This window comes from Crotalus tigris, unplaced genomic scaffold (genome assembly GCF_016545835.1).
Source record: "Crotalus tigris isolate CLP2741 ecotype Arizona unplaced genomic scaffold, ASM1654583v1 scf7180000018308.1980950, whole genome shotgun sequence".
NCBI lineage: Eukaryota > Metazoa > Chordata > Lepidosauria > Squamata > Viperidae > Crotalus > Crotalus tigris.
The window spans coordinates 1,856,121-1,980,950 of NW_024096936.1; the positions used below are offsets into that span (position 1 = coordinate 1,856,121).

Here is a 124,830-nt window from a genome sequence, read left to right on the forward strand (position 1 = left end):
AGTGGAATTTTCCCAAATAGAATTTTCCCATATATATTACCAGTAAACATAGAAAGGGTAGGGTAGAAAAGCCAGAGCCTTCCTTTCCACTCCCAAGCACTCCGAGTTTATTGGAAATGTCCATTTTGCTCTATGAGTTCATGGTGACCTAATCCTAAACCTAAGTGGAATTTTCCCAAATAGGATTTTCTACCCTACCCTATCTATGTTTCCTGGTAAAATACATGGGAAAATTCTATTTGGGAAAATTCCACTTAGGGTTAGGATTAGGTTACTATGAACCCGTAGAGCGAAATGGATATTGGCAAAATACTGGGGATACTTGGGAATGGTTAGCAGAGCACTGACTTCTCTCGGCTGTTCTGTCTATGTTTCCTAATAAAATACATGGAAAAACTCCTATTTGGGAAAATTTCAATTAGGATTAGGGAAAGGTCTACATGAACTCATAGAGCAAAAGGGCCATTGCGAAAAAACTCAGAGTGCTTGGGAATGGTTAGGAGAGCACTGATTTTTCTCGGCTTTCCTTTCTATGTTTCCTAGTAAACTCCTATTTGGGAAAATTCCAATTAGGATTAGGGTTAGGTCTACATTAACTCGTAGAGCAAAAGGGACATCGCGACAAAACTCAGAGTGCTTGGGAATGATTTGGAGGGCACTGAATTTTCTATGCTTTCCTATCTATGTTTCCTTTTTAAAAAAAATGGAAAATACTAATTAGGAAAATTCCACTTAGGGTTAGGGTAGGGTAGGGTAGGGTAGGGTAGAAAAGCCCCTTCCTTCCTTACGCACTTCCTAAAGCACTCCTAGTTTGTTGGCAAATATTCCATTTTGCTCTGAAGAGTTCATCCCGTGACCTAACCCTAACCCTAAGTGGATTTTCCTTAATTGGTATTTTATCCATTTTTTTAAAGGAAACATAAGTATAAGTAAAACCTAGAAAAGTCAGTTCCCTCCTAATCATTGTCCCAATCACTCTGATTTTTTTTTTTCCGCGATGTTCCTTTGGCTCTACGAGTTAACGTAGACACTAGACCCTAATCCTAACTGGAATTTCCTAAATAGGAAGTTTTTCATGTATTTTACTAGAAACAAGACAGGCAGCCTAGAAAAGTCAGTTGCTATCCTACCTATTTTCACCAAGTATCTCCCAGATTTTGGCAATATCCATTTGGCTCTCTGGGTTCATAGTAACCTAACCCTAACCCTAAGTGGAATTTTCCCAAATAGAATTTTCCCATATATATTACCAGTAAACATAGAAAGGGTAGGGTAGAAAAGCCAGAGCCTTCCTTTCCACTCCCAAGCACTCCGAGTTTATTGGAAATGTCCATTTTGCTCTATGAGTTCATGGTGACCTAATCCTAAACCTAAGTGGAATTTTCCCAAATAGGATTTTCTACCCTACCCTATCTATGTTTCCTGGTAAAATACATGGGAAAATTCTATTTGGGAAAATTCCACTTAGGGTTAGGATTAGGTTACTATGAACCCGTAGAGCGAAATGGATATTGGCAAAATACTGGGGATACTTGGGAATGGTTAGCAGAGCACTGACTTCTCTCGGCTGTTCTGTCTATGTTTCCTAATAAAATACATGGAAAAACTCCTATTTGGGAAAATTTCAATTAGGATTAGGGAAAGGTCTACATGAACTCATAGAGCAAAAGGGCCATTGCGAAAAAACTCAGAGTGCTTGGGAATGGATAGGAGAGCACTGATTTTTCTCGGCTTTCCTTTCTATGTTTCCTAGTAAACTCCTATTTGGGAAAATTCCAATTAGGATTAGGGTTAGGTCTACATTAACTCGTAGAGCAAAAGGGACATCGCGACAAAACTCAGAGTGCTTGGGAATGATTTGGAGGGCACTGAATTTTCTATGCTTTCCTATCTATGTTTCCTTTTAAAAAAAATGGAATATACTAATTAGGAAAATTCTACTTAGGGTTAGGGTAGGGTAGGGTAGGGTAGGGTAGAAAAGCCACGTCCTTCCTTACCACTTCTAAGCACTCCGAGTTTGTTGGCAATTTCCATTTTGCTCTAAGAGTTCATCGTGACCTAACCCTAACCCTAAGTGGAATTTTCCTAATTAGTATTTTCCATTTTTTTTAAAGGAAACATAGATAGTAAAACTTAGAAAAGTCAGTTCCCTCCTAATCATTCCCAAGCACTCTGATTTTTTCGCGATATTTGCCCTTTGGCTCTACGATGTTAACGACTAGACCTAACCACTAATCCTAACTGGAATTTTCCTAAATATGAGTTTTTCCATGTATTTTACTAGGAAAACAAAGGACAGGCAGCTAGAAAAGTCAGTTGCTATCCTAACTATTCCAGTATCCCAGTAGTATTTTGGCAATATCCATTTGGCTCTCTGGGTTCATAGTAACCTAACCCTAACCCTAAGTGGAATTTTCCCAAATAGAATTTTCCCATATATATTACCAGTAAACATAGAAAGGGTAGGGTAGAAAAGCCAGAGCCTTCCTTTCCACTCCCAAGCACTCCGAGTTTATTGGAAATGTCCATTTTGCTCTATGAGTTCATGGTGACCTAATCCTAAACCTAAGTGGAATTTTCCCAAATAGGATTTTCTACCCTACCCTATCTATGTTTCCTGGTAAAATACATGGGAAAATTCTATTTGGGAAAATTCCACTTAGGGTTAGGATTAGGTTACTATGAACCCGTAGAGCGAAATGGATATTGGCAAAATACTGGGGATACTTGGGAATGGTTAGCAGAGCACTGACTTCTCTCGGCTGTTCTGTCTATGTTTCCTAATAAAATACATGGAAAAACTCCTATTTGGGAAAATTTCAATTAGGATTAGGGAAAGGTCTACATGAACTCATAGAGCAAAAGGGCCATTGCGAAAAAACTCAGGGTGCTTGGGAATGGTTAGGAGAGCACTGATTTTTCTCGGCTTTCCTTTCTATGTTTCCTAGTAAACTCCTATTTGGGAAAATTCCAATTAGGATTAGGGTTAGGTCTACATTAACTCGTAGAGCAAAAGGGACATCGCGACAAAACTCAGAGTGCTTGGGAATGATTTGGAGGGCACTGAATTTTCTATGCTTTCCTATCTATGTTTCCTTTTTAAAAAAATGGAAAATACTAATTAGGAAAATTCCACTTAGGTTAGGGTTAGGTAGGGTATAGGGTAGGGTAGGGTAGAAAAGCCACTTCCTTCCTTACCACTTCTAAGCACTCCGAGTTTGTTGGCAATTTCCATTTTGCTCTAAGAGTTCATCGTGACCTAACCCTAACCCTAAGTGGAATTTTCCTAATTAGTATTTTCCATTTTTTTTAAAGGAAACATAGATAGTAAAACTTAGAAAAGTCAGTTCCCTCCTAATCATTCCCAAGCACTCTGATTTTTTTCGCGATGTCCCTTTGGCTCTACGAGTTAACGTAGACCTAACCCTAATCCTAACTGGAATTTTCCTAAATATGAGTTTTTCCATGTATTTTACTAGGAAACAAAGACAGGACAGCCTAGAAAAGTCAGTGCTATCCTAACTATTCCCAAGTATCCCCAGTATTTTGGCAATATCCATTTGGCTCTCTGGGTTCATAGTAACCTAACCCTAACCCTAAGTGGAATTTTCCCAAATAGAATTTTCCCATATATATTACCAGTAAACATAGAAAGGGTCGGGTAGAAAAGCCAGAGCCTTCCTTTCCACTCCCAAGCACTGCGAGTTTATTGGCAATGTCCATTTTGCTCTATGAGTTCATGGTGACCTAATCCTAAACCTAAGTGGAATGTTCCCAAATAGGATTTTTCCCATGTATTTTACTAGGAAACATAGACAGGACAGCCTAGAAAAACATCAGTACTCTCCTAACCATTCCCAAGTATCCCCAATTTTTTGACAATGTCCATTTGGCTCTCGGGGTTCATAGTAACCTAACCCTAATCCTAAGTGGAATTTTCCCAAATAGAATTTTCGCATGTATTTTGCCAGGAAACATGGATAAGGTAGGGTAGAAAAGCTACTTCCCTCCTTATCACTCCCAAGCACTCCGAGTTTGTTGGCAATTTCCATTTTGCTCTATGAGTTCATGGTGACCTAACCCTAACCCTAAGTGGAATTTTCCTAATTAGTATTTTCCATTTTTTTTTAAAAAGGAAACATAGATAGTAAAGCCTAGAAAAGTCAGTGCCCTCCTAATCATTCCCAAGCACTCTGATTTTTTTCGCGGTGTCCCTTTGGCTCTACGAGTTAATGTAGACCTAACCCTAATCCTAACTGGAATTTTCCAAAATAGGAGTTTTTCCATGTATTTTACTAGGAAACAAAAACAGGAAAGCCTAGAAAAGTCAGTGCTCTCCTAACCATTACCAAGTATCCCCACTATTTGGGCAATATCGATTTGGCTCTCCGGGTTCTTAGTAACCTAACCCTAACCCTAAGTGGAATTTTCCCAAATAGAATTTTCCCATGTATTTTCTCAGGAAATATAGATAGGGTAGGGTAGAAAAGCCAGTGACTTCCTTACCATTCCCAAGCAGTCCGAGTTTATTGGCAATTTCCATTTTGCTCTATGAGTTCATGGTGACCTAACCCTAACCCTAAGTGGAATTTTCCTAATTAGTATTTTTCATTTTTTTTAAAGGAAACATAGCAGGACAGCCTAGAAAAGTCAGTGCTCTCCTAACCATTCCCAAGTATCCCCAGTATATTGGCAATATATATTTGGCTCTCCGGGTTCATATTAACCTAACCCTAACCCTAAGTGGAATTTTTCCAAATAGAATTTTCCAATGTATTTTATCAGGAAACACAGATAGGGTAGGGTAGAAAAGCCAGTGCCTTCCTTACCATTCCCAAGCACTCCGGGTTTATTGGCAATGTCCATTTTCCTCTATGAGTTCATGGTGACCTAATCCTAAACCTAAGTGGAATTTTCCCAAATAGGATTTTTCCCATGTATTTTACTAGGAAACATAGACAGGACAGCCTAGAAAGATCAGGGCTCTCCTAACCATTCCCAAGTATCCCGAGTTTTTTTGGCAATGTCCATTTGGCTCCCCGGGTTCATACTAACCTAACCCTAACCCTAAGCACTCCGAGTTTGTTGGCGAGTTTGTTGGCAATTTCCATTTTGCTCTATGAATTCATGGTTACCTAACCCTAATCCTAAGTGGAATTTTCCTAATTAGTATTTTCCACTTTTTTTAAAAAAGGAAACATGGATAGGAAAGCATAGAACAGTCAGTGCCCTCCTAATCATTCCAAAGCACTCTGAGTTTTTTCGCGATGTCAGTTTTGCTCTACGAGTTAATGTAGACCTAACCCTAATCCTAACTGGAATTTTCCAAAATAGGAAACCTAGACAGGACAGCCGAGAAAAGTCAGTGCTCTCCTAACGATTACCAAGTATCCCTACTATTTGGGCAATATCGATTTGGCTCTCCGGGTTCTTAGTAACCTAACCCTAACCCTAAGTGGAATTTTCCCAAATAGAATTTTCCCATGTATTTTCTCAGGAAATATAGATAGGGTAGGGTAGAAAAGCCAGTGACTTCCGTACCATTCCCAAGCACTCCGAGTTTATTGGAAATGTCCATTTTGCTCTATGAGTTCATGGTGACCTAATCCTAAACCTAAGTGGAATTTTCCCAAATAGGATTTTCTACCCTACCCTATCTATGTTTCCTGGTAAAATACATGGGAAAATTCTATTTGGGAAAATTCCACTTAGGGTTAGGATTAGGTTACTATGAACCCGTAGAGCGAAATGGATATTGGCAAAATACTGGGGATACTTGGGAATGGTTAGGAGAGCACTGACTTCTCTCGGCTGTTCTGTCTATGTTTCCTAATAAAATACATGGAAAAACTCCTATTTGGGAAAATTTCAATTAGGATTAGGGAAAGGTCTACATGAACTCATAGAGCAAAAGGGCCATTGCGAAAAAACTCAGAGTGCTTGGGAATGGTTAGGAGAGCACTGATTTTTCTCGGCTTTCCTTTCTATGTTTCCTAGTAAACTCCTATTTGGGAAAATTCCAATTAGGATTAGGGTTAGGTCTACATTAACTCGTAGAGCAAAAGGGACATCGCGACAAAACTCAGAGTGCTTGGGAATGATTTGGAGGGCACTGAATTTTCTATGCTTTCCTATCTATGTTTCCTTTTAAAAAAAATGGAATATACTAATTAGGAAAATTCTACTTAGGGTTAGGGTAGGGTAGGGTAGGGTAGGGTAGAAAAGCCACTTCCTTCCTTACCACTTCTAAGCACTCCGAGTTTGTTGGCAATTTCCATTTTGCTCTAAGAGTTCATCGTGACCTAACCCTAACCCTAAGTGGAATTTTCCTAATTAGTATTTTCCATTTTTTTTAAAGGAAACATAGATAGTAAAACCTAGAAAAGTCAGTTCCCTCCTAATCATTCCCAAGCACTCTGATTTTTTTCGCGATGTCCCTTTGGCTCTACGAGTTAACGTAGACCTAACCCTAATCCTAACTGGAATTTTCCTAAATATGAGTTTTTCCATGTATTTTACTAGGAAACAAAGACAGGACAGCCTAGAAAAGTCAGTGCTATCCTAACTATTCCCAAGTATCCCCAGTATTTTGGCAATATCCATTTGGCTCTCTGGGTTCATAGTAACCTAACCCTAACCCTAAGTGGAATTTTCCCAAATAGAATTTTCCCATATATATTACCAGTAAACATAGAAAGGGTAGGGTAGAAAAGCCAGAGCCTTCCTTTCCACTCCCAAGCACTCCGAGTTTATTGGAAATGTCCATTTTGCTCTATGAGTTCATGGTGACCTAATCCTAAACCTAAGTGGAATTTTCCCAAATAGGATTTTCTACCCTACCCTATCTATGTTTCCTGGTAAAATACATGGGAAAATTCTATTTGGGAAAATTCCACTTAGGGTTAGGATTAGGTTACTATGAACCCGTAGAGCGAAATGGATATTGGCAAAATACTGGGGATACTTGGGAATGGTTAGGAGAGCACTGACTTCTCTCGGCTGTTCTGTCTATGTTTCCTAATAAAATACATGGAAAAACTCCTATTTGGGAAAATTTCAATTAGGATTAGGGAAAGGTCTACATGAACTCATAGAGCAAAAGGGCCATTGCGAAAAAACTCAGAGTGCTTGGGAATGGTTAGGAGAGCACTGATTTTTCTCGGCTTTCCTTTCTATGTTTCCTTTTAAAAAAAATGGAATATACTAATTAGGAAAATTCTACTTAGGGTTAGGGTAGGGTAGGGTAGGGTAGGGTAGAAAAGCCACTTCCTTCCTTACCACTTCTAAGCACTCCGAGTTTGTTGGCAATTTCCATTTTGCTCTAAGAGTTCATCGTGACCTAACCCTAACCCTAAGTGGAATTTTCCTAATTAGTATTTTCCATTTTTTTTAAAGGAAACATAGATAGTAAAACTTAGAAAAGTCAGTTCCCTCCTAATCATTCCCAAGCACTCTGATTTTTTTCGCGATGTCCCTTTGGCTCTACGAGTTAACGTAGACCTAACCCTAATCCTAACTGGAATTTTCCTAAATATGAGTTTTTCCATGTATTTTACTAGGAAACAAAGACAGGACAGCCTAGAAAAGTCAGTGCTATCCTAACTATTCCCAAGTATCCCCAGTATTTTGACAATATCCATTTGGCTCTCTGCGTTCATAGTAACCTAACCCTAACCCTAAGTGGAATTTTCCCAAATAGAATTTTCCCATATATATTACCAGTAAACATAGAAAGGATCGGGTAGAAAAGCCAGAGCCTTCCTTTCCACTCCCAAGCACTGCGAGTTTATTGGCAATGTCCATTTTGCTCTATGAGTTCATGGTGACCTAATCCTAAACCTAAGTGGAATGTTCCCAAATAGGATTTTTCCCATGTATTTTACTAGGAAACATAGACAGGACAGCCTAGAAACATCAGTACTCTCCTAACCATTCCCAAGTATCCCCAATTTTTTGACAATGTCCATTTGGCTCTCGGGGTTCATAGTAACCTAACCCTAACCCTAAGTGGAATTTTCCCAAATAGAATTTTCGCATGTATTTTGCCAGGAAACATGGATAAGGTAGGGTAGAAAAGCAACTTCCTTCGTTACCACTCCTAAGCACTCCGAGTTTGTTGGCAATTTCCATTTTGCTCTATGAGTTCATGGTGACCTAACCCTAACCCTAAGTGGAATTTTCCTAATTAGTATTTTCCATTTTTTTTAAAAGGAAACATAGATAGTAAAGCCTAGAAAAGTCAGTGCCCTCCTAATCATTCCCAAGCACTCTGATTTTTTTCGCGGTGTCCTTTTGGCTCTACGAGTTCATGTAGACCTAACCCTAATCTAAACTGGAATTTTGCAAAAAAGTTTTTCCATGTATTTTACTAGGAAACAAAGACAGGACAGCCGAGAAATGTCAGTGCTCTCCTAACCATCCCCAAATATCCCCAGTATATTGGCAATATCCATTTGGCTCTTCGGGTTCATAGTAACCTAACCCTAACCCTAAGTGGAATATTCCCAAATAGAATTTTCCCATGTATTTTATCAGGAAACATAGATAGGGTAGGGTAGAAAAGCCAGTGCCTTCCTCACCATTCCCAAGTAGTCCGAGTTTATAGTTAAGGTCCATTCTGCTCTACGAGTTAATGTAGACCTAACCCTAATACTAACTGGAATTTTCCCAAATAGGATTTTTTCCATATATATTACTAGGAAACATAGACAGGTAGCCTAGAATGATCAGTGCTCCCCTAACCATTCCCAAGTATCCCCAGGATTTTGGCAATATCCATTTGGCTCTCCGGGTTCATACTAACCTAACCCTAACCCTAAGTGGAATTTTCTCAAATAGAATTTTCCCATGTATTTTGCCAGGAAATAGGGTAGGGTAGGGTAGGGTAGAAAAGCCACTTCCTTCCTTACCACTTCTAAGCACTCTGAGTTTGTTGGCAATTTCCATTTTGCTCTAAGAGTTCATCGTGACCTAACCCTAACCCTAAGTGGAATTTTCCTAAATATGAGTTTTTCCATGTATTTTACTAGGAAACAAAGACAGGACAGCCTAGAAAAGTCAGTGCTATCCTAACTATTCCCAAGTATACCCAGTATATTGGCAATATCTATTTGGCTCTCTGGGTTCATAATAACCTAACCCTAACCCTAAGTGGAATTTTCCGAAATAGAATTTTGCAATGTATTTTATCAGGAAACATAGATAGGGTAGGGTAGAAAAGCCAGTGCGTTCCTTACCATTCCCAAGCACTCCGGGTTTATTGGCAATGTCCATTTTGCTCTGTGAGTTCATGGCGACCTAATCCTAAACTTAAGTGGAATTTTCCCAAATAGGATTTTTCCCATGTATTTTACTTGGAAACATAGACAGGACAGGCTATAAAGATCAGTGCTCTCGTAACCATTGCAAGTATCCTCAATTTTTTGGCAATGTCCATTTGGCTCTCCGGGTTCATACTAACGTAACCCTAACCCTAAGTGGAATTTTCCCAAACAGAATTTTCCCATGTACTTTACCAGGAAACATATATAGGGTAGGGTAGAAAAGCCAGTGCCTTCCTTACCATTCGCAAGCAATCCGAGTTTATCGGAAATTTCCATTTTGTTCTATGAGCTCATCGTGACCTAAACCTAACCCTAAGTGGAATTTTCCTAATTATTATTTTCCATTTTTTTTTAAAGGAAACATAGATAGGAAAGCCTAGAAAAGTCAGTTCCCTCCTAATCATTCCCAAGCACTCTGATTTTTTTCGCGATGTCCCTTTGGCTCTAGGAGTTAACGTAGACCTAACCCTAATCCTAACTGGAATTTTCCTAAATACGAGTTTTTCCATGTATTTTACTAGGAAAGAAAGACAGGACAGCCTAGAAAAGTCCGTGCTCTCCTAACCATTCCCAAGTATCCCCAGTATTTTGGCAATATCCATTTGGCTCTCTGAGTTCATAGTAACCTAACCCTAACCCTAAGTGGAATTTTCCCAAATAGAATTTTCCCATATATTTTAGCAGGAAACATAGAAAGGGTAGGGTAGAAAAGCCAGAGCCTTCCTTTCCACTCCCAACACTCCAAGTGTATTGGCAATGTCCATTTTCCTCTATGAGTTCATGGTGACCTAATCCTAAACCTAAGTGGAATTTTCACAAATAGGATTTTTCCCATGTATTTTACTAGGAAACATAGACAGGACAGCCTAGAAAGATCAGTACTCTCCTAACGATTCCCAAGTATCCCCAGTATTTTGACAATATCCATTTGGCTCTCTGGGTTCATAGTAACCTAACCCTAACTCTAAGTGGAATTTTCCCAAATAGAATTTCCCCATATATTTTACCAGGAAACATTGAAAGGGTAGGGTAGAAAAGCCAGTGCCTTCCTTTCCACTCCCAAGCACTCCGAGTTTATTAGCGATTTCCATTTTGCTCTATGAGTTCATGGTGACCTAACCCTAACCCTAAGTGAAATTTTCCTAATTAGGAAAAATTTTCCTAATTTTTTTTAAAAGGAAACATAGATAGTAAAGCCTAGAAAAGTTAGTGCCCTCCTAATCATTCCGAAGCACTCTGATTTTTTTCGCGGTGTTCCTTTGGCTCTACGAGTTCATGTAGACCTAACCCTAATCCTAACTGGAATATTGCAAAAAAGGAGTTTTTCCATGTATTTTACTAGGAAACAAAGACAGGACAGCCGAGAAATGTCAGTGCTCTCCTAACCATCCCCAAATATGCCCAGTATATTGGCAATATCCATTTGGCTCTACGGGTTCATAGTAACCTAACCCTAACCTTAAGTGGAATATTCCCAAATAGAATTTTCCCATGTATTTTATCAGGAAATATAGATAGGGTAGGGTAGAAAAGCCAGTGCCTTCCTCACCATTCCCAAGCACTCCGAGTTTATAGTTAAGGTCCATTCTGCTCTACGAGTTAATCTACACCTAACCCTAATCCTAACTGGAATTTTCCCAAATAGGATTTTTCCCATATATTTTACTAGGAAACATAGACAGGTAGCCTAGAAAGATCAGTGCTCTCCTAACCATTCCCAAGTATCGCCAGTATTTTGGCAATGTCCATTTGGCTTTCTGGGTTCATAGTAACCTAACCCTAAGTGGAATTTTCCCAAATAGAATTTCCCCATATATTTTACCAGGAAACATTGAAAGGGTAGGGTAGAAAATCCAGTGCCTTCCTTTCCACTCCCAAGCACTCCGAGTTTATTGGCAATGTCCATTTTCCTCTATGAGTTCATGGTGACCTAATCCTAAACCTAAGTGGAATTTTCCCAAATAGGATTTTTCCCATGTATTTTACTAGGAAACGTAGACAGGACAGCCTAGAAAGATCAGTACTCTCCTAACAATTCCCAAGTATCCCCAGTATTTTGACAATATCCATTTGGCTCTCTGGGTTCATAGTAACCTAACCCTAACCCTAAATGAAATTTTCCCAAATAGAATTTTCCCATGTCTTTTACCAGGGAACATAGATAGGATAGGGTAGAAAAGCCAGTGCCTTCCTTACCATTCCAAAGCACTCCGAGTTTATTGGCAATGGCCATTTTGCTCTATGAGTTCATGGTGACCTAACCCGAACCCTAAGTGGAATTTTCCTAATTAGTATTTTCCATTTTTTTAAAAAGGAAACACAGATAGGAAAACCTAGAAAAGTCAGTGCCCTCCTAATCATTCCCAAGCACTCTGAGTTTTTTCGCGATGTCCCTTTTGCTCTACGAGTTCATGTAGACCTAACCCTAACACTAAGTCGAATTTTCCCAAATAGGAGTTTTCCTATGTATTTTACTAGGAGACATAGACAGGACAGCCTAGAAAGATCAGTGCTTTCCTAACCATTCTCAAGTATCCGCAATATTTTGGCAATATCCATTTGGCTCTCTGGGTTCATAGTAACCTAACCCTAACCCTAAATGAAATTTTCCCAAATAGAATTTTCCCATGTCTTTTACCAGGGAACATAGATAGGATAGGGTAGAAAAGCCAGTGCCTTCCTTACCATTCCAAAGCACTCCGAGTTTATTGGCAATGGCCATTTTGCTCTATGAGTTCATGTAGACCTAACCCTAACCCTAAATGGAATTTTCCCAAATAGAATTTTCCCATGTATTTTATCAGGAAACATAGATGGGGTAGGGTAGAAAAACCAGTGCCTTCCTTACCATTCCCAAGCACTCCGAGTTTATTGGAAATTTCTATTTTGCTCTATGAGTTCATGGTGACCTAACCCGAACCCTAAGTGGAATTTTCCTAATTAGTATTTTCCATTTTTTTAAAAAGATAACATAGATCGGAAAGCCTAGAAAAGTCAGTGCCCTCCTAATCATTCCCAAGCACTCTGAGTTTTTTCGCGATGTCCCTTTTGCTCTACGAGTTCATGTAGACCTAACCCTAACCCTAAGTGGAATTTTCCCAAATAAGAGTTTTCCCATGTATTTTACTAGGAAACATAGACAGGAAAGCCTAGAAAGATCAGTGCTCTCCTAACGATTCCCAAGTATCCCCAGTTTTTTGGCAATATCCATTTGTGTCTCCGGGTTCATAGTAACCTAACCCTAACCCTAAGTGGAATTTTCCCAAATAGAATGTTGCCATGTATTTTAGCAGGAAACATAGTGTAGGATAGAAAAGCCAGTGCCTTCCTTACCATTCCCTAGCACTCCGAGTTTATTGGCAATGTCTCTTTTGCTCTACGAGTTCATGTAGACCTAACCCTAACCCTAAGTGGAATTTTCCCAAATAAGAGTTTTCCCATGTATTTTACTAGGAAACATAGACAGGAAAGCCTAGAATGATCAGTGCTCTCCTAACGATTCCCAAGTATCCCCAGTTTTTTGGCAATATCCATTTGTGTCTCCGGGTTCATAGTAACCTAACCCTAACCCTAAATGGAATTTTCCCAAATAGAATGTTGCCATGTATTTTAGCAGGAAACATAGTGTGGGATAGAAAAGCCAGTGCCTTCCTTACCATTCCCTAGCACTCCGAGTTTATTGGCAATGTCTCTTTTGCTCTATAAGTTCATGGTGATCTAATCCTAACGCTAAGTGGAATTTTCCCAAATAAGAGTTTTCCCATGTATTTTACTAGGAAACATAGACAGGACAGCCTAGAAAGATCAGTGCTCTCCTAACCATTCCCAAGTAGCCCCAATATCCATTTGGCTTTCCGTGCTCATAGCAACCTAACCCTAATCCTAAATTGAATTTTCCCAAATAGAAGTTTCCCATGTATTTTACCAGGAAACATAGATTGGGTAGGGTAGAAAAGCCAGTGTCTTACTTACCATTCCCAAGCACTCGGAGTTTTTTGGCAATGTCCATTTGGCTCTCCGGGTTCATACTATCCTAACCCTAAGTGGAATTTTCCCAAATAGAATTTTCCAATGTATTTTACGAGGAAACATAGATAGGGTAGGGTAGAAAAGCCAGTGCCTTCCTTACCATTCCCAAGCACTCCGAGTATATTGGCAATGTCCATTTTGTTCTATGAATTCATGGTGACCTAATCCTAATCCTAAGTGGAATTTTCCTAATTAGTATTTTCAATTTTTTTAAAAAAGGAAACACAGATAGGAAAGCCTAGAAAGGTCAGTGCCTTCCTAATCATTCCCAAGCACTCTGAGTTTTTTCGCGATCTCCCTTTTGCTCTACGAGTTCATGTAGACCTAACCCTAACCCTAAGTGAAATTTTCCGAAATAGGATTTTTCCAATGTATTTTACTAGGAAACATAGACAGGACAGCCTAGAAAGGTCAGTGCTCTCCTAACCATTCCCAAGTATCCCCAGTATTTTGGCAATATCCATTTGGCTCTCCGGGTTCATAGTAATCTAACCCTAACCCTAAATGAAAATTTCCCAAATAGAATTTTCCCATGTATTTTACCAGGAAACATAGATAGGGTAGGGTAGAAAAGCCAGTGCCTTCCTTACCATTCCAAAGCACTCCGAGTTTATTGGCAATGGCCATTTTGCTCTACGAGTTCATGTAGACCTAACCCTAACCCTAAGTGGAATTTTCCCAAATAAGAGTTTTCCCATGTATTTTACTAGGAAACATAGACAGGACAGCCTAGAAAGGTCAGTGCTCTCCTAACTATTCCCAAGTATCCCCAATATTTTGGCAATATCCGTTTGGCTCTCCGGGTTCATAGTAACCTAACCCTAACCCTAAATGGAATTTTCCCAAATAGAATTTTCCAACGTATTTTATCAGGAAACATAGATACGGTAGGGTAGAAAAGCCAGTGCCTTCCTTATCATTCCCAAGCACTCCGAGTTTATTGGCAATTTCTATTTTGCTCTATGAGTTCATGGTGACCTAACCCGAACCCTAAGTGGAATATTCCTAATTAGTATTTTCCATTTTTTTAAAAAGATAACATAGATAGGAAAGCCTAGAAAAGTCAGTGCCCTCCTAATCATTCCCAAGCACTCTGAGTTTTTTCGCGATGTCCCTTTTGCTCTTCCAAGTCATGTAGACCTAACCCTAACCTTAAGTGAAATTTTCCCAAATAGGATTTTTCCCATGTATTTTACTAGAAAACGTAGACAGGACAGCCTAGAAAGGTCAGTGCTCTCCTAACCATTCCCAAGTATCCCCAGTATTTTGGCAATATCCATTTGGCTGTCTGGGTTCATAATAACCTAACCCTAACCGTAAATGAAAATTTCCCAAATAGAATTTTCCCATGTATTTTACCAGGAAACATAGATAGGGTAGTGTAGAACAGCCAGTGCCTTCCTTACCATTCCAAAGCACTCCGAGTTTATTGGCAATGGCCATTTTGCTCCATGAGTTCATGTAAACCTAACCCTAAGTGGAATTTTCCCAAATAAGAGTTTTCCCATGTATTTTACTAGGAAACATAGACAGGACAGCCTAGAAAGGTCAGTGCTCTCCTAACTATTCCCAAGTATCCCCAATATTTTGGCAATATCCGTTTGGCTCTCCGGGTTCATAGTAACCTAATCCTAACCCTAAATGGAATTTTCCCAAATAGAATTTTCCCATGTATTTTATCAGGAAACATAGATGGGGTAGGGTAGAAAAGCCAGTGCCTTCCTTACCATTCCCAAGCACTCCGAGTTTATTGGCAATTTCTATTTTGCTCTATGAGTTCATGGTGACCTAACCCGAACCCTAAGTGGAATATTCCTAATTAGTATTTTCCATTTTTTTAAAAAGATAACATAGATAGGAAAGCCTAGATAAGTCAGTGCCCTCCTAATCATTCCCAAGCACTCTGAGTTTTTTCACGATGTCCCTTTTGCTCTTCCAAGTCATGTAGACCTAACCCTAACCTTAAGTGAAATTTTCCCAAATAGGATTTTTCCCATGTATTTTACTAGAAAACGTAGACAGGACAGCCTAGAAAGGTCAGTGCTCTCCTAACCATTCCCAAGTATCCCCAGTATTTTGGCAATATCCATTTGGCTCTCCGGGTTCATAGTAACCTAACCCTAACCCTAAATAGAATTTTCCGAAACAAAATTTTCCCATGTATTTTACCAGGAAAGGTAGACAGGACAGCCTAGAAAAGTCAGTGCTCTCCTAACCATTCCCAAGTATCCCTAATATTTTGGCAATATCCATTTGGCTCTCCGGGTTAATAGTAACGGAACCCTAACCCTAAGTGGAATTTTCCCAAATAGAATTTTCCAATGTATTTTACCAGGAAACATAGATAGGGTAGGGTAGATAAGCCAGTGCCTTTCTTACCATTCCCAAGCACTCCAAATTTATTGGCAATGTCCCTTTTGCTCTATGAGTTCATGGTGACCTAATCCTAAGCCTAAGTGGAATTTTCCTAATTAGTATTTTACATTTTTTTAAAAAAGGAAACATAGATAGGAAAGCCTAGAAAAGTCAGTGCCTTCCTTATCATTCCCAAGCACTCTGAGTTTTTTCGCGATGTCCCTTTTGCTCTACGAGTTCATGTACACCTCACCCTAACCCTAAGTGGAATTTTCCCAAATAGGAGTTTTGCCATGTATTTTACTAGGAAACATAGACAGGAAAGCCTAGAAAGATCAGTGCTCTCCTAACCATTCCCAAGTATCCCCAGTTTTTTGACAATGTCCATTAGGCTCTCCGGGTTCATACTAACCTAACCCTAACCGTAAGTGGAATTTTCCCAAATAGAATTTTCCCATGTATTTTACCAGGAAACATAGATAGGGTAGTGTAGAAAAGCCAGTGCCGCCCTTACCATTCCCAAGCAATCCGTGTTTATTGGCAATGTCCCTTTTGCTCTATAAGTTCATTGTGATCTAATCCTAACCCTAAGTGGAATTTTCCCAAATAGGATTTTTCCCATGTATTTTACTAGGAAACATAGACAGGACAGCCTAGACAGATCAGTGCTCTCCTAACCATTCCCAAGTAGCCCCAATGTTTTGGCAATATCCATTTGGCTCTCCGGGTTCATAGTAACCTAACCCTAACCCTAAATTGAATTTTCCCAAATAGAATTTTCCCATGTATTTTACCTTGAAACATAGATAGGGTAGGGTAGAAAAGCCAGTGCCTTCCTTATCATTCCCAAGCACTCCAAGTTTTTTGGAAATTTCATCAATTCATGGTGACCTAACCCTAATCCTAAGTGATATTTTCCTAATTAGTATTTTCCATTTTTTTAAAAAAGGAAACATAGATAGGAAAGCCTAGAAAAATCAGTGCCCTCCTAATCATTCCCAAGCACTCTGAGTTTTTTCGCAATGTCCCTTTTGCTCTACGAGTTCATGTAGACCTAGCCCTAACCCTAAGTGGAATTTTCCCAAAAAGGTGTTTTCCCATGTATTTTACTAGGAAACTTAGACAGGACAGCCTAAAAAGGTCATTGGTCTCCTAACAATTCCCAAGCATCCCCAGTTTTTTGGTAATGTCCATTTCATCGCCGGGTTCATACTAACCTAACCCTAACCCTAAGTGGAATTTTCCCAAATAGAATTGTCCCATGTATTTTACCAGGAAACATAGATTGGGTAGGGTAGAAAAGCCAGTGCCTTACTTGCCATTCCCAAGCACTCGGAGTTTATTGGCAATGTCCATGTTTCTCTATGAGTTCATGGTGACCTAATCCTAACCCTAAGTGGAATTTTCCCAAATAGGATTTTTCCCATGTATTTTACTAGGAAACATAGACAGGACAGCCTAGAAAGGTCAGTGCTCTCCTAACCATTCCCAAGTATCCCCAGTATTTTGGCAATATCCATTTGGCTCTCCGGATTCATAGTAACCTAACCCTAACCCTAAATAGAATTTTCCAAAATAAAATTTTCCCATGTATTTTACCAGGAAACATAGATAGGGTAGGGTAGAAAAGCCAGTGCGCTCCTTACCATTCCCAAGTACTCTGAGTTCGTTGGTGATGTCCATTTTGCTCTATGGATTCATGGTCACCTAACCCTAAGTCTAAGTGGAATTTTCCCAAATAGGATTTTTCCCATGTATTTTAGAAGGAAACATAGACATGACGGCCTGGACATGTTAGTGCTCTCCTAACTCTTCCCCAGTATCCCCAGGTTTTTTGGCAATATCTATGTGGCTCTCCGGTTTCATACTAACCTAACCCTAAGTGGACATCGGCAAAAAACCCGGAGTGCTTTGGAATGGTTAGGAGGGCACTGACTCTATGAACTCATAGAGAAAAACAGCCATTGCCAGCAAACACGGAGTGCTTCAGAAAGGTATGGAGGGCACTGGCTTTTCTACCCCAACCTATTTATGTTTCCTGGTAAAATACATGGGAAAATTCTATTTGAGAAAATTCCACTTCGGGTTAGGGTTAGCTCTCCATGAACCCGTAGAGCAAAATGGACATCGCGAACAAACTCGGAGTGCTTGGGAATTGTTAGGAGGGCACTGACCTTTCTAGGCTTTCCTATCTATGATTCCTGTTGAAATAAATGGAAAAATCATATTAAGAAAAATTTCACATGTTAGGTTTAGGTCACCATGAAATAGGATTGCAGAATGCACATCGGCAACATATTCGGGGTGCTTTGGAATGGTAAGGAAGTCAAAGACGTTTCTTGTCTTTCCTATCTATGTTTCCTGTTAAAATATATGGAAAAATATCATTTGGGAAAACTCCACTTAGGGTTAGTCTTAGCTCACCATGAACTCGGAGACGAAAACAGTCATTGTCAACAAACTAGAATGCTTCGTTATGGTTAGGAAGGCACTGACCTTTCTATCCTACCCTATCTATGTTTCTGGTGAAATATATGGGAAAATCCTGTTTGGGAATATTCCACTTAGGCTTAGAGTTAGGTCACCACGAACTCAATGAGCAAAATGGACATTGCCAAAAAAATCAGAGTGCTTGGAAATGATAAGGAGAGCCCTAACTTTTCTAAGCATTCCTATCTATGTTTCTTGGTAAAATAGGGTTAAGGTTAGGGTTAGGAAAATTCCACTTAGGGTTAGGTCACCATGAACTCATAGAACAAAATGGAAATTGCCAACAAACTCGGAGTGCTTGGGAGTGGTAAGGAGGCAACTGGCTTTTCTGCCCTACCCTATCTATATTTCCTGGTAAAATACAAGGGAAAATTCTATTTGGAAAAATTCCACTTAGGGTTAGGGTTAGGTTAGTATGAACACGGAGAGCCAAATTGACATTTCCAAAAAACTGGGGATACTTGGTAATGATTAGGAGGGCACTGACCTTTCTAGGCTGTCCTTTCTATGTTTCCTAGTAAAATACATGGGAAAAATCCTATTTGGGAAAATTTCACTTAGGGTTAGGGTTAGGTCTCCATGAACCCGGACAGCCAAATGGACATTTCTAAAAAACTGGGGATACTTGTGTATGGTTAGAATGGCACTGATCTTTCTAGGCTGTCCTATCTATGTTTCCTAGTAAAATATATGGGAAAACTCCTATTTGGGAAAATTGCACTTAGGGTAAGGGTTAGGTCTACATGAACTCGTAGAGCAAAATGGACATTGCGAGCAAACTCGGAGTGCTTGGGAATGATTAGGAGGGCACTGACCTTTCAAGGCTATCCTGTCTATGTTTCGTAGTAAAATACATGAGAAAAATCCTATTTGGGAAAATTCCACATAGGGTTAGGTCACCATAAACTCAAAGAGCAAAATGGACATTGCCAATAAACTCGGAGTGCTTGGGAATGGTAAGGAAGGCACTGGCTTTTCTACCCTACCCTATCTATGTTTCCTGGTAAAATACATGGGAAAATTCTATTTGGGAAAATTCCATTTAGGCTTAGGGTTAGTTTAGTATGAACCCGGAGAGCCAAATGGACATTGCCAAAAACGTGGGGATAGTTGGGAATGGTTTGGAGAGCACTGATCTTTCTAGGCTGTCCTTTCTATGTTTCCTAGTAAAATACATGGGAAAATTCCTATTTGGGAAAATTCCACTTAGGGTTAGGGTTAGGTCTACATGAACCCGGAGAGCCAAATGGACATTTCTAAAAAACTGGGGATACTTGTGTATGGTTAGAATGGCACTGATCTTTCTAGGCTGTCCTATCTATATTTCCTAGTAAAATATATGGGAAAACTCCTGTTTGGGAAAATTGCACTTAGGGTAAGGGTTAGGTGACAATGAACTCATTGAGCAAAATGGACATTGCCAACAAACTCGGAGTTCTTTGGAATGGTAACGAGGGCACTGGCTTTTCTACACTGACCTATGTATGTTTCCTGGTAAAATAGAAGGGAAAGTGCTATTTGGGAAAATTCCACTTAGGGTTAGGGTTAGGTTAGTATGAAACCGGAGAGCCAAATGGACATTGCCAAAAACCTGGGGATACTTGGGAATGGTTAGGAGGGCACTGACTTTTCTAGGCTGTCCTGTATATGTTTCCCAGTAAAATACATGGGAAAAATCCTATTTGAGAAAATTCCACTTAGGGTTACGGTTAGGTGTCCATGAACTCATAGAGCAAAATGGACATCGCGAACAAACTCTAAGTGCTTGAGAATGGTTAGCAGGTCACTTACTTTTCTAGGCTTTCCTATCTATGTTTTCTGTTAAAAAAGATGAAAATATTCTATTTAGGAAAATTCCACTTAGGGTTAGGATAAGTTCACTATGAACTCATTGAGCAAAATGGACATTAGCAACAAACTCGGAGTGCTTCGGAATGGTTAGGACAGCACTGGCTTTTCTACCCTACCCTATCTATGTTTCCTGTTAAAATACATGGGAAAATTCTATTTGGGAAAGTTCCACATAGAGTTAGGGTTAGGTCTCCATGAACTCGTAGAGCAAAATGGACATCGCGAACAAACTCTAAGTGCTTGGGAATTGTAAGGACGGTACTGGCTTTTCTACCCTACCCTATCTATGTTTCCTGGTAAAATACATGGGAAAATTCTATTTGGGAAAATTCTACTTAGGGTTAGGTTTAGGTCTCCATGAACTCGTAGAGAAAAATGGACATCATGAACAAACTCGGAGTGCTTGTAAACTGTTAGGAGGGCACTGACTTTTCTAGTCTTTCCCATCTATGTTTCTGGTTTAAATATATGGGAAAAATCTTATTTAAGAAAATTCCACTTAGGGTTAGGGTTAGGCTAGTATGAACCCGGAGAGCCAAATGGACATTTGCAAAAAACTGGGTATACTTGGGAATGGTTAGGAGAGCACTGATCTCTCTAGGCGGTCCTGTCTATGTTTCCTAGTAAAATGCATGGGAAAAAATCCTATTTGGGAAAATTCCAGTTAGGGTTAGGGTTAGGTTACCCTGAACTCATAGAGCAAAATGGACATTGCCAACAAACTCGGAGTGGTTGGGAATGGTAAGGAGGGCATTGGCTTTTCTACCCTACCCTATCTATGTTTCCTGGCAAAATACATGGGAAAATGGTATTTTGGAAAATTCCACATAGGGTTAGGGTTAGGTCTCCATGAACTCGGAGAGCAAAATGGAAATTGCTAACAAACCCAGAATGCTTGGGTATGGTTAGGAAGGCACAGACTTTTGTAGTCTGTCCTATCTATGTTTCCTGGTACAATATATGGGAAAATCCTATTTGGGATAATTCCACTTAGGGTTAGGGTTAGGTGAGAATGAATCCGGAGAGGAAAATGGACATCGGCAACAAGCTTGGAGTTCTTGGGCATGGTTAGAAATGGATTTAAATATGAGAAGAAACATAGAAACAGAGCCATGAATCTGAAAGGGAAGTTAATGGTGGGATGTTGAAGTTTAAGAATGGTTCTAAGGGTTGTGGCTTTATAATCACATAATTTTTATCAGTTGAATTTGGAATAATACTTAGCTATTGTCTTTAGAATAATTAATTGAATTTCCTTTCCCAAATGTTAATTCTAACCTAGATTCTGTGACTTCATAGTCTGCTTTCAACAGCCTGTGAATTGTTAGCTGTCTTCTAGTCCCTGATCTTTGTAGCCTATGTGTTTGACTTGGTGACTACACTGACTTTAGAGTTTAGCAGTGTGATACAGAATATAGTATGGAGTCCACAGGATATGTTTCATTTATGCAATGTCATGGCATTCTTCTACTACTTCATCAGGTTAGGATACCTGATGAAAAGCTGACTGTAGTTGTTTAGCGAATTATAGGCAAAAATAATGACTTCAATTGTTATTGTCATTTTTAGCTAGCAGTCAATATGCAGCCCTCCAATCTGAGAGTATCTTTCACTTATGCAGCAATTGCTTATCTTTATGGCCACATGTCTGAATGTTGTGTGGAAATTTTAGTGAAGCTTCAAGCACTTCGAGTAAGGTTTATCTTTCCTGTTCTTCCTGATATACTTTTAGCAATCCAGTTCGTACATGAATCATCTAATGTATCTGCAGCTTAACTTTATGACCTTGGTAAGAAAAGAAGAGAATGTCATCACGAGGGCCATGCCCCGGTTCTTTTTGCAATAACTCTCTTGGCCATTGGATGCACTCTCAAAGCAAACAGAAAAGCCATTTTTGTAACTGAATCAAACTCAAATTTGGTCTGACAGCCAACTTTTCAGGGTTACTATTATTTGAAAAGGGCTGGAAATGTGGCAGAGCACCAGGACAGAGCATTCCAAGGGTTAGAAAGCATCTCTCTGAGGACATACTGTAACTCTGTTTCTTGGCAGCAGGGACAAATAGAAATTAAGGAAATGTTGTTATATATTTTTGGAGATGAAGATCAACATCTGGAATAATATTGTCTGGAAAATAATACCAATCCCAGGATAGTTACTAGGGCATAATGTGATCATGATGCATCATTTCCTCTTTTTACATCAGCTACTCTCCATTTGCAATATTCAGATGTAACTTTGCTACAGCATGAATCCTTAGCATTATGAAAATATATTCTTAAGGTGGTGTTTCTTGATTGTGGTCTTACATGGAACCCTAGTGGAGTATCCATTCCATTCCACCCTACCCTATCCTATGAAAGAATAATGCATTCCTGTACTTATTTTCCTCTGACAGGCATTCCTTGACTTTTAATAATTTGTTTCGAGTTACAAGGGCACTGAAAAAAGTGACTTATGACCCACACTTAAGACTGTCATAGCACCCCCCCATGGTCACCTGATCAGAATTTGGGCACATGGGAACAAGGATGTATTTATCATGGTTGCAGAATCCTGTGGCATCATGTGATCACCATTTGTGACCTTCCCAGCCACCTTCCCAGAGGTAAAATCAATGGGGGAAGCTGGATTCACTTAATAACCATGTGATTCACTTAAACGCAGTGATTCACTTAACAACTATGGCAAAAATGGCTATAAAATTGGGCTTGACTCAATTAACAACCATGTTGCTTAGCAACAGAAATCCTGATCCCAACTGTGGTCAAGGACTAGTAGTAATGCTGTTTGGCCAATGATAGTTCTCCAAGGACTACAGTAAGGCTTGGTTTTTTGCCAGCTCTGATAGTGCTCAGGGGAGAAACAATGGCTCAAGGGATGATGGTCAAAGAAGGTAACACCTCTCAATTCCTTCACCTGTGATAGACTGGAGAAGCGCAGGAAGTTTGTGTAAGAAAAGAACAACAAATTTTCTTTTTTAGAAAATTAAGCTCAGATAGGTAAGTTTAGGTAATGTCTAAGCTACTGGTGCCCAGTCTGGCTTTACCTGGGCCATATATAAACATACTGTACATATATGAAGTTAGATGAGGGATGAGGAATGTGTAGAATGGGGATGTGAAGAGCAAAAAGAAATAAACTTTTAAAACCCCTTTCTATTTACTTTAATGGTAATATCCCCCATTTTTCCTCTCCTATGTTGTCCAGTCTTAATTTTAATTTTTTGAACATCCTCAGTAGCCAAGGAATGGATTTTGGAGTGCCTAAAATGCCTTGCAAATAATGTATAGTTATTAATAATAATAACTGTCTGCAAAATGCAAATAACTTGCAACAAAAATTTGCACTGTAAACGAACAACCAGTTTCCTCATGGAGGGACTCATTATTGAGGCCTAGAACCTGCTAAATGCTGCCTGGAGCTTTTATTTATTGTCTATTGCAATCAAGTTAATTGCTTTCCTCTTGTTTCCCAGATTGATTATCTTTCCTGCTGAAAGCTTCTATTAATGTTGGCTGACCTGAGTGCTTCATTTGAACTGGAAAGTCATTTTATAAATATCTTAGCAGTAGATTAAGCAGTAATAGGAAAATGCTAAGTATGCTAGGGTTGATCACTGGGCAATGTATATTGATTGTTGGAAATCAAGATTCTCTTTAAGATGGCCATTTTTACAGTCCCATTTCTCTGCCTCTGTTTCAATATCATTTCCCCGTCCCCCTTTTGTTTACATTTAGCATAGCTGAAGTTGTGGGGTAAAAAGTTTGTTTTGGATTAATAACACAAATATATCTTCATTTTGAAAATGCTCAGCCATCAAGGGAGCATAAAGGAAGAAACCGATGAAGGTAAATTAAAGATGGACAGTAAAAGCCAATACTATTTGGTTTCGTGCACAGAATTATACAAGAATCATACCATTAAAAGTACACAGACATCAAGAACGGCCTTCCTGGATTTCTTTGTTTTCTACTGTATGCACAAAATGGCCATGTTAAGTCATTTTTAATTTGAACACTAGGTGGCTCTATATTCATGTTATTTATTGCACTTAAGTCTTTTTTTGTTTCCGTGTAAGTGAAACGTAGCCACAAATGTGTAAACATCGATTGCATGCAGGTATCAATCTGTGTAACAAATTGCTATGTTTCTGCATAATCTAAATCCTCTTGTTTCAAAATCTGCCCCAAGGTTATCCAGTTGGCTTTCATGCCTAAGGCAGGACTAGAACTCACAGTCTCCCAGGTGAACAACATACAGTATAGTAGTGTTTTCTTTCTTGGATCTTACTAGAGCACATTAACAGCTCCCTGCAGGAAGTTGGAAATAGCTTTTTTTCTGTCATTTTCATGGGAAATTTTCAACTTATTTCTCTGTCCCTTGACTTTTACTTACGTTCCTTAATTAGCATATTGCTTGCAACTTCTGATACCATCATAGAAACTTCAAATATGCTGGTCCTTTATTATCTTTCTGCGTATGGTGCTTATATTTAAAAAAAAGAAAAAAACCTACAACTAAGCCCAGAACTACACATATGAAATTAAATAAACAAACAAACAAAACCATGTGATTCATTACCCAGATTGTGTAGCCCTATTCTAAGGGTATTAATTACTCTTAAGAATTAGACTATTACCAAAGGATGTAGTTTATGTTTAAAAATATCTTTATGTAACAGAGGTCTTTCAACTCATGCAATCATGGCCATCTAGATTTTTGTGGCCCAAATTTGGGAGCCCAAGTTACAACATGGTTTATATGCCTCCTGCATATATCACATATTTTCATGTTTTATTCCTGTCTCTGGTACCTACTATTTAAACAAACAATAGCTAGAATCCACATTTTGGTAAATATTCATTACCGGCTTTTTTGAAACTTGGCATTTTCATTAATAGTTCTTCATCACAGCTAATTTCTCCTAAAATCAAATGAGTTCTCCTGGTGTTTTGATTCTGTTCATAGCATCAAATAATACTTACAGCAGTTTATTAATTGTATTTTTCTCCTTAGTGACATTAGATATTTGAACAATGCTGATTTATTTTTCCCAGCATATAAGCATCATTGAAGGATCTTTGGTGGGGAAAGGTCTAGAGCAGGGGTAAGCAACCTTGGCTCTTTTATGACTTGTGGACTCCAATACCCAGAATTCCTGAACCAGCCATGCTGAACCAGCCATGAAGTCCACAAGTCATAAAAGAGCCAAGGTTGCCTATCCCTGGTCTACAGTATCTACTCAAACAACCTGGAATAAGGAGAAATTTCCTGACAGTGAGAACAATCAATCAATGGAACAGACTGCCTTCAGATGTTGTTGGTGCTTCATTACTGGAGGCTTTAAAGAAAAGACTTACTGTCATCTGTCAGAAATGGTGTAGGGATTCCCATTTGGCAGAGGGTTGGACTAGATGACCTACAAGATCCCTTCCAACTATTCTATTCTGTGCTGTGCTGTTCCATTCCATTCCATTAAAAGCCAATTTGATATAGTGGTTACGGTGCTGGCCTAGAAGCCAGGAGACAGTGACTTCTAGTCCTGACTTAGGCATGAATGCTGGCTGGGTGACTATGTTTCAGCCCCTGGATCTCACATAGTCGTGGGGAAATAGGAGATGGAGGGACTATTAGGTATGTTCACTGCCTTGGTTCATTATAAATATAATAAATGTGAGATAAACATAAATTAATATAACGAATATTTGGATCACCTTTTAACTCTGAGTTAAGCCAACCTTAAAGATAGCAATTTTGTGTTGCGTTGTGGCCTTTTAATGTAAATAGCAGATCTGTTTAGATTATACTATCTGCCTCTGTGTTAGATAATGCCACTATCAGATACAGAATAAATGCTACATTGTGCATGAGCAGTTTCAAAGTCTGGTGAATCATTAAATCAACTTCAAAATAGCACTTAATGCAATATTTTTCCATTTTTATTACAGCTTCTAGTCAAAAGACCCAGCCTACTAATTTAGGATATATAAATGGTTCCTCTTTCAATATTCCTAAGAGAGAGATAGCTCAGAAATAACTGTATCTGATGATATGAGCTATACCTCACTAAAGCTTATATCTTTTAATAAAATTTGTTTGCCTGAAAAAAAGGCTACCGCATTTCTTCCGATTTATCTTCCCTCTTTTAACAATTCTTTTTTGAGAATGGACTGACAATAGCGGATTTTGATTACTTGCTCTTATTAAAGAAGCCATAACATTCTTATATCATTCAATATAAATATTCAGAACTGGTTTGTTCTGTTCTTAAAAAAGAATTCCCCGGGACAGCAGAGCCAGGAAGGCTTCCAGGATACAACTGTTGACAGATAATGATTTATTCTCCTAGGCCAGGGGTAGGCAGCCTTGGCTCTTTTATGACTTTCTATGCCTCTAATACTAGCTTGCTACTCCCAGGAAGAGCAGGAAAATCCGCTTGCACTTCCTGCATTCCAGGTGCTTTTGCACACGGTACTGAGAAAGGAACTCTCTTGACCTTCACTACAAGCAGCCAAATGTTTTAGCTAGACCTCTCAGCTAACAGCCTGGTGACAGCCCCTTTGACTGCTGTTGACTAGAACCTCTTGTGCAGAAGGAGTTACTGTGAGCAATGCTCTTTTAAGGAAAGGACAGGAAAGGAGAACTAGGAATATGTATGTTTATTTCTTGAGGCTATTTCTGAGTTTTCAGCCAAGAATGATCCTCCAAAGTAATTTACAAAGAAAAATATTATGCCATATGAAATGTAAAATCACAAAATTAAGAGTAAGAAGAAACCCAACTGCAGGTGAAAAATAAGTGAAAGAGTATGACACGCTGGAAAGTTAATGGAGAAGTTAAGAAAGTTTTAAACAAGTCTCTTTTAGTAATCCACAATACAAAATAATATCTCTAACACTTAAAGCACAGAGAGCTTCTTTGACGCTATATGCTGATACTTTGCTCTTCTGAATCTTTCTTGCCATTTATATAAACAGAGTAACTAATAGCCTGCCCTCTGCCCCCAACTCTCAGCAATAAGACTGAACATAAAAAAAGATCAAAGCAAGGACAGGACAAAACGTGGCAGAAGAGGAAGGCTTAGAAATACAGTATCATCCCCCACAAAACACACACACACACACACACACACAAACACAGTGTTCTCCCCATCTCCCTTGAAGTCCCCTAACAAAAGGGATTGCTGAAATTTTATTAAATGCACATGCAAGATACAATTTTGCTTGAGCATGGGGCTGGACTAGAAGACCTCCAAGGTCCCTTCCAGCTCTATTCTATTCTATTCTATTCTATTCCTTACCAAGGCAAATAGGTGGGTGTAGAATGTTGCAAGTACATCAGACGGTTGAAGAAGAAAAAATGGCTTTGGAAGAATATCTGAAGGATAATGAAGAAGATGCACTGAAGTAGTATATCAGGAAGCTTACTGACTATTGGAAGGACCAACAGAATGGAGGCTTGGGAAGACAAAACACTACATGGCCCATACATTAAAAAAATAGGGAAAGCAGATAATGACAGGACTGGCAATGGCTAAGAACAGGAAAGTTGAAAAAACAGACTGAGGAACTAACTCTGGCTGCACAAGACCAAGCCTTAAGGACAAATGCATACAAAGCCAGAATTGAGAAGACAGCAACAGACATTAAGTGCTGCCTATACATCTCTTGATGTTAACCTCTCCCAGTCTCTCACCATTGACTTGCAGCTGTGTCTTCCATTGTGTCATCGATCTTTGCACAAACTTTCTGATGTTTCTATTGACTCCTGTTATTTCTAGGCATTTGATTATCCAATCCTGTGGCAGAGTCTAATGACTTTGTAGTCATTATATTGTTATTGTTGTTATTATTGTTGTTATTGATTGCATAGTCAGCCAAATGTTCAGACTGGATTTGGTATTTTTATCTACAATCTTAGATATCTTACAAAGGACATAGGATGATGATGAAGATGATGATGATGATGATGATATACCACAGCATGAAATCACAGCTGTCAGGTACTATTCCCCCCCCCATAGTTGTTCCACTTTTGTTTTTAGGTCTTCGTATTTTGTTATTTTTTCCAGTTCTTTCTCTTATATTCTGCTTTTTTGTCTTTCTATTGACAATTGTTAAGTCTGGGTCTGTTATGTGGCAGGTGCTTGTCTGTATGAATTCTAAGAGCACTTTGGCTTCTTTGTTTCCTAGGGCTTACTATTTTGTCGTTCCACCAGTTTTTGCTTGTAGGTAAATATATTTCTTGTGAATATTCCAAGGCACCATTGTTACCGCTTTGTCATGTTTGCTCTTTATAGTCAGTCTGTGCAATCTCCTTGCAGCCGCTAACTATTATTTATTCATTTATTACCACCTTTTAAATATGTAACTCAAAGCAATGAACCCAGTTAATGTTCCTGTTGCTTTATCCCATAACAACAACTGAAAAAGAGTGATTGGTCCAAAATTACCCAGCTGATTTTCATGCCTAAGGCAGCCCTAGAGTTTGCTGATTTCTAGGCCAGCACTTTAACCACAGTTCCTCAAACATTATCATATTTTAATTCTGTTTCCTCTTTGAATATTTATTTTAATCAGATTTCTAGTACATAATACATCTCTGCTATTCCTGATTGTCGGGTGTTTCCAAGTCCTGTGAGTCTCTCCTATCCTTCCTCCAAATCAAGGAAGATAAAATGTCTTCAGGTTTCATCATGGAATTTGTGTATTAGGAAAGTACTGGATTCCAGTTTAAACTTCTCTTTGACTAATAATATTTATCCATAGGAGTTCTAGTTTGCCATTAGTTTTGCATGCTTATTTCTTCCTTTGATATGCCTAGAGCTTCCTCATTATGCTGATTTCTCTAGCAACCTATATTCTTCTCCACTTTTACCACTGTCCTACTATCATCCACACGAATTGGGGAAGCTTATAAAAATATTCACTAAGAATCCACATTAACCTGATGGCAATAATCAATCAAGATAATCATATAAACAGATTATTCTATACATTGATGTTTATACATTCTTGCTAAAGTATTCTGCTGCATGTTAACTTAGGTTTTCAATCTTGTGCTGTTCTGCCTTTATTACAATGATTTATACTATTAAAACATAATGGTATTTTAGAAACCTCTGCAGAACTCCCCCCCCCCAAGCAGTAGACCCTGGCTAGTGACTATATAATATCTTTCCACAAAAAGAAGCTACAATGAATAGAAGGTAATGGCCCTTTAATCAAACTCTATTTTAGTCCTATCTTTGTTATTCACCAGGCTCTTGGGAAATAAATCCAGCAAGAACTGGAGTGATATGTGAGCAAGGGGTTGGGCACTGGCAAATGACAAATTGTGTAACTATTCTGCCTTATCACTGTCATAGCATTAAGCAGAAAGCCAATGTAAGTTATAGTTTGATCCATAGGGCTGAACTGATTAACTGTAGAGTTTAATCTAAAAGCTGACTTTATAAAGTAAGTGGGAAAGCAGGAATTTGGTTAGATATTTGTAGAAGTGGCTCACCATGCAAGAGGGGTATTTATAGCAACCTGGACCTTCAAAGGATATACTTAAAAGGCAGATGTCAAGATAGGAAAAAAAAAAATAAAAGTTGCCAATAAATAAGGGGTTGTACATAGTACTATCCCAGACAACATATTAGCATTCGAAAATACATGGACAAATCCTGATTGTTAATGTACAATAATCTAAAAGCCATTACATACAGTTTGGAAGTTGAGGGAACTGGGTGATCTATTTTCTACTTTTTGTTTAGCAAACTACAGAGGGCGCTTCCTTTAAGAGTAGTAACGGTGGCTTGTGGCACAAATCTAAGGAACTGCTGGAGATGAACGTGCCAATCCCACTGGAACCCTAGAATATTTGTGTAATTACTGGCGCCTCAATTCCCCAATCCATCAAAAGCATTGAACGGAAATTATCTTCAAATCTGCTTATCTGCAAACTGAGGGAAAGAAGCAAAAACCATGCCTCTGCCCCAGTCACCCTTACTCCCTGTAAAAAGTAAATATAAAAACTGGTCCCACAGACATTCCAGCCCACATAGGTAGCTTAATGTTCTGTGCGCTGGTCTGGCTGAAGGCAAAACAAACCAATAAAACCCCAGTAGTTCTTACGAGGGGGAACTGAAGCAGCTTCAAGCCTTCTTGCCTCTTGAAAGATCTGAAGACCAGGAAATGATAACAGCAACATAGCAGCGGTTCCTGCAATTAGAATGGATCATGCCACATCCACACTGCAGCATGCTTTGTTTTTTATAAGTTTACTGCAGCTTCCAAGACATTGCAGCTGAAGGAGAAGATCTCAAACACAAGACTGTCCTATGGGATTAGAGAGGTCTCAGGTGGATGTTGAATTGGTACAGCAAGTGTTCTCATAGGCAATGACAGAAGCCTCTCTCCAGAGCAGGGAGCTGACTTCACTGTTTTTACTTTCTCCAACATCAGGGGATGAGAAAGCAGTTTGCAGGTAGAAGTGAGTAGGTAGGTCAGGGAAATCATGATTATACTTCCTCGGTTGGAAATTACTGTAGCAGACAAGGAGAGTTCTAAAGCATTGTGTTTAAGAACTGACCTTATTTGATGTGCTGTTTTTGGTGGTTTGTCCACTTTTTCATGTATAACTTTTGCAATTGTAAAAGAAAAAAAAAGCTTACAATAACTTTGGCAAAATGAATAAAACTCTGCATGTATAATTTTCTTTACTGCACAAACAGGGGCAGTGAAGAACAGCTTTTCATACAAGGGCTATTTGGTGGGAAAAGGGAGCTTGTATTTTTTGCTTTCTTCCTTTCATCAAATTCTGGAGTATAGGAAGTACAAGGAAATCTCTTGAGATTTAAATCTAATAATCTAAAATCTTTGTAGCTAAGCAGATTTCATCCCTTGCAGGCCTACTGTTTACATATTATTAGCAAGGTCATGACGAACACAATGCCAGCAACATAAATGTTTTGGTTAAAATGCACGTAGGGCCATACATGTTTTGAAGAAGTGTGACATTAGAAAAGTAGCCTGTGCTGACTAGTTTACACCGCTTGTGACTTATGTTTACAATTATTATGATTCTGTGAATTATGACCTGTTTATACAAAGTTTATGACCTATCAGAAGAAGGGAGTATGGTGTCTATTGAGTAATATTGGTTAGTTGCATGAATTTTCCAGGTATACTGTGAGTAAGAATATAGTGCAGTTAGAGAAGGTTTAGAGCAGGGGTAGGCAACCTTGGCTCTTTTATGACTGACTCAGGAATTCTGGGAGTTGAAGTCCACGAGTCAAAAAAGAGCCACGGTTGCCTACCCCTGGTTTAGAGGAAGCCAGCTACGGTAAAATGATAAAGGGGGATAGGGATGGAGCAGCTTCCTGTGAGGAAAGATAGAGATATTTGAGGTTTTTTAGTCTAGAGAGGAGGTATAATAGGATGTGAAAAGAGCCTTGGGAAACAAGATTTCCGTATGCAGTTGATTGGCCTCTGTGGGAACAGATTCCTTGACTAGATGGGGCAGGGGACTGATCGAATTGGTTACTGCCTATGTGCTTATTCTATGTTATGATGGAAATCATTGAGAATCTTTTTCTTGTTGTTGTTATTGAAACCCTACCCATTTTCAATTTTTTTTTTAAAAAAGCCAGAATCCAAGTCATTTTCACCAGTCAAGAGAGATCTTGATGCAAGCTTCTTGGCTTTTCTACCTGATTCCTGGCAAGCTTCTTTTAATACTGTCCGATGTTCCAAAATAGTTTGCAATATGACACCGAGGCCAGATTTTCAAATGGAGAAAAAGCTCCTGAATGATGTTTGGGCCCTGGTCATATTCTACAGTGGGAAGCTTTAAGATTAGTTGCTGGTGAAAAGGAACTATGTTTAGCATGTTATAGCAAGTAAATCTTTCATATATTTCCCATTTATATATAAGATTTATTTACTGATTTAAAATAATTTTAGTTTTCATCAGGAGGAAGTAGATCTAAGCAGTACAATATTGAACCTTGTCCCAGATTGACATAGAAATATTTGCAGGTTATGTAGTTTGGTTAATATCAACCTGGAAATAAAGGATGCATTTTGAAAATCCAATTTTTTATTCACAGAAAGGAGAATCACTCTTTTTAGGAAACATAGTTTTGTGGGAGTTAGCAGGAGGGAGTTGACTGGGCAGAAGCTTGTTAACAAGTTTTTTATATAAAATTACTTCATGTTATTAGTTTATCTTTGTATTTTATATATTAATCAAGGTTATTAGTTAACTATTTTTTTAAAAAAACTATGGTCTGTGCAAGAATACAACCTACTTTTTGAATTGCACTAAGCGATGATTTATTTCATACTAACTACTGAATAAATAACAATGCTTGTATTCATATATCACATTAAATCAAATCAAAACAAATTACATTATGTGTTAAAGTGATCTGTGACTCCAGTAAGTCTCACATTTGCTGTTTCTGTTCTAATGTGTGGCAATGCTGTCACTTTGTTCCTATGAGATTTATTTTACATATTCAGTGACCATTTATGTTTCCTCATTAATTCATTTTTTCAACTTGACAATACTGATGCCAGGAAGTCGCTTTGGCATAAAGAAATGGTGACATAAAACCATAAAATATATTTCTTTGGGATTGATGAGCAGAAGGATAAATTAGCTTGGATGAAATACAGCCTGAGCAAAAACAATAATTTACAATGAATATATTAATCTTAATGAAGCAGATATGTGCCCAGATATCTATTTATTAACAAGATACAGACTGATGCCCATTACCTACTTAGTCTTCACATTAAGTTTTCTCTTAACATGGTTATTCAGGTTCTCATGTCTTTTTAAAGATCTTTTAGTTCACTGGGATGCAATTCATATCAGAATATAACGAATATGTTCTTTCTTTCTCTCGTCTTACATCACAATATCTTGACTGTGACTTCCTTCCATAGAGCTGGAAGTTGTATTTTATTTCTAAATTGGAGATGCTTGGATTAAGCCTACTTACAATGAAGTAGCCTGAATTTTTACCAATGAAAAGGCACTATGCAGTTAATCCACTTTCTTCTTCTTAAATGTTTTCAATAAAATAAAAAAGACAAAAGCCCCAGCAGAAAAATATGGGACAATTGTGAATAGAAAACAATTCTTGAATGCGGCAAGGCAATTGTATAAAAAGTCCAAATAACTGTCTTGCCATTTATAGAATATGGCCCTCTGACTAAGTTCTTAGGCTTCAACATGTTTGTTTGTTTGTTTTTGTTTATTAAATTTATAGGTCTCCCATCTCACTATCCAAAGTTGACTCTGGGCAACTTACCATTCATGTTATTAAACTTTGAGCACTACTATTTTGGATTTATCTGGATACCCAGATAAAACAATACTTTCTCCCTTTGCAATACAGAATTAGCATTCTACGTCTTCAGATCCTGGTTACTGTCATCACATTACCTTCATATATTCATACCACGAATTAATCTTCTTGACCTTGACCTCTCCTTCCTCACAGCAACAATCCTGGGGCACACCTATATCAACCACCCCAAAGAGGCACGTTTAAATCCCACTGTTTTCGAGGGAAGGAAGAGCTATGCAGCCGTTTGCATCTCTCCAGACGCAAATTAGCGGTACTTAAAATTGTGACACTACGCCGGGATGGTCCACTATACTTCATCACTGTTTCTTTTTTCCCTAATGTTGTGAATGAGCTTGAACTACTGCAGTTACCGCTTTACTGCAGAAAGAAGCCGCCTCAGATTCCGGACTTCCCTCCGAGAGCCGCTTTTAGGCCAGGAACCAGCCTTCTTCCTTCCCGACATCTCCTGCGGCTGGTCAGCATTTTTGCTGAAGGGCCGCCGCGAGGCGCGCACCGGAGCCTTCCCGCGATAACCTGCAGCCGGGCTGCGCTTTAACTCGAGAAAAGAGGCGCCTTTGCCAAGACTCCTGCAAGGCGTGTCGCCGCCGCCGCGCCCCAGCGCTCTTCTCTTGCCTTTCCACCAGGGGGAGACTGAGCCGGCTCGCAGACGCGCCCCTTCTTTTTCTTCTTGGAAGTTTCCTCTTTAACACGCCGGATTCAAGGAGAACAGCTCCGGCCGGCGTCCCAGGGAAAGGCGAACCCAGCCCTCTCCTCCTCGATTCGAGGTAGACGGGCTCGCCTTGAGAGAGAACGGCCGAGGGCACCGCCGACTGAGGTAGAGGCTGCGTACGCTCGTCCTGCCGCCCGGTACCGCGCATTGTGACCCTGGAGAGAGAGAGCGAGAGAGCAGGGCTTGGTGGACTTTCAATGCCGGCAGAGGCGGTCCAGCCCCGGCAGAGCAACGAAGGGAAACAGAGGGGGACGAGGTAGAGTGGACGGAGGAGGAAGAGGAGGAGGAAAGCCGCGGCTCGGGCTTAACCCTCGCAGCGTTTGAGGGAGGGGGGGGCATAGTTTAGGGGTCGCACGCACGTCCTCCAGAGGAGCGCGCGCGCGTGCATCTTTAGTGTCCGCCGGCATTACAGCGGTGCTTGGGACGAGCCTCTCCGCATCCGGAAAGGGGAATATTTGCACAGGGAATCTCTCTGGGCTGCGCTGTTGTCAAGCCCCTGGAAGAAGGGGGTGGGTGGGGGCGTCTGCCGGTGCAAGATGCATCCTGTTCTGGCCGACTGCTACGCTTGGCCGCGGCAGCTGCGGCACCCGGGGGAGATGTATGCGGCAGCTTCTGACCGCGGCGGCTCCTCCCCCTTTTGCCTCTTTCCTACAGCAGGCCGGCCGGCTGGTGTGAAAGCTCCTTGCCCAGCAGCCGAAAGCAGCCCGGTTCCGCCAGCTCCACCATGACTGCTCCTGGGACGCTAGGTAAGTCTCCGCTGCTTGCTGAAGTAGGCAGACGGGCTTAAGCGCAGAGCTCATTTGGGACGGCGGGAGCGGATTGCAGCCACACCGCTGTCCCCGGGAGGGATGGAAACCACGCTCGAGCACCTGCAGAACTGCTCAGCCCGGGCAGGAGGGAGGGAATCCCCTTCCCGGGCTGAGGCTCCCATCGCTTGACTGCGCTCTGCCAGTTGGCCCCGTTCTCTCTCTCTCTCTCGCTAATCATCTTTGCCACTTTTTTTTCTTTAATGGCTTGTAATATAAAATATTCAAGCTCTACTATCTCGCTCGATAAATGGTCTCGGATTCGACGTCTGGAAAGGGGAAAGGACCGAACCGAGTCCGAAGAGATTAAATGGAGGACAAGTTCATCGGTTTAACTTTTTTTTTTTTAAAGGAAAACATACAATATATACAGTATGCAGGCATTGTTTCTTTAAAGGACGAGACAAAAAGTATCTTTCAAAAACGGCATGCAGTTTATGTAATAATTTCAAGGCTCTCCCGGCATCTTGTTTTTTTATTCATTGTTTCCTGCTATTATTAAGCAACTCATTTCGCTCTGTGTTTTGAAGATTATACTTTGCAAATTATTAATTTGGCCAACATATAGGAGGAAGCAGATGCAGTGACATCATCAGATTTAGCCAGCTTCAGTGGTTCATGAGTACTGCACATCACAGCATCCCCTGAATATCTCAGTGCTCACCAAATTTAATCTGGGAAAGTTTATTTCCATGTGTTTGTGTGTAACAAAGTGTGCTCTGGAAATACCAGCTGCTTTCTTATTTCATTAGCTAGCAAATAAGCCCGGTTATAGTGTTGGGAGTATATATGTATGTTTGTACATACACAAATGTATCTGTGGTATAATTGCAGCAATAAAATCATATGTTATGAAGTTTCTCTTTATCTAGTAAATAGAATATGTATGTGTAATTCTACATAGAACAAAGAATTGTACTTCAAAGTTTGTGTTGTTTGTTCCTTACCAGAGGATATTACTTTGAATTAGAAAATTTTTACAGAGATAGGAATAGGAAAAAAATACATTAGGCTCATTATAAAGAAATATGAAAGTTAAAATGCTTTACTCCCTTATTAAGTATCAGAATAAATCAGTATTTATTAGGATGATCAAAACTATATCTGATTAAAATTAATTTTGGTTTTGTTTCCTCCTGAACAGATGACTTGAAGAATAATCCAATCAATTTTAAAAATCTATTTTAAAACTTTTATTAGGGAAATTAAAGATCTCATTTAACTCTTTCATTAAAATTCATTAAAATGAATGAGACTTTCAGCTCCAATTTTATAGTCATTTAAGCTGAAGTAATCACATTAGCTGTATGTAATTTGAATATAATTCATTTATTATAATTAAATTGGATTTAAATAAAATTTAGTTTTTGTGGGTTTTACCTGTTTCTTGCAACTCTTGAAATATGGTGCTTGGCATATCAGTTCAAGTCCAGATGTTGTATTTGAGTCAAATAAGTTTCCATAGTCCTGCTTTAGGAGCAAGGTGCTTTCATTCAAAACAAATGGAAGCCAGTCCCTGTGATAGTTGTTTGATATAATGAATAAAGTGAAAATATAAAAATGTAAAAAATGGAAAAAAAGATGGGCCTGGTTTATTAAATTTATGCTGTATCTTTTCTCCAGGAGTTTGAGATGTTATTCTTACAACAGAACAGCTCTCTTAGTTATGCAGGGTTAAGAACAGTGGCTAAGCAAAAAAATCAGTATATGTTAGTTCTATTGTGTGTTCATTATATTGGTAAAGAAATCTCTTGGGGAGCAAGAGGGAATTAGGATTAATGATTAAATGCATGTCACGATGCAAACTTCATTCCTTAGGATATTGTGTGTGATATTGTGATGTTGGAGCTAGGTTTCATCATTTCATCATCATGGTAAAGAATAGATGCCCATTCATATCGGCCTCTTTAACCCAAATCTTAAAAAGAGTGCTATTTGATGAAGTGTTTGAAGCACTGAGCTAGAAACTGGGATTCCTAAATTTGCCTTAGGTGCAAGGCCAACTTTGGACCAATCACTACTTCTCAAACTTGGAAGACAGTAATGACAAACCAGTTCTGAAAATATTGTCAAAATTCCAGGGACTTTTCTAGGCCATCACCCCAAGTCAAGATTGACTTAAAAGTACAATTTCCTCAACTCCAAATCTTGAATAGCCAAGTATAAGCCTTCCATCCTTCCAAGGTCAGTAAAATGAGGACCCAGATGCTGACTCTGTAAACGGCTTAGAGAGGGCTGTAAAGCTTGAAGCAGTATATAGGTTTACATGCTATTACTATTAACCATTACACCATACTACTACAGGGTGTAGTGATGAGATTTACAGAAAACAGAATTTCAAATCTATAACAAACTAGTTCCAAATGTTAATGTCTCTAAGTGCATCATTGCAGTTGTTCTGGGCTTACACAAATTGGTAAACCTAAGATTTAGTTCAAGAACTGTATATGACAGCAGGTTAAGATAATAGCATGCAAATGTTTGTTAATTGCAATTTTTGGCTTGTATGTTTTGCAGACATACACTTTGAATGACCCCAAATGCCCACTCATTTTTTCAGCTCAGTTTAGCCTTGGATCTCTGGTCCTAGATAAATAGCCTTTACTGCATTACCTTTAAAGTAATGGATTTTGTGCTGCGTCCTGATTCTTATTACATATGGGTGCAAAACAAGGAAAACTAAATATACTTTATGCTGTTAAATATTTAATTAAATAAATATTTTATTAACTGTAGAAACAGTGACATGAAGCATTGAAATACTGAAATAGCTATTGTAAATGTATGTAGAGTAGTAGGGTGTAGTAATAGCACGTAGACTTATATACTGCTTCAAGTGCTTTAAAGCCCTCTCTAAGCGGTTTACAGAGTCATCATATTGCCCCCAATAATCTGGGTCCTCATTTTACTGACCTTGGAAGGATGGAAGGCTGAGTCAACCTTGAGCCGGTCAGGATCCAATTCCTGGCAGTGGGCAGAGTCAGGCTGCAATACTGCATTCTAACCACTATGCCACCACAGCTCTTAAGATGTTGAACTGGGACTTTACAAGGTTGTGATGGGGAAAAATTGGAAGACAGCATGTTGAATACATTGAAGCTCTTGAAGGAAAGAGGCAAAATAATCAAACAAATAATTCATGTTGAATAGCCACCGTGATGTTTTATTTCTGCTGATTTCAATTGTTTCTGAATCAAATTCTAAAGAAGAGATGATTCCCCAGAATACTATGCCAGCACTGAATTGTGATTATTCAGTGTAAATCTACATTCTTCTCAGTTGTTGCATTTTGTATGGAAAAGGTTAATTGTTTTCTTAAATTTAATCACATGCTGATTATGTTTCTACAATATTGTTAATTTAGTCATGTGCTCTCTAGTCAGTTGACTCTCACACACACCATGTGCAAACAGTACAGGGTTGGGGACAATTTCAACACTCCTGCCTGCTGCAGTTTCCTGTTGTATTTTATCAGTTCGCAGTAGTGCAAACAGTGTTGGCACCACCTTTTAGTGTTTGGGCATGTGGGCAGTATTGGGAGAGATTATCCATGCCCACTTGTCTCAGACCGTTTTCCATCCTCTTTGTGGCTCAGGGGAAGCATAAATATTATAACAGACGTAAGTCAGAGTTCACAGAAGGGACACATTTTCCCAGGGACTTTTTTTAAGGCTTTGAATTTGTCTAAGCACCAAGAAGGAACAGTTAAGTTGTGATAAGCAGCTTGCATGATAGAGTTGATGGAAGGGAGAGGGTTACCTTAGTCCCAAATGGAGGCCTGTTCTGGACCTAGGATAGTCACGTGACATGCTAACACCTCCCAGACCTAGATAAGCAGATCATGCAAACAGGCATTCATCCTTTTTACATAACTGCAGAGGCTTTTTGAATTGCATCTAACACATTTAGGACTAAGGAATGAATATGAAAGCTGGAAAGAAAACATTTCATTAGAAAACCTTTCACACGTATCGCACAGGAAAATTTGAAGCTTATCTAATTTTAGTAATTCCTGCTGAGCTATTCAAGTCTTTAAAATTGGTTTATCCATATAAGAAAAGCTTACTACGATGAATAGAAAATGGAAGAATTTAAGGTAAAAATGTGCTTTTTTGTAAATTATTAGAGTGGTGTGAATTTATTACATTTTATATTAGTAAAAGGAATAGCAGAATTATAATAATTATCTGTCCCATTGTGTGTTTTTCATAGCAGAAATGCCCAGACAATTCACAAAGTTAAACATGTCTGAAGTTGATGAATCTGTGCGAATCTTAGCTGAAAAGGTTTTTGCCAAGGTTCTTCGAGAGGAAGATAGCAAAGATGCCTTGTCTCTTTTCACCGTGCCTGAAGATTGTCCAATCGGGCAGCAAGAGGCCAAAGAAAGAGAACTTCAGAAGGAATTGGCAGAACAGCAATCTTTGGAAACTACCAAAAGGTAGGTTTCACGGGGTGGAAGAATATTTAGTAATGAGGTTGAGGTCTGCTAAAAACAGTTGTTTGATACCATCAGATGTAATATGTGAAGTCTTGTCACTCTCTAGTCCTGCCATTGGCTTTCGTATGGTTTTAGTCTTTTTTGTTGATGTATTCTTCATTGACTGGTAATGTGTTATCCAGTTGCTGTCTTAACAAATACTATAGATATATTTTCTCCATGATGATCTGTCCTTACACTGGTTTTTCAGATGTTTTCAACAGTACATCCCTTGCCACGGTAACTGAGTTTATCCACCATAATGCTGGTTGTCTTCTTCTCTTTTCTGTGAATCCTTATTTACGTGAATAAACCTCTGGTTTATTCAGTTAAACTAAAGGTGGGGAATGCCATTTAGAAATTAAATCAACACATACAGAAAATCTAAAAAAGTGAGCAAATCATGAGTCCAATTGATTTTACTACTTATGCAGGTTATGTGCAAGTATGAGCCTACATAACTTCATTCTTTTTTTCATCTTCCCTGCCAATACCCATTTGGTAAAGGTATATTAAGTTTTTTTTTAAAAAAAATTGCTCACTCTTTGACTATTGTGCAAAGTTCATACATTGTTCCTAAGATTCTCTGTCTTTCTCACCAGGAATAGAGGACAAATAATCAACAAGCAGCTGTAGATGGCTGAGACATAAATACGAAAGATGTTTATGGGCATCACATAATCAGTTAAATGGTCCCTTCTAGTTATGTTTCCTTCTGTCACAATAATTAGCAACTTAATTAAACAAAAGTATTGCTTCTTAATGGAGGAAAATGACTTCCGTTAAACAGTTTACATTGCAATACTATCAATCTTGAAATAAGCTTAAAAATATTGATCATTTGATAAACATTGTGAAATTAAACATTTGTATTGAAATCTCAAAAGACGATTTGTCTAACACTCTTGCAAGGTCTGTATAGTACCATATTTTACAAACCTTAATATTTTTCATAAATACCCTTTTTGAACATTTCTAATGAGATTTCTACATGAGATGGAAGTAACATAGTGAGTTCATGAAATAGAAAAAAAGCCTTTTGAATAAAGAAATGTGTGCATTATTTTTTTAGAAGATTTCTAGAGCAAAGAGTATTGTTGCCTTAAATTGATGTTTTGTTGACTTTAGATTGTATGTTATGTATACCTAGGAAGAAAAGTTTCAAGATGATTCGATCCCAGTCCTTGTCATTACAAATTCCATTGCAAGACTGGAAACCTCCATCAGCTACTCCAGCTGTGTCTCCTCCTACTCCAGTTCTTCCAGGTGCCTTTCAAGCTATCCAAGGGACATATGATGTACCAGAATTTCAAAGAGTTACAATTAGTGGGGATTACTGTGCTGGGGTAAGCCAACAGACAGATTATGGCAATGATTTTTTTCCTTATAAATTTATTATTGTAGATATAACATGAAATTAAATTATTATTTTATGATGTCAGTACTTGCTTGACCATGGGAATTGTGTCCTGGTCAACAGCTTTGTTGCAGTGAATAAAGATATAATATGCTACTATAGATATATAGCATTCCAAATGATACTTTTGGAGTACACAATTTGTCCTGTGGGATTCCTGTAGTAGTTTAAGCCACCTTTATCTTTGCTCTCTTCTTCATGTTAATCCTCAACTGGAGGCATGTACTGCTAAACAACATGACTAGACATTACCTAAAATAGGAAGTCCAAGCATATTTTCCATAGTGACATATATTGGCCTCGTTCCATTTGCAGGATATTATTACTAGGAATATGAATTGGTATGAAGTTGGAGTCAAATAACTAGAGGTCCAGAGGCCCCCAGCTTCAGGTAACAAATAGGATATTACATCTTCACTTGTAAGATGTGTTGATATGAAGTAATGGTGTTCATTAAACTGAAAGGATCCTTTCTAACAAGTCCTCAGAAGTCAGATATCAGCCTAGACCTGAACAGAATTTCTCAAACCATTAATTTCAGCCAAAGTTCTGGAAATAGTTTTACAATTTACTATATTAGCTGAGGTCTTAATCACATTTTTTAAAAAGTTATATTTGAAATCAGTGGATCCTATCTCTGATTCTCATCTCACTGACGTGATAAATCTTAGACAGCAGATAAAAGGTGAATAATTAAATACCCATGTGTACAACATTTTCACACAAGATATTTAATAGGACATTAGTGAGAAGCATTCTGTCACAATTTTCTAGCTTTTTATATGCAGGGAATTCCTTTGAATGAAGGAGCATTCCGTGAATTGACGCCCACTTACATTCTTGAGTAATATAGCCCACATGCACACAGCTGCTTTCCACCCCAGAGCTGGCAGGAAATCTTGCCTATTCTAAATAGTTATACCCCCATAGTGGCACCCTTATTATGTGTCTCAAATATGTCTGTGCTCCACTGTGTTCATGCAATTTTAACACACAGCATTCTTTCTTTTTTTTTTACAAATATTTTTATTTTATTTCATAAACAAACATTAAAAATACAAACTAACATAAAGGGAAAATAGGGAGGGGAATAATAGGACAAGTTAAAAGGTGACAAAAAATACATCAGATATTTTTTAAAAATGACTTCTGACTTATATCAGTACAAAGATAACAACCATTCTGCAATTGAAATGAATATTCAATATTTAAACTGTCTTAGAATGCTAATTATCTCTAGAACAGACATGTCAAACTCACGACGTCACATGACATCACACAACGTATCGGGATGGTTTTGCCATTGCTGGCAATGGGGTGGGCGCAGTTTCTGGATGACACGTCGGGCCCATGGGCCGGCAGTTTGACACCCTGCTCTAGAAAACCAATATGCATACCTTCTTCTCATAATTTTAATCTAACATATAATAAATGATCAAATATGTCTAACCATTATTTAAAAAAACGCAGTAGTAGTTATGAAAGTTGGCTATCTCAACTGAAATTCCAGCCTTGCCCAATAATAGGACAAGTTAAAAGGTGACAAAAAATACATCAGATATTTTTTAAAAAATGACTTCTGACTTATAACAGTACAAAGATAACAACCATTATCATCCAGTATGTGAACCATAAGTTCACATACTGGATGATAACAATCATCCAGCATGTGAACTTATTTATTAGTTGTTCAGTTTATATGTCTGCCCACTTATTGGCTGGCAGGTACAGTAAAAATTGATTACTTCATGCACTACAAGTTTTTTTTTCTTTTCTGTTCTACTGTTGACCAATTTAACTTTAAACCTTGCTTTGAAACTGTGAGTGGACTGGTTAACTGTTTGGCCTATAAATCACTGGCGGAGTTAGGCTATTTGTAACTCTTAAGTTTAATGCTGCTAAACAGATGGAATTTGAGAATTGGTTAGCTGTGAAGGTGAGCATAGGAATTATAAATTACCTTTAGAATGTAAGAAGATGAAGAATGAATCAGGGATTACTTGGGACTGCACAGAAAGGCAAGTCCTAACCCCACAGGCTATAGAAAAGGGGTGTCAAACTGCCGGCCCACGGGCCGGATGCATCATGACGAAACTGCACCCACCCCATTGCCAGCAATGGGGGAAAAGCTCCGATATGTCATGCAATGTCATGGGATGTCACGAGTTTGACATGTCTGCTATAGAACCTCAATAGCTGAGCCTTTTCAGTTATACTGTCCACTAATGCTGTCAACCAGGACTTTACACTAAATTAATTGGTTGATCAATTTTTTTTAATTTTTTTTTTAAAGGTGGCTGCAAAAGTTCTGGTCTCTTTTTCAACCAAAAGAGAACCAGAGCATGGGTAAGGAGTTCAGGGACGAGATGGGAGGGAATTATTCCATGGAAAAGAGGCAGAATTGGAATCACAAGATTTTAGTTTAAGCCATCCTTGGGCACTGTCCCCTGTGGGAAGATGGTGAGATAGAGACTATGGCACGTTTTTGGAAAATGATTAGTGGGCTGACCTTGCACCAGGCAAGGAGGCTATTGGGATTTTCCTGTAGTCTGGCACAGGTGTATTGCTTCAAAGAGAAGCACACTTTACTTCCAAGTACATTCATTGTGGATTAGGATTATGCTCTTAATTATTAACTGTATAACCTCTCCCTTTAGGTTACAGTTGATGATTATGAACAAGCTGCCAGAAATTTAGCAAAAGCTTTACTTATTCGAGAGAAGTATTGCCGCTTTGCTTATCATCGTTTCCCAAGGACAACAGCACAATATTTATGCAGTATGAAAAATGAAAAGTGGAAAATTGAAGATGAAATACTTCCAGGTAAATTATCTCTAATTAAAAAACAATGCTTTGATTTCTGGCCAAATCCCACCATTGAGCTAATTCATAGTTTCCTTAAACCTTGGTTTATTAAACAAAATGTCATGATCCAAGTAGTATTTAGCTTTAAAGCATGTCATTTCTTAAAACCATAATTGTACTCAGTGACAACAAATGAAATTATTAATTTTTTTTCAACATGTAAATCTAGCCATAGGTATTTATTTACTTATTTAAGCAAAATAAGCACTTAAAAAGTGGTAGAAGTTCTAAAAAACACCTGCTGATATATTTTGCAAACATAAATTACAGTATAGTATAGAAATCTGAAATCTGTTTCCAGCATAATATTTTATCCATGAAATACCATGACATATCCAAAGCTTGTTCATTAAATTGCAGCTGGATTACTGATTGTTCAAAGCTGTCAACTCTGTTTTATAAGCCACATTCATGGAACAAGCTGAGCAAAAAGCAAACTAACCAAATAATGGCTTTAAAAAAATGGTAACCTGGAATCAATTAAGATTTTAAAATATATTCAGTCTGATTAACACATGAAAAGACCCGTTATATATTTTCTTCCTTTCAAATAGGATTAGTTATGGATCTCTAATTAACACTCACCCATCCAAACCATTTCCTCTTCACAACCTGTTTTCCCTGTTACCTTCTGGGAGGAGGTTTCGTGGTATCCGAAGCAGAACATCCAGATTCAACCAGAGTTTCATTCCATACAGCATTAACCTTGCGAACTCTCAAGCTTCCTCCTTCCGTTATATATTCAAGATGGACAATATTTAATATTTATTTGCTATGTATATGTAGGGATGTGGGTCTATACATATGTTGTTCATAGTATGTTTAGGTGTGTGTCATGTATGTGTTTCACTTTGAGAGCGGGCAACTAAATTTCATTTTTGATGTGTGCCATTGTGCCCACAGTATAAAAATGACAATAAAGGTTATCTTATCTTATCTTATCTTATCTTATCTTATCTTATCTTATCTTATCTTATCTTATCTTGATACTCATAAAATCATGCTGATTTCTAAGGACATGGACACAGACTAATGTAAGCATATTTTAGTAAATATGATATAGATAGCTGTAGGCAACTGCTGTGCACTACATTTTTAGATGGAGGAATTTCCTACTGTATCAACAAAAATAAGTATTTGGTTTTAGTTTTTTTCCTATGAATTAAGAAGAGTTTGACATGCCAAAATAAAACAGTTAATGGTACTTAATGTAAGCAAAAAAAAACATATTCTGCTATATTAATGTGGAGATGCAGTTACAGATATTAAAATAGGGTATCATTAAGTGAGAACTTAATTCCCCTTTTTAAATCTTTGGAATAGTGAATACTTTTTCTATATCCTAACCAGATTTGGTTGGCCCTTTCTTGGACTGAAAGGTGAAAAATAATCTTAAATATTAGAAGGGTCTGCATGGAGGGGCAAGGGGAACAAACAATGAAAACAGCACAAGCTCTGCCTCTACAGTGTATCTGCCATGATGTGAAACTAACATGTTGCTATCATTTGATACAAGTGCTGATACCTCTTTAATTACTTTAAAATTGCTTCTAAAATTTATTTGGGTTTGAAAAATATATAGAGAGAATGACTGCTTACAATATGAAGCTGTATGTATTTTTTTCTTCCTTCAATATATGAATACACTTTGTTGCATAGTAAAATATAGTTAATAATAAACCAATGATTTATGTAGCTGCTGGATGGTACTCCATATATTTTGATTAATAAATATCCTTGAACTACTTAGTGTGAAAGCAAAGCTACTGTTTCATAATAAGACCAATATGATATAGCATACAGTTCTTTTTAGAAAAGCTATTGGTTACTAACAATTTAATTTCCAGTTACAATAGAATGAGTCTGTATTTTAAATGATGCTAGAATGTTGGACCTTGATGTTTTACAGATTTCCATCCACCACCAAAGGAACTACAGGATCCTTACAATCTTGATGATTCTCCAGGGAACTTGGATTATGTTGTAAAGATGAAGGAAGGCATCTTTTTAGTTTTTGAAAATAAAGACATGATGGAACTTAATGAACCACGAAGTTTGCCTTATCCTGATCTACAGACCTACACTCTTGACCTCAGCCATGTACTGGCTCTTATTGCCAGTGGCCCAACGTAATGGTTCTTTTTAATTTTAACTATAAGGCTAGGATATTAAATACTTTATTAATCATAATGCTGCAGTTGTTCTTCAGCTACTTCTGTTTGATGAAGTTCTAGAACCCTAATCCTATACAAGTTTATTTAGAAATAGCTTTAACCTGAAAATACATTATTAGGTGCATGTAGAGACAGCGGAAGAACAGTATGTGTAATATCTGAGTTGTGGTAGTGGCTTAGGTTAACTCCCAACATTTTCTGAAAAGTAAATATAAATAAATGTTCCTTAGTTAGAAGAATGGAAATGACCCATCGAATGTGAAACAGTTGTTTTAGTGTGAAATAGTGCATTTTGAACCTGAATTGGAATGCTTCAAATTTAAAACAGTTCTAGTTCAAAGTTAGGGCATATCAAAAAGATAAGATGGTGCATACAACTATGAGATCAGTCCTGCCCCTTTTTTACATACAGGGGACACATTTTAAAAAGGACTTGTTTCACTTGTGTACTCACAACTGTCTTATTTATATTTTGAACGTTGTCCATGGAGTCGCGATGGGTCGGACACAACTTCGCAACTAAAAACATTGCAGAGGTCCCTGACCTGTATTACTTGTATATCTGATTCCCCAATAAATATATGTTATTTAATGTAAAACAATTCTTTTCTATATAACAGGGGTCCCCAACCCCCGGTCCGTGGATCAGTACTGGGCCACGGCATGCCAGCAACCGATCTGCACAAACAAGGAAAGCTTCATCCACAGGATGCAGGCAGCAAACAAAACCACGCCCCCTCCGATCTGTAAAAAAAAACCTCTCTCCATGTAACTGGTCCCTGGTGCCTTAAAGGTTGGGGACCTCTGCTATATAACATAAAAGTATAATTAACCAATGATGATTCATCTTTCACAGGAAAACATATTGCCACAAGCGGCTTAACTTTCTAGGATCTAAGTTTGGTTTACATGAAATGCTAAATGAGATGTCTGAACTAAAAGAACTGAAGAGTAACCCTCATCGAGATTTTTACAATGTAAGAAAGGTAAGTGAAAGATTATGCAATTATTATTCTTCATTTTTTTACATCTAGTCTCCCCAATCACTGAAACTGTCTTGTCATATATTAAAATGTTGTGGTATGTCTTGTAATCAGTCTCACTTGTTAAAGCCCTTTGGTGTACAGTTAGCCATATCTAAAGTTGAATCTGGTGGCAGAACACAGATAGTGAACAGTGAAGGAATAAAATACTAAGGAGTTATAACTTCATTTTTTTCAGCTAGTTTAAGAGAGTAGTAACTGAGGAGGAAGTATGGAATATGTAGTAGAACACCATAGAAAATAAATGTGCTTATCTGAAGATCTGTAGAAGAGGCTGCAGTCTAGACCTTTGTGTCAGACCATCCTATTTGAGCTTCGTAGCAAGTAAGCCAGTAAACAGGAACGTATAGACCACCAACAGCTTTACTGCGATATTGGAAATAAAGTTGGCGTCTAATATACCGTACACGTGCCCCACCCTAAATCCGCCCCTCCCGTGCTTGGCCCCACCCTATCGCCCCATCCACCATCCAATCCCCAAGCGCCAACCCCACCCATTAGTGTGTCCGTTCTGGCCCTATGCATGAGGGCGGCTTGGCAACTGTCCGGACGACGCCCACTGCCCGCTGCGGCCCACTGACTCGTCGCGGCCCCATGGACTCGTCACGGTCCCTTGGAACCGGCTGGTGGCACCTGGAAGTTTGTCGGCCCGGCGAGCCGTTCTCAGGTAATCGGGCTGGATACGACCAGGCCTCGCAGGGTGCAACACTTTGCATGTGAGAGATCTAGAATGAACAGTTGATAGATATTTTAAATTTTACTCCAATAGTTTTGGGTAATACAAAAGTCATAACTACTAGTACCCTTGGGATGAGGTGGAAGTTATTAATGTTCTTAATCAATAATATATATTTTCTTAGACATCTTTTTTCAGTTTATTCAGTCATCTTATTTACTTAGATATATTTCTATCAATTTATTTAACATTTTATAACTCAAAGAATAATCTGTATATGTATTTACTCAGCAGTAAATACATATACTTAAGAGGAAATAAATAGTATAATGCTGAAGTTCAGTCATATCTCAGTTGCAGTCTTTAGAGATAGGTTTTGTTCATATGAGTCATATGGTAGTTAAAAATATTTTGTTTACTCATTCTAACATAATAGAATATTAATCCATGCTTATTTTCACATGCCTGTATTACAGTCCTTGCTGTATTTCTGCTTGTAATATCCAGCTATTTGGATTATTGACATTGGTTTTTCTAGAGAATGAATTTATTATATACATAAAATTGGTCTATGAGAATTAGAATCAAAATAGAGCTGGAAGGGACCTTGGAGATCTTCTAGTCTAGTTCAACCCCTTGCTCAAGCAGGAGTCTCTATATCATTTCAAGCAAGTGGCTGTCCAGTCTCTTCTTAAAAACCTCGAGTGATGAAGCACCCACAATGTTGGAAGGCAAGCTGTTCCACTGGTTAATTGTCTTCACTGTTAAGAAGTTTCTCCTTAATTCCAGGTTGCTTCTCTTCTTGATTAGTTTCCATCCATTATTTCTTGTCTTGCCTTCTGGTGCTTTGGAAAATAAATTGACCTCCTACTTCTTGTGGCAGCCTTTCAAATACTGGAATACTGCTATCATGTATCCCCCCCCCAGTCCTTCTTTTCTCTAGACCAGTGGTTCTCAACCTTTTTAATGCCGTGACCCCCCAACCGGTCGTAAGTCGAGGACTACTCAACCGGTCGTAAGTCGAGGATTACTCAACTGGTGCAGCACCGTTTGCAGAATGGGACTTTTGGCAGGCTCAGCAGGGCAGAGACAGCCTGGACAATTCCTATTGGCTTTTGAAAGCCAATAGAATTAGACTCTATTCAAGAGAGTCTATTCTATTGGCTTTCAAAAGCCAATAGAATAAAAGGGAGTAGCACAGCTAAGGAAAAGGGGGAAAAAATGGCGGACTGCATTGTTTGGCGACCCCCGTGAAATGGTCGTTCGACCCCAAATGGGGTCCTGATCCACAGGTTGAGAACCACTGCTCTAGACTGACCATTCCCAAATCCCGCAACCGTTCTTCATATGTTTTAGTCTCCAGGCCTTTAATCATCTTAGTTGCTCTTCTTTGCACTTTTCCCTAAAGTCTCAACATCTTTAGTACTAAGGTCTTCTAGTAATCTAACACAGGGGTCCTCAACCTTGGTAACTTTAAAACTTGTGGACTTCAACTCAGCCAGCTTTGTTGGCTGAGAAATTCTTGGAGTTGAAGTCCACAAGTCTTAAAGTTGCCAATGTTGAGGACCCCTGATATAACAGATGCCTCACTGGGTCTAGTACTCAAGGAAGAAAATGAGAGATATAGAAAAACTCCTGTTATGATTGAAAGGGGTGTGGGGAGAGGGGGCATGAAAAGGGTTAGTTTCTCTTTTACCTATATCATTTCCTCCAGGTCTTCTGTGGAAGAGGCGGAGCCTCTCCTAATGAGCTTTTTCAAGCTTCCTCTTGTATAAGAGGAAGAATTAGATACAGAATTAGAGAACTAGCAACAGGTTTGCCTAATTTTTCTTCCTCCAGTCATTTCCCCATTTAATAGATTTTGGTAACTTAGGCCAACTGTAGAAATCTAAAAAATGGTCACAAGAGAAATAATTGATATCATTGGAGAAAAGGGGAGGTGCAAAGATAAGTAAAATAAAGCATTCTATGTAGCATTTTACTTTGTATGCTGACTGTATTTTTATATTTTATTTTATTTATATAGGGTGAACAGAATTGCTTATTATAGTGAGGAGAAATAAAGACTAAGAATAAGGGAAATAAGCAAAAACACTTTTTTTCCTCTGGCAAGGCAGGGTGGAAATAGTGAATTCTGCAGGCACTAAAGGAGATTCTTATATCGTAAAATATCTCTGTTAAGCCTCTTTCAGGACTGACCCAGATGGTATGCAGTTTCATGTTTATTGACTATCACAAGAGGCTAATAATGTTTAGTACAAGCATTGCATATGAGCAGAGGGGACAGAGTGACCTTGCTTGGGAAGGAATGATATAAACATTGCCCTCATAAGATTACTCTGAATTCTAGGAAGTCCTTACTGTGACTGATGTACATGCAAGTTATAAGACAAGCCCAGAATAAACTATCCATAAATCATCCAGTAATAAACTACTCAACAAGTATTTGAGGTTGCTATTTAGACCAGGGGTAGGCAACCTTGGCTCTTTTATGACTCCTGGCTCAGGAATTCTGGGAGTTAAAGTCCACGAGTCATAAAAGAACCAAGATTGCCTAGCCTTGATCTAGACTGTGTAGGTGTAACAGGATTTTTTTTCCTCCAAATAGATGAAAGCAAAATAATACATCTAAAATGTTCTGTTATACATTGTAATGCTATTGTAGAGACCTTTCAGATTTCAAATCAGATTATTACAACATACAACAAGTACATAATAAAGGTAATCCTCAACGTACAACCATTTGTTCAGTAAAGGCATTGAAAAAAGTGGCTTATGACCATTTTTCACATTTACGACTACTGCAGCATTCCCCTGGTCACCTGATCATTTTTTGGGCTTTTGGTAACTGGCATGTGGTTATGGTAGTTACACTGTCCTGTGATCATGTGATCACTATTTGTAATCTTCCCAGCTGGCTTCTGACAAAGTGAATTGGAGAAAGCCAGATTCACTTAATGACCATAAAGTTCACTCAACAACTGCAGTGATTTACTTAGCAACTGTGACAAAAGGGTCATAAAATTGGGGGAGGGGAATTCACTTAACAACTGCCTTGCTTAGCAACAGAAATTTTGGGCTCCGTTGTGGTCATAAATCGAGGATTACCTATAAAATAGCAGTCAGTTAAACCAATTAAAAATCTGATCATGGAAGAGAGTGAATTGTGTATTTATAGTATTTCATTGTCTCAGAATTACTGTCACTTATAACTAGAGTTGCTGATTGCTTCTATTGCTAACCTAGCAATATATGTCAAATGAATGAACATCTTGAGTCTTCAGAATCTACTCTGAGAGATTAGAGAACCTTTTAATAAGAATAATAAGAATGCAATAGCTTTGTAATATTGGCCAATGTAAATCTTTCACCATAGCCTCCTCCCTCCCTCCCTCCCTCCCTCCCTCCCTCCCTCCCTCCCTCCGTTCCTAAATTTTTATGCTGTCCATTTCACTGATACAGCAATTCGGCTGCCTTACAATATAATGAAAAATAAAAAAGGCCAAACAAGGAAATTAAAATTAGGACAGTAAAATAGGAAAGTTAAAAACCAAGACGATAGGTGGCCTGGGAGTGGGGATCTTCCCTACCTTGTCATCCACCCCCAATACAACATGCCTCTGTCAGGGTCCCAAGGCAGGCAGCAGAGCCAAGTTTTCAGGTTCTTTGGAAGACCAGGAGTGTAAAAGTGGACCTCACCTCCAGTGGGAGAATATTCCAAAGGGCAGGCGCCACAGCAGAAAGGTCTTCTCTTAGACCCCCCACCCATCTTCCACCCAAAATTCCTTGGTTGATAGGATCCAAAGTAGATCTATTTCACTGAAATGAGTGAGGACCCATGCAATAAAGGACTTTAAAGGTAAAGACCGAAACTTTGAGTTGGACATGGAAGGAAATTGGTGACCAGTGCAGCTTGTGTAACAGCGTTGTCATATGTGCAGACCTCCAGAACTTTCTGCAACACTGCATTCTGTACCAGTTGTAGCTTCCAAATAATCTTCAAGGGTAGCTCCATGTAGAGCACATTGCAGTAATCCAACTGAGAGGTGGCCAGGGCATGAGTGACTTCACAGGGCCTCACAAGACGGGAAAGAACAAAATTGCTGCACAATACAAAGTTGTGCAAAGGCTTTCCTGGTCACGGCTGCTATCTGCTCTTTGAACAGGAGTCGTGAGCCTAGAAGAATTCCCAGATCTGGGGTATTGCAACCTCATCCAGAGCTAAAGATGATAAACCAGCAGATCCCCAGGCCACATAAATCCACAGTCACTCTGTCTTACCGGGGTTCAGTTAAAGCCTGCTGTTCTCCATCCAGCCTCCATGCACCACGAGAGGATAGCTACAGAATCACTTAGATCACCAGGAATTGAGATAAAAAGTTGGGTATCATTGGCATATTGATGATACCTCATCCCTTGGTGTTGGACAATTTCATCCAGAGGTTTTATGTAGATATTAAGGAAGGGAGAGAGCATCAAACCTTGCAACAAGCCACAAAGAAGCAGTCATGTACTGGATCTTTTGTTCCCTATCAACACCAATTGGAATTGGCCTTAATGAAAGGAGCTAAATCAGCACAATAATGCAATGCACAGCCCCAAACTCCATAGTTGGCTTAAAAGGATAACATACTTTTTCCATCACCTTCTCCCTCCCTCCTTCCCTGTATAATGGTGACACTGAATAACCTTTGAGAAGTGATTTGATGTGTTATGCCCCCAAATGTCTAAAGCACAATTCCTAAGCAGTGTTGCCAATGACCATAGTGCTAGGATTTGTAGTAGAACTAGGGGAACTGGGTTTGTTTAGCCCTGACAATATAATAGCACACTCAAATATCCAAAGAGATGTATAAAACAGAAGAGAAAACAATCCTCTTCAGGTACAGACAATTGTAGCTGAACCTTAAAAAAGAAAAACGGGAGAAAGTCAGCAGGAAAATGAATGATTTAGAACAGAAGTCCCCAACCTTTTGGGAACCAGGGACCAGTTCCATGGAGAAAGGTTTTTTTCCGCAGACCGGAGAGTGCATGGGTTTGTGTGCTGCCTACATCCCACGGATGGGGCTTTGCTTGTTTGTGTGGCCCTGTTGCTGGCATGCTGTGGCCCGGTACTGGTCCATGGACCGGGGGTTGATTTAGAAGACAGTGAGCTCTTCTTTGCTGAATATTCTCAATTCAGTTTGGATTCCTGCTGTGACAGGTGGTTGGACTTGATAACTTAAATGACTCCTTCCAGCTCTGTGAATCAGTGACATTTTGAGAGCACTTGATTGCTTCCACCTACCCTGAAGTCTAGTTGATGAAATGAAATTACATTATTTTCATTTGCTCAGGGGACATTAGCTTAGTTGAAGAGAAAATTAGTTTGCGCATGCAGTCGGTTAAATATGAGTTTCTATGCTGTAGTTTTTTCTTTGTGTAACAACTACTGTTATCCAATCTAAGAACTTAAATGTTCAGTGTTGTTATTTATTTATGAATTATATTGATTATATAGCCACCCATTTCACAATTGTGACTCTGAGAGTGAAAAGATTTCCAACTAACCAACAAAAGAATAAATAATAATAAAGCAACTATAATTCAGTAATGTTAAGTAAATTCTGTTCAAATCAAAGCTATTTTTGTTGGTTTCTCTATTTGCCAGTCTTCTATGAAGGTTTATGTAGATTTTGGCCTTGCTTTCTAATTTGTGTAGGAAAATCATAGATGAAAAGGAATATCGATAATGCTTTTGGATCATGAACTTTAATTGATATCGGTATCTGATTCTTGCCAGGTTGCATAAAAAATTTGATACATTTTATCTAGATGCTATATACTTGCTGTGCTAGTCCTATGTTTATGAATAGTGTTACCAGACATCTGAACAGGCAAAGAAAGACACATTAACTTAACATTACAAAGATGTATTTAGGCCAAAATGTATGTGAAATTACTTTTTCCAGCATTAGGAAGACTGTTTTTTTTCAATATTTTGAAAAATAACAATATTTTTCCAGCAAATCTTTTATGTTCAAGAACATGTGCTATTGATAATATGGAATTGATGATGACCCACTTTTCAAATTTCACAATAGAAATGTATGAGTTATGTGATCTATCAACCACAGTGATCATAGATTTGAAGACACTAGATTAAGCCAATTGCTGGAATCAAGAAATAAATAGCATAAGTCTAAGCTGTTGAGTCTGTCAATAGACGAGGGAAAGAAAGAAGCAGACAATTGATAAGGTCACAATATGGGAAGTCTTTGACTTATGACCACAATTGAGCCCAACATTTCTGTTGTGAAGTGAGACATTTGTTAAGTGAGTTTTGCCCCATTTTATGACTTTTCTTGCCACAGTTGTTAAGTGAATCACTGCAGTTGATAACTTAGTAACCTGGTTGTTAAGCGATTCTGGCTTTCCCAATGACTTTGCTTGTTAAAGGTCACTAAAGTTGATCACCTGACCTTGGGACACAGCAAAGGTCATAAACATGAACTATAGTTGCCAAGTATCTGAATTTTGATCACATGTTCATGGGGATGCTGCAAAGGTCGTAACTATGAAAAAAGGTCATAAGTCACATTTTTCAGTGCCATTGTAACTTTGAACGGTCACTAAATGAACTGTTGTAAGTCGAGATTTCCTGTACATAAGCATTAGAATGATTACATCAGGCATTTGGCAGGACTGCATATGACCTAGTGCCTTAGTTTGTGCACCTATTTCTTAACAGGAAAGGGAATTGACATTATATTGCATAAGTTCTCTAAGGAGAAAACTACTAGTAGTTACAGAGTGAGGTTATATATTGGGAAGGATAGGGTAACCTTGACTAAAGCACCAGAAAATCATCTATCACCACACTATGTAAACTGCTGGAGACAATGATAGAATTACTTCTAAATACAGAATATTTATCTATCTTGGTGACAGATTTAATACATGTGTGTACATAAAACTCTCAAGTGCCACCTCCCTTATCAGAATGTTGGAAGGTGTCAGAATTGTTTAGTATGCTGTAAACTTAGCTCTGATTGGAAGATAGGCAGTGCTTTTCAATTCAATGACCCAGTGAAATGGAAGGGGCTATAAAAGGAAGGATAGATGGGTATTAAGGAGAAGAAAGTAAGAGAGAAATAATAGTGTATTGGTTATATTTAAGAGTAACATGGTAAACAAAATATAGTTTGGGTGAACTCCTGCTCTGCATTTTTTATCCATACATATTAAAGTTATTGTTCTGTCTGTGCCACTTTGATTTTAATAGCAAATAAAAGAAAAAGTAAGACAAATGATTAGAGAAATGTTGGTTTCTATCATTTCAAATGAAATGGTGCATAATAGATTATGCTAATTAATTATCTATCTGGAACACAAATCAGTTTTATGGATTTTATTATTAGCTTTTTAAAACTCTAACAGCTTTAGTAAGTGCTTACTGATTTAGCATCTTAAATTATTACTCTGGATTAACATTTTACTATATCAGAGTCAAGATAATTGTGATATATTGTTGAGAATTCTTTGGAATTTAAAAGGGAACGTTTCTAAGAAAACTGTATGCTCTTGAATCTATTCATTTTAAAAATGATGAAAAACATGCTTGAGTTGATCTTAACTCTGGGTGATATATCCAGGCAACAAATGCAATTTCATATTTGCTTATAACTATCAGAATAAACTCAAGACATCAATGTGTATATTCTGAACCCCTACCTCCGCAAATTAAATTTTAGAGATACTCTGATTTAGTAGACCTTGATTTAAAGACATCACATGTAATGGACCAAATTGGCACAGCAATATACCGTATATGCCGGCGTATTAGGCGACCCGGCGTATAAGACGACCCCTGTCTTTATCACTGAGCCGCATTCCTAGAACGTCATCTTATACGTCGGAAGCTACCAGTATTTCCGGCGTATAAGGCGACTCGGCGTATAAGACGACCCCCGTCTTTGGCGCCGAGTTTAGCGCTTCCGGAAGTCGTCTTATACGCCAGCATATACGGTATATTGCTGTGCAAATTATGTAATTAATATAAATTGATGAATATTATGTAATTTCTTATTTAGCAGATATTCATGAGTAACAGACAGCCCTTCCTCAATTAGTTTATTAAAATGAGGTTTCACTGTATCCTCAACAATAAATCAATCAGTCCTTACACAACAAATGGCAAAGGAAAATATACACTCCAAGCAAATAATTTTGGCTTATTATATTCTGTTGTTTTTCCAGATATCTTTCCTTTTTTTAGTGTCTCTATATGTTAGTATTTTATATCATTTTTCCTCTGTATACTGTCAGAGTGATAATGCAGTCAGGCAGCCTATAAGTAAAATAAATATATAAATAAATTGTGCATTGTAAATGAAGAACACAAAACATTTTGTCTGTGTGCTAACACCATGGGAATTCATAAGAAGTACGTAAAGATTTTGCTGTTTATTTAGAAAAGAAAACCTTATGAGGAGAATGTAACTGAGGGATTTTTCTCACGCTTTTAAAAAACTTTAACAAATTAAAATGGTGTTTATACCACAAGTAGGAAAGGGATATATAAATAAATAAAGAGTAAAGAAGAATAAAAAATAAAGAAAGAAAGAAGACTTCAATGTTGCCCATCTAAGAGCATTTTGTCTTTTGAAGCCTTAAAGATGGTAGAAGTCAGATTCTGTGAGTGCTTCTATCCTAATGGTTCCCTGTGCTCTCCCAATTTTGTGATAGTAGATTGGGGTACCTCCATATCCATGAGAAAAATTATAAAGAAAATTCTATAATATTTACTTCCCTATCCAAATGATATTTTGCACATAGAAGAATAGTAATGGCTAGAATCTTCATAAATAGATATGCTCAATTGTTGTTCGTCCATTGATTTCGATGAAGACCTTGACATCTTGTGGGTTGTGGGCCATCAACGATGTGTCTGTAGGTGGCTAATAAGACCTATGTTAGCACGGAATGTTCTGCCACATACTGAACACAGAAATGTAGATGCTGTTGATTCAGCATTTGCAGCTCTAGCTTTGCGGAGTGCTCGCTTTTCTTGTGCCAAGATTGTCCTTCTGTGTTCATATGTCTGGCAATCCTGGTACACCAAGGTACGCCATTTCGGTCGATCATGCGCCAGAAGTTCCCAAGAGATGGTGTTAATATCCAGGGACTTAAGAGAAGCTTTTAACGTGTCTTTGTATCGCTTCTTTTGTCCCCCGTGTGATCGCTTTCCTTGAGACAGCTCACCATAGAAGAGCTGTTTAGGGATGCGATGATCTGGCATCCTTACAACATGGCCCGCCCAACGCATCTGGGCTTTCATCAACAGAGTGTAAACTGATGATAGACCTGCTCTGGAGAGGACATCTGTGTCTGGTATCTTATCCTGCCACCGGATCCTCAGAATTCTACGAAGGCAAGTCATGTGGAAGTAGTTCAGTTGCCTAACGTGCCTCCTGTACACTGTCCAAGTCTCACTAGCATACAATAGGGTAGTTAGCACTGCTGCCTGGTAAACTTTAAGCTTGGTAGCAAGACTTATTCCACGGCGGTCCCACACGTTAGTCCGCAATCTGCCAAATGCAGAACTGGCCTTGGCAATTCTACAGTTGACCTCGATGTCAATTGTCACTGCATGGGAGAGGGTACTACCAAGATACGTAAATTGGTCCACTGCTTGCAGCTTTTGTCCCTTTACTGTGATGGTAGGCTCTTGATATTGGGCTTTTGGAGCTGGCTGGTACATCACTTCAGTTTTCTTCGTGTTGATGAAGAGGCCAAAGCTGTCACAAGCGGCTGCGAATTTGTCCATGCTGGCTTGCATTTCCTGCTCCAATCCTGCATTAAGGGCACAATCATCAGCAAAAAGGAGATCTCGTAGTACAGTCTCCTTTACCTTGGTGACAGCCTGAAGTCTTCGCAGGTTGAACAATTTCCCATCGGTTCTGTACCTCAGATTAACTCCCACTGAGCTGTTCTGAAAGGCGTCTGACAGCGTGGCTGAGAACATCATGCTGAACAGGGTTGATGCTAGCACGCAGCCTTGCTTAATGCCATTAGTAACAGGGAAGGCCTCTGAGGCTCCACCGTTACTCAGAATACGAGCCGCCATGCCATGATGGAACTGTCGTACCATCAGAATAAACCTGTCAGGGCACCCAAACTTTGACATAATGCGCCATAGTCCTGCATCTTGCGGAGCTTGCTCTGTACAACCCTGCGAGTGTTTATAAAAGCATTTTTCTTTGCAGTTGACAACGGGTCGTTCTGATGAGCGCGGTAGAGATGGTGTTTTTCGGCAAGCAAGGCCTTAATCTCTTCATCATTTTCATCAAACCAGTCCTGCTGCTTCTTATATGATATGCTCAATAGGTCATTGCTGGATGACTCAATAGAAGATACATTCATATACATGTAGCCTTTGTAACTGATTGTAATATTCATACATACATCGGTGTAATCTATCACTACATGCAATTATGGAATGGTTCACATACTTTTATATTTTGATTATAGAACCTGTGTTGGCTGCCAATTGCCATAAAACTACTCTTTTGCTTCATCTGAATGGTTCATTTACCCATGCAGTCATAAATGGATGATCATGTGAATGGCATCAGCACTATCTGTGGCTCTTATTCATCCAGTCCAATCATTGTTTCTGAATAACATATACAGCCTCTCAAACTTTCCACAGCTTTTGTGAAAATTTCTACCAACCCATAATTTTTAATGTAACGAAAGGGAAAATAAAAGGGGACAATGATGTTGTGTTTAATTAATTGAATTAAGAGTTATTAAATTTATATGTTTTATTTTCCTATTTTTTTAAACCTCTTGCTATATTGTAAGATGCCTTGACATACCTTTGGTCAAAACAGATTGCATCCTGACTATCTCAAGGTTGACTCAGCCTTCCATCCTTCCAAGGTCGGTAAAATGAGGACCCAGATTGTTGGGAGCAATATACTCTTGTAAACCACTTAGAGAGGTTGTAAAGCACTGTGAAGCGGTATATAAGTCTAAGTGTTGTTACTTTTAAGGGATAATTCATTGCTGCTGTGTTCTATCTTGGGACCTGATTTATAATGCAAAATAAGTATCTTCTTCAATTACAGTTTTTTTAAGAGATAATGAAGGGTATAATAGACACAAAAATCTACTTGTGTTTCCAAAATGTGACTTACTAAATGAAGTTTTATCATTTTGCTTGCAGACATTAAAGGCATAGTTTACAAGCACATATTTTCAAATGCCATTTCTGATTCCTTTCTAGAATGGCTTGTGATTAAAACTATAATGTAATCCGCATTTGATATTTGGAGTTGCTGACTTTAGAAGCTTTGACAGAGTTGAGTTGTCAGTGGAACAATCAACACACTCAGTTTTGGTACAGTATTTGTAATAGAGTCAGCATTTGAGTAGAGTATCAAGACACAAGTTTGCATGATGTAAATATAATATGTATCTGTGGAAATTAATTCCCGTATTGTATGTTTTTTCCTTGTTTGAATTAATCAGAATCTTCCGCCTGCTTCTTACATAATTTTTAAATGGTTGGTTGGGCATATATTGTCAACCGTAATTCATTTAGTCCTTATTTTAGTATCTCTTGCCATATTCATTAAATAATGGTCCTCAGGGTATAAAAGTGCCATACTGAAGATTCTAATTTTGCATTGTTTTGATTCATAATGATTATCAAAAATAAAATAGACAGTCCCTTAAATAAATACCCCTTGCTTAAGCTTCAGTAGTTATGATTAAAGACCACAGAAAAAGCATGGAGGATGGAATGAAGTTGAAGGATTTTTTTTTATCATTGCAGAGACTGAATTATTTTTGCAACTGAAATGAAATCAATAAGGATTGTTCCATTTCATCTGTTCAGCGAAGAGCTTATCTGGGCTGATCTCCCTTGATTGGGATTTCACTACAGTATATCATATTACCTTGAACTCTTAATAATAATGTTTGTGAACTGAAGTAAAATGTCTCCTATTGCTTGAGCTAAAAAAAGACATTTTCCCCTCATTTCTCCAAATAATCAGAATTGCAATTGCTTTAGAGAAGAATCTGATAACAATTTAGACTCTGCAGACATAAGAACTCTTTTCCATTTCAGTCCTTTTTTTTCTAGCTTGCACTCAAACTTCAAATCTTACAGAAAGATTACAGATCTATATTTTTCTCTGTGACAGTAACATAAAGGTGTTGGTGCACATAGATCTTAAAAGGTGGAGGAAACATGGGATATGTTTTTAAAATACTATATATTTTCAAGTAAAAATCATTAAATAGCTTAACAGCTTAACAGGTTTGATAATAAGATGGACTATTCTTTCATGACTTGGCTAACACTGATGGCTTTTCAATGATTCAGATATGCTGAAAATAAGGGAGTAAATTAAAATTGGCATGGAAAGGAAAAACATATATACATGTCATGAGAAAAACCACTGAACAAAAATGCATAGGTAGGCAAATACAACTCTGTATAAATATATATATATATATAGAAAATGGTTTAGAAGTAAATGTATATCTGATCATCAACCATCATCTAAAGGTAAAAGTAAAGGTTTCCCCTGTCCAGTTGTTTCCTACTCTGGGTGGTGGTGCTCATCTCCGTTTCTTAGCTGAGGCAGCCAGCATTATCTGAAAACATGGTCATGTGTCTAGCATGACTATAAACTGTACACGGAATATTTTACCTTCCCAATGAAGTGATACCTCTTTATCTATTCGCATTTATATGCTTTAGAACTGCTAGGGGGGCAGAAGCTGGGGCAACTAACGGGAACTCACTTTGTTGTGCTGCACTCGGGTCTCAAATCTGGGCTATCAGCTTTCCAGCTGACAAGCTAAGTGTCTTTAACTCCCTAGCCCGGGGGTAGGCAACCTTGGCTCTTTTATGATTCGTGGACTTCAACTCCCAGAATTCCTGAGCCAGCCATGCTGAGGGGAAAGGGAGAGTTTCCAAGCTGAGCCATGCTGGCTCAGGAATTCTGGGAGTTGAAGTCCACAAGTCATAAAAGAGCCAAGGTTGCCTACCCCTGCCCTAACCACTGCGCCCTCTAATCATCATCTGATCTCAAGTTTTCAATAATTCCCTTTGCTGCTATGGCTGCTGTTTTGGGCCACAACTCAAAAGTCTTCAGGACTACAAAGGGATAGGTGAGGTGGAAAGGGCCCAGTCTCTTCTGTTGATGGGCCAAAGATTAGGATAAAAGACAGGATTCTACCAACAGTAATGTGTGTCATTCACAAGGCTATGAAGTTCCCATTTATGTCCCAAAAAATAAGTAGGACTCTGACGCTATAAATGTTCTGTTCAAAGGCAGAATTGTCTATACCTTTTGGAAATGCTTTCCAGTCCTCCATTTTAGATTAGCAACTTTCTTGTTCTAAGGTACGGGTATCAAACTCGCCGCATTACGTGACGTGTTGCAACGTATCACGACTTTTTCCTCATTGCTGGGGTGGGTGCGGCCTCCGCATGGTGCAACTGGCCTGTGGGCTGGCAGTTTGACACCCCAGTCCTAAGGGCTAAACAAAAGAAATCTGCGATCCTTCACCAACACTCAGAGTGGATTTGTTTGTGACATAGTTCAGTTTGATTAGAGTGGTTTTGGGTGATTTCAAGATTATCTCTCTTACCTTAAACTGCTGTCTGATATCTGTGAAAATGTGTTTTGTGGTGTTATATTAACAATGGCACATTAACAAATAAACTACAGGTAATCCTCGACTTATAACCATTCAGTTAATGACTGTTTGAAGTTACAACAGCACTGAAAAAAGTGACTTAAGACCATTTTTCACTCTTACAACCATTACAGCATTTCCCCATGGTCACATGATCAAAATTCAGACCCTGACTCATATTTACGAGACTTGGGATAGATTATGGGATCATGTGATCATCTTTTGTGACCCTCGGACAAGCAAAGTCAATGGGGAAGCCAGACTCACTTAACAACTGTGTTACTAACTTAACAACTGCAGTGATTCACTTAACAACTGTGGCAAGAAAGGTTGTAAAATGGGACAAAGCTCACTTAACAACTACCTTGCTTAGCAATGGAAATTGCTCAATTATTACCTGTAATGTCTCTCAAGTTAAGTCTTTTAACTTAAATTTGTGTCATAGAGATAGTAATATAATAGCTTCAGCTGAGGTAAATTGCTACTTTTTCATTTTTTTCAGGTTGATACCCATATCCATGCTGCTGCTTGCATGAATCAGAAACATCTGCTGAGGTTCATTAAGCATACTTATCAAACTGAACCCAACAGGATAGTTGGGGAAAGAAAAGACAAGAAGCTGACTTTGAAGCAGGTGTTTGAAAGCCTACACATGGATCCCTATGACTTCACTGTAGACTCACTAGATGTCCATGCAGTAAGTTCATTTTAAGTAAAGATCACATCAGAATAATTAGCAAGGCTTTCGTAAATTGCCCAGCCATGGAAAGAGAAAGAGACTTTTGGTTGACAAACTCATATGCTTTTTGTGCCTTTACTGTGCTAGCTGTTAACAGTCTAAATTCAAAAGTTACATTTTTGTATGTTCATATTTTATATTGTATATTATGAATATGTGAGTTACTAAAAGTAATATCCAGCGATAAATAATATAAATGTAATAATATAACAAATCTACTTTTTAACCTCTACTTTTCTTAGGATCGCCAGACATTTCACCGGTTTGATAAATTTAACTCCAAATATAACCCAGTTGGTGCAAGTGAGTTGAGGGACTTGTACTTGAAAACAGAAAACTACCTTGGTGGTGAATATTTTGCTCGGATGGTGAAGGTAAACAGCTTTTCAGCCATCATGCCTTAGCTTTAGTGTCTTCCAACTTAATGTTGATGTTCTGTCCCAGCCTACGTGAGTCTTCGTTAAGCTCACAAGGAGAAACCTCTCTTCCAACAAGCAGGCTGGAACCGCAGGGAAAAACCAATCCCCTTTTATTATTTACAGACCTGAGTAAATGTCCAAGGCAAACAAAACACAGTTCACTGAAACTTGATTCCTTAACACAAATGGTTGCCTTCAGCAACCAACATCTCTCACACCTTCCCTTTTATTATACAGCCAAGGCGTGGCTTCCTAATGCTTTCTCCTTTGTCTTTGGAGCCGCTCCATTGCATTCCTCTGTCCGACTCTCTCTTTGCTTGCCGGCGTTTACATGCATCCTGCATATCTTCCAGCTGTGAGTCCTCACTGTCCAACTCAGACTCCTAGCACAGCTGTGTCTCAATCTGAGCGCGAGTAGAGGGGCCAGGCTCCTCGTCAGACTGTAAGTCTTGGAGTTCCTCAGAGCCTTCCTCTGAACTCTAATGTCTCTCCAGGCCCCTCCTCCTCCTCCTCCTCTGATTCCTTTGATTCAGCTGCCGGGTCAAGGAAGTACAACAGTTGATTCTTGGTGACTGCCTGGACACATGTCTGAAGTTTTCTTTGCAAGTTTTTCAGAAGTGACTTTCCATTGCTTGCTTTCTAGGGGTGAGAGAGCCTTTATTTGTTTGTTTGTGTATTTATTTATTCATTTATTCATTCTGGTCCAAAGTCATCAAGTAATCTAGTTAGAATGGGAGTTCTTATGTATGCCAAATAAAATCAGGAAAAGTTACTCATGCTCTGAAAGGTTTTAGGCCATTCGGTTACAACGGACAGAAAACTCTGTAGGGGCATGTCATCATGTAGCCATTTTAAATAGGTTACTAACAACCAAAGATTTACAAAACTAAACAAGAATTCGATTTATGTAGATATTTGTTTTTCTGAAGACCCTTGTATTCCTTTTTTCTCAACCTAATGCCTTCATTAGATTTTCTTAACTTACTAAGCTTCCTGACTCTTTCCCAACTTTTCAGCTTATTTAATTGATTTGCCTGTGTAAAACGTCTCTTGTGGTTGCCAGTGAGCTTCTGGATGCAGTTCAAGGTCTCAGTTATCACCCTTAAAACCTTTCATAGTTCAAAGTTTTGTGGATATCTCTTGAGATTGTCACTGAATTTTTCCAGGAAAAGGGGGCTCACTTAAGATCGTACCCCCTGATGGGATATCATCTGCAGGAACCCCATTTTTAAACTTTCTCTGTGATGGCTGTCCTACTCTGGAGCAGCCTACCTCTGGATATTCAAACTATCCCTTCTTTATAATATTTTCAAAGACCTGTAAAAGTGTATCTCTTTGGAAACACTTTGGACTTAAATGAATGAGGACCATCTACACCAAAGGTGTGGCATATCAGTTACTGTACATTTTTTAACTATTTTTTTTACTCTGCTATGCATTTGTTATTAACTGCTCAGAGTCTTAATAAGGAAGCAGTATATATATAAAAACCAGAATAATAATGCATCCTAGATACAGTTCCATTGTTATAAGGCTTTGAAGCCTTATCTAATTCTTTCATTAGCACTTTTTAAAGTTATTTTTTTTTTGAAGTTTTCTTTTCCAAAAGTTAAACCTTGTAAATATGCTGTGGGCTGATGTCTTGCATAGACCATTTACAGTATCTGCATATCATATCATAATATGAACTATTCTGACTGATGAATTTCTCATGTATTTTTCCATTGTTGTAGATAATAATGAAATGTTTTTAATTATGAAAATAAGCTTTTTAATCCAATTGTATCAATCTGTTAGATACCTCTGAGGATTTATTAATCTTAAATATTTTGATTTGAAAGAGAAATACAATTTAACATTAATATAAATTTTGCATGAAAAATATTTATATTATAAACCAACAAATACTTTATGTGTGCATAAATTAGGGATAATGTGCACGGGATTGGAATCGAAGGGCAGCCTTGACCTATTGTAAATATTTAAATAAAGAGAAATTATGTATACATATGTGCAATATATATGAATCATACATAAAATGTTTATAAAGTTTAAATAGTACACCATTTTACATTCCGGTATAAAAGCATAAGAAATGATTTGGAATATCTGATTAATCTGTTCCGTTCTTCAAAATTATTTTGATGTTAGTCTTTAGAGGTTAAGCCCATTTAAATCTCATTTTCAACAGTGAAAATGTGTGTGCCTTTTTCCTGTGAATTATGGATTCCCAAAATGCTTAATTGCATAAATTTGTGGACATTTTGAGTGTAGATAGAAGATAAAATTAGACATCCTGCCTCCATTAGGAAAACCAGACTGAATGTAATAGTAACTCCGTGAATGCTATTTCATTCACATAATTAGAAGCATATCTGATTAGCGTTAATTAACAAAGATGTTGCTAATTATGAGGATGACATGAAAAAAATGGAAGAGTGTGTGTAGAGTAAAGCAAAAATGGGATTTCATGTGTTTTATTATCTTAATTTGAATCCATATAGTTTTTGGATAATGGGTTTTGAATTTTATAACTCATTGTTGGTAGGCATTGCTGAGAGGGGGTGTCTTCCTACAATGCCTATTTCTTCATGTCATGGAGGCACCGCATCAACTGTGCCTGAAGAATAGGAATGTGATGTCCAAATTATTGCAGGAAAAAAGATTAGATCTAATCAATTACCCAAAGTGGTGGGGATTCCTCTTCACTGGATATTGCTGCTGTAGTCAAGTTCTTCAGGGTTCAAAGAATTGAACAGTGGCACCATCGTTGCCCAGAGTACGCCAAGTTGTGGGCTCCTTTCATATTCCTGTTAAATTATCCACTGAAGTAATACCCATTTATTTACTCACAGTCACTTGATTTTGAACTGCTGGGTTGGCAGGAGCTTCAGCCTGTGATGGGAGCTCACCCTGGCTCACAGCAGCTACCGGGTCTCGAACGTCAGCCTGCTGATCGTCAGCTCAGTGCCCTAACCCAAGGCTTTTCAACCAGTGGTACGGGTACCAACTGTGGTACACTGGCACCTGGCAGGTGGTATGTGACCATCCTAGAAAAGTGGTAGTGGGGCAGGGGAATGAGCTGAACCGGTGGCAGCACTGCACAAGCCTGAGTGAGAGATGGCTGGAGCTGCAGGGCTCTCAGGGCTCAGTGGAAGTGCCAGAGCCAGGCTCCGGCTGGAGCTCGGCACTGATCCTGGCGCTTCTGCTGAGCCCAGAAGAAGCGCTGATCAGCTGGAACGTTGCAGCATCTCCAGGGTCTAGTGATTTACATTCAGATGCTTGGCAACTGATTCATATTTATGACAGTCACAGTGTCCCAGGATCATGTGAAGTGACCAAAACCTGCTGCAACCACCCAGCAGACAGGGGAAATAAAAACCAAACACCCCCCACCCCATCCCCGCTGCCAATCCTCAACAGAAATGCTCACAACAATGAAAATCTCGGACAGGAGGAAGAGCGCCGCCGGGTGGGCAGGCAGGTGTCTTGCTCGGCTGTGGCTTGGGGGGCACTTTTTTCAGTGTCTTTGTAACTTCAAACAGTCACTAAGCGAACTGTTGTAAGTCAAGGACTACCTGTACTTCATCACTTTTTTCCTTTTTTGGGGGGTGTCATCAAGTTTTTGACACCTTGCTAGGCAACTGGTGGTACTTGGATATTGCCATATCCTAAAAGTGGTACAATGGGTGAAAAGGTTGAAAAGCCCTGCCCTAATCTAATGAGCCACTGCTCTTCATTGGATGTATTCAAGGGAAAGTTGGATAGCCATTATTTTGGGAGAGATGCAGTCAAGTGACAGCAAATGATGAAAGTAGTATCATGCCATCCCAACACAATTCTGCCCTTTTTATACAAATATGATATTACAGTCACCTGTGAAAGGAATGGAGTTGTGTTACAATGGTGCAAGTCTGCTTTGGTCATTTTGATGAAAACACTGGATTTTGTGGATGCCCCTGGTACAAAATGCTTTAAATGGGACTCCTACATTAGGGTATGTGCATGTGTGGACTTGATAGCATCTTCCTATACTTAAGTGCTTTTGTTGATAAGGATTTTTGAATTATGCCATCTTGTTTAAAACCAAAGGATATATCGTACTGGACTAGATCATGATGTACTACATAATTAGATGTTTTAAAAGGTATCCAAACAAAAAAAAGATCCTGGATGATCTAATGGAAACTACTCAGTATAGTTTCGTGCACTGGTGCTTAATTTTATTGTTAATATTGATCATTGAATTTTGCAAGTCTCAAACATCTCAGTCTGTAGTTTCACACTTACAGATGGAATCAACTATTAATTTAGTTCATTACGTAGAGTATAGAACAATACAGAGCAGTTTCTGGATCTCCTTGTCACCATCTAGTGGTCATCTAGTAGTACAGATGGAATAATTCTTCATTCAGACATTCATGATTCGGGTGAATGTTAAGCAGGATACAAAATCTGTAACTAATAATATGGTCTATGTTCCTCTTCTCCCCCCCCCCCAATCGGATTTCAGTAAAACCCTGATATCCATCAGGTGAGTTCCTTACCTTTTCAAATTAGGTTTCTATGGTGGAGGGAATACTTGTGCCTTAATAAAGTTTAGAAATACATATATGAAGAGAGGAACAAATTTAAAGGCCTTTCCCATATTGCTCACATTTCTAAATTTCATGGTATTGCATCAGAAGACTGCTGAAGTGTTTCAAACACGGTGGTAAATATTATGTGGCAGGAAGTTCTATAACTTGCAGAATTAAAAACAATCCTAAGTGACATCATTAGGTCTATAAACCCTTGGGGAATTTGAGATGTGGAATATAAAATACACTGTGATTAATAGTCAGTAGGTGTATTTCTATGTTAGGCTCTGCATGTAAGACTTTTTGATAAAATATGTTTGCTCTAAGCAGAAAAGTAATAATGGCTTATTTTGAATAGGAAGTTGCCCGTGAACTAGAAGAAAGTAAATACCAGTACACAGAACCTCGGCTGTCTATTTATGGGCGTTCTGCAGATGAGTGGCAGAATTTGGCTAAGTGGTTCATAAGGCACAAAATTTATTCACCTCATATGCGCTGGATTATTCAGGTCCCAAGAATCTAGTAAGTAATGCATTATTGGAAACAGTTTCTCTTTTTTCCAGTTCTTTAACAGAGAATGAGGTTTAAAATACGGTTAAGTATGAGAAGTAAGAATTTCCCTTACAGCAATGAGGAAATTATTTTCCTCCCACAATTGTGGTTAAGAAAATAACCTTGCACCATGACCGTTACCAAACTATATTATGTGAGGCCATCTAGACAATTTGACAGCTTCAGTTAATTTACCTGTAAGAACCAAACATGTTGCTTTAAAAAGCTGTTGAGGACAATACTTTGGAAACCACAATGATTTGGGAGATAAAAAGACTAAAGAAATCTAGGCAGTGACATGGCATTGCTAAATAGGGTGGTACCAGGAAGTTTGTATTTTAGAAGAGTTGGTATGGCTTCCTTCCTCCTTCCCTTCCTTTCTGGTATGTTAAAACTAGGCCAATTAGCACAAAACTAGCAGCATCTGTGCAGGTTGCTTCCATAATTTGATGAGCTGATTTCTAATGAACATAAAAGAGAGACTTGAGAGCCACGGGCAGCTCCATCCTGCTATTTTCCACTAAAAATTGGCTTATCACTTAATGTTATAATAAATGTGTAAATGCAATCCATGTACACTGTTATAGTGCCATTTTACTTTAAATTTATAATTGTTTGAGTTTGTACACAGGAAGCAAAGACCTCTTCTTATATTTAAGTTGTCCTTGTTATTCAATTGCTTCCACAAATATTGCAAAAATGACACATGTGGGAGGTTTGAAGAACAAGCAGATTGATGCAATTTGGGGTTGCCAATATGATGCTCGAAGGACAAATGGCAACAGTGGCTCAAGTGGTTTTTTGCACTTACTACTGCCCTGCCCATAGTCCTTTACTGTCCTACTCATGGTCATTCAAGCCTTGATGACCTATTGTTTGGATTACTGCCATGCACCCCATATGGGCTTGTCCTTGAAGACCACTCAGAAGCTTTAGTTGGTCCAGAATGCAGTACTGTAATCTGGATAGTTATAAGAGTATTTGGGTTTTCCCATGCAATATCACTGTTTCACAAATTGCACTGGTTGCCAGCAGGCTTTAGGGTGCAATCCAAGGTTTTAGTTATTACATACAAATCCCTTCGTTGCACAGGAATTGGTTATATAAGAAGCCCCCTATCTCTGATGACTTCTATGTATCTGATACATCTCTCAGGTTGGGCGTGCTCCAAGTCCCATCACTTAAACAGTGTCACCTTAAGGAACCCAAGAAATGTGCTTTCTCTGTTGCTACATCTCCCCTATGAAAACCTTTTCCCCTGAGATTTGGATGGCCACACCCTGCGTACCGTTCAGAAGACTCTGAAGAATGGCTTTTCCATTCAGGCCCAGGGATAGGAGATTTTGGGCCTATCTTGATTGCTTCATTGATTGTTTCTTGTTTTTTTTTTGGTTGTTCTGAAACTGTCTCTGGCACAATATGTTTTATTCAATGTTTTTATTATTATTTGATGTTTTTAATTTGTATGATACTATGAGCTGTACTTAGATATAAATTGATCTAATAAATATGGCAAATAAATAGCCCTTGTAGCATTTTGCAGAAATGACCCCAAGACTTTGTTGAAGGGCTTTATTTGTATAGGGATGGGATTGATATGGGAAGTAACCTTTTACTGATTTTTCCCATTGTTTTAGATCAAAGATTACAGATGAGTAGCAATAACATAATAGTATTATATGTTATTAAATAATGTCATTTGAAAGGCAATATTCAGAGCATTTTCATACATAATTACATAATTTGAATATTTTTTTTTGTTATGTACATTAAAGAAATTGAACTATAGTTGCTTAGGAGGTTTTTTTGCAGCCAAAATTCAACTTAGGGACTTTTTGGACAAGAATACTTATTCCTAAAGTAGACCATATCCCAAGTAAGCACAATAAAAATATTTAAGTATTTTGTTTTATTTTTCCAGTGATATATTTAGGACAAAAAATATTTTGCCTAACTTTGGGAAAATGCTGGAAAACATATTCTTACCTCTGTTTGAAGCAACCATCAACCCCTTGGATCATAAAGAATTACATCTTTTTCTTAAATTTGTAAGTATTTGACTATTCTAGACTGCATGTATCTAGGATTAAAAAGTTTGGGCAGTAACTAAAAGCCAGACAGAGGAAAGCAGACTAAGTTTTTTAGTGAAAAATGCACTAGTCCATTGCATACAGCTTTGAAATAGAATTGTTAAAATAGAATTGTCTCATTCTAGTTTGCTGAGGTATATCATGGGACTGTGCAGTTAATTTAATCATTCCCATCTATTTCAGTTTGGATGGATAGATTATATAAGCTGGCTCTCCTTTTGAAGTAAAGGAGAATTTGGTTGAACATGAATTAATCCCAAAACGATTTCAAAATCTGGTATAAAAGAAGACAATTTCTAAGCTCAAATTATAAGGAGCTCAGTATCAACAAATGCAAAAGTGCTTTTCTAAACTGAGAAATAAAAATATGAATCTATAATAGGTATGATATTAAATCATTACTGACTAGAGTTAAAATTGGTGGCTAGACAGGTGAAAGAAACTCCATCTGGTTTCAGTATTTACAAAAAACAAACTCCTTGCATGATAAATTGGAATTATCATATTAATTGAGAATAATTAACTACTTAATATCAAACAGAATGGGAAATCTAAAGAAGGTGATGAGGAAGAATTATAATATTTTAAGTAATTTTTATGAAAAAAAGAAAATTACAAGATTTGGGGGAAAATATTTAGACAGTAAAATCTGTTCTATAAATACCTATTAATTCTACAAAATACAGTATGAATTGCTTTTTAATCAGGGCGTTTATTCTGCGTACAGGATTTAAATTTGGAAATATAGAACTAAAGGCTCCAAATATTTCATTCTGTATATGGTGGGGTTATAATAATTTTAATATCTCATTTAAGATATATCTTACACCCACACACTGTTTAATAGTCTTTGTAATGTAAGTTTAACTGTTGGCAGAAAGCTTTGGCAGAAAAGTTCCCATCTCATACTCCCAATTCTAAAGGAGGAAAGCTGAGATTAAGCAAGGGCAGCAGTTGTCTGGTAACCCCAATGACCCTGAAACAGGTTGCTAACGTCTTGCTGAGATATCAGAGCAAGTTGCAAGTCGAACCAGTTAACCCAGATGATGAACTAGCTAGTCCACTAGATGGGAGAGTAATTGCCACAAGCAGTGCTCCACTAGTCCTTCCAGCTTAAGTCCCTACAGGTTTTGCTGATGAGAAGGAAGTGCTAGGATGCCAAACACCTGCCTCTTTACTTGACAAGCATGATCAGACTCCTGGCAGATTTACTGCCATCTTCTCTCAGTAGTGAATTCTATATCTTTCTAAGACCAGGGGGGAAATTACTACTGACTGATCCCAATCAGGATTTATAATTGGTCTTTTGCTGCTGAATCTGTAAAATGGAGAATTATAATAACCTCATGATACCCCTGCAGTGTGAACAGGTGATACACCTACAATGGAATAAGTCAGGGATGTCAAATTGCCGGCCTGCGGGCTGGATGCATCATAGCGAAACTGCGCCCACCCCATTGCCGGCAATGGCAAAAAAGTCATGACATGTCACGTGGCATTTCAAGTTTGGAATAAGTGCTCTGTGAAACCATATATACTTGATTTTCAGTTGTGGCCAGAAATGAAAGGGACGTAACAGACCAATAAAAGGGAATATCAGGTGAAATATCACACACATGTATTCTGCAGTCAGTCCAGACACTTTCAATGTATTAGAATAGAATAGAGCTGGAAGGGATCTTGGAGGTCTTCTAGTCCAGTGCCTGCTCAAACAGGAGAACCTATACCATTTCAAACAAATGGTTGTCCAGTCTCTTCTTAAAAACTTCCAGTGTTGGAGTATTCACAACTTCTGGAGGCAGGTTCTTCCAATGATTAATTGTTCTGGTTAGATTAATTGTATTAATCTAATTCAGCTTGAGTATCAATCAAATGTTTGATAAATTACAAGAGAATAAGGGTAGAAAACTTAGATGCTACTTTTCTCCATCATTCCTGCCTCTGTACAAATATTTGTACCTAGATGGTACAAATTCAATCTGTGCAGCTGGGAGCCAGCAGAGCTCCATTTTACATGAAAGGTCTTTATATTGTAGTGGACCTAGTTAACTAAATGTACTTGAAAAGTGGGATATTTTGTAAGAAAATCTAATCTTTTGGAAAACAAGTATAGTATAACCTCAGGGATATTGGGATGTCCAGGAAAAATATTGCCCAGAAACGTAGGTTACAAGATTCATCATAATGATTCCTGAGAAAGATAACAGCCAGCTCTAGTAATCTTGAGTATCTCAGTAACATAGCAACACATGTATGTTTTTCTCATCCCACTGTTGATTCTCTGGTTCAATTGAAAGGATCAATGCCCAGCTCTTATTCTTAGGACTCATCTCTGTGTGTACTACATTAGAGAATTTTTGAGAAAGAAAATCAGACAATCCAGTGAAGACTGGAATGCGTTAAATCTGATTCACACAAGATTTTGGTTTTTGATCTTGCATTACTGTTAGGATTTTGACAATAATTTTATTTATTTTTTCTGTAAATGTTCCCACAGTCTTGGAAATGGACTGCCTTTACACTCAAATCTGTACATTCATTGGGAGCATGATATATAATTTTGATTGTCCCAGCATGCAAGTCTCATAGCCTATTTGAACCCCACAGCAGCACTCTCTAGGCCAGTGGTTCTCAACCTTTTTAATGCCGCGACCCCCAACCAGTCGTAAGTCGAGGACTACTCAACCAGTCGTAAGTCGAGGACTACTCAACTGATGCAGCACCGTTTGCAGAATGGGACTTTTGGCAGGCTCAGCAGGGCGGAGACAGCCTGGACAATTCCTATTGGCTTTTGAAAGCCAATAGAATTAGACTCTATTCAAGAGAGTCTATTCTATTGGCTTTCAAAGCCAATAGAATAAAAGGGAGTAGCACATCTAAGGAAAAAAATGGCGGACTGCGTTGTTTGGCGACCCCTGTGAAATAGTTGTTCGACCCCAAATGGGGTCCCAACCCACAGGTTGAGAACCACTGCTCTAGGCTGATATGTTTGGAGAATGGGAAGCAAGATCTTGACCTCTTGATTAATTTGGGAGTTCTTATTGTTGGAGCTCAGATTCCCACAAAACACCTTTACCAGTTTAGATTATCTGCCTGTTATTCTTCACCATAAATGCTCCTATTTTGTTTGTTTATTTAGAAAAATGGATCATTGTTATCTTTCATGATTGTTATCTTTCCTGAGGTTTTGGAATACTTGCAGAAAGCCCATAATTTTTACCACATTGAATCTCATGAGAGCTTCAGATTTAATTTCCATAAGAAGAGAACAAATATTTAACTGCTTTCATTCTTGTTGCAGAAACACAACAATGCCTTTTGGCCTCTAGATGGTGCCATCAATTGTAGTCTGCATTCTGAAGTATGGTGCCAGATTATCCGATGCATTCTTTTCTTTTTGCTTATAGTGCTTCCTATTCATTTGGATATATGTGTGAACATTCATTTAATTTTCAAGAAAAAAATCAATTAAAAGTTATTTCGTGTAATAGTTTTAAATCAGCATTAGGTTTTGTAGTACCAACAACATGGTGAAGTACAATATAATAAAATTAGGATGCCTTCATACACAATTATGGAGATGCAAATTAATCACCTTGTGAATGGTTACCCTGTAATCCAGGGGTCTTGAAACTTGGCCCTTTTATGACTTGTGGACTTCAACTCCCAGAATTCCTCAGCCAGCATGCATGCCTGGCTGAGGAATTCTGGGAGTTGAAGTCCACAAGTCACAAAAGGTTCAAATTTGAAGACCCCTGCTATAATGGCTTGCATCATTATCACCATCGTTTATGCATCCAACTCTCAGCAACTTATCAATAAGGGGTTGGGACCTTAAACAGCAGTTTAAATGGTAGCAATTAAGTTAGATAATTCAGAAAATCATACATTATTCATACAAAAATCTGTTTTTATTAAATTCTTAGGTGACAGGGTTTGATAGTGTGGATGATGAATCAAAACACAGTGATCACATGTTCTCTGAAAGGAGCCCCCATCCTGATATTTGGACTAGCGAAAAAAATCCTCCATATAGCTATTATTTGTATTATATGTACGCAAACATCATGGTTCTCAACAACCTTAGAAAGTAAGTAGTAATATTTCTATTTTCATGTCTCTGTGTTTGGTAGAAAGGTATAACAAGGGATTTATATCATGGTTTTGTAAGATAAACAAAAATACATAAAATTTATCTCCCCTTTCCCTTTTAAAATTTATTTTGCTTCCACCTTTCTAATTACACAATGAAGACATGCTGGAGTTCTACACATTTCCAGGTTGACAATTCTGCTCTGGGCATTGGGATTAGGCATAAATTGTCCTAATGATAAATTCCGTTACAGATGCTATTGTCATTTGAAGGCAGATGAACAAATAAAAAGTTGAATGTCTTATAATTCTAAACAAGCCTTTCTTAACCGATGATCCTTAGATGTTCTTGGAACAGGATTTGTGTCATCTGTGACTTTGATGGGAGGGCTGGGGTTAGGTAAAAATTGAGAGATTTTGCTTACAGCCTGAGAAACATCAGTGTAGAACATTTTGTGCACAAAGTCCCTTTTGTTAAGTAAGGAGGGGATAATTTTCCAGACTGAAGATCATCAGTACCTGTAGTATGCATTCTAATTTTCATTTTAATCTTTTTTGTGATCTCTATATGAAATCTGTTTTATGAGTTTTAGCAATGAAGTGGTATCAGCAGGAGCTCAAATTTCTGCATTGCTTGTGACTACATATAGAGTCACTTTCAGCATTACTTCAGCAGCAGGAGTGATTAAAGTTGTAATTACTACTCTGTAGAATTATGTCCATCACAGGTGACATTTCTCTACCTTGCCTGGAGCCATTTGTAATTAGATTATCATAGTGAACCTGTAATTTGCACAGTTAGTACAGATTATCCATTATCTCATAGACATGTGTTTATTTGTTTGCAAATCTGTTTGCATAAGCACAAAATCGGATTGCAAACACAGCGCAGCCTAGAGATTTAGAGTGACTTCAGTTGTATGGAACCGGAGAGAAAGGGTGAAATCAAGAAATTTAAAATGAGAAAACAAAGCAGACAAGATCTTCAAAGTCAGCTATGCATAGCATGTTTAGACAGTAGCATTTAGGCCTTGGTAAAATATAATATGAAATAAAAAAATTAAGTTTCAAGGATTGAGACAGAGCTGTGGTCACAATCTAATATTTGAAGCAGTTTAATCTCTGCTGTGTCATGAGAGTTAGCCCGTTGGCAGAATTATCCTGCAATGAGTCATTTGAGCTGCAGTCACAAATACCTGTCTAATGAAATGGAGGGCTTACAATGATGAAATGACCGAAAAAAATGATATAACCAAAGGAGTAAGACAAGGATGCCCACTTTCCCCTCTTCTATTTATTTTATCATTATAAATACTCCTGACAAAAATCAGAGAGGACCAAGAAATAAAGGGTTTAAAAATTAAGAAGGAAGAATATAAGGTCCAAGCCTTCGCTGATGATTTGATATTTATTTTGGAAGATCCATTAGAAACCGGCCTTAAATTGATTCAAAAAATAGAAGAATTTGGTGAGGTAGCCAGACTTAAGATTAATAAGAATAAATCCAAATTAATAACCAAAAATCTTACAAAGGCACAGGAAAGTGAACTGGAAGATAAAACAAAGATAAGTATAACTAAGAAAATAAAACATTTAGGGATCGGTGAAGTGTTCCTCGATTAAGGAGGATAATTATGATAAAATATTACACCAGATAAAAAAAGATTTAGAAAATTGAGAAAATCTACAAATTTCATTTTTAGGGAGGACTACACTATGGTCAAAAGGAATATATTGCCAAAAATATTATTTCTGCTCCAAGTTATTCCAATAAAATTAGGGAAAACACTCTTTCAAGAATTAAATAAATTGGTCACTAAATTTATATGGCAAAGGAAAAAACCCAAGATTAAATTAAAACTCTTGCAAGATATGAAAGATAAAGGGGGATTGGTGATACCAGAGTGGGAAACATACTACCAAGCATCGAGCCTAACTTGGCTAAAAGAATGGATGGAATTGAAAAATACCAGAGTTTTAACAATAGAAAGACATGACTTGCAAGCAGGGTGGCATACATTCCTGTGAGACGAAAAATTTACAAAATACACAGATATTTTCAAAGAAACACAGTTAGGAATGCATTGCTACAGGCTTGGGAAAAAATAAAACAATATAAGAATTCCAGTGTGGTTATCCCCAACAGAAGCTCTCAAATACCCAAACCTACTGGATATAAATAAGATAATTAGATACAAAGAATTAGTAAACGAACAGGGAAATCTGAAAACAAAACAAGAATTGGAACAAGATATAGGCAGAGAGATTGACTGGTGGACATTTACACAAATTCAATCTAAATATACAGAGGACAAAAAATTATATGAAATACAAAAAGAGCTGCAAGAATTGGATAAAATTATACATGGAACAGAAATAAAATTAATTAGCAATTTATACAAATACTATTGAGATATAAAATGGAAGACAAGGTTGTCAAAGATACAATGATTAGATGGGCAAAAAAATTTGGATATAATATAGAATTGGAGAAATGGGAAAAAATATGGGAAATAAAAATAAAATTGACTATGTCAGCGGCATTCAAGGAAAACCAGTTGAAGATGTTTTACAGATGGCATCTTCCATCAGCAAAGCTTGCCAAGATGTTCCAGAACAATTCGCCAACATGTTGGAAATGTAAAAAAGTACATGGAACATATTATCATTTATGGTGGACATGCCCAGTTGCGAAAAAATACTGGACTAAAATAAGAAGATGGATCAAAGAAATAATAGACCAACCCGTAGACTGGAAACCAGAGACTTTTTTTGCTGGGTATTTTAAACAGAAAATATAGTAAAGAAATACTATATTCTACATATAATACTTAATTCTACATATAATAATGGCAGCAAGAATAGCATATGCACAGTTCTGGAAAAATGAGAATACACCATCAGAGGAAGAAGTGATAAGGAAAATCCTGGACCTTGCTGAGATGGATAAATTAACAAAAGAGATAAAAGAAAAGGACACACAGTACTACTTAATATGGAATAAGTGGTACGACTGGTTGGAGACTAGAAATAATAGAGGAGAATAAATGTGGAAAGGTCAAAAGTGGAAAATGTGTGTATAATAATGTATAGTAATAATAATATGTATTAGTTTTAGTATGAAGTATAGTATGAAGGAAGAAAAATGCAAACAAGAAACAACGGGACAAGGACAAATATATCTAAAGAAGAATAAGGGGGGAAAATGTAAATAATACAAGATTACTGTTACAAAATTGCTGTTAAAAAAGGAGAAGTACACACTGTGTGTGTATGTGTGTTATGTTTTGTTTTGTCTTGTTTTGTTGGTTTAAAAAATAAAAATTTATAAAAAAAAGAAAAAAAAAAGAAATGGAGGGCTTATCTTTGAACAAGTGTACAGGGCCAACCTAAACTATTTTTAATTTGAGGCCCAACAGCCACTGAGCCTCTTCTGTCCCCTTAGTTAACATGAGAGAGTTTGTGTCTTTGAAGTCAGGCTAGGATAGGGGCTGCCACAGGCTGTGATGGAGAAGGACTTACCTCTGAGTAACTTAATATACGTATTGCTGCCCATCAGTGGCCCATTGTCACAGATGCATATTTTTTGCACTTCCAACAGCCGTTGTGTGATGTATCATATGACTGGTCTTGGGATTTCAGAATGGGAAGGTATGGTGCTAATAGTATTTTAAATTGTTATAGGGAGAGAGGCATGAGCACCTTCTTGTTTCGACCTCATTGTGGAGAAGCTGGATCTATAACTCACCTGGTATCCGCTTTTCTAACTGCAGACAATATTTCCCATGGATTGCTCCTGAAGAAGGTATAGTAATGGTTCTACTGCAGCCACCACCAATCTATTGTCCTCCTAATAAATTACTTCAGCTCGTAGAATTGTTTGGGACTTCTGAAACTGAACACATACCTTTGGGTGTCATCAGATCAGTTTAATTTGTGGTACTGTAAGTTAGACACACACTGTGTTCATAACTGGTCCATAACTAGTCCTCTAGTTATGAACACAGTTGGGACCAGAACTTCCAGTCCAAAATAATGCAGTGATTGAGTGAGTCCCACCCAATTCTACAACCTTTTTGTCGCAGTCATTAAGCAAATAATGTGGTTCTTAAGCAAATCATGCAGTCTTTATGTGAATTCCCTCATTGACTTTTCTGGTTTGAAGCCCCCTGGGAAGGTTGCAAATGGTAATTACTTAACCTCAGTCACTGCAACTGTCATAAATACACGCCAGTTGTAAGACACTTTCTTCACTGTGATCATATTTTGAAGGATTGTTAAATGAATGGATGTAACTTAACCTGTATACATCATGGGTGTATATGGGATCTATAGATCTCCATCTTGAGGTTTACTACATGCAAACAAAGATGTTTATTTTCTTTATATCATATTGTTCTGTACTTTCAGATTGTTGCCCTTTTTAACAGATCTTAGAGGACTCACAAGGCCTACTTGCATGCCAGGTCCCCAAGCCTGTATAACTCTCATAGGACCACCATGACTAAGCTCATGTGGGCTTATTGCTGAGTGGATGTATGTGTCTGATTACTACAAATGGGAAGCTTAAAGACATATTTACTTTTGTGTGTTTGAAATCAATGGGATTTATAAAAAGCTTACTTTCAATTAGCTTTCAGTTAGCAATTCTCCACTGGGTGGCAGATTTCAATATAATTCTGACACAAACTGTTCTAATTGAGAAATATTCTATTTTATTGGACAGCAAACATGTGCTTCCTTAAGGACTTTTTCCAGATAGCTATGTTAACATGTAACTGCAACAGTGGTTGCTCACTGATAAATGGACTGAATAGGAAGATCGAAAGCTGGTTTTTGAAGGAGTAGCTTGTACTAAAGGCACAATTCAGTCACCATAGACAGCAAAAGACCTTTTGTTTCCTACTTCAGTTAATGCAGTAACACATGTTTTAACATCTCAAATATGTTTATTTTTTCATTATAAAAATGTACTTTTTAAAAAATACATCAATGAAATGCAAAATAAAAGTGTATAGTTGTATATATAACAACTCAACTTGTATAATGCCAGAGGGCTGGGGTCAGTTAAAGTTTCCCAAGCTGTAAAAATGGTTTTCAATTTTCTCTGGCTGAATGTTTCCTTTCCTGTTATCTCTGTGTGAATGAATAATGATTTTGGGTATTGTTTTTGTACAGAGTCCAGTTCTCCAGTATCTTTATTATCTTGCACAAATCCCCATTGCCATGTCTCCTCTTAGCAACAACAGCTTATTCCTGGAGTATTCAAAAAACCCATTGCGAGAATTCTTGCACAAGGGACTGCATGTTTCTCTGTCCACAGATGACCCCATGCAATTCCACTATACCAAGGTAATTTGCATGAAAGCAATTTAAAAATTTAATTTCTATCTGAAACCATATTAAATTAAATGTTTTCTTATTAAATTCAGCAGCAGCTCTCCAATCTTACATTTGTTTGTTTGAAAGCAATTAGTTTTCAGTCATCATTTCACTTTATTTAAGAGGGCATAGAATTCTATTCGCAATTTAATTATTTACTGTGTTTGAATCCTAAATGTGGAATGTTGAATCCTGGAATACTTGTAATGCTCATAATGCCCTTTTGTTTCTCAAGCCATTCTCCTTATCCCATTTGCTGGGTGCTGAAGCATGGAGTATGGACTCCAGTCTCCTACATTCTTCTTTCATGTTATTTCACCATTAAAACCTAGAATGTCTGTGTTTCACAGGATTTCTTTCTACTCTCAACAGTTTTCTTTGCCATTTGTTTTCCACGTCTCTTAAATGTTTCAAGGTTAATCTGGCATTTCAGTAGCAACAGTCCTGCAGGTGGACTATGAAGCATACGGGTGGTCTGGTTTGGGTATAATCGATCCATGAAAATTGAAGAAGGCAAATGACCAATTTTCATAAAGTATAGTGCTTGCAGAAATAAATTTAACTGTGTAGTGGCTGGAGTTTCCACCACTTCTACCAGGCTACCCAGGTCTGAAACTTTAATAGTTGGATCTTGTCAACTATAATGGGAGACATCTGCTGATAAAAGGGTAAGAAGATGAAATTTCATCAAATTTTCCTGATTCTCTGAACTCTTAGTCCTGCTCCCACTATTCTGGTGGCCTCATCAATCCCCTAGAGAGTTTTCAGGGAATATAGAGGACAGCAAGGGAAGAACAAAATTAAGGAAGAAAAGAGAAGACCTCTACAAAATTATATTTCCTTTTACTAGAATTGGTCCTTTTGCTTTCAGGAAGTGAGAAATAAATGAATAAATGTATTTGATAGTAAATCATATATTTCTGTATATATAATTGAAGGAAGCACTGATGGAGGAATATGCCATAGCAGCCCAAGTTTGGAAACTGAGTACTTGTGACCTGTGTGAAATTGCAAGAAATAGTGTACTACAAAGCGGCTTGTCACACAAGGTAAATTTACTTTGCTCCTATAAGTACCAGACGTTTGAGGATGTAGGGGACAAACTAGGTGCTGCACTTTATAAATAAAAATAAAAATGCATATATTAAGTTACCAGAGGACCTGATCATCACACATAATAGGAATATTTTAGCTCATGACATCTTTTTTCTAATGGTGTGGGATAGAAGTGATTAAATTCTGAGCCCTTGAGCTTCGTTTACAATATTGATTTACCTTTGCCACTGTAATGAATGAAACAGAAAAGATGGCATGAATTTACCCATGGGGCATTGCCGGGGGGGGGGGAGTCAAAAAATCCCATATAAAGGGCATCTTGACTTTTTTTCACACTTCCTGCAGATGCTGTTGTTTACATATAGGCTTAACTTGTTCTTGATTTCTATCAGACTTGTCCAATTTACCATTCACAATTCCTATTCAGCTTCCTCAAAGGCTATCTGGAAATTTTGGGAGTTTCAGTCCAATATATTTGAAGACATAGTTTGGGGAAGGTCGCATTTCACTGATCTCTAGTTAATTATCTAGTGTAGTGTTGCAGAATAAAATCATGCCTGTTAGAGAGCAAAAGAAACTAGGGTCTCTTAAGAAAGCTGCTACATGAGGTTGCAAGCTATCTTTGTATATTAATCAATTTGATAGCAGTTAAAAAGACTGGAAGTTTTTGTTCTCTCTCTCTCTCTTTCAATAAACGACCTCCTCCTTTTCAAAAATGCCATTATGTGGAGAACACATCTTCCAGATCCTTGAGTTCAGGAACTTTTCAAACAGTATCTTCTTTTCTCTCTGTTTCTCTAGGAAAAACAGAAGTGTATAGGTCTAAATTACTGTGCTGAAGGCCCAGAAGGAAATGATATTAGAAAGACAAATGTTGCACAGATTCGAATGGCTTACAGATATGAGACTTTATGCAATGAACTGAGTTTTCTGTCTGATGCGATGAAGACAGAAGAGATTACAGAACTGTCAAAATAGCCACAACTAAGCCTGAACAAAAGAGAGAATGTAAGCTTTTGCAGGACAGAAAGTCATCTGATCATCAGAATTCTTAAGTTACATCAGAATCGCTACAAAACCAGTTTCTGCAAGTGCTTACCTTAAATAGGATTGCTATAGTTGCCAAGATGCAGGCTTCTAGCTATTTGATTTAATGCACATTCTAACTCTAGTCATTATAGGTTTGCATCACAAGATACATAAAGTTCTGCTTTGAAAAAAGTGACACGGGACAGTAATTTTTGGTAGCACACATGGACCAGTTTTCTCACAATTTTTCTCATATTGGATTGATGGCACTTTAAACTTTAACTTCTGTTTAGATTTCAGATGTCTGATTGTACAGAGTACTGTAGTGTCCGTTAGTTAACAAAGACCATCCTGAATTTAGAAACTAAAATCTAATATAACCAAAAATCAGCACATTGCTCCTAGATGTTTAGTGGACATACTTGGCTTTTCTAGATGGGCCCTTTAATTGAAGAGTAATTTAATATGGTAATTTCCTGAGGCATCAAGATATAAGCCAGATACCTGAAAAATGCAAACCAGCTGTTGATATATCCACCAGGATTTGCTACGTGATCCAGTGGAGCTTTTTCAGTTCAACACATCCATATCAACTTTCCACTTTATTCACCATTATGAGACTTGTTCTACCCCCTTGATTTTTTTCAGTTAAGAACTTTCTTATCTATGAATCGGGAGGCATATTTGTTTGCAAAAATATGTATTCATGCACATTAGAATATTAAGACTGGTTACATTCACACTTTTCATTAAACTGAGGTTTATTTTAACCCTTGTTGAATAAGCCACAGTAACATTGGCACATAGTGCTAGGTTTTAAAGCATGGTAATTTACTCTTACATCAGCAAGATTTATTAATCTTGTTAAACGAAACAAATCCAATCATCATTTAGTATAATGTGAGGTGTGAATAAAGATGACATATGCATAGACTTAAACTGCATTTTGTAGTTTGTATGAAACACACTAAAAATGGGAAGTTTGATAGCTTAATATGCCACTACTTCATTGCTATGATGTAAAAGTGTGGGAACTGGAATTTAATGAATTATCACATGGGTGTCAAACTCGATTGCATCACGTGACATATCATGACGTTTTTTCTTTTGTGGAGCCCGGGTGAGGTATCCGGCCTGTGGGCCACCAGTTTGATAGCCCTGATTTATCAACTGCTGTAGGTAGGGTCAAAGTTATATGGAGTTTATTTTGAATATGTAAACTTAAAAATGAACTATTAGAGGCAGTTTCTGAGTTCTGAAAAGCAGTTATATGTAATTACTATTAATGGTAGTAGTTATATAACATGTCACTTATTAGCCATTTGAAATAAAATGATAATTCTGAAAAGGGGAGATAGAAAGTAAAATTTGTCACAAATTCTGAACTTCTTAGGAAAAAAAGGGATAACAATTTTCTCTCCTTGCACTTATGCTTCTAATTTAAATATTACCGTAGTCTGGAAAAAAAGTTGTACAAAAAGTTTTAGTGCAAATATATAATTGTGGTTGGGAAGATATTTCAATTTCATAAATGCAAAGTTATTTTCATTTGTTTCTATCCAGAAGAATGACTATCCAATCCAGGTTTACTTCACATCTGACCAAATTTAGCTCTCCTAATCCAATAAATGCAAATTGTTCACAGAAACAGAGGCTCAGGAATCTTTCCACAAAATAATTATAAAGGCAGCTCCCATATTTGGAATTTAGCATTCTATTCTGGGATACTGTGGCAGATGAACAGATACTATCAGCTTTGACCAAAGATGACCATGACAAATTACATTTATCTTTGTTGGCTAATAACAATTTTAGAACTTGACCTTATAGCCAAGGTTATCAATGCTTGACAGATAATCTAAATTTCATTTGAAAAAATTATCTATTTTGTTATTAGAAAAATCTCCATAATGTAATTAAAGAACATAACCAAAAGTTTGTTTCTTTCAGTATTTTGTGTTTTCCTTTTATACTAGCTATTATGCACATTAAATTGAAAATCTTTTAAAAATTTATTGTTATTAATTGCAACCACTGCTTGTTTCCCTCTCAATATTAGCTGTACTTAGTGGAGCAGAGATAGCAGGCTTTTCAAAGAAGGAAATCTTGGATTCCATATTGTTTTTGTTTTAAGTTTTTACAAAAATTTGTAAAGAAATCACTGCTCTGTTAAAAAGCAGTTTAAACCACACTCACTATGGCAAAGTATTATGCAGCTATAATGGTTGTACAACAGGAATGGCTAATTCTAACCACACAGCAATCCTGTGTTTTCAATATGCTAAGCCCTACAGCTGGCAAAGCCTCCAGTATCTGCTCTGGACATGGACAGTTGCTATGGAAGCTGTTCGAACTATCTTCGTTTACCTGCACAGCTAATTCAAATAAAACACAGGTTCTGTGTATGTGCATTTATGTAAAGACAGCTAAAAGCAATTATGAATAACGTAAGTGGAAAAGACATAGCTGCTTTAATAAGTTGAGATGATATGCTCAATAGGCACTCCTGCATATTTGGAAATAACTTACTTGAAAATTCTAGTAAGCACAGATATGGTTTCTTATTGAGATGTATTAATGAGCCTTAAAGTAAATTTACAAGGGTTTAAAATTGCACTATTGCAAGTTCTTGAAATATTTTGGTAAGCTATATTCCATAATTGTGGTACCTTCTTTCTTGAATTATAACTGAAGGCCAGATATTTTCTCAAAGGGAATTACCTACTATACTTTTTTGATGATGTAGACTTTTATGGGTGAAAGTTTAACTGTCAATTTTGTTTACTTGCATTATTTTATATAATTAAAATAACTATTGTTTGTACATGAAACTTTTGGATGCTAGAATGCTAACATGAACTGATTAGTATTCAAATAAATCCTTCCTAGTTTAAGATGGATTATGGGAGTTATGTCCAGCTTGAACGAGAAAAATGGTTTGAGTTATTCATGTACAGTATGTATTTTGTTGTGTAAAATATTCAGAGATATTTATAGCATGAAGCTTAATAAATGGAAATGTTAAACATTTATACATATATTGATGTTTGCCCTATTCCATAACCCTAAATGAAGTCAATTTTGATTATTACTGTCATACTTATTACTGTGTTACAAGTACGAAGCTCACTAACCCACAAACTCTATGTAGGACAAAGATAAAATAAAAAACAACAATACTACTATAAGGAACACAGTGTGAGTAGTATTTTTCTGGTTAGCCATATAGTTGACTGCTGATTTCCTCTAAATTTTCTATTTCCGATCATCCAGTAACCAATAGGAGTAGGAAGACTAGTCTCTGGTGCTTGAAAAGCTAGGTGGTACAATGTTGAGGGAACAAGGGAATTCTGTCATAAGCTCCAAAACTGGCCCAACATAACCCCAGAAACAGCACAGACTTAATTCCAAAGTCAGAATAACCGCCCCGCCCCCCGGATATAGAAATTAATCTCTCAAAGCACATTTTGTTTCAAGCTCAAAACAAACTGAATACAAGGTCAAAATGATCTGTACATCTCTGGCCAGGAATATATAAAATAACTTACTTTCTTGAAATTATTTTATGTGTATGCATTGTGAATTTGAACACCTAAGAGAAGGTATATCATTAAACATTACACAAAGATGAATAATTCAAGTGTTTATTGCTCAAAACTCATAATACATTAAATTGCTTATAGTTATTAACAGTCTTATATAAAACCACTAAGAAAAGTTCACATCCACACAAAAGAACTAAGGAATGCATATTTTTCTCCTCTTAACAGTAATTCAGCTCATGAACATATCTTTTAAAAACCCTTTTTTAAATTTGTCAATCTTCATCAGGTTCAAGGTTAGAAGAATAACTCAACTGGGCTGCAGTTTTACACAATTAATGTAGCACAATTATTTCTTAAGATAGGCCTCTAGTTTGCCATATGTTTAATGGTAGTGGTAAATGGTAGTGTATGTGTCAAAAGGCATGGGTAAGCAACTTGTAGTAATCTCTTCCATGTCTTTGAGTGTTATAGCTTCTCCTGTAATTCCTTTAATAAGAGCCAAAGCTTCACAACACAATGGAAACAGAGAAAAGGAAGACAGCAAATGATCCATAGCTAATCTGTAAAACACTATATACACACACACACACACACACACACACACACACACACACACATATTAAAAAGGATATTAAAAATAGAAGCATGATTCCTGGGTGTATACATGGTGAGAATAAAATATGATCACCAGGAAAAGTTAAAACATTAAAAGTTTTAATATAAAACAGAAGTTTTAAATAAAAACATTAAAAGTTTTAAAAGATTAGCAACCTAGCTTTCGTTGGCTCCTGCCAACTTCATCAGGGCGTACACAAATCAATGGGAGTGAACATTTATATGTAAGTTAATGCCTGCGCTCGACTCCTGGACCGTGTAATAGGTCCAGGTCGGCCAATCATAGCATTCCCTGCAATTGCTGCATGATTGAATGCTATGATTGGCCGACCTGGACCTATTACACGGTCCAGGAGTCGAGCGCAGGCGTTAACTTACATACAAATGTTCACTCCCATTGATTTGTGTACGCCCTGATGAAGTTGGCAGGAGCCAACGAAAGCTAGGTTGCTAATCTTTTAAAACTTTTAATGTTTTTATTTAAAACTTGTTTTATATTAAAACTTTTAATGTTTTAACTTTTACACACACACACACACACACACACAATATAGTGTTTTACATATATATTAACTATGGATCAATATATATATATAACACTTGTATTAATATGTATATTTAAAAGGATAGAAACACTACATAATTCACATTTTCACTTTACACATATTTACAATTGTGAAATTACCGAACCTATAATTTCATGTCCCCTCTATGGACTGCATACCCATATTTTAAAGCTTCCATCTCTCAAGATTTGGTGTACAGTTTTTATATTCGTAACAGGAAAAAAGGAAAAGCAGTATCAGGACTTAATGATCTGCTTACATTTCAAATATTTGTTCTATCAATCAAACCTTACACAAAGAAAAAAAAAGAATGGGTTATTGTTTCTACCATGTCAGTATTAAAGTACTGGACACTTTAATCACAGCACTGCAAGTCCAAATATATCTAGGGTATAGGGAAAATCAAATCCAGGATTAGCTTTATAACAAGTGAAAAACACATCAAAACAAAAACAAGAAAACAAAAACAAGAAAATTTGTTTACTCTGAATTTTAAAGCCCACTTGAAAATCAATTGTCAGAAAGAATACTTGCAATACATGAATTTCTCTATATCAAAGCTTTCTTAAGTAATAAGACATGCTCTTCAAACCTTCACATCATATTAAATAAAGAGAAAAAATACTAATTTCTACTCTATTTTAATTTAGAATTTGATAAATCTCTCAAAAAACATGTTTGTCATATTCTGAAGTGGTAAGGTTCAATATCTGAATGTAATTTATAGAAATCTTGCAGCTAATAACGTAGGTGTACAATTTAATTAGTTTAACCTATATTTATGTGCATCATTTTAGCAACAGTAGAAAACAATTTTATTATTATACATATTTACCAGACAATTCCAAATAGGGCCATAAGACCTTCATGATATTTAACTATTACCCCATCTTTCCTTGTGTGGTGCCAAATCTATTCTATAAATAATAATTATAATAATAGCAGTTGTGAAAAATGTAAAATCCAACATCAGTAGTGCATCAGTTCGGAGATTTGTGCTGGCCCGATCTGCCTAGGGACTTGATTTTGGGGGGCTAGGCCCATTTTAAGCTGCTATTTGAAATAAATTTTTAAAAATCACTCAGGACCAATTTTGTGGATTGGAAAATGGTGGCTTTCTGGTAAGGTAACAATTAAGGACACATTTGTCATACCTCACACCAACATTCGATTACAACATGCATACTACATTAAAGCAAAGTGATCACAATAAAATGAAAGATATATTTTTTTTGCTTCAGATTGTACCTAAAGGAAAAGAAAGTAAGAATCTCTGTGCTTTAGCATCTCATTTCACAGTAATAGCATATCTTACAAACTGGTAAATAGAAGGCTAAGCTAAGCAAAACAAACTACATAACAATAAACCTGTTTCAGCCAAATTTTGTAATTAACATGTCTCTTGCCAGAAATATTTGCCAAGAGACAGAGCAGAATATAGAAGTTTTGTTTTTTTTTTTAACTATCCACACTATGCTTCAGAGATTCACTGTTTCGGAGAGGTTTTAGCCCAGGGGACTGCTCTTCAAAGCATGTAGGAAATGAAGAGATGGGAGAAAGGGAATAAAGACTGCTACATCAGAAGCCTTCCACTAATAGAGAAGCTACTTTGCTGGATCCATCCATGATACTGCATAGACAAACTTTAAGTAATTAATACTGTTTAGAAAATTGTCTTTGATGAAAATGAAAAAGTCCATCATTTATTAAAAAAAACTGTTTTCATAAAAGATACCATAAAAGGAATGTAACATACCAATTACTGATTAATCAAACGCCTGTCAATAATAACAGTTGCAATATTTCCTAGGAGGGAGAACAGAAACTACTAAGTTCAAGAACTCTAGTCATTTTAATTCACATTTAAGTATTTGAGCATTGTTTCTAGACAGTGTTGGACAACAGGACTTGCGAACCACATTCTTCAACTGAGACAATGAAGTCAACTTTTAACAAACACGTAACAGTTTTACTAGAACTAAAATACTTCCTATTGCAGTACCTCATGAAACATCAGAAAATTCATAGTGTATTGAGTGTAAAAATGTTATCAGAGTAATTAATAAAAGTAATAAATACAGGTAGGCTTTCAAAGAACTAGTTGTTATTGAAAAAATAATGATTTAGCTTCTAGAAACCAATGTAATGAATAAAGAAATGAAAAATAATGAAAATGGTATCTTGGGAGATGTTAAGACTATGAATGTTAAGACTAATATCAGGGTATATGGGGCTGGCCTGCCCCATCCACCAAGTTGAGTATGTAAGTGGCCATATCTTCCTCTGTAGGAGCTTCAGATACAACCCAAGAATCATTTGCAGCAGTCACCTGTAGGCGGCATACAGGGCAGTTCCTGTGACGACCACTCCTGTAAAGGAAGTCAGAAGAAACCGTCACTGCTTTTCAGATTTTGTACTGACAATGCACAGGACTATCTTTGCTCTCATAGTAAGATAAAATAGGATCTTGGATAAAAGGCTAAAGGAGGAGTGCTTTATCTACGAGAGCATGCTAAAAATGATAGTGAGAATATCCACAACATAGATTGCGCAAACTCGTTTTTGAAAGTCATCAGGCAATGAAATCTTAAGTTTCCAAAGAAAAACATCCTGTTGTTTTTTAACTGAAAAAATTTATATTAACCCAAATGTCTATAATTTAAAGTAATTGGTCACCCTGTCAACAAATACTGACTGCATTCAGCTATCACTTGGCTAAGATGTAAGGGATATAGCAAACCCTATCAGTATCACAGAATGGCATGATGGCTAAAATTTTCAGATCTGTTTTGGCTTTTTTATGAGGTTGGGGCTGCAATAAGAGGCAAAATATTTAAAGTACTCATTTGCATGCACATGCGCAAATGGGCCACGCACACCCGCCTGGTGCTAGCAGCCCCATTCACGCCCACAGGTGCTAGCACGAGTGGGGAGGGAGTACGTGCGCACACATCCGTGCACTGGCCAGCCATTCCCGTGGCTCATAGGTTAGGGACCCTTGACTTAAGAAATAAATGGAGCAGAGAAACCGAAAAATAACCAGGTTGAATATTCTGCTGAGAATGTCTTTGCCTTACTGCTCAAACTTGTGGAGGTAAGCTGTTCCACTGGTTAATTGTCCTCACTGTCAGGAAGTTTCTCCTTAATTCCAGGTTGCATCTCTCTTTGATCAGTTTCCAACCATTGTTTCTTGTCTTGCCCTCTGGTGCTTTGGTGAATAACATGACCCCATATTCTTTGTGGCAGCCCTTCAAATACTGGAATACTGTTATTATGTCTCCCCTATTTCTTCTTTTCTTTAGACTAGCCAGATCCAAGTCCCATGTATGCTTCTACGTTCTACGTGTGCTTTAGTCTCCAGGCCTTTAATCATCTTAGTTGCTCTTCTCTAAATTTTTTCCATACTCTCAACATCTTTTTTGTGATATGGTGACCAAAACTGGCTGCAGTATTCCAGGTGTGGTCTTACTAGAGTTTATAAAGCAGTACTAATACTTCACATGATCTTAATTCTATGCCTGTTTATACAACCCAGGATTGTATTGGCTTTTTTGGCTGCTGCTGCACACTACTGTCTCATGGTCAAGTGATCATCCACTAGGACTCCACGGTCCCTCTCAGTTATTGTTTTTAAGCCAGGTCTCGCCCAATCTGTACTTATACTTTTGATTTTTCCTGCCTAAATGTAAAACTTTGCTTTTCTCCACATTGAAACTCATTTTGTTGGATAGGGCCCATTGTTCAAGTTTGTCAAGATCTTTTTGGATCCTGAATTTGTTGGCTACTCCTCCCAGTTTGGTGTCATCTGCAAATCTGATGAGTTCCCCTTCAATTCCCCCACTGCTTACTTCTCTCCATGTGGATGTAGTGCCATTGAGGACTACTCATTGAGTACGGCTTGCCAGCCAGCTACAGATTCATCTGGTGGTAAAGTTGTCTATTCCATCTTTTTCTAGCTTACTAAGGAGTAGGCTGTGGTCTACTTTATCAAATGCCTTACTGAAGTCTAAGTATACTACGTCCACAGTATTTCGCTGATCTCTTAGTTTAATCACTTTTTATTTTAATTTAAAAGTGTAATAACTAATATTAATTTGTTTACTTTGTGCTGGCATGCCTCTTAAGGTTTCTGAGTAACATGTATATAAACATGTATGCATACCTATTCAAATATGCAAGTATATAAATGCACATATTTGGTTTTTTTTTATAATAATTTTTTATTTTTCCAAACTCTCCCCCATACATATACCGTGATATTTATCAGATGTTAACATACATTCTTTTTACATTCATATATAAGATACTTTTAATAAAATGAACTACATACACATGACTTTTGGTGTTGCTCGCCCATTTCCCCTTTCACTGTATCCACGCTCCTTCTTCTCTACTTTCTTTCTCTCTTTCTTCTCTTCCCTACTTCCCTCTTCTTCCTCTCCTCTTCTCTTTCCTTCACCACTCTCCTCCCCTTTCTCCCCACTTCCCTCTTCTCCTCCAACCTTCCTACTTCCTTCTCCCCTCCTTTACTCTTTTCTCTCTCCTCTCCTTTCTTCCCTCTCATCCCTCTTCAGATACAATTCAGGGGTAATATCCGAGCAACTCCTCTCTCCAAATTTCCCTATCTGTATTATATACAATAAGATTAATTTTCTCTTACATTAATACTTCTATTTATCTAACCTTCTCGGTATATACTTCTATAAATATTTATACAATCTCCAGTTATTCAATACTGTGTCACCTGGGTCTCCCTCCTTATCTGCTCCTTCTTCTTCCATCTAAATTGATGTTAACTATCTTTTAACCGTATTCTCTTTTCAGCCAATCATAAAAAGTTCCCCAGATTTCATAGTAGTCTGGCTCTGTCTTATCTTTAATTGTCATTGTTAATCTATTCATTTCTGCACATTCCAGTATTTTCCCAATCACCTCTCCCTCTGGGGAGGGGCTTTCGGTGCTTTCCAATTCTGATGACATTTCCAACATTTCACAGACCTATCTTTAAACATTTTAGCTAATCTTTCTGGAGACATGTGCCATCTGTAAAACATTTTGCAGTCACCATTGTCAATTTATAGTTTCTTCCCATAGTTGCTGCCATCTATCTAATTCAACTGTGTATCCAAAATTCCTTGTCCATTTTATCATTGTCTCTTTCACTTGTTCCTTCTCTAACTCCATATGTAGTAGATAACTGTACATTTTTAATCCATTTTTCTTCCATTCCTGTGAGTATTTCATCTGTTGTCCCCAAATTAACATCATCTATTTTAACATCTTTTTCATATCTAGATTGTATTTGCATTCTCATATACCAATCCATCTTTATTCCTTGTTCCTCTAATAGTTGTTTGGTTTTCAACTCCCCCATATCTGTTACTAAGTCTTTATATCTTATAACGTTTCCCATGTTAAACATATTGGGGTGTATTAGCGCCTCCATAGTTGAGAGCCAATTTGGAATCTTCAAATAATGCTTTCTCTTTACTTTCTCCCAGACCACAAATAAAGAATTCCTTATATGGTGTCTCTGGAAATAGCTATGTATTCTGTTTTTTCCATACCATATGAAAGCATGCCATCCAACTGTAAATCATGTCCCTCTAATGTCAATAATCTTGCATTCCTCAGTAAAATCCATTCTCTCATCCATGATAATGCTGCAGCCTGATAGTACAATTCCCAATTAGGTAGACCAAACCCACCTCTCAGTCTTGTATCTTGTAACATTTTTAGATTAATCCTTGCCTTTTTTCCCTCCAAATATATTTCAAGATTATTTTATTAAGCCCCTCAAAATATTTCTTATCTAATCTTATTGGTATTGTTGAAAACAAAAACAATAATCGTGGTAATATATTCATTTTGATTATCGCAATCCTTCCCATTAATGATAGTTGTACATAAATGCACATATTTGTATGTGTGTGAAATTCCAGGACTAGTTTCAGCTGAACTTGGAAATATGAGATTGCACTGAAAAGAAAGATTTATTTCATTTCTTCATTAAACATGGTATAATTTGTTCATGAGATTTAACTGACTTACCATTTATCAATGCATTTCTGACAAAAGCTGTGGGCACATGGCAAGATCAGATCAGCACGTCCATCCATACAAATGCAACATTCTTCCTCATCAGTAAGCTGCTTCACCCTACAATGCAAATGTATTATTTATTTATAATCAAAGATATCCAGAACTTTAATTGTACATGTAGTATGCCTTGAATTGTTTCTAGGTTTTTATTATGAATAGTTATAATCCTCTAACCCCTCATTCACTAAAAGCAATTTCACATTCAATTTGCAAGACATTATCTGGGTTTCGTCCTAAGAAAGGAGGAAGGAGACCATTATTATACAAAAAAACTTGGTGTTCTATAAACAAAACTTATGACACACATTAAAATGTTAAAAAGTACCCTATTTTCCGGCGTATAAGACGACTTTCTAAAGCGTGGAAATCGACGCCAAGTCGGGGGTCGTCTTATACGCCGAGTCATCTTATACGCTGGAAATTATGGTAGTTTCCGGCGGATAAGACGACTTTCTAGGCATGGAAATTGACGCCGAAGTCGGGGGTCATCTTATACGCCGGGTCGCCTTATACGCTGGCGAATACGGTATTTAAAAAGAATAATCATAGACTGATGTATAAATAAGTTTGTTATTTGCTTCTCTTCAACATGTACACAATTACTAAGGATTGTAGACCGAGTGGTACATGAACATTTACACACACACACACACATACACACACACACACATACACAAGCACCATACAGACTGTTGTACACAGTGGCAAATATCTATTCCTGTTATCTAGGTGCCTATTTCCAATAGTTTTCTGGCACAAAAGTGATTTAATGTCCTTTCAGCTCTCCAAATCATCTCAAATTTTCCAGAATGAAGAAAATTAATCTGAATGATAGATTATTTCTTTTTCAAAATGAACCTTCATCACTAGAGGATGTTTCTTTGAAAGAGGATGCCTCTTTTTCAGAAAAGCTTACATATATTTTCAGTAAGAAAAAAGGTAGACTTAACAACTGAGCATTCATTCATCGCACATTTTTATAATAAATGGCAACCCTCAGCTAAATTGAATCAAGTTTACTAAACTCCTTGCTGTAGCAAGAAACTGGACTTTTTCTACCTGAATGAGCAGATTCAAACATTTTTTTTAGAGTACTTCAAATACCTTCCCATCCAAAGGCTAGCCTGACAAGATTCAACAGATGACAGATCTGCTGTTCCTTCTGAGGGAGTGTTCTGTGAAAGAACCTGTGATGCCTGACTTGTGATATCTTTATGCAGTTGAATGAACTGATACAAGTTCATGATTCTTGAAGCTTCCACATTCCCACTTCTCTTGTTTATCTATAACACAGAGAACAGCATTATCGTTTTTCTTGAATCATCTCAACATTTATTCTATTTTTATTTTTAGAGCAATGTAAATCAAGAGTTCCTAAACTCAGCAATTTGACATTAGGAGATGATGCTATAAATGCCTTTATAATGTTTAGTAATAATAATAATAATAATAATAATAATAATAATAATAATAAGAATAATAATAAGAATAAGAAGAAGAAGAAGAAGAAGAAGAAGAAGAAGAAGAAGAAGAAGAAGAAGAAGAAGAAGAAGAAGAAGAAGAAGAAGAAGAAGAAGAAGAAGTAGCAGTAGCAGTAGCAGTAGTAGTAGTAGTAGTAGCAGCAGCAGCAGTAGTTGGAAGGGACCTTGGAAGTCATCTAGTCCAATCCCTGCTCAGGCAGGAAACCCTACACCATTTCGGACAAATGGCTGTCCAGTCTCTTCTCAAAAACTTCCAGTGTTGGAGCATTCACAGTTTCTGGAGGCAGGTTGTTCCACTGATTAATTGTTCTAACTGTCAGGAAATTTCTTCTTAGTTCTAGGTTGCTTCTCTCTTTGGTTAGTTTCATAATGGTAACTGACACATTAATAATCACACAATTATGACAAGCAAAACATTATAAACATAGCAAGCTACATATTTTAATAGATTATGAAAATGTGGCATTTTTTTCTAATTAACCATGAACATCCACCAAATTTATGCTTAGTGTGTATTGCTATGTATTAGAGAACATAAGATTGTGATAAACTTACTTTAGTGCAAACTATCCGAACAGCCACCTTCCATAAAGCTGTAGCATCAGACCCAGGCTGCACTTCAAATAACAGATGCTTGTTCTGGCCAGAAGCTAATTGTGCAGTTCTGGAATTATTTAACGTTTATTAAACATTCTATACATATGTAGCACAAGAGGATACACACTTTAAACATTATGATGATATGATGTACAAATTGCAACCAAATATATTTTCAAACTTAGGGTTGGATCCAAACAACGTGATCTGTGGAATGGGTTTGGTGGAAATTGTCTTTCCCACTCAGCCCCTTCCCAAGTAGCTTTCATGAAAAGACTTGTTGATATCATCTTTATCTGGTCTGGAAGAAACTTGCTAAAAGCCAACAACGTTCATCAAAATCATCTGATCCTGGAAACCTGTTTCCAGAGGACTGCCAGGAGAACTAATCAAGGAAGTCATTTCCAACCCTTTGTTTGTAACACAAACACTCCTCTTTCTTTGATTTGGCTTCTTGGGAATATAATTATTCTTTCTCTAGTTCATCTTCATTTGTGGTCCTGCAGAAGGACAACTTTAAAATAATTATGTGTTATGATTCCAGCCAAAATGCTGGAAAATTTATGTTTTATACAAACATGTGTTTATATAAAGCATGTGTTTTCATGCAACTCCTGATTTTAAGAACTGTACATAAGTGATTTGGTATATGGTTTACACACAAAGATCTCAGGCTTAATTCCTTCATAACCAGATAAGGAAAGATCCCTGTCAGATACCCTGGAGACACATTACTAGTCACCACAGATAAATGCTGAGTTAGATATCCAGTTATCTGTCTCAGTATAAGGCAACATATGTTTGCAACTACAGTATTTTTAAGACGTTTATTTTCCTCCTAAAAGTACAAACTGGAAAATGCATTCACGTCCAATAGAGATTCAATTTTAGAACACATTTTTAATAAAGTGATAATTGCAAAGAAAGTAAAGTATTTTCCAAGTAGCTCAATACTAAGCCATGGTTTAGGTTTGCATCAACTGATTTAATTGCCATTGTGAGGTTTCAATGAATGAGTACTAGATTTATTATTGCTCTTATGTAATTTATTATGGTGTCTTTAATAAGGGAAATAAGCTTCTCTCCTATCTACTAGTTTCAGTTTGAAAAACATTACAACATACATCTGATAAAGTCCTGATCGCAAAGTATGAGGGCAATTCGGAAATAAACCTCCATTTGGTTATCAATGACAGACCCCCGCAGATACAGAACTTTTATTATACACATTGGAAAACTACAACATTACATTACGTTTTGACATAATCGCCATTCAAATTGAGGCACTTGTCATAACATCTTACAAGGTAAGACGTCTTACAATTCTTTAGTAGTAGTCGCTCAGCACCAAATCTGGGCTATGGGTGTGTGTGTGATAAAAATTACCAAAGGAACTGCTTCAAAAGTTCTTGGGTGCATCTAGTGGTATGCATTATCGTGAACCAACACCACACCAGAAGTGGTGCCATAGAAAATCCCGCCAAATGTGAAGATGCCAAAAAAAGTACTGCTACTGAAGTTCATGGGGTGTGGTTCGATCATCAATTCAGAAGTTTACTGTGAAACATTACGAAAACTCAGACAAGCCATCTATAGCAAGCATTAGGGCATGCTGACTTTCAGTGTGGTGTTGGTTCACGATAATGCTCGCCAGCACACCGCTAGATGCACCCAAGAATTTTTGAAGCAGTTCCGTTGATCACCCCCCGTAGCCCAGATTTTGCGCCGAGCGACTACTACTAAGGAATTTCAAACCTTGTAAGACATTATGACAAGTGACTCAATTTGATTGTTGATTATATTGAAAAGTAACTTAATGTTGTAGTATTCTAATGTATATAATAAAAGTTCTGTATCTGCGAGTGTCTGTTATTGATAACCAAACGGAGGTTTATTTCCGAATTGCTCTCATATTTATTGTTGTTTAAGATATGACCAAACACATCCCGAGAATCTAAACCTTATATCACACGTGTAATGCAATTGTCCTATTTTTATCAGAAATTAAGCAGTCGTATACATTATATATTGCTAATAATTCATTCTGAAATGCCTTAAGCATGTTCTTGTTTAATACTTAAACTATCATATGTATAAAAGGGGGAAAAAAATCTCACGTGTCATTAAGTTCAGCTACTCTTCCCAAAAACTCTTCATATGTCAAGAAGCCACTTTCTCGAACAAGAGCGACATGCTTGACAACTTTTTCTGGCAGCTTATTCATAACTGTCTGGGTCTGGCTTGAGAGTTGCTGGCCCATAATAGAATGCTTTAGCTCAGGTCCCTGGACGAAATCCTGCGTTCCACATTTAGAGAATTTCTGATAAATATATTTTAAAACACTGTATTAGAACAAATAGTCATCACTGCATTTAATTCACAATGCATAAACTTCAAGCTAACTACGTGCTATATAGTTCAGCTGGAGTAGCTTTATATAGAGCTAACCAGATATGAAGTCAGATTAAATCCAATTCTACTGACACCTAACTCAAGCATATTCTTAAGAGGAAAATTAACATTCTGTGAATGCACATTTTTATTAACATTTTTAGTAACTCCTAAAATACAAAATATAATGACTGACAATTGCAAGTTTACAATTTTAAAACTCTGTAGACTAAACTCAAGTACTTTTTAAATGGGGAGAGAATAACATTCATTCAGGTGAAGCCATGCAGAAAATAACAGTGCACAGCAAAATCTAGTTGACTATTAAGGAGGAGAACATATTAGACATGCAAAAAACTCTCAAATTATGGTGAAGAAAGAGCTATTATTTAAAGATTATAACTTATTTTATGGTTTAATTTGTCATTCTACATTTTACTAAATATATTTTTATCTATCCAGTAGCTGGAATTTTCTAGGTCATTATCTTAAATCTTAAAAGACCAAACAAAGAAAAATTGTAAAACTGTAATGTCTACTAACAGACATTAATTTGAAAACAATATACCAGATACATTATCACAGTATTATGAAAGATTTAAAAATTATATTAAAGTCAGGGAAATGTAATACCGTTATAAAATAACACTCTTGTTCATAGGGTTGAACTTCCAAAGAGTAAATAAATCAAGGCTTAAAAATTGAAAGCATTAATTTGGAAAATGAACATTTGAACATAAACAAAATTCCTGAATTTTACAGTTTGAAGTGTAATTTAAACTGTAACTTCATTGTTCCGTAGAAGCATTTTTCAGAATTCTAGCAACCTGTTTTAATATGCTATCATTTTGCAGAATTGTCCCCCCAAATTGAGATACAGGTAGTCTTCGACTTACAACCGTTCATTTAGTGATCATTCAGAGTTACAACAGCACTGAAAAAAGTGACTTATGACCGTTTTTCACACTTATGACTGATGCAGCATTCCCATGGTCACATGATCAAAATTTGGATACTGGAAACTGATTCATATTTATGACAGTTGCAGTATTCCGGAGTCATGTGTGAATACCTTTTGTGACATTCTTACAAGAAAAGTCAATGGGGAAGCTAGATTCACTTAACTTTCTTACTCACTTAACAATTGCAGTGGTTCACTTAACAACTGTGGCAAGAAAGGTCGTAAAATGGGGCAAAATTCACTTAACAAATGTTTCACTTACTAACAGAAATTTTGGGCTCAACTGTGGTTGTAAGTTGAGGGGTACCTGTATTCCAGTTATTATTACACCCAAAACTGGTTACTTGAATCCAAATTCCCTTATTTGAAAAGGAGACACTAATTTTTTAAATTCTGTTCAAGTACATATATTTCAGAAGCATCCAAAGTGTTTTATCTCTGTAAATCAACCCAGATGTTGTTCTGCTCAGCTCCTGGTGACAGCACAAAAACATAGTTTCTCACTGCTTACTTCTGGGACAAGTGTTTCAACTTTCTGGTTAAACAAACTTAACCCAACCCAGTCTAGCCCTGCTGAGCTTTTGGGTCTGGAGAAGGTGGGGCAGGTGCTGCCACCTGCTGAGCCGTCAAGAAACGTTAGGGTATGAATCAATCTTCCTGGTGCGTAACAACTTGGGATAAAAATTGTAAACAAACTTATCTCTGAAGAGGCTGAACTGAGAAGTTGATATTTTCTGAACTTGGTTGTTTCCTTGCAGACATTTAACTAGGTAATATCCTCAGGACTGGATAATCCTGAACTACCCAGGAAAGTGCTTGTCTATTCACAAGACTCAACAAATTCAACCATACTCGCAGCTGACTAGGCTTAGGTCACTCCGAAGAGCCAAGGGGCAAAGCAGGCATAGGCAGGGCTGGCCCCCTTGAGCCCGATAGCAAAAAAATAGCAAACTCCATATGGGGGAACCTGCTCATATGGTGCCCATAAAACTCAGGCACCTGGGCTGGTCTGGAGCTGGAAAGAACCAAGTTTTTGAATTTGAGAGAGATACACCCAACACCTTGCAAATTGGACTGCTCCTCCTCCCCCCCCCATTACGAATCACAAATACTTCAGGCAAAACAAAAAAAAAGGAGCCTTTATTAAGGGGGGGGGGAAATCCAGTCATTATATAGGGTTGCATTACATCCGATGGACAAAAGACAGACACACACCCCTTTAAAATATGTTGCGTCTCCTGCACTTCAGAACGCAGGCCAATATTTGCTTAACGGTCCCTGAAAGGGCTAGTTTTTGCATATCAAAGGAAATGGGGGGCATGCTACATGCTAATACAAACGTCATTAAAATGTCAAAAATAAAATCTTAAAGGCTTCATTACGGGCCACGACACGACCGCACCCCGGTCCCGTTTTCCCGTTCTTCTTCGCTTAACTCGAGCTCTGGGCGCAAGCGAAGAGCCACCCACCCACCCCCGGCCCTCCTCCCCCCACCACCCTTCAGAGTCAAGGCCCACAAAAAACCAAACTCTCCACAGCAGCCTCACCGCTGACGCTCCAACATCCTGCTCCGAATTCGCAGCTACGGTCTCCGCCGCCAGCAACGGCTCCGCCCCACTTCGGGCGCCGAGCCTCCTACCCGCTCGCTTGCACAATAGAATGCGTGACGTCAGGACGCGGCATACGGCACAGGGTGAGTCCCGACGCGCTCAGCTGACCTATTGAAGTTTCGCTACCTTTTGGTTGCCAGAATCTCGAAAATAGCCGAACTGGCCCGAGGTTTTTGAGGGGTAACTACATGGTTCGTCATCATCTTTTTTTCTACAAGCCTGCAGCATGTTTTAAAATTATAAGAGGCAAAGAAGTAAGAGTCGGAATATTGATTATGCGTGATCTTCCGGTAGGATTCCTTGAAAGGATTGTCATTGCATAGATTGAGTGCTAGTGCAGTCCTACAATAAACACTTATTGGAGACAGCGTGGCGCGAAAACGAGTTAATAGATTAATTTCGGATTCTTGAAATCTTCGTAATTTTATAGGATTCAATTTCCAGCATGCATGCATGCATCGAACCCTAACAACGATCTGACCTTTTTTACACGTACAAGTCAATGCCACAAAACTGCTTGTAAAACTCAGATCACCTTGCTTTTGCGTGATTTTTTAAAAGAAATCTTTCTAAACCAACATTAAATCACATCCCACCTCTGTGCTAGCAGTGAGTTCTGACGGATCCAAAAGTTTTGATATTAGATCTGTTGCTTAGGTTATATATAGGATTCACTTAAAATTACCATTAAAACAAATTTTATCAGTCTGGCTGATCTGACAGTTTTTGGTACATCTGTGGTGCAAGAAATACAGGCTTGATTTCGTATATAGATCATATCCATCACAATCATGGATCCAATAGTTTTTGGCACATTATTAAATATATGGATTCAAGACATACCGTAGGTTCTATCAACAAAACTCTGAAACAGCATGGAAGAACAACAACAATTCTTTTCTGGTCTTTTATCATAGAAAGCATTTAATTCATTTCAACATGGCTCACAAATGTGTGGAACTGTTCCTTTCCTGGCAAAAAAAATAGAATCTAACCATTGATTATTTAAGCTAATTATTTAACATGGCATGAAGAATTATTTATCTGAACCAATAACTATTTCTTTAATTGCTCCATTTTCAACCTATGATTTTTTCCGAGCAAATGTGTTAAAGCATATTGGATTGCAATAAGCATTTTTTCTTTCAGACAAATTCTGACTACTAGCCCTGGTTACTCATTTAGATTCAGAGATTTAGTAAATAATGTAAAAGAAATAAACAACATTTTGATGGGGCTACATAAAAAGGAATGTTAGCAGCACAGTCCCTGTAATATATCCCCTATAGGCCAGGTACCTATGGATTTCTTGGGTAAGCATAGCCAAGAAATTCATATTCATCTCATGTTTCACAAATATCCAAATCCAATTCAATAAGTATGGCCCATCTAAAGCAGTAACATTTAGGCTTTTTAAACCTAAAATCCTAAAACACTAATTTAGAGAGTAAGTCTTATCGAACTCCACTGTACTTACAGTACTTGAAATAAATATACTTGTAATATAAGAATGAAATGATTTGTAAAAACACGTAGTTAAAAGCATGAAAGTGGTGTTATATGTATTTCTAGAAGTTCTCCATATAATATGAAATATATTTCTATAGTTTTTCAAATGAATCTGTCCATCATTGGAAAGCAATTGTGAACAAATTCAGTTGTTGAAAAAGATGAGTATATATGTGAATTTTTGTATCTATTTACAGTATTAAATAATTATGCAATTTTTATTTCAATGAAATCCTGATAAATATATTTACATGTATATTATGGTGACAGCCACAATACTTAATTTAGAAATTTTATATAGCAGTGTTGAACATACTAGATAGTAAGTTCAAGAAATAAAATTGAATATATTTCTAAGTAAACATGCATATGATTGGGCTGTTAAATATTTTTGAAATAAATTTGACTATGGCATGCATGGAAAAAAGAAATATAATTAATAGATTTTATTGCTCTCGTTTTTAAATCTTTTTCTCATATTTAAAATTAATAGTGTGTGATTTGTTAGATTTCTGGAAAGAAGGCAGGAAGAGACACAAACTGGAATCACAAGAAACAATGTTTTATGGTTATGTAACAATTTGTGCTGGATTCATCTGCATGTGAATCAGACATTTCCCTTTGTTCTTTTCCATCACTCTATGCTTTTGAACTTCTGTGATGACCTTTCAGTAAAGATATACTTTAAAGTTACCATCCTTTGAAAAATACAGGAACAGTTTCTCTGTTAAATCTAGTTCGCAATTCAAGTTTCTCCATAAAATCCTTTGTATAATAAAAAAAAATCCGTTTTTGTTTGATTGAGTTGCATGTCTGAATTCATGTTTTGGAAAGATATTGTCGCTTCCTCCCTAAAAAGGCTTGTTACAAAACTGGAAATATGAGCTGTATAGATATTACTGAAAGGAAGATCATTCCTATACTGACAATGTATAAGCTAACATATGAAGTATGAAATGTTTGTATTACACACCTAACACTGACTTTGGCAACACATACAATTATCAATTCATAAACTGTTAATTGATTTATGCCATTTGTTCATGTGGCATCTGTTCATTGAGATGGCTCTGTCTTAAACTTCGGCTTCCAAACATTTTACTGGCGGTTCAGACTTGACTTCCACTTCTTCCTTTTTCCCATTCTTTAGGCCCTGCTCTGGAGGTTGGTTTTTTGCATTTAGTTCTTTGATGTTCTTGGTTTCTATTTCATCTTTCTTCCCTTTGCTTGAAAATAGAGATGTTTTCTTGTATCTTTCATCAAATTGAAAAACAAAGTTGATTAACAATTAATTGGCATGCATATAACATACTGTACAAAAATTCTAGAAATGAAAGCCATTATTGTATTATATATTATATATATTTTATGTATAGATTTTATATATGAAAGCCTTTTCATATGCTATGATAGAAACAAGGTTTTACCATAACCACTCTAATTTTTTTTATTAAGAGATGGTAGAAGAAATATTTACTCACTGCCACTGCACTGTTGCAGATTTTTCTATCAGAACATACGTTATACATTCATATATAGTATGCCTTACTTATATTTATGCTGCATCAAGAAAACATGAATAAATATATTTAATGATTAAAACTTGTCTAGTTGGTGACTTTAAAACATTCTACTGGTATATACAATGAGAAGAATGCCCAAGTCATGTTACATATGAAAAGAGAGCATTTAGCATCCAAATATATGTTGCTGGTAGAAATGCAAGCATAGCAAAGCAACAAGTATACTTACTTTTTGATATAGCAGACAGCTAAAACCATTGCTGCTGCACAGAAGAAGAGGGCAAGAACCAGAAGCACAATAGGTACAGCTGGAAAGAAAAAAGAAGTAACTTTGAAATCTTGGAGACTAAACAATCTTTTTTTAATCTCTGGTGGCCGTATTAATCAATGTTTTCTAGAAGAAAACTCGAAGTGGGTTTCTCCAGTGTTCATAGATGAGACTCCAATGGCAAAAGAACTAACACCATTCTCCAGAACTGATTGGATGAAACAAGAAAGTCCAGTTGCCTCATGAAAAAGCATCTTTGGGATAACTATAATCTGGATGACTGAAAATCTCCATAGACATTTAACCATTTGATACATTCATATCTAAGCAATAGATGGCTACCCATCAGTAATACTTTTCAAAAATACCCATATATACTTGCAAACAAACCCATCAACAGCTGAGCTAATTTTTAAATCAAACTACCATGAAAAATGTGCAACAGGGTCGCAGAAACAGCCAGCAAGTGCCCATGCATGCACATCCTCACTTGCATGAGCAGCGGGCATATGCACGTCTCCATTTAAGTGAGCGCAGGCAAACATGCCTGCTACTCATGCAAATGGAGCTGTATGCGCGTGCACGTGCTTGCCAGCCGCTCATGCGGAACCATCCCCCCTCTTCTCCCCCCCCCCCGGCCAATCCGCAAAGCCGGAAACATTGGAAGAATTCTGTCTGGCTTAGAAGGTTCTTTCTTCTTTAGTCAGAATTGCTTACTGTGAAAATACTAGTAACAAAACATCTCTTTCCTGAAGACAAAGGTATTCTTTTGAACATGCACAACACAAAAACAAACCTACAGCTAACAAATCCATACCCATATCTAAATAGGCCAGGAGAACAATTGTTCCTATTTTCAATTATCAGTGCCCTCTGTTAGAGAGCCAGTTTGATCTAGTGGCTAGAAGCTAGAAGCCAGAGGACTGTGAGTTCTAATCCCACCTGAGGCTTGCAAACCAGCTTAGTGACCTTAAGCCAGTCACTCTCCCTAGCCCTAGGAAGTAGGCTATGGCAAACCACTTCTAAAATCTTGCCAAGAAAACTGTAGGGATTTGTCCAGGAGTCAACATAACTGACTGAAAGACATCTTCCCTCCTCCCCATATCCTCTATTATGCCAGAGAACTTTCTTACACTTTCTGTTGAGTCCTTGGCGAAAAGCAGACACGAGAAGCAGTTGGAGTTCTCAGTTTTCTTTATTCTGCGTTCAGCTTACAAGTAGATGGCTTCATGGCTTCCCAAACGCTCGCAGCCTCTTAGATAGGCAACTCCCGGGTAATTGTGTTACTTTTCCCGCGCCAGCACCCGCGCATGCGCATGGCGCTGGCGACAGCCTGTCTGGTCCCGGGCAGCTTTGCACCTGCCCGGGACTGCCTGCAAACGCCCGAGCCGTTTGCAAGGCTCGGGACATAACACCCCTTTCCCCCGGGCTAAAACTATTACCAACATATAATCATTTACTTTATACAATGTTCCGTTCCCCAGTGCTCCCACTGTTTGCTGGCTTTTGCCTTGCCAGCAATGTTATATAATCCTCTAGGTACTTAGGAGATTTCTTTGCTCTCTGTGACCTTCTCAGCTCTGGGTTACTAGCATGAGTTCCCTGACTGGAGTAGGCGTGGATGCCTGGTAGTTGGGTAGGCTCATAGAATTCTTGTTCGGAGCTCTCGCGGAACCCTGGGATGGGCCGTTTGTGGCTCCATCAGTGGAGATGGGCAGCAGCTCGTGCCCTTCCCTTTGCTCCAAAGGGTCCCCCTCCCCCCCTGGAAAAGACCCAGGAGTCTCATCTGAAAGGTCCCGCCTAGGGCGGAGTTGGTCGATGTGCCGACGCAGGACACGACAGTTGTCCAGGGCTACCTCGTAGGAGAGAGGACCTGTGACCCTGGAAATAGAAGCGGGGACCCATGTATGACCAGGCCCGTAATTGCGAGCCCAAACCGGGGCACCCACAAGTAGTTGTCTAGGTGCCCTAGGATGTGAGGTAGATGAAGGCAGTCTGTCTGGATGCAACCGGTCAAGTTTAGTAGTAAGTTGATGCCCCCAACGAAGTTCAGCTGGGCTTCTCCCTGTAGAAGTGGACGGTGTGGTGCGATAAGAAAGGAGAAAGTCAGCCAACCTGTGATGCCAGTCCCCGTAGGTGAGTCTTTTCAATGCGTCCTTTGTGATGTGCACCATACGTTCAGCCATACCGTTGGTGGACGGGTGGAAGGGTGCAGACGTGGCATGATGAATCATGTTTGCCTGTAAGAAAGCTTGGAATTCGGAGGAAGTGAATTGAGGGCCGTTGTCGGACACAATGACATCTGGCAGCCTGTGTGCAGCAAAACCCCCCCTCAGTACCTGAATAGTCTTTGCAGTGGTGGTGGATGAGACAGGTACAACCTCAAGCCATTTCGAATGGCTGTCAACAAGGACCAAGAAGAACTGGCCCTGAAAGGGTCCAGCGTAGTCAATGTGCACCCTAGACCATGGGGACTGTGTTTCCTCCCATCTATGCACGGAGCTTGGGGCATCTCTGGGCGAGATCGTTGGCACAGGTGGCATGCATGCACCTTAGCCTCAATATCTTTATCTAAACCAGGCCACCACAAGTGGCTGCGCGCAAGAGCCTTCATACGAACAATGCCAAGATGACCCTCGTGGAGGGATTCTAAGACCCTAGTCCTCATTGAGGTGGGAATGACAACTCTGTTTCCCCAAAGCAGACAACCCTGAGAAAGGGACAGCTCGTTCCTTTTGGACCAGAAACTCTGAAACTCAGGACTAGTGCAGTGCTCAGGCCAACCAGACAAAACCCAGGAACGGACACGTGAAAGTGTGTGATCTGTACCTGTTTCAGCGGCAACATCCCTGGCACTAAGAGGGAGCTCGGGCAAAGCTTGGATTGATAGAATGTTGACAGCTGGCACAGGGTCAGCTTCTACTACTGGCAGGGGCAATCTACTGAGGCCATCAGCATGGCCCATTTCTTTTCCAGGCTTGTGGAGTAAAGAAAAATCATATGCAGACAAAAAAATAGACCACCTAAGCATTCTAGGGGAAATGATTTGGGGAGTCTGCTTACGTGTGGTAAACAGTCCCAGCAGAGGCTTATGGTCAGTGAAGACCGTAAAGTGCCTGCCATATAGAAAGTCATGGAATTTTTTAATTCCAGCAACAACAGCCAGAGCCTCCCTGTCTATCTGAGCGTAGTTGCGCTCAGCAGAAGACAATGTTCTGGAGTAATATGCAACAGGAACCTGAGTTCCATCAGACCTGAGGTGAATCAGGACAGCTCCAACCCCGTAAGGGGACGCATCACAAGCGATGCACACAGGAAGGGACTCGTTGAAATGTGCAAGTACACTGTTAGAAGTGAGCAAAGCCTTGACTTTGTTAAAACAACCCTCATGCGTTTGTGACCACTGCCACACTGCTTGCTTGTCTAGTAGCCTGTGAAGAGGCTCAGCTACACTAGCTTTGTGTGGAAGAAAAGAATTGTAGAAATTCAGGAGGCCCAGGAAGGCCTGAAGTTCGGCCTTGGACTTTGGCCTAGGTGCTTCTAAAATAGCAGTCAGTTTGGATTCAGCAGGGTGAATCCCAGCAGCATCAATTTTGAACCCCAGAAATTCAGTAGAAGGCACCCCAATCATGCATTTGTCTTTTTTTGAGCTTGAGGCCTGATTTCCTGAATCTTAACAGAACAGCCCTTAGCCGTTCAGCTAGAATGTGTGTGGAGTCTCCTGCAATCAAAACATCATCAAAGTAGGGGCAAACCCCTGGTATACCTCGTAGTGTGTTTTCCATTACGCTTTGGAAGATCCCAGGAGCGATATTCACTCCAAACTGTAGCCTTTTTACTTTAAAGGCCCCTCTGTGGGTCACAATAGTCTGAGCTATAGCAGCATCATCATCAACAGGCAGCTGTTGATACGCTTGAGCTAGGTCAAGCTTTGCAAAAACGCGCCCCCTCTTGAGGGAGGCCAGAATATGACTGACCACAGGAACAGGATAGGCATGTTGCTGCAATGCCTTATTAAGAGTGCATTTGTAGTCAGCAAAAATGCGAATGTCCCCATTTGCCTTTAGAGGCGTGACAATGGGGGTCTCCCAAGGGATGGAATCAACAGGTTCTAGAATTCCCTGTTGGATCAGTTTGTCTAACTCAGTGTCAATTTTACTCTTTAAAGCAAAAGGGACCCTTCTTGCTTTAATTCTAATGGGAGTGACAGTGGGGTCTAGCTTTAAGGACACAGGGGGTCCTTTGAATGTGCCCAGCTGGGGGCTGAAAACATCTGCAAATTCTTTGCAGACTTACTGTAGGTCGAGTGTTTGTAAGCTGTTGAGTCCTGTGACGTGTATCCCCAGGGCCTCAAACCAATCGAGTCCTATGAGACTCGTTCGTTCACCCCCTACTACTAATAAGTCTAGTGGACCTTCAAAACTCTTGTATTGCACGTTAAGGGTGGCCCCCCCCTTAACACACACTCTTGAATTTTGAAAATCTGTTAACACAATGTCAGAAGGCCTTAACTTGGCCTGAGTTCCACTACCGGAACAAATCTTCCTAAATGTATGCAATGAGATGATTGAAAGGGCAGACCCTGTGTCCAGTTCCATAGACAATGGAACCCCTTGTAGCTTCACCTTGAGTGACAGCTTTTTCTTAAAGGGCTTGTGTGTGCCTGTCCTAAGGATGCTTCTTCGCGAAGCGCAAAACCCTACCCTATTCTGGCTGGGGAATCTGGTACCTTTCAGGCGCAGTTCTTCCTGAGGTTGTACCTTTCGTCGGCCCAGACACACAGCTGCAATGTGTCCTTGTTTGCCGCATGCCCGGCAGGTAGCGGAGCGGAACTTGCAGTCGGTTCTCCTGTGGCGACCTCCACAGCCGATGCACTTGAGCGGAGCTGAAGAGCTTCCCTTCTGTTTTTCTTCCTTCGTGGGATAGAGACGGTCGACTTCCTCGTCCGGATCCTCCTCGGAGTTTCTTTGGACGTCTTCCTGGTGCACGGATGCAACCTCTGGACTGTTTCTGATCGGCCGCATGTTCTTGACAGCGCCGCCTGCTGCTTCTTCTGCAGTGACTTCCCTTAAGGCATCTTGGTAGGACAACTCTTCTTTAGCGAAAAGTCTCTGTTGTAGATCTCGATGCCTTAACCCGCACACGAATCGGTCCCTCAGTCGTTCTTCGAGGTCTTTGAACTCGCAGTGCTTGGCGGCCTTCCGTAATGCGGTGATGAATTCTTTGGCCGACTCACCGGGCCGTTGATCCCTCTGCTCGAAGGTGTGGCGCCATGCGATGATGGACATCTTGGGGTGGAAGTGCTCCTTCAGTAGCTTCTTCAGATCTGCGTAGCTGACAGACTCTACTGGAACAGGTGCTGCAAGATTTTCTGCGATGTCGAAGGCGTCTTGACCGCAAACGCAAAGCAGGGTGGCAGCCTTCAAGCTCTCTTCCCTCACTTGGTTTGCCTTGAAGTAGTTCTCCACCCTGGCTACGTAGGACTCCCACCGCTCTGGATGTGAGACGTCGAACTCCGAAAGCCTTCCAATTTTTGCCATCTTCAGGAGACGGGTCTATCAGCCAGCCTACCCCCGAATGTGCACTGGATTGGCAGGTAGCTGCCGAGTCGACACCGTTCCGCCGCTCAGGACTCACTTGGGTAAGCTTACACTTCTTCCTTTCCAGGCAGTGTAAGGCAATCCCACCTTCGTCGCCAGTGTTGAGTCCTTGGCGAAAAGCAGACACGAGAAGCAGTTGGAGTTCTCAGTTTTCTTTATTCTGCGTTCAGCTTACAAGTAGATGGCTTTATGGCTTCCCAAACGCTCGCAGCCTCTTATATAGGCAACTCCCGGGTAATTGTGTTACTTTTCCCGCGCCAGCACCCGCGCATGCTCATGGCGCTGGCGACAGCCTGTCTGGTCCCGGGCAGCTTTGCACCTGCCCGGGACTGCCTGCAAACGCCCGAGCCGTTTGCAAGGCTCGGGACATAACACTTTCCAAGATACTTTTGAGGTTTTTCAGGTATACAAAGTCACTGAGTGTTAGTCACTCATTTCCATTTTCTGAATGTTTTCAAAGCATTCTTAGAAATGAAACTGGTACAGGAGGCTGACTAAGGAGTCACTTAACATATAACAACTGCTAATTTAATATTAATAGTAAGTAGTTGGAGTGACAGAAGTGACAATAACATGGCCCAAATCTTAGGGAAAACATAAATTTTCTCTTGGATTTCACCTTTTTTATGTAGGCCCTAGCTGAATTACAAAGAGTTTTCTAGTTGAGAGGATGAAAAAAGCCAATTAATAATACTTTCTTGTACTGCTTTGGTATATTTAAAGCTCTTAATGTACATTGTCTACTAATAATTCTTGCCAAATATATATCTTGTAAGTCAGGTAGCTAGAAAGTATGGAAGAGAAATGCTGAAGCTGAGGGAAAACAGCAACCTAATATATCCAGATTTAAGATTTGGATGAGAAACTCTTCAGCCACTGTGTTAGAGCAACTCTTAATTGCCTTATTTGGATTGTAGAATTGGTGGCTTGACACATGTCAAAAGGAAAAGACTACATAGGTTGAGAGCTTTTGCCAATGATTTGGTTGTGACATTATCTCAACCGATAGATTCGGTAAGGGATTTGGTGGAAATCATAACCCAGTATGGGAAAGTTTCTGGTTTTAAGGTAAATAATAATAAGACTAAAATACTTTCGAAAAATATGTCTATGAAGGAAAAAGATATGTTAGCTAAATTAACAGGTTTTGAAATAATGAAAAAGGTTAAATATTTGGGAGTTTACATCACAGCTTCTAATGTTAAGTTGTACAAAAATAATTATGAGACATTATGGGTAAAAGTGCAAAAGGATTTGAATGATTGGAAAAAATTACAGTTATCTTTGTTGGGGAGAATTTCAGTGGTTAAAATGAATGTTCTTCCAAAGTTTCTTTTTTTGTTTCAAATGATACCTATCTTGAAAAAAGATGCCAACTTGGAGGAATGGCAGAAGGGTATTAACAAGTCTATTTGGGCAGGGAAAAAACCAAGAGTTAAGTTTAAGATTATACAAGATACACGGGAAAGAGGAGGACTTAAGGCGCCTAATTTAAAATTGTATTAGGATGCGGTGGCTTTAACGCTGATTAGTGATTGGCTTAAATTAACAAATAAAGATATACTTTTTCTTGAGGGATGGGATTTATTATACGGATGGCATGCATATTTAATTTATAATAAAAAAGTAGATCAGGTTTTTAAATCTCATATTTTAAGGAACGCTTTATTACGTGTCTGGAAGAAGTATTATTATAGGTTAAATTATAAAATACCAATTTGGGGGATTCCCGGACACGTGATAAAGGGGGTATCTAGAGGAGTGAATTTGGATAGGATTTCTTATAAGGAATTACTTAGTTTGGTAGGGGAGGATTGGCAATTAAAATCTTTAGCTGAGTTGAAGCAAGAAAATATTGTACACTCTTGGTTTCAATATAATCAATTGTTAGTTAGGTGGAGTTTAGATCAAAAGGTTGGTATTATTTTAGAGGATGCGAATTTGGTAAAACAGATTAAAAATCAAACTCGAGCCCACATAAAGAGAATTTATAATGTCTTAATAGAATTGGATTCTGAAACGGAGTTAGTTAAAGATTATATGGTAAAATGGGCACAAAATTTTCAAGAGCCGATTCTATTGGACACATTGGGAGACAATTTGGGTTAGAAATGTAAAATTTACTCAAGCTCAAAATTTGAGAGAAAACTTTTATAAAATGTTTTATAGGTGGCATTTGGATCCCCAAAAGTTGTCTTGTATGTATCCCAACTTGGAGCCCAAATGTTGGAAATGTGGTAGTTTGGATGCAACTTACTTTCATATTTGGTGGACTTGTAGAAATAAAAAAGCTTTTTGGATTAAAATTTGGTGGAACATTCAAAATATTTTTAAAAGAAAGATAAAGTTTACTCCTCAACTATTTTTGTTGGGTAATATTGTAGATTTTGATGTTAAGGAAACTAATTTGATGTTGAATTTAATAACAGCAGCAAGGCTATTGGTAGGGCAATATTGGAAGAAGGATTGTTTGCCTACTATAGAAGAATGGACGCTTAAAGTGTCAAATTTAGCAGAAATGGCTAAGATTTCTGCTTATTTGAAGGATCATTCACAAGAAAGATACATTTCGGTTTGGAGAAGATGGATAGATTATACTCAGAATAAATATAGGACTAAAAAGTTCCATTTATTTTATGAATAAATTTTAGAATATTATTATTATTATTATTAATAATAATAGTTTAGTATAGTGGAATTTTTATTATATTGTATTGTTTAGGAATTAGGATTTTAATTTGTTTATATGATTAAGTTTATTTGCAAATTGTTTATTCTGTGTTAAAGGGCGTTAAAGCGCATTATATTTGTTTATCTACATAGTTGGTTAATGTTAGCTAGATTATGATTATTATATTTTTTACCCTGTATTCAGCTCTGGGAAGTGGGGGAGGGGGGAGGGGGGAAAGGGGAGTGGGTTTGGGCTATATTTTGTAATTTTTGTAAAACTTTTTAATAAAAAAAAAAGGAAAAGACTATATTTCTGGTTATAATGGTTTGATTCATCTTGCCACCCCAAAAGGACATCTTTTAAGTTCCTCTCTAAGCCAGCAAAAATTTTAAACCTGAGGTTTTCCTTTGTCTTCTGTTTAACACAGAGATGCCCAACCTTTTGGGTACCAGGGACCGGTTATGTGGAGAGAGGTTTTTCCACAGACCAAAGGGTGTCTGGTTTTGTATGTTGAGTGCATCCCGTGGATGGGGCTTTGCTTGTTTGTGCGGACCGGTTGATGGCATGCTGTGGCCCGGTCTACGGAAGGGGGTTGGGGACCCCTGCTCTAACATAAAACCATGACATTCACAGCACTGAGTATGTCTATTACCTCCAAATGGGACACCCTCATTTTTAAAGGCAGTTCGTTTTTCAGTGAAAAGCCGATTTTCCTTCTCGGGAGTTGGTTCGGATGGTAAAGTTTCTGTTACACATATGATGCGATACTTTGGGGACTTTGGAGTTTTTAGTAACGGAGTTGTGTCAAACCCTCTGGTGGTATCCTGAAATGAGGCTGTTACGGTGGATTTCATCTCAGTGGAACTGTCTGGTAATGCAACTGTGCTTTGTTCCGGGATGCATGAATTAATCCACGTATCTGAAAAGAGGACGAGAAAACAATGAAATGAGATTTGTTGATGCTATTGTATGCAATATTTTTTATAAAAAACAGAATGCAGGTGACATCTTACTAAGCGTTATTCTACATAGCTAAAAGGAAGTACTGTAGAGTAATAGAGCAGTCCTATTAGATTACTCAGAGAGATCTGATGTTGAAGTATCTGTCAGATCTAACTCTTTGCTAGGTTTATCCCAGTAAGATGAAGTTCTGGAAGAAGCTGCTGTCATAATTCTTCCTCCCTGTTCCACTAATTGTTTCTAAGTGGGAGAGGATTCATTTAGATTTGTATAAAGTAATCTCATTTAGTTTCTGCATTTGGGTATGATGGATATGCAGATGTTTGAATTCAGTGGGCCTGTCTGACAAAATGACATTTAGTGGCGAGAAAAATAAGGTTTACACTTAGGCAAGAAAAATCAAATGCATGGTTATAGAATAGGCTCAATAGTAGTAACTGCGAGAGGATTCTTGAAGTCCTAGTGGAATATGAACCAGCAGTATGCTGCCAACAAAGTGCTAGGCTGCATTAGTATAGAATCAAGATCATATGAAGTTTTAAATACCACTTTATAATGCCTTGGTAAGACCTTTATAATGCCTTGGTAAGAATATTGAATCCAGTTTTGGTCTCCATAATAATAAAAAAATATTGAGACTCTAGAAAGAGTGCAGAGAAGAACAACAAAGAAGATTAGGGGATTGGATGCTAAAACAGATGCTAGAATTGAGTATGTCTAGTTTAATGAAAAGAAGGACTAGAGGTGACATGATAGTGTTCCAATATCTAAGGGGTTGCCAGAGAGTTGTCACTCTATTCTCCAAAGCACCTGAAGACAAGAAGAAATGAATGCAACCTAGTGAAGGAAAAAAGCAAACTAAAACTAAGGAGAAATTTCCTCACAGTTAAAATAATTAATCAGTGGAATGACTTGCCTCCAGAAATTGTTTTTAAGAAGAGACTGGGCAAGCATTTGTCTGAAATGGTAGAGGGTTTCCTGCTTAAGCAGGGGGTTGGACTAGAAGACTTCAAGGTCCCTTCCAACTCTATTATTCTGTTATTCACTTAAATTTGCAATTTTTACTGTTGGGCATTTTTGATATTGGAAAGAATCAAATGTCAGACTGTAATTGAGTCACTGAGGGAAGAATGCTATGGTGCCATGGATAACGTCCTGGCCACTATAAGATTGTGTTCTAAATCTCTCTGTATATAATATCTCTCCCTCCCTCCCTCTCTCTCTCTCTGTCTCATCAGTGTTTCACTTTGTTGCTTTTCCAATACAAAATTCAGTAGGTCGATGTTGACAAGATTAGAAAACTGAGGGGGCTATCAGAAAAAATAGAGGCAGCAGCAAGTCCAAGAAAATAAAGATGATGGTCGCAATTATATGTTTGAAGCCCCCACCTCACCAGTGCACAATAAAAGAAAGAGGATTTTAATCACATGGTTTAGCCACTATATTGATTATTTTTTACTCTCTGGTTATTGGTTAAAAATAACACAGTAAACTAGTGACTCTGCTTCCTTCCTCAGAGGGGTAAATAAAAACTAAGTGTGCTTTCTCAAGACCATAGAAAGCTAAATGGCTTTGTGTGGCATATTTATCTTGATACCTTGTTTCCTTTCTTAAAATATGCAATTAACCAGACTAGTAGGAAATTGAAGTTGGAGACCAGAGTGATTTTCTATAGAAATAAGAGAAGAAAGTATATGTCCCAGTTTCTACCGTGAGTTCTTGATGACAAATATACTGTATGTACAGGAGAGTAGAATCATGCACATTAATTGCATCTGAACAATTAACAGTGCATTTAGTTTGATCCTCTGGCCAGAAAAAACAATGATTTTAAAAGTCACCAATAGCATTGGTAGAAAAATCTCGATTTAAATGATCTTGTGGTAAGGTGTATCCCAACGTATTATGTATAAAGGACTACTGAGATTAAATAATTAGAGACTAGTGATTATTGATCAACTAGTGAGACCAAAAAAGAATTAGATTGATTAAATAATTTAAAGATCAAATTTCAATTTTTTATATTGCTTGAAAACTATTATAATACCCAAATGACTATACTATCTTAATATTTGTAGTGATGGAAGGAAATGACCCTTGCACTGATCTTGATGTCAGACTCTGACAGGAAATCTGATGACACATTTTAATGAACTGAATAGGATGTAAATGAAAGCTGTATTGTGATATTGCTATGAGTCTTTGTTGAAAAGCCAAAAGGATCATTGGGTTCTGCATTATACTATAAACATGCCTGTTACCATGATCAGCCATGGCAAAAAATATAGTTGTTTATTTGCTTGTTATTAAAGCAGACTCCTTTAAAAGAATTATGTGTCTTTAAAACAGAGCTTGTAGTTTAAAAATTAGTATTAGGATCATGTCTAGATTGCCCTTTTGAAATAGATAGACCAAAACATTCAGTACCCTAATATTGAATCATTTTCTTCACATATTTCCCTATAAGAGTTCTTAGGAGAACTGTGTTCAATAAGGCTGGGCATATGTCCTATGAATTAAATTATGGCCTATCTTGCAATTTTCTAGTGGCATATCTTCCATGTTTCAAGCAAGTGTCATCCAGTAAAACTCTTTATGGTTTTTCTCTTTATTTGGAGTCAAACAGAGTTTTTTTTAAACACTTCCTGAGATCTCAGAAAGTACATTACCACCCTAGATTGTCCAAGTGACCAAATTCTAATTCTAGAGAGGTACTGAAAGCCCCATAATCATTTCTGATTAAAAGATGTACTTCTCCATCAATTGATGCCATTGAGATAAATATGGGTAGAATTCCAGATGACAACATAGGAATTCCAGGTTCCTTGCAAATATAAATCAGATTACAATATTCTTTATTCTGGTCCATTTGATTATTTTAGAGGGCAAAATGTTGTGCAGTTTTCTTTTTTTTTTAAATGTTCTTTCATGAGATTTATTTATTTCTCTGATTTAAAAGCCACCAATTCTACTCAAAGTGACAAATATTTGGAAAAAAATATTAAATTAAGACTACTACTGTAGTGAAACCAGTGCTTTTTTTGTCATAGAACACACCGGAAGGGAGTTCCGGCACCTTTTTTCAACTGATTTTCCAAGTTTTAAAAGTAACTTTTGAAAATTTGATGTTTGGTCCACATGGACTTGAATCGCCCTGTCGAGCATAGCAGATCGGCGGAAAAATCACTGAAACGGTGCATCTGGGCTGCTTGTGTGTCGATTCCGATGCATGCATACTTCGTCCATGCTGGTTGTGATGCTGCTGCTCGGCTTGTGGCACTGCTCAGCTTGTGATTGGTCGTGTGGTCGCGCACTGAGTGTTTACTGTGGGTGGCGACCGTTATGTTTCATTGCACAACTGACATGTGTGGGTGTGTGTACAGTGATTAACTATGTGCTAAAGGTAAATAATTTCTTTATTTTAAAAAATAAATTTTTAGTGTAAAATTTACTATGAACATTTGCTTTAAATACAATAAATATATATATTAAAAGATTAACAAGGTGTGAACTCCAGCACTTTTTTTCTTACAAAAAAAGCACTGAGTGAAGCTAATGATTAGCAAGCACTATGATAGAGATGCTATGTGTCTTTATAGATTTTGTATCTCTGAGAGAGTATGGCCAAGTGCAAATCCCCAAAAAGTGCATTCTCTAAGTTGGGAGCAAAGCAGGTGAAGGAACTGTCCTAAGAAGAGAAGTCAACTTCAGAAGAATTTCTTGCAAATATTAATGATGATCCATCCCTAACCTTAATACAATATAACTTTTTGAATTAGAGAACAATATATTTTGGGCACACCTAAAGCAATTTAAATTTCATAATGCTCTTTCATGCTACAAACTTTGACTAAGGGAAAAACAAGTAAACTTGTCAACTGTGGCTTAGCTGACTTGTTAATAGTTTAACTTACAATTTCTGAGTTTCTCAAGCTCTCCAGGACGCTGTTGTGCAGTGAATTGGTTTATATTGGAATCCAAGAAGTTGGCCACAATCTTCTAGCAGTATGGAAATCTTCACAAATATTATTACTTTAATTCTTTCATGAGGGATTTTGGTGAAAAATATTATTACAATCCATATCTCATCCCACTTACCTGAAGAATTATAACAATAAACACGAGCTTTCCTGTCTAGTTTCATTCTCCAGCTGGAAATCCCAGTTTTATTCTGACCGCATTTTTCATTTGGAGTTACACGAGAAATTACAGCATAGCCTTCTGCTACCCAGCCAAAACTAGAGTGAAAAGCATTAATTTCTATTAGCTATATGACCTTAGCAACAATGAAGTGTCACTATTCAAAGTTTATATATACAGTACTATACAGAACAGTGTTTCTTGGCCTTGGCAACTTGAATATGTGTGGACTTCAATTCCCAGAATTTCCCAGCCAGCATTCTTCCCCAATATTATTCTTCAGTTTTATGATTCCACCTTCCTTGTTCAGTTCTGAAGCTAATAGCATCATATATGAGCTTACTTTCTCAGCCTACTATTTTTTTACTCAGAGGGAAATGATTATTTTCAGGGTTAAAGTTTGAAGTCCACAGTAAGTGGTCTCCTCCCATAAACCTTTGGCTGTGGTTTTCAGAGTCTCTCCAAAAGTTATAGGTTTTAATGTTTCAAAAGGGGAAAGCTATGAAATACATGGTAAATCATAATTAGTGCTATTAATTTTAATTAAAATAAAGTCAATAGATATTTGTTTTTGTCTTGACAATTCATTTTCATTTGGGGGAGTTTGCACAGGTCACTTTTCTCAAGTGCCATGTGTAATCCACAGCCTGAATCATTTGTGCAAAAAGTAAAAAAGATTTAAAAATGTCCAGGTTAGGTGCAGTGAAAAGCAACCCTCAGTGACACAGGATGATTCATCCTTTGGAAAACTGAGGAGAATTTCGAGAAGTTTGTGATATTCACAAACAATTTCTGTTTCAAATTTCAAGGTGGCAAAAGTTGCACATTATTAGATATACATTTAAGTGCACCTCAAGTGCTTATCTGAAGCCACACTCCTTCATATTTATACACAAATAATATACATGATGGTTTTCAGTCTATCCATATGAATCTGGGAGAAAAAAGGAAATAAATTTATTTTGGGAATAAATAACCAACTTTTTCTGTTATAAAGAATAAGAGGGGCTAATTAATTTTTAATTGTTTGCATGCTTCCAATCTTAATTTATTTCTGAGTAATAATAATAACTTTATTTAAAAAATGGCATGAAAAAAGGTAATCCGTATGCACGTTAGCATAAAACAGTAAAAGTAAAGGTTGGAAAGATTTTCTGTACCTGCAAGTTTCAAAGCCATGCTTCCAAGCAGCTTCAATCTTGGATTTTTGTGCTAGTGTTAATCCCAGCTGCCTACAAACTGTTTTTGCTTCAGCAAAATTAAAATTGGTTCCATTCTTGGCTGCAACAAGCGCTACACCTGCAATTCTGCAGTTGGTCATGTAAATATCTGCAAATAAGCAGAAATATATCAAAGTGATTACTTATGGATATTTAATATTTACATGTTTATTTGCATTTCAAAATATGTACCTTTACTCAGTACTAATTCACTAATATTCAAAGGAGTGATAGAGATCCCCTGCTATTACAGATGGTGGTGCTGCATACATCCAAGATATTTTAGCTATAGGTTTTTACTTATAGGATCCAATTGGTATAATGCTTAGAATAGCATTATAAATTCAACTGGTGGAGAGATTGTGGTCCAATACATTCCATTGGTATCCAGTTGGGGGAGATGGATTTGAACGTCAGACAAGGACAGGGAAGAACTGCTTTCAAACATCAGATTAATTTCCTAGAGACCTTGGTGTGGCATTTCTCTCTCTACCAAAACTGCCAAACACTATGGGATCTGGGAAGTGGGGTTGAGCAAACACAATTTGGTGTGGGCCAAACCATGTATCCAGCCTTGAAAAATCCTGGACAATGCCCCTTTTGGGGATTTACAAAGTAAGCTGGTGAAACTTTTGAAGACCCCCTTTGATTACCAAAGATTGATGAAAGATCAAATCTGCAACAACATTGGAATGATTTAAAGGTTAAGACCATTTAAGAACAAAAAGAAGAAATATAAAGTGGGACTATTTGATCAGGGATAAAGTGTTTGATATCTTGGGAAGTTGTAATTTCTAACATCTAATGGACTTTTTGCTGAACCAGGACTGAAAAAGATAAAAAATTATGGATTACATATAAATAACAGTTAAGCTATGGGAAGAGGGTTTTTTTATTTGTAATTTTAAAAGAGGGTGAAAAGTTACTATATTAGCTTATGCTTGGTACTGTATGACAAAGGTTGAACGCCACATATCTTTATTATTGCTTTGTTTCTTTTTTCCTTTTTTGTTTTCCCTACACCTTTTGAACTTGTCTTTAACTTTTCTTTTTCCTTCTAGTTTATTTTATTTTAGTCTTTACTAAAAATGTCAATAACATTATTTTTTTTTAAAAAAAAGATTTGGAGTGGGTAATGAAAGGTCCAGACAGTCTGATGCATGAGAAACAAGGATAGTAAATTATTATTATTATTATTATTATTATTATTATTATTATTATTATTATTTGGGAGGGACCTTGGAGGTCATCTAGTCCAACCCCCTGCTCAGGCAGGAAACCCTATACCATTTCAGACAAATGGCTGTCCAGTCTCTTCTTAAAAACTTCCAGTGTTGGAGCATTCACAACTTCTGGAGGCAAGTCGTTCCACTGATTAATTGTTCTAACTGTCAGGAAATTTCTCCTTAGTTCTAGGTTGCTTCTCTCTTTATTAGTTTCCATCTGTTGCTTCTTGTTCTGCCTTCAGGTGTTTTGGAGAATAGCTTGACTCCCTCTTCTTTGTGGCAACCCCTGAGATATTGGAACACTGCTATCATGTCACCCCTAGTCCTTCTCTTCATTAAACTAGACATAGGGAAGAGGGTGCCAGAAAGAGAGAAAATTGGGTTTCCAAAGAAAGAGAATTAGGGGTTCTGTTTGTTTTGAACTCACATACACATTTCCCCCAACAAATCATCCTTAAAGAAATGCAACCTTCAGGGAAGAAAGCCCTTGACCAGTTTTGTCGTACAGCTTAGTCTAGTCCAGGGGTGGGCAACCTTGGCTCTTTTATGACTCGTGGACTTCAACTCCCAGAATCCCTGAGTCAGCCATGCTGAGGGGAAAGGGAGAGGTTTCCAAGCTGAGCCATGCTGGCTCAGGAATTCTGGGAGTTGAAGTCCACGAGTCATAAAAGAGAACAAGGTTGCCTACCCCTGGTCTAGTCTATGCATTCTAACTTCAGTAGGCTTAGCACTACTCTTAATTTCCTTCTATCCTTTCCAAATGAATCCTTCCTTTCCTCCAGTAATACTCAGTAATTTCTACAGCAAGTCTGTTGTCACTATCTCATAATGTCTTTCCAATATGATCAGTCAACAATGGCATCTCCACTGCTGACTGCCTGTTATAATAAAAATATAATTTTTCCAGTGAAGTTTTTATGACTAAATTGAATTTGTTGACAGCATGAAAATAATAATGAATTTAGACTTTCTAATACTTGCATATTTTAACACAAAGACATCCACAACAGTGGTGATACCTGAAAACTAAAACCATCCCTCAAAATACTATCACTAAATATATCCCAGAAGAATAGATCAAAAGGTTTGATGATTGAGACAAATTCTGAATGTAGGAAGAAGCAGACTTTTAGTATAAGAAACATTCTTTTTAAAAGTAAGTTGCTAATAGTTTTTATACAAAAGCAAAAAAGGTCCTTACTGTTCTCATCCTTAATGTTCTGTATATATATTTTCTCATCTCGCTATAAGATGAAACTACAGCATATTACCTAGCAGAACACGCATTCTGAATATCCAAGGTACTTGTTTTTGTAATATCAAATGTAATTATTTTTCATTTGGGAACTGTTTCTCTTTTCATTTGACATCTTATCCATGCCTCCTATCCCATCCATGCCTCCTAATTTGCTGCAGTCCTTCAACCACATGACAAAATTAGCTCTAGGCCATGAAAATTCCATCCTTATCTTAAACTGACATATTTTTGTTAGAAAGGAGACACTGAACCAACCAGTAAAGTATATTTGAATGAGCAAAAATAAATTCAATAAATAAAACTCATTCTGCACATTGCAACTAACTTTGCTAGTTTGCACAGCATCTTCTTCCTAATTGGTTTGCCAATTTGAGAAACAAAACTGGCTAGTGTTCTTCGTAATCTGAACAAATTGAGGCTCGATCATTTGCTACAACTATGCTAGAACCTTGGCCATTAAACTTTTCTTAGACTTTAAGGTGCCATAAACTTTTTTAAAATGTTTCTTGCTCTAAAATAAATTTTAAAAAGACCAATACTGTTGTTCCTGGAAATAACTGTGCTCCCTTCCCTACCTTACAATATTGCAATTTTTGTTCAAAAGATACCCTTCCTTGGTGCAATACAGAATATACTGAAAAACTAGCAGTTTATGGAAACTTACTTTTCAGAAGAATTACATCTTGTGTTATGAAGTTTGCCACACAGATTGAGAAGAAAAAAGAGACAGTTCTACCATGGAATGCCATTGTTGGTAACACCAAAGGGTTGAGAGATTCAGATTGTTGCTTTTCCTCTGATGTTGGGAATGCAGTGTGATGCTATATTACTCCTTGAACACGTCCAATATGTTCTTTTCTCATGAGTTGCTAAATAGCTTCTTCTTCTTTACTTCCTCTTTTATCACTTTGGTGTCAAGGATGCCAAACAGCCACTGACTATTTTACAAGCAAAGCTGAACTTATTGCTCTGCTCAAAAGCCATTCACTGACTAAGGTCACTATCTGAAAACACATGACAGCTCCCTCCCCTTCCCAACCTGTCATGGGCAGTCTGGAAAATACAATGAGTGCTGACTCAGAAAATATACATCTGAGGAAGAGAGATAACATAGTGTAATAGTCTTGTTCTTATAAACAGTGGGAAGATTTCCCAGTGTACCTCAGGTGGTTATCCTGTAATAGTTCCTGTTTAGTCACTTGCTGTTTGCTCATCCTTCATCCAACTCATGCAGCCGTTTACAAGAAAAAAGATATAACATGGGTTGGCTACTTGTGATGGAAGAATCTATCTATGCATTGAATCAGGATGTCTAAACTATTTTCAGAATGGATGTTGGATTAAAGCTGGAATGAATTTAATGACTTCAAGGAATATCTATTCCCATATTCTTGGACCTTAAGATGCCCCAGCAAAATGAGGCAAGAGGATTCCTACTCCAAAAAAGGTCTTTCCAAGTGTGGAAGGAAGGTTTGCCTAATATCCACATTATCCAGCTACTAGGACAGCGGTTCTCAAACTGTTTGATCCAATTAACCTGTTTTTTAGTTTTGAATGTCATTAAATGTACCATCAAACCAGACTGTTGTTTCACACAAGCATTTCAGTAGCATCAATCCAAAACTCAATCTTTGATTTACAAATAAAACGGTTCCCTTTACCCCCAGGATAAGCCCAAATTAACCTCTTAGTCTTAGAGGTAACTACTCCCAGTTTTAAGAACCACTAGCCTGAGGCCTACATGAAGATGTACATGGCGTTCTCTTGGCAAGAATATGGAAGTGATTTTTTATTGCCTGATGCTGGATGTCCTTTTGATTTTCTAGCTTGGCATACAGCTAGTCTTCCAACTTACTATTAACCAAGAAGAACCCTACTTACCTTTTCCTTGATCAGCCAAGGTCAACTAGGTGCACTGTCTACTGAGATGGAAAACATAAATAAGAAACTTTAAAACAGGTGGGAAAATTATAGTTGTGTACTGTAGATGATACTTGCTACAGTTTCCAACAATCAGACCCTACAAAGCCAATGAGGAAGATTACTAGCAGCAGTATGGGTGGGGAAATGTCAGGGTACTCTAAACCAATATCATCTGTCCTAGTGAGCACCAGATATGCATGCTACATTTCTTGCTCTTTCCCACCATAGAAATTGGTCTTCAGATTTAACAAAAAAATAGGCTTGTCAATTGTGCAAATGCAGAAAAGGGAAAATATATGCTTAGGAAACTACAATGACTCAATTCATTGAGTCATTCGTTCATTCATTCATTCAATCGATCAATCAATTAATCAATCAATTTATCAATTTCTATAGCTACCCATCTCTGTCAATGACTTACAATTAAATTAAAAATACTAAAAACATTTTAAAACAATAAAAACTCTAAAAACCTCCAGATTAAATATACATACTTGGCCGGTTGTACTTATAGGACATAAGACAGATCTTTCTTGGTGGCTCCTCCCAGACTTAAGAAGTTATCAAAGAAGAGGTCATCAATTTCTTGTGAAGCCCAAAATCTTCTTTATTTAGGGTGAGCTTTTAATTTCCCCGAGTCCCATCTGTTTTAATGTCCTATTTGTTATCAATAGAATTTTATATTTTAGATATATTTTAGTTAATTAACATTTTTGTTATTTTTTTGGTAGATTAAAAAATCCATTTTATATGTCTATGGCCAGACAATCTATTCTCCACACTACACCACTTAACCACATTGTAAAATTTGGGAGTCCTATAAACTTTGATTTGACACCATGTAGCTTAAGACTAGGGAAATGATGGTTCCAGGTGTTGTTTAACCACAAATCCCAACTTCTCTCACCATTGTAGTTGAGGCTACTGGGAGTTGAAATTAAGCAACATTTAAGCACAGATTTTCCATCTTTCATGTAGCCAAATATGTTAAATGAAAGTAATTTTGAATATAGTAGGGATCAAAAGTGGTGTTTGCTCAGTTTTCTGACCTCTGTTCCAAAATTGCCTTAAGTACTGTGCATCCTGTGGGCGGAGGCACCACTTGCTTTGCCTCAGACAACAAAATGTTCTCAGGCAGGCCTGTATAGAAATTATACAAAATGCCTTTAAAGTACAAAGGAAGTGTAAAAATGAATAATCATCATTTTTTGCTTCCTTATTGGTTTACGGGCAAGACTCCTATCTATGAAGACAGAACAGTTGTGAACTTCAGTGTTTATTCTGTGCTATAAAGCAACATCTGGCAGAATAAAAATCTTAGTATGTTCATACTAAAATGTGTTCTCTAGAGGAATTGCTGTTATATGCACAAACACAAAATGTATAAATCACATGAGTAACACAAAAGATTCTGAAACAATGTTTTTATTTTCAAAACTCAAGTATGTGATGCTATACAGTACAATACTAGCACACCTGTGCAAAATCTTACAAGATTTAAACAAAAATTAGTGATTCTTGAATTCCTCCTACTTTAAATACCAGTGCTGTGCACAAGAAACAAATGTGTCTTATTAAAGCCAAATAAATAAATATTGCACTTCAGGAAAAAAAACAAAATCAACCAACCAGACCCTTTAATAGCACTTATTTGGTGCAAATGGAATAAGATGATCTAGTCAATTAAGTGTATAAATCCTGTACATTTGAAAATATAAAAATGTCTATGTTCTGATGTTGTAATGAAACAAAGGCCCTGGTTTTTAAAAATTATTTTTCACAAAAGAGAGTCATTGATTTGTTTCTCAACCTGCCAATAACCCCCAATGAACTAATTTTATGCATTATAATTATAGGCGGCTTCAAATCCTATTAATGAAAAAGTAATGGTCTGGAGACAGCTGAAGAAAAACTGTTTATCTCAGTACTTTGCTTTGTAAAGACAGTCATTCACCTTTCATATAATAGTCTACTCTCAAGGATGGATCAGTTGTTCTAACATTGAGTTTTTTATTTGTCCATTAATTCTTAATCTGAGTAAACATGCTTAACCTTTTGTGTGTAAAGCATTTCATGACCTTTTTTCTTACACTAGAATGAAAACTGTATTGTGGGTATGTCTTATTAATGAAGTTACTTAATTCAAAAGACAGCAGTTTGTTTGATTCCTTAGCCTCTTTCACTCACTCTTCCAGGTTGACAGCAAATAATACACATTCTCACCAGCCTTACTGAACATGCTTAATACTATTATTTTATTTACCTATGGCCATCTAGAGATTGATCCATGCTAAAATTTTACACCAAGTTGTGTTGAACATCAGTGGTAGCACTTCATTTATTGACCTCTAGGTATTCAAAACACTTAACATAAAACGTGCAAATTATGTTTGGGAGAAGCTTCTACTTCAAACAATTTCATACCTATTTCCTGCTTATTATATTGAAAGACAGCTTACCAGTAATCTAGAGCAAAATTTCACCCTGGGCTCTGCCTTTTAGTACTTCTCAAGGTGAAGAACAGAGTGGCAGATTTTGTTTTTACCATGCTTTACTTTATGAGATACTTCAGCCTGAATGCTGCAGGAATACTCTGACAACATTATGAGTGACAGGACCAAACATTTTATGCTCAATCGTTTGTTTGTTTGTTTTTTAAATTTGGGAAACGTGAAGATCCAAATAAGTACTTTTAAGCCTTAAAGAGGTTTGTCATACCCATGTAGCAGCTATAGGGACAAAACAAAGCCCTCCCCCCCCTCAAATGCTGTTAGAACTTGTCTGTTTTTTCATTCTGGATTGGTGGCACTTTCTAGGGCATTCTGGGAACTGCAAGCTGCTTACTAGCCTTGGAACACAAGCCACTCAGGCTGAGGTAAGACAGAACCTGGTCACCCACATACACACTTCAGGGAAACTTTCATATCCTGAATATTTTTGTCAAATAGCCCCCTTTAAACACCAAATAATGCAAGTAAATTTTGGAGAAGGGTTAAGGCAGTGTGATCTCAGCATGCATCATGCTTTTGCCAAGAAATAATTTTACAAATTAGTAAAAAAATATTTGCAGGGGCTGTTTGCATTACAGTGGCTGAAATGAACCAGACAGGAATGCTTGAACTGCACCATTCTTTCTTTCTGATCTTAAGCATTTCTATTTGGAAGCAAGTCCTGTTACTCAGTTGACTTATTTATGCGAGCTTATGCTTGCAGTTTGATTGTTCCTAACTTTGAATTGTGTCAGGAAATCTATTTATACTGCAGGAACAAAAATCCTCTCTTTTGATTCCAAGGAGCATCTCCTGCCAACCTACCAAAAAGCTGTCTTTTGTTCCAGACATTTAGATTTAATTGTATATGTTAATGTTCACTACAGCAGAGATCCCCAACCTTTTGGACACCAGGGACCAGCGCTGTGGAGAAAGGTTTTTCCG

At 37.7% G+C, this 124,830-nt stretch overlaps 3 protein-coding genes across 10 annotated transcripts; 1 reads left to right on the top strand and 2 right to left on the bottom strand.

Moving 5' to 3' along the window:
- Nucleotides 1-32,403: 32,403 nt before the first annotated feature.
- AMPD3 (adenosine monophosphate deaminase 3) lies at nt 32,404-84,422 on the top strand. Of its 8 annotated transcripts, none has more exons than XM_039350255.1 (16): nt 32,404-34,385; nt 34,784-34,875; nt 39,148-39,373; nt 40,563-40,758; nt 43,487-43,652; nt 45,604-45,823; nt 46,725-46,854; nt 61,794-61,988; nt 62,273-62,404; nt 67,388-67,551; nt 69,503-69,629; nt 73,598-73,761; nt 77,448-77,568; nt 78,942-79,115; nt 80,084-80,194; nt 81,003-84,422. In XM_039350255.1, the coding sequence occupies exons 1-16, from the start codon at nt 34,327-34,329 to the stop codon at nt 81,177-81,179; spliced, it is 2,454 nt and encodes an 817-aa protein (XP_039206189.1). In that variant the 5' UTR covers nt 32,404-34,326; the 3' UTR covers nt 81,180-84,422. The 8 variants fall into 8 exon arrangements, with proteins under 8 accessions (XP_039206189.1, XP_039206190.1, XP_039206191.1 ...); XM_039350256.1 differs by having other exon boundaries at nt 39,151-39,373; XM_039350257.1 differs by having other exon boundaries at nt 32,404-34,234.
- Nucleotides 84,423-86,580: 2,158 nt separating this feature from the next.
- RNF141 (ring finger protein 141) lies at nt 86,581-99,163 on the bottom strand. The gene is made up of 6 exons (XM_039350264.1): nt 99,036-99,163; nt 96,254-96,456; nt 94,095-94,203; nt 93,163-93,341; nt 92,008-92,115; nt 86,581-88,325 (listed from the first exon to the last, which is right to left on the bottom strand). The coding sequence occupies exons 2-6, from the start codon at nt 96,394-96,396 to the stop codon at nt 88,175-88,177; spliced, it is 690 nt and encodes a 229-aa protein (XP_039206198.1). The 5' UTR covers nt 96,397-96,456; nt 99,036-99,163; the 3' UTR covers nt 86,581-88,174.
- Nucleotides 99,164-99,991: 828 nt separating this feature from the next.
- Nucleotides 99,992-120,548, bottom strand: LYVE1 (lymphatic vessel endothelial hyaluronan receptor 1). Its single transcript, XM_039350265.1, has 6 exons — nt 120,138-120,548; nt 116,930-117,098; nt 115,728-115,867; nt 111,322-111,588; nt 102,360-102,438; nt 99,992-101,860 (listed from the first exon to the last, which is right to left on the bottom strand). The coding sequence occupies exons 1-6, from the start codon at nt 120,220-120,222 to the stop codon at nt 101,683-101,685; spliced, it is 918 nt and encodes a 305-aa protein (XP_039206199.1). The 5' UTR covers nt 120,223-120,548; the 3' UTR covers nt 99,992-101,682.
- Nucleotides 120,549-124,830: the final 4,282 nt, after the last annotated feature.

Coding starts and splice junctions, on each gene's coding strand:
- RNF141 (XM_039350264.1), bottom strand. CDS start 96,396: ATGGGCCAGCAACTCTCAAGCCAGACCCAGACAGTTATGAATAAGCTG. Junction 93,342..94,094: donor TTCGGATAGTTTGCACTAAA/GTAAGTTTATCA, acceptor TCTGTGTTATAG/ATAAACAAGAGAAGTGGGAA. Junction 88,326..92,007: donor CAGAAATGCATTGATAAATG/GTAAGTCAGTTA, acceptor CTTCCTTTACAG/GAGTGGTCGTCACAGGAACT.
- AMPD3 (XM_039350255.1), top strand. CDS start 34,327: ATGCCGGCAGAGGCGGTCCAGCCCCGGCAGAGCAACGAAGGGAAACAG. Junction 43,653..45,603: donor TGAAGATGAAATACTTCCAG/GTAAATTATCTC, acceptor GATGTTTTACAG/ATTTCCATCCACCACCAAAG. Junction 46,855..61,793: donor ATTTTTACAATGTAAGAAAG/GTAAGTGAAAGA, acceptor CATTTTTTTCAG/GTTGATACCCATATCCATGC.
- LYVE1 (XM_039350265.1), bottom strand. CDS start 120,222: ATGGCATTCCATGGTAGAACTGTCTCTTTTTTCTTCTCAATCTGTGTG. Junction 117,099..120,137: donor AGATGTAATTCTTCTGAAAA/GTAAGTTTCCAT, acceptor GCTTATTTGCAG/ATATTTACATGACCAACTGC. Junction 115,868..116,929: donor CATGGCTTTGAAACTTGCAG/GTACAGAAAATC, acceptor TTTTCACTCTAG/TTTTGGCTGGGTAGCAGAAG.